Consider the following 137,220-nt stretch of genomic DNA (forward strand, 5'->3'; position numbering starts at 1 on the left):
CCCTTATTAAAAACAAATGTAGCCTGAATATGGCCTTATGGGAAAGAGGATGAACTTGTGCCAATCCCCCAGCAAAGCCTATTGTTGTTTCAGCACAGCTGTTATGGTCTGTAGACACATTGCATTATGTAACCACTTTCCAAACATAAGAGACAACTGATGTGTGTAAACAGCATAATTAGTTCCTTTTTGTTTTAGTTCAGTTAATTTGAGAAAAAAAACAAAAACAAAAAAAAAACCCTTTACATTTTTTGGAGGTGACAATCTCCAAATACACCTGCCGCACCAGTACTGTGGTTTAACACATTAAACACCGTCACCATGATTAAGGGTTCTTGAATATGGTTTCCAGCTAAATGTAGCATTTGTTAGATCCTAAAGCTTTCTTTTTCATGTGCACCTCAAGGCGCAGCAGCTTCATTTCAAACACCCATTTCGCACAGACCGGTATTAAACTTCTCTTGCAAGGTAGAGATTAGTAACTGGACCTACAAGTTTAGAGTTTTGCATCTGCAGGTGTAAATAACTGGACAGTTTCAATTGCATGTCACAAAATAGAGAGCCATGGCTCTTATTCCAAACTGGCATTTTAAAGGAACTAGTCCATCAGCTAGTGGCTTTGGATGCGTTATTGCATACTTTAACACAGGGGCCTAGTGCAGCTGCAAGGTAGAAAAACCAAAAAAGTGAACTATGTAGGACTAGTCTTGAGTACAATTGTGGCAGATAGGGCAGCAATGTTTTGCACAACACCTTTACAGACCACAAGGTTGAATAACTGGCTTTTTTGGATGTTGACGAAGGCTTCCGAAAAGTTCTGCATTGTAAAGTTGTGTTTTTGAAGCCCACTGGGATGACATACAATTTCTGCAGTGCTTAAGATGCACAATTAAATTTAAAAAAAATAAAAAAATAAATAAAAAAGAGACAGAGCCAATATATTACCAGCTTCTGTTGGACCGGTGCTCAAAAGGAACCGGCTGGTCAAGCTTTAGTTCCAACTGTTGGTACAGATTCAGTTTAGCTAGCAGACAAGCTGAAACGCCTATAGAGAGCCTCCATCCAGTCAAACCTGCTCAGGATAAAAGGGCATTCAATGTTAGCTCCCAAGGCTGAGCAAAAGTTACACCGCCACCCCCCCCAAAAAACCAAAACACCACATGCACGTGAAATTTACATTTTTTTTTTTATTGTGCATATTAAACAAATCTTGCGCATTTCAGGTTTTACAACAGCTTGCTTGTGAGCATTACAGGTGACCGGAGTAGGGCTACAAATTGCCAAGTGCAGATTTGTCAGTTGTTTCCCCCCTGCTCATTGATGCACACAGATGACCAGATCCTAAAGGTGATATAAAGCCACACTGCCATACTGTACAGAGGGTCATCAAGCCAAGTGAATAGTGTGAGTTGTACAGCCATTTCCCAAGTAGGTTATGAAACTTGAAATGCATTTTGATAGAGACGAAGCTTGTCAAATGTACAGCACGTAGGAGGCCTGGTCTTCATGATGACTCTGCCTTCTCCTGTTCGATGACTGCAACAGGAGGTAGAAGGTTAGGGTCTCAGAGTTCCAGCATAGCAGACATGCTCTGGATTAAAGTCAGACGGTGTAGTACCTACCTTCTTTGGTTGGCAGTGGGTTTTTCTCTTGAGTCTCGGTCTTCTTCAGCTTGGTCTTGTCAAAGGTTGTAACCTCAGTGACGTCAGGCTTGTCAGACATGTTTGCAGAAGGTTCTAAAACAAAGAGACCCTTCTTATTAGGCTAATCAGCACACCCGAGCATGTGTAGTCAGACAGTTAAATTTCAAGGCATTGAGAATTTGAATACCGCCCCCCCCCCCGGACTCATACAGTCGCTAGCGATCTCGATGCACACAACACTTTCAAGTACGGATGCTGCTACGCCGAATGCACTCCACAGTGAACTTTAATTTTAAACAGGCGTTCTACAAATTCGTGTTTAAAATAATAATAAAAAACCCCACAAAGCAGTATGCTCATAAATTCCGCAGCTTAGGTCATTTACACTTTTACTTTGTTAAACGTCATGATGTAGTCATTGAGCCAAGAAACTGAAACCAGAGGAAATAAGGGCACATAAAGCTAAATTTAAGCGCCGGTCAACTTTAACAAGAAACAAAAAAAAAAAAAAAAGGGAACTTACTTACAAGAGCACGACTCACAGAAATCACAGGCTGCGCGTCCGGTTGTTGCAGGAGCAGAGTGCTAGCGTCAGCCTCAATCACACAATAAATACAATACCGTATGCAAATGAGCCTCTGACGTCACGACAAGGCTGCTTCGATACAAACGATAAAAAAAGAAAAAGTGAACATTTTTTAATCTTATATATAGTCTTGAAAACAAACGCTGAAATCCCGAAACCATAGCGCAAGTAAAAAAAACAAAAAACAAACAAACACCTCAGAACATTCATTCAAATCGAGTGGCCATTAGCAACAGCTGTGTGCCATTAGCTTAATTAACGTCGTTTATTGATTTTCTCCGAACTCTACAAAAGGTGTCTGCATCACTACAGCGCCTTGTTTGCTCTTGTAAGGAAAAATAAATGTAGCCGACAGTTAGTGGAACAATGACTTGAGGGTTTATTTGCAAACGGCACTCCCATTAAAACTGAATCAGTGGTGACACCGTATGGACAAAGTAGGTACTAACCAAACGTGGTGTAGCAGATTCCCTGGCTTCAAGAATTTGTATTTTTGTTGTTGTTTTTTCCCCCTAAACAGTAATTACTAAGTCCTAAAATGTCAGTAAAAACCCAAATGAAAGAGTAGGCTGTGCATAAGTTCAACTTGTAACCCATAAAATATTTATTTTCTTATACAAAAACCAGATGGTAGTCTGCCAAAATTTACATCCACAAAATGGAACACATTTTGAAAAGGCTTTATTTGATAATATACAGCACATAACAGTTTCACATTTACAAATATTCGGTAGGCTGTGCTCTCTCAGCAATTATTAGCAAATAAGTTTTGCAGTTTCTTTGTTTATAAGTCGAGAGAAGTTTTAAAAGAACCAAGCAAGCAATGATGCATAAATCAATAGTTTTAAAACAAGACCTTCTTCACTTGGTGGTGAAGTATTTTGAATAGGTCTTGTTGTACATCACTTGATTATCTACTCTTATGACACTTTGCAGGTTTTGCCAAAACCAGGGCTCTGCGGCTGCTGTACGCGGCCACTCTACAACACTGCTCTCGCACAGTCGCTTCCTCAAGCGCAGAAAGTGAGAATGCTGCAGGACAGGCTCCAGCATTAGCAGTACTATCACATCCACATTTTCATCCAGCAGTCTTTGGTGGGCCAGATACATTGCTAGCTTGAAAGCACCGGTCTTAACGTAGCCCTTTGTTAAGACAAACAGAGTCTTGCGACTGTACTGGATGCTCTGGGTGAGGTTGTCCACCAGTGGGACTCCTGGGGGCCAGTCCCTCTCTTCCAGACACAGTGGATGTATCTTGTCTCCCTCTTCCTCCAGTTGCACCCGCAGATTGCTCATCACCCATTCAGAGACGTGTGGGTCTTTTGTATCATATGTCACAAAGACATCATAAATAGTATCTGGCGAGTTCAAGGATCTGTACCCTTTCAGCTTAGCTTTCATATAGTGTAGGACATAGGAAGCATCCCAGTAAAATAAGTGAGCAACTGTTGAAACAACCATGAAAAGAATAATGATAGAAGTTGTTAGAGTGTAGATCTGAAATGCCTGACTGGGATTTATACACTGATGAATGCTAAAATGTATCAATCCTTGTCCCTTTAAGTTCACTGGTGTGTTACATGTCACCTGAGTGGTCAGTCTTGGGATCTTTACATCATTCTGTTCAATCCATAAAATAAAGTCTATGGAATCACAAGTACACTCGAATGGATTTCCTTGTAGGAACAGAGTCAGGTTTGCAGGTCCTGATTTGAAGGTAGTTTCATTGACAATAGTCAATTTGTTGTTACTCAGGCTTAGAGTCGTGAGGCTTTTTAGACTCTTTAAAAAACAATTGTCTGCATGGAAAATGTGATTATGACTCAGGTCAAGGAAAGTCAAAGTTTGTGTGATGTTTGAGTTAATAGTTGTTAAAGTAGACAGAGAATTGTAACTTAGGTCCAAAATTTGAAGTTGATGGAAAGGCAGTTTGTCCCAATTAACATCACTGAGTGAGTTATGACTTATGCGCAGTGTGGTGAGGTTATGTGGCAAATATTCATAAACATCATCTGGAATCTTTGCAATGCCATTAAAGGATATATCTAAAATTGTCAAATTAGAGAGATTAGTGAAAAGTTTCTTGTATGTGCTATCCCTGTCTTTCCAAAGTTTCCCTAGATGATTTTGTGCAAATATAAGTTCTGCTAATGATTTGCTATACATCTCTTTTGTTGTCAGTGTGGAAATCTCATTATGACTCATATTAAGGACTCTTAGCACAGGTAGATTTTGTGTAAAATTTAAATTAAGCGTTACCCCAAATGCTTCAAAGTAGTGTGAATTGTAACTGAGGTCTAGTACTTGTAATTTCTTTAGTTCTTTGAAGGCGTTGTTATAGGCCAGATCAACCCTATTGAAGGATAAGTCCAGATATGTCAGATTAGGCAACATCTTGAACTCTGTGCCATTAAGTGCCTGTGAAAATCCATTTCCGGAGAGGTTGAGACATGAAATATTTCCATAGCCCACAAACTGCTTTGGAGAAATGAAGAACAGATTATTTGAGCTGAGGATGAGCACTCGTCCAGAATTGGCGCATTCTTGCTTTGTATTCCTGTGTAGTACTTCATAAATTGAGTCTTTTGGAGTGAGTTTTACGAATGGTGACATAGAAACTTCTGAATTCTCATTATTTCTGTCTCTTAGAGTTGGTAGACTTTCTACTGTAGTGGGATATAACCTGTTTTCTCCGAGATATATCATTCTTAAGTGGGAAAGCTTGCTGAACACGGTAGGGTCAGAGTGAATAATGAAGTTAGTGCTTAAGTACAAATGAGACAGATTTTTCAGATTGTACAGAGGTGTGAGTGTGTCTGGTCCAATACTTTGGAATACCAAAGCATTCAAATGCAAACTTTTCAGTGACCTGAGCTGTGAAAAGTCTTTTGAAAGTGTTAATTTTTCTAGGTACAATCCGATAGCATAATTGAAAGACAGGTCAAGTTTTTCTAGCCTGTGAAGATAACTGAAAGCTTTAACCGATGTGTCCTCACCAGTTACGGCTTTTTGTAAAAAGTTAAATTCCAGAAACAATTGTGTAAGATTCGTTAGCGTTTGAAACCAAGAGGGATCAAGGTAATTTAGTGAGTTTCCTCCCAGGTTCAGTGTCTCCAGCTGTGTCAGTCTTTGAAATGCATCAGGATGTATGTCAATAGAACCGTTAGGGCAAGGAACACAAGGGTACGGAGCATTGTGACATCTTGGACAGTTGCCTTGTATATCAAGGAATTTGACATTTTCTAACCCTTGAAAATCATCTTTATATATGTTCTCTATTTTGTTGGTATCCAGACGTAAGATTGTAATTGACTGGGGTAGTCCTTTAGGAACATGGGTTAAGTTGTTATAAGACAAGTCCAGGTATTTCAGTTTTTTCAGTAGTGCAAAAGTGTTTTCGCTGATAGCGACAGACTTCCCACAAGGGTTGCGGAAGTAGCAGTTTTTAGATAACAACAGCATTTTCATGTTTTGCAAGCCAATAAAGCTATTGTTCAGTTTATCCATATTAACTTTGTTAATGTTTAGCTCAAGTCTTTCCACACTGTGGGGGAGATTGCGTGGAATTTCAGTCAGACAGTTGCCGCTCAGTCGTAGTTGCTTCAGTTTTGTCAGATTTTTGAAAGCATTTTCAGCGATCTTCAGTGCTCGGCATCCATAATCAGTCTTGGTGTTGTTTGCCCAGTTGAGATTCAGATGTGCCAGATTCAGCAGATTAGAGAGTGAATCAGCTTTAATACTCCTAATGACATTTTCTGACAAGTCTAGATCAGTGGCATTAGTAGTTATACCTTTTGGTACTTCCTCTAGATGGCGGCTTTTACAGTCAAATTTGACCGTATTTGAAGCATTGTTGGATATGACATCACAAGGAAACTGCCGTGTCATCCAGAAGGGTTTATGTGCAGCCAGCTGGACCTCATCATGGCAACACAGACAGAACAACAGCATCCAGCATTTGGTAATCTGTGAAAAATGATGAAATCAGTTAACTGAAATAATTTAAAGCTTTTGTTTTTGGTCATATTATTTGGACTGACCCTGAATCAGTTAAGCTACTCCAGGACCCCTCGTGCCATACTAGCGCTTCTCCTTGATTACATTGTTTTCACTTCCCATTTATTTATTAGCCTTGCATTTCTGCATGCATAAAGTTTGTCTCTACTCTTTCTCAGTATTTTCTCTTGTCCTGTTTGTTGTTTTGTGGCCTCTCCATATTTCTCCCTTCCACTCAGCCCTCAAGCAGTACAGTAGCAGCAAATGGCTGCTGCTTCTTTAGCCTAGTTTACCCTCCCTCCTTTACCTAGTCCTTGGTCATAGAGTCTTGTCTGCTTGTTTGGGTTCTTGCTCTAATTTTGTTGAGTTTGTGCCTTTCTAAATTACTTCAAGGTTCAGACTAATATTTTGATCTGTGAGCCCCAGATTATACACTCACTGCAGCAAAAGATGTTCTTGGCCCAATTAGACTGTAAGTCATGACATCCAAGAACTACAGAGATGTTTTGAGAGAAAACATATTGATAAGATAAAATAAGATGCCTATTATATATTATAGTATTTGTTTGAAATAAAATATGAAGCCGACTCGCATTCCACATTCATTATATGCAGTTTATTTTTAATTGTTATTTATTTAACTGTGATAAAAGGCATTTCTTTTTTGGCTCATGATGATTTGGAGATCTGGATGGCCAAAAGAAAACAACAACTCATTTGTTTGAACGCTTGCTGTTGGGCAGTTTTAAAGCTGTTCAAGTGCAAACAGGTTTAATCACAAAAAATACAGTGGAATAAAAGATTTGTGGATATATAGTGTAAGTGAATGAGGCCCATTGATGTTACAAAGTAAGCTTGAAGAAAATTGTATGTAAGTATGGCATCACTTCTACCCAGCAGGTGCCAATAAATCGTAAATCAAATTGTAGCTGGAAAGACTGTTCCTGTTTTTTGTCACACTTGGGAAAAATTTTAAATATAAAATTACTGAACAGTTTGTGTAATTTTTGACTAATTTTTAATGTACATTTTAATGTAATTGGCCAACAAATACCAAATACCAAAAAAACCCAAATACCAAAGGCCATTTCCAAAGTAAATTAAGTCAACTGTACAGGTTTTTAGAATCAAATAAATCTATGAAACATTTTGTCACCAAAATCCTGAAACTAGAAAAATAATCAAAAATAATACAGATAAATGAAATTATAGCATATAAAGGTAATCAGAAATTTAATAAAATGTAAAAATGTAAGTAAATATAAAGAACAGAAACAAAATAAAACTCACCATTTTTTCTCCACTATATTGATCCCTGAATGACAATTTGGAAAATTATGCTAGTGTGCTTCAATTTTTTTTTCAATTGTAAGACTTGAAAGTTTCTTGTCTTTTATTAATGATTTCGTTACAGATGACCCTGTTTGTTCCCTTCAAGACAAATAAAAAAGAAACACCCTGTTAAAACTACATGATAAGCTGTGTGAGGGAAGTAGCCCGTTAATTGAAGAACTGCATCTTTTTCATTTCCCTCCTTCAAAAATGCCAGTTTATTTGTCAGCCAAGATGAACACTGGAATGCCAGTAAACACAGCAACAGTGCATAGTGCCAGTCAGTTCTTCAGATTATGTGAAGTAATATGGCGTTTAAAAATGACATATTTCTTAGACATTAATATGACATTAGTAATATATGGCCTCACACACTGATTTATTTTTGGTGGGACACTGAATTTAGGGCTAATTTGCAAAATGCACTGTATTAAAACTGTGTCACTTGCACCACCTTACGGACAATCTCAAAAATTTCCAAATGTGAAATAACAGATGAAAGCATGCAAGTTATATTACACATACTGTGTCGATATGGATTTTTAATAATGGACTGCAATTTAGGATCTGTCACTTTTGTACTAAATTTCTCTTTTGTTAACTGTTAAACCTGGTACTGGTGTCACTCAGCACAGATGTTTTCTAACATAGAAACCAGAGACTAGAGTATAAAATCTACATCTGCAAAATGCCACACATTTTATTTTATTTTATTTTTTTATTAATGCACTGCAGACAGATTACACAAGATTTATTATGCTTTCTCAGCAAATATAAGAAAATTAGTTTTTTATTGTTTTCTTATTAGATTCAGACAAAGAAGAAATCGTTTAAAATAACCAAATAAGCATTGCTCTAAAGAACAGTGATTTTAAAGCAGGACCATGTTATTGTCTGCAGACTAGAATTACAAATCAGTCCCAGGCAGATAAGTGATGATTATCCTTCTTCACTTAGTGGTGAAGCATTCTGAATAAGTCAATAACTCAACAACTATAAGAAAATTAGTTCTTAAAAACAGTTCAGTCAAAGAAGAAACACTTTAAAAAGACCAAACAAGAAATGATATATAAAAGCACTGGTTATTTAACAAGCTCATGTTATTATCCTTCTTCATTTGGTGGTGAAGTATTTTGAATAGGTCTTGTTGTACATCACTTGATTATCTACTCTTATGACAGTTCTCAGGTTTTGCCAAAACCAGGGCTCTGCGGCTGCTGTTCGCGGCCACTCTACAACACTGCTCTCGCACAGTCGCTTCCTCAAGCGCAGAAAGTGAGAATGCTGCAGGACAGGCTCCAGCATTAGCAGTACTATCACATCCACATTTTCATCCAGCAGTCTTTGGTGGGCCAGATACATTGCTAGCTTGAAAGCACCGGTCTTAACATAGCCCTTTGTTAAGACAAACAGAGTCTTGCGACTGTACTGGATGCTCTGGGTGAGGTTGTCCACCAGTGGGATTCCTGGGGGCCAGTCCCTCTCTTCCAGACACAGTGGATGTATCTTGTCTCCCTCTTCCTCCAGTTGCACCCGCAGATTGCTCATCACCCACTCAGAGACCTGTGGGTCTTTTGTATCATATGTCACAAAGACATCATAAATAGTATCTGGCGAGTTCAAGGATCTGTACCCTTTCAGCTTAGCTTTCATATAGTGTAGGACATAGGAAGCATCCCAGTAAAATAAGTGAGCAACTGTTGAAACAATCATGAAAAGAATAATGATAGAAGTTGTTAGAGCGTAGATCTGCTTTGCCTGTTCCGCATTTACACACTGACTAATGTTAAAACGTATCAGTATTTTGTTCCTCTGGTTCACTGGTGTGTTACATGTCACCTGAGTGGTGAGTCTTGGGATCTTTACATCACTCTGTTCAATCCATAAAATAAAGTCTATGGAATCACAAGTACACTCAAATGGATTTCCTTGTAGGAACAAAGTCTGAAATTCAGGTCCTGATTTGAAGGTAGTTCGATTGACAATAGTAAGTTTGTTGTTTCTAAGGCTGAGAGTCCTGAGGCTTTTCAAACTCTGTAAAAAACCATTGTGCACTTGGGAAATGTGATTATGACTCAGGTCAAGGAAAGTCAGAGTTTGTGTGATGTTTGAGTTAATAGTTGTTAAAGTAGACAGATGATTGTAGCTCAGGTCTAAACTCTGTAGTTGGTGGAAAGGCAGTTTGTCCCAGCTAAAATCGCTGAGGCAGTTATGACTTATGCGCAGTGTGGTGAGGTTACGTGGCAAATATTCATAAACATCATCTGGAATCTTTGCAATGCCATTAAAGGATATATCTAAAATTGTCAAATTAGAAAGATTAGTGAAAAGTTTCTTGTATGTGCTATCCCTGTCTTTCCAAAGTTTCCCTAAATTATTGTGTGTAAATATAAGTTCTGCTAATGATTTGCTATACATTTCTTTTGTTGTCAGTGTGGAAATCTCATTATGACTCATATTAAGGACTCTTAGCACAGGTAGATTTTGTGTAAAATTTAAATTAAGCGTTACCCCAAATGCTTTAAAGTAGTGTGGATTGTAACTGAGGTCTAGTACTTGTAATTTCTTTAGTTCTTTGAAGGCGTTGTTATAGGCCATATCGACCTTATTGAAAGATAAATCCAGATATGTCAGATTAGGCAACATCTTGAATTCTGTGCCATTAAGTGCCTGTGAAAATCCATTTCCTGAGAGGTTGAGACATGAAATATTTCCATATCCCTCAAATAGCTTTGGAGAAATGAAGAACAGATTATTTGAGCTGAGGATGAGCACTCGTCCAGAGTCAAAGCACTCTTGCTTTATTAGGCTGTGTGATATCTCGTAGCTAAAGTCTTTTGGAGTAGCTGTTATTGACGGTGAAATAGAAAGGTCTGAATTCTGGTTGTATCTGTCGGTTAGAGTTGGTGGACTTTCTATTGTTGTGGGATATAACCTGTTTTCGGCTAGATAAATCATTTTTAAGTGGGAGAAATTGGTGAATAAAGTAGAGTTGCTATAAATAATGAAGTTAGTACCTAAATTCAAAGCAGATAAATTTTTTAGATTGCGTAAAGGTGTGAGTGTGTCTGGTCCAATTCTCTGGAATACCAAAGCCTCCAAATGCAAAGTTTTCAGTGACCTGAGCTGTGAAAAGTCTTTTGAAAGTGTTAATTTTTCTGGGTACAATCCGAGAGCATAATTGAAAGACATGTCAAGTTTTTCTAGCCTGTGAAGATAACTGAAAGCTTTAACTGGTGTGTCCTTACCAGTTACAGCTTTTTGTAAAAAGTTAAATGCCACAAATAATTCTTTAAGATTCTTTAGACTTTGAAACCAAGAGGGATCAAGGTAATTTAGTGAGTTTCCTCCCAGGTTCAGTGTCTCAAGCTGTGTCAGTCTTTGAAATGCATCAGGATGTATGTCAATAGAACCGTTAGGGCAAGGAACACAAGGGTACGGAGCATTGTGACATCTTGGACAGTTGCCTTGTATATCAAGGACTTTTAAAATTAGCAACCCCTGGAAATCATCTTTAGATATGTTCTCTATTTTGTTGGAATCCAGACCTAAAATTGTAATTGACTGGGGTAGTCCTTTAGGAATGTGTGTTAAGTTGTTGTAAGACAAGTCAAGAACCTGCAGTTTGTCCAGTATTTGAAAGGGTTTTTCCATAATAGCAACAGACTTCCCACAGGGATTCCAGAAGTAGCAGTTTTTAGATAGTAACAGGTTTGTTATGTTTTTTAAGCCAATAAAACTGTTGTTCAATTTATCCAAACTAATCTTGTTAATGTTTAGGTCAAGTTTTTCCACACTGTGGGGGAGATTGCGTGGAATTTCAGTCAGACAGTTGCCGCTCAGTTCCAGTTGCTTGATTTTTGTGAGATTTTTGAAAGCATTTGCAGAAATGTTCAATTTTCTGCAGCCATAACCATTCTTGGGCTTGTTTGCAAAGTTGAGATTGAGCTGAGTCAATTTCAGCAGATTAGAAAGTGAATCAGCTTTAATACTCTTAATAAAATTTTCAGATAAGTCTAGATCCGTGGCATTACTGGTTATTCCTTCTGGTACTTTCTCTAGATGACGCCCTTTACAGTCAAATTTGACCTCAGAGGTATTGGTGGATATGACATCACAAGGAAACTGCCGTGTCATCCAGGTGGGTTTACATGCAGCCGGCAGGATCTCATGATGGCAACAGAGACAGAACAACAGCATCCAGCATTTGGTAATCTGTGGAGAATTGATGAAATCCCTTATATGAAATAACCTTATGCTTCTGTTTTTGGTAAAATTATTTGGACTGACCCTGAATCATCACTTAATTAAGCTACTATAGGCTCAGGCCGCTGCAGGACCTCCTGTGTTATTCTACCAACTCTCCAACACTCTGTTTTCATTAACATTACCTCCTCAGTCATTATAAGGTACTGCCCACACTAGAACAGCACATAGTCATGGAGCAAAACTGGGTGTCTGTTGCCAAGCAATAATTTTTTTTCTTCTGCTAAATTTAACTTTGAAAACCAAAGTGAAACTTCTTCATCAATAAAGTACTTATTTTTACAGTTGTATTCATTTTTCTTTAAGCAGTTTCAGTTTTTTTTTTGCTAAAAGTATTCATCAATTTGTCGCAGGTCTTCATTGCAGCTGAATTATCTTTAGCATTCCATATGGAATGCTAAATGCCATATGCTATATGCTTTCAATAGGGTCTTTACATCTTGCTAAAGATGTAAAGACCCTATTGAAAAGTTTGAGCTTACCTTTGAAAATTTACAATAAATATGTGACTTTGTTTTTAAAAATGAAGGAGGCTACTGATCGAGTAATCATGATGGAGTCAAAGGAGCTTGCAAAGAAAAGCGTCTGGACTTCTTTAAGTTACTTGAAGACGTTTCACCTCTCATCCGAGAAGCTTCTTCAGTTCTAAGGTCAAATGGTGGAGAGTCCCAGATATAAACCTAGTGGGAGTATCAGAGGGACAAAAGGACCCCCTGATGATCCTCTAATCGCCTGAGCCAAGGTGTGAAATTGGGTGTGGGTCCCAATCAGCCAGAGTTTCGGGTGAGCTCATTGTGAAACCTGGCACCACCTTATCATGCGAATTCCTGAGGTCAGATGGCCCAGGATGTGAGTGGGCGTTAAGGCGTCTGGGAAGGGATCTCAAAACTGGATTATAGATGGCAGAGAGTTGGTGTCGTAAACCACCGCCTCTGTTCAAAGATGGTCGCTCACAGTGGACATAGATGGCTTCTTTCACTCCTCTTTCAAACCATCTGTCCTCTCTGTCCAAAATGTGAACATTGGCACCCTCTAAAGAGTGTCCTTTATCCTTAAGATGCAGATGGACTGCTGAGTCTTGTCCTGTGGAGGTGGCTCTTCTGTGTTGTGCCATGCGCTTGTGAAGTGGCTGTTTGGTCTCTCCAATGTAGAGGTCTGGGCATTCCTCGCTGCACTGTACCACATACACCACATTGTTAAGTCTGTGTTGGATCCAGATGAAACCATGGTGTCCTTTGATGTAGCCTCTCTCTTCACTTGCATACCCAGGCAGTGGAGACTGTCAGAAAACGACTACAAGAAGACAGCTCCTTGGAGGACAGGACCAACTTCACACCCGATCAGATTTTCACACTGTTAGACCTCTGCCTCACCACTACATATTTCAAATACAACGAAGGCTTTTACAGACAAAAACATGGCTGTGCCATGGGCTCCCCCGTGTCACCTATTGTAGCCAACCTTTACATGGAGGAAGTGGAAAGGAAGGCTCTTGGCTCTTTCAAAGGAAGAGTACCCAGCCACTGGTACAGATATGTAGACGACACCTGGGTCAAAATCAAGACACAAGAAGTGGAATCCTTCACTGCGCACATTAACGCTGTGGATAAAAATATCAAGTTCACCAGGGAAAACACAAAGGACAACTGTTTGCCGTTCCTGGACTGCGCTGTGCACATTGAAGAGAACGGCAACCTCAACATCGAAGTTTACTGGAAGCCCACACACACGGACCAGTACCTCCTGTTTGACTCCCATCACCCTCTTGAACACAAACTTGGAGTAATTAGGACCCTACACCACCAGGCAGAACATGTTCCCTCTAAGCCTGAAGGAAAAAAGAAGGAACACACACATGTAAAGGAAGCACTCAAAACGTGCGGCTATCCTAAACGGGCGTTCTTAAAGTCAGCAAAGAGGCACAGAAAAGAAGACCAGACACCAGCGAGGGAAGATAAGAAGGACAGACGCAACAACATTGTCATCCCCTATGTAGCTGGTGTATCAGAAAAACTCAGGAGGGTTTTCTCCAAGCATGACATCCCGGTGCATTTCAGACCCAGCAACACGCTCAGACAGAAACTGGTTCACCCGAAAGACAAAACGCCAAAACACAGACTTAACAATGTGGTGTATGCTGTACAGTGCAGCGAGGAATGCCCAGACCTCTACATTGGAGAGACCAAACAGCCACTTCACAAGCGCATGGCACAACACAGAAGAGCCACCTCCACAGGACAAGACTCAGCAGTCCATCTGTATCTTAAGGATAAAGGACACTCTTTCGAGGATGCCAATGTTCACATTTTGGACAGAGAGGACAGATGGTTTGAAAGAGGAGTGAAAGAAGCCATCTATGTCCACTGTGAGCGACCATCTTTGAACAGAGGCGGGGGTTTACGACACCAACTCTCTGCCATCTATAATCCAGTTTTGAGATCCCTTCCCAGACGCCTTAACGCCCACTCACACGCTGGGCCATCTGATCTCAGGAATTCGCATGATAAGGTGGTGCCAGGTTTCACAATGAGCTCACCCGAAACTCTGGCTGATTGGGACCCACACCCAATTTCACACCTTGGCTCAGGTGATTAGAGGATCATCAGGGGGTCCTTTTGTCCCTCTGTGGGGGGTTACTCCCACTAGGTTTATATCTGGGACTCTCCACCATTTGACCTTAGAACTGAAGAAGCTTCTCGGATGAGAGGTGAAACGTCTTCAAGTAACTTAAAGAAGTCCAGACGCTTTTCTTTGCAAGCTCCTTTGACTACGATGACCTGGATGACTGAGAACCTTCACAGACATAATCATGATGGAGCATTTTTCTAAACAGTTCTGGGTCACTTTTAATGTGCAATTTAATGCAATGGTCTAACACATTTTCAAAAAAGCAAGGGCCACTTCCAAAATTGAATTAACCAAACTATCCAGGTTTTTGGAGTCAAGTAAATCTATGAAACACAACAACTAGAAAAGAATCAAAGATAAGACAGATCTCTTTACTTGTAGTAAAAATCTAAGTTACTAAACAGAGAAAATAAAAAGACTTACCATTGTGTTCCTATTGTATTGTTCCCTGAAAGACAATCTGGAAAACCTTTGTCATGCTCCAGTACTTCAAAATCTTTCAGTCATTCGTTGAAAAAAAAAAATTAGTTTATTTTCTTTAGATTTAGTAAAGTTAAATACTGCTTGTCTTTTAAAGCATGAATTTATAACAATTTAGTCTGTTTGAAGTTTTTGCTCTTTGTCTCTAGACAGTTAAAGAAAACTCTTTAACTAAAGTCAAATAAGGAAGTAACAAACTGTTAACAACATGATAGCGTTTGTGAAGGAAGTAGCATGTTGTTATGTCCCCAAGAAGGAAGCTGATGAATTGAAGAACTACATCTGTTTCATTTCTCTCTTTCAAAACATTGTCACAGTTTCATTGCCAACTGAGCTGTACGTTAAAATCTCCAGTGAGCATACCAATGAGTGCCAGTCAAATCTCTAAAACGGTGTGAATAAAAATGGAATTTAAAATTAACACTGTATTAGTCATTAATATTAAATTAATAATCCATCTGCTCACAAACTGATGTATTTTTCAGTCGGACAATGACTTTATGGCTAAAATTGCAAACTCCATGACTGCCAGTGTGATCCACACAGAAATGTGGTCACAATTGTGAGTTAAGTGTCGTGATATATGGAGATTATTTTGCATGTTTTATTTTGCTGGTTTATTGGTGTAATTTAAAGCCACAATGTCATGTAAATTCCCTGTTGCCAGGAGAGTGTATAACACTTTGGACAGTAGGGGGCAGCAGCGTGCTTTGGGAACTGAGTCGGGTGCATAGCTGCCGTAAGTTTTCCATTCTGGCAAGACTGACCAGGCGAACGGCAGCGTGTCTCCTGTGCTCACTTTCTCTCCTGTTTTACAGGTCAGTAACGTGGTCAAAAACATAAAGAAATACACAGCTGGACACTGTGATACTTAAACTTTCATGACATAAGACGGGTCTGTGATATGTGATGTATTATACTGTCGCTATGTGAGCTACTTTAGCTCTGTAAGATGTTATAGCTAGGCTATATGCCTGGGTAACGCTAGCAAGCTGTTGCAACTGCGTATAATACTCCATATAATAATAAGAAGCACCAACCCAGTTAGGTTTACAGTTCCTGATAAACTTGTAGCTTTGTGTTCATGACAAATGTTTTGTATAACGCGTGTGTAAAGTGTTCTGAGCTCGCCTGAAGTCATGTGTAAACTTGCTGTTTCAGTGTTAGAATCTAACTGGTCTGAAAAGGACATATGAAGCGAGAGCGCTAATAACAGTACGGCCAACAAAAATGCTGGCAGGGAAAGTAGTGCAGTAATGTTGAAAGTAGAGTTTCCTTTCTATGATGAGACACTACCATGATGATGTGAATTATTTTGTTTATCTCATTTATGGGAAAAGAGGTGTAGTTGTCATTTGTTTCATTCATTTAAACCCTTTGTTGTTTTATGCCAGTAGTGTGGACTAATATTGAAATGTACTGGTGGAAAACAAGCCATGTGAGGGAATGAGCAGTTATTGTGAAATTGAGTTAACGAAAGAGTGGAGCAGATATGCTTGTGTTGTATGAATAAATTCTGGCAAGACTGATCAGGCGAACGGCAGCGTGTCTCCTGTGCTCACTTTCTCTCCTGTTTTACAGGATCGTAATCTGGCTACGCGCCCATCATAGTGGGGCCTGTAACAGATTTCTGGGGGCTCGTCCAGGATCGGCGGCGTCTGAGGAGCACGTCCGGCTGATCCAGTGATCATTGGACCCAAAGTGACAGTGTTGCTAAAGAGGGTGGGACCGGTAACGCCACCAGGCTGCAACAAAAGTCATGTCAGGCGACGAGAGGAGAAGACTCAGCTGGTCCATCAAAAAGAAACTCTACCAGCTAACGGCTGATGAAGCATACAACATTGCAACTCACCTTGACCCGGTGGCTGAACTGGACTCAGAAAGGCTAAACAAGGACGATGAGGAAGGTTGTATTGAGTACATCACTGCTTATATGAACAGCTCCACACTCCTACAGCTAGAGGATGAGGGCTTGGTCATGTTGTTATGTTTACAAGACACTATTGACTTGGTTATTACTAACCGGGATAAGGGTAGACCACCCCCCAAAGATCTGGCTAGTGGTGAAGGGACGCCTGTGATGCCACCAGCCAGTGATAACATTAATGGCAAACATATATCTCCCATGGGTGGCTACGCTCCCGAAGTGGCAACCCCCAACTTTGACATACACCAACTGCTCACAGATTCAGGGGAGGGGCAGAACAAATCTCACAGACACAGCATCAACGCACCTGACCCAGAGGGACCACAGTGTAGGACGGGTAGCTGCGGTCACATCAGCGGGCCTCGTGCCACTAACTCACCACCAACTGACATCAGACATCCACTGATTCCCCAGCAACACCACATGGCTGCAGGAGCACTGCCTGCCCCAGCCCACGAGAGTGTGATTGCCCTTCGCGACCTGCCCCTGTTACAGAGGAAGGAATTCAAAATACATGGTGGGCAAATAACTGATACTGCATCGGACATTAGTTTTAACAGTATCTGCAAACAGATTGATGACGGTCGCAGGGAACAACACACAGATGACGACATAATTAGAGGAGTCCTACGCATAATCAAGGGTGGAAACTTTAAAGACATGCTTGTGAACAAGGAAGACCTGACAGTTACAGAACTGAAAAGTTTCCTACAGTCCCATTTGAGAGAGAAAACCAGCACCGAGCTCTTTCAGGAACTGATGTGTGCTAAACAACACGAGAACGAATCTCCACAGCAATTCCTGTATCGCATGATCGGACTGAAACAGAGAATAACGTTCACATCCAAGCAGGCAAGTTCAATCATAAAGTATGATGCCTCCACACTCCAGGGCGTGTTCCTGAACGCAGTTTATCAAGGCATGGGAGAAAGGCACGAGGACCTCAGGCGGGACCTGAAGCCGCTCCTGGCTAACCCCACTGTTTCTGATGAAGCTCTCTTAAGACAGGTTATCCAGACCACGATGGAGGACAACGAGAGAAAACGCCAACTGGGGCGTAGCGCCAGCCGGAAGTTCACACAAGCCCACAGCACAGTTGCAGAGCCAGAGGGAATGACCGGCGTTGTGGGCGAGACTAGAGTCAAAGGTAAAGACAATGTAATTCAGAGACTGAATGCTCAGGTCGAGGCTCTAACGGAGGCCATGGAGACACTGAGAAAGCTCACTGCTCCAGCCCTGGTGCCCGGGGCTGCCCATCAAATTGTCCAACAGAGTGCCTCTGACAAGACCAAATCGGACAGAAAGACACAAAGATCATATGGGTGTCCACAGTGTGTAGCCCAAGGCAGGCCAAGCTGTAACCACTGCTTTTCGTGTGGAGAAGTAGGCCATCGTGCTATTGGCTGCTTGAAAAGGAATATGCAGTCGGGAAACGAGTGCCGGTCAGGGCTGAGGGGCAACCCCTGACCAATCCAAGGGACAAATCCCAGCCCCATGATGCCACAGTACTAGAGTTAGGAAAGAGGGACCAGTCTATGAGCTTACAGATGGGTAACCACCTACCCCCACCTGAGAAAGTTGCCCCACTGATTGGCCGAAAATCCCTATTGAAATGCAGCATGAACGGCTATGCAGTGACTGCCATGTTAGACACAGGGGCAAATGTGAGCATCATAGACCACGCCTGGAAGAACAAGTACCTACCTGAAAAAGAGATCCGCCCACTGAGTGAACTAATGGATGAGGAACTCAGTGTAACTGCTGTCACGGGGGAGGCAGTGCCATATGATGGGTGGATGGAAGTGGTGGTAAACCTGCAAGGCAACAACGATCCAGATCTATCCATTAGAGTACCTTTTCTAGTTAGTCGACTAGATTTAGAAAGACCATTGGTTGGTTTTAATGTCATCCAAGAACTCATCAAGAGTAACGAGAGCAGACCCAAAATCATGTCCATCCTCGTCAACCTGCTGACTGGTGCCCTAGAGATCAACAGTGCAAAGGCAGAGGCTATTGTAAGCTTCATACAGACCAAACCAAAAGTAGAACAGAATGCGACTGTAAAGGTGGGCAGGAAAGGTGCCACTATTAATCCTGGTCAAGTAGCGTATATTAGGTGTGGAGTATCTTTAGACATTAGTGACTCTAGCCCACTCGTGCTGTTTGAACCTAACCTAGATGACACACCACTGTTGCCACTGAGTATAGGTGAAGGGCTATTGGCAATCCAGCAGGATGAGAGACCCTTCGTGAAGGTACCAGTTTCCAACCACTCTACCGAGACGGTGGTCCTGCCCAGCTCCACGGTCCTAGGCACCATTGAAGCTATTGATGGAGTAATAGGAACAGGCAGCCCAAGCGGCGAGCACAGTCAAGCCCGGGGCAACACTGACCCGCCACCAAGCTCCATGAGTGACCTGTCCCCTACTACACTGTGGCACCCGCCAGTGGATGTTAGTCACCTAAGTGATGAGCAACAGAGAAAGGTGAAACAAATGCTATACGAGGAGTCAGGAGCTTTTGCTTGTGATGACGAAGACATAGGGTGTATTCCAAGCCTGCAAATGTCCATAAATTTAAAGGACAACATCCCAGTACAGCGAACCTATGCTGCAGTGCCCAAACCCCTCTACAAAGAGGTTAAAGAATACATCCAAGATCTGCTTGCCAAAGGGTGGATAGTTAAGTCAAAGTCACCGTACGCAGCACCTGTCGTGTGTGTCAGAAAAAAAGATGGAACATTGAGATTATGTATTGATTACAGGCTTTTAAATCAAAAGACTGTACCAGACCGCCACCCACTGCCTCGCATCCAGGACCTCATAGACACACTAGGAGGCCACAGCTGGTTCACCATCCTGGATCAAGGCAAAGCCTATCACCAGGGCTACATGGCAGAGGGATCCAGACACATGACAGCATTCATCACTCCTTGGGGTCTCTATGAATGGGTGAGGATCCCATTTGGGCTCTCCAATGCCCCAGCCGCTTTTCAACGCAGCATGGAGGAGATGTTAGATTCCCTGCGTGATAGCTGCTGCATCCCTTATCTCGACGACATCCTCTGCTACGCAAAATCTTTTGACGAGCATGTCGAGGGAGTACGTCAGGTCCTGAGGTCTCTAAAAGCCCATGGTGTCAAGCTTCGGCCCACAAAATGTGAGCTGTTCCGGCAGGAGGTCAGGTATGTGGGGAGGCTGGTCTCAGCTTATGGTGTCAGGATTGACCCAAAAGACACTGATGCGATCAGGCTGCTGCAAGAGAAAACACCCAATACAGTGGGTGAGGTGAGGAAGCTGCTTGGGTTCCTGAGCTATTACAGAATGTACATCCAAAACTTCTCTAGCATCGCTAAGCCAATCTACGAGCTGCTGAATGTGAAAACCGCCCCAGCAGTAACAAGTGGAAAGCTCACGAAGGGAAAGGGGGCCCAGCTGCCATCAAAGACACCTATCGTGTGGACAGATGAGCACCAGAGGATATTAGAGCAGCTGATAGACACTCTGTCGCACCCACCCGTGTTGGCGTATCCAGACTTTGAACTCCCGTTTGTACTCCACACAGATGCCTCTAAGGAGGGACTAGGCGCTGTGTTGTATCAGCGCCAGGGTGGAAGAATGAGGGTCATCGCTTATGGCTCGAGAACTCTGTCCCCTGCTGAGAAAAATTATAACCTGCACTCAGGGAAACTGGAGTTCCTCGCCCTTAAGTGGGCGGTATGTGAGAAATTCAGGGATTACCTGTTTTATGCACCCCATTTCACAGTCTATACGGACAATAATCCCCTCACCTATGTGCTGAGCACTGCAAAGCTTAATGCGGTGGGCCACCGCTGGGTGGGTGAGCTGGCAGATTTCCGGTTCGATGTCAAGTACAGGCCGGGGAAGGTGAACATAGATGCGGACACATTCTCCCGGTTCCCACTTGACATCGACACCTATCTCACAAAGTGTACGGAAGAGCTCACGGGAGACACTGTCCATGCTGCCTGGGAGGGTTGTGAGTCAGCAAAGACAGAGGACGTTGCATATGTTGCTGCCCTGAGCTTAACATGCCCGGAGCCACCGGTGAACGGATCACCATTTACAGTCTGTCACAGTGATCTGGTGACATCACAAAGGGGGGATCCTGTTATCAGCGAACTGATCAAACTGAAAGAAACAAAAACAGTAATAACGAATGACGACAGAAGGAGAGCCAGTGGCCCTGTGAGGAAGTTGATGCACGAGTGGGGAAAGCTCAATATCGAAAACCAACTACTGTATCGCACGGCAGGACAGCGGAGACAGCTTGTGCTTCCAACACAATACCACCCCCTAGTGCTGAAACATCTTCATGATGACCTGGGTCATATTGGGGCAGAGAGGGTCATTCACTTGGCAAGGGACCGTTTTTACTGGCCTTTTATGAAGAGGGACATTGAAGCGTATGTGACCAGGAAATGCCCCTGCATTAAGAAAAAGAAGCCGGTCAAACAGATCAGAGCCCCGATGGGATCAATCTCCACTTCTGCGCCGCTTGAACTGGTGTCTGTGGACTATATGCACCTAGAAGCCAGTAGGGGGGGCTACGAGTACATCTTAGTAGTCATCGACCACTTCACCAGGTTTGCTCAGGCCTACCCCACGAAAAACAAGTCGGGAAGGATGGCGGCGGAGAAGATATTCAATGACTTCATCCCCAGGTTTGGATTTCCAAGGCGGCTACACCATGACCAGGGCAGAGAATTTGAAAATGACCTGTTCATGGCCCTACGACGCCTGGCTGGGGTTGCTCACTCGAGGACGACACCATATCATCCACAGGGCAACCCAGCCGAGCGATTTAACAGGACGTTGCTCCAAATGCTAAGGACGCTGGAGGAGAGGGCGAAGAGCAACTGGAAGGAGCACCTACCCCAGATAGTGCATGCCTACAACTGTACCAGGCATGAGGCCACAGGCTTTTCACCCCACTACCTCATGTTTGGTCGGCACCCCCACCTCCCAGTAGACCTAATTTTTGGCCTGTTAACCAGAGATCAATCTGAAACACCTCAGAGTTATGCCAAAAAGTGGGCATCACGGATGAAGGAGGCTTACCGTATTGCAGCTGAGAACAGCCAGCACTCCAGTGCAAAGGGTAAGAAGTATTATGATCGTCACATACAGAACACAGTCACTCTCCAGTCTGGTGACAGGGTCCTAGTCCGTAATATGAGTGAGAGGGGAGGACCTGGAAAATTGAGACCCTACTGGGAGCAAACTGTGTATGTCGTCAAGGAACAAGTGGGTGACAGTCCCATTTACAAAGTATGCTCTGAGGCAGGTGGTGCTAAAACCCGCATACTTCACAGAAACCTTCTACACCTTGTAAATAATCTACCTGTGGACTTACCTGACCTGCAGAGGGGGCCATTGCCATCCAGAGGGTCTCGAAGGAAAAGGAGTGACCCTGCTGTGGGACATGATGGGATGGAGACGCCCGAAAGCAGCAACTCTGAAAACTCAGACAGTGAAGCACCCAGAGTGCAGTACTGGCTCAGAGTATCACCACAGGCTCAACGCCAAACAAAGAATCTGAGACCAATGCATCAGTCCCAGAGAAATATTGAAGGAGCCCAGAATGTCCCTGGAAAACAAATATACATGCCACGGTCAGGAGGTCATATGGCAGAGCAACCCAGAGGCACTTCTCCTGAAAGAGAAGTTGAACAAGAACAAGGTGAAAACCAAATTGCAGACTGCTCTGTTGCTGATCCAGAACACCTTGATGCGGAGGAGTGTCCAGAGACAATGACTGAGGGTGATGAGGCTCGACCGCTGACTCCTCAGGAAGTCACAGTGAGGAGATCCGCCAGGGGCAGGAAACCCCCTCGGGTTCTCACATACGAGTCCCTGGGCCAGCCATCTTACCGAGCACACGGGTCACTTAACCCCGCTGGACTTTGTACAGTACAGGCCCTGCCAGTCTGGGGAATGCCACCCCTCACTGTGCCACACTACATCCCATACCAACCATTCCCCTGCACTGTTGTACCATACACAAACCCATATTGATACACACACTGACGAAATACCTTCGCTCTGAAATATGAAGATCAAGAACTGTTTCTAGGTGAGCGAGTTAAAGTGTTAAGAAGTGTGAACTTTTTGTGTATTTTCTTGAAATGTCTGGAGCCATCTTTTTTTTTGTTTGGGAGCATGTGATCCACACAGAAATGTGGTCACAATTGTGAGTTAAGTGTCGTGATATATGGAGATTATTTTGCATGTTTTATTTTGCTGGTTTATTGGTGTAATTTAAAGCCACAATGTCATGTAAGTTCCCTGTTGCCAGGAGAGTGTATAACACTTTGGACAGTAGGGGGCAGCAGCGTGCTTTGGGAACTGAGTCGGGTGCATAGCTGCCGTAAGTTTTCCATTCTGGCAAGACTGACCAGGCGAACGGCAGCGTGTCTCCTGTGCTCACTTTCTCTCCTGTTTTACAGGTCAGTAACGTGGTCAAAAACATAAAGAAATACACAGCTGGACACTGTGATACTTAAACTTTCATGACATAAGACGGGTCTGTGATATGTGATGTATTATACTGTCGCTATGTGAGCTACTTTAGCTCTGTAAGATGTTATAGCTAGGCTATATGCCTGGGTAACGCTAGCAAGCTGTTGCAACTGCGTATAATACTCCATATAATAATAAGAAGCACCAACCCAGTTAGGTTTACAGTTCCTGATAAACTTGTAGCTTTGTGTTCATGACAAATGTTTTGTATAACGCGTGTGTAAAGTGTTCTGAGCTCGCCTGAAGTCATGTGTAAACTTGCTGTTTCAGTGTTAGAATCTAACTGGTCTGAAAAGGACATATGAAGCGAGAGCGCTAATAAGAGTACGGCCAACAAAAATGCTGGCAAGGAAAGTAGTGCAGTAATGTTGAAAGTAGAGTTTCCTTTCTATGATGAGACATTACCATGATGATGTGAATTATTTTGTTTATCTCATTTATGGGAAAAGAGGCGTAGTTTTCATTTGTTTCATTCATTTAAACCCTTTGTTGTTTTATGCCAGTAGTGTGGACTAATATTGAAATGTACTGGTGGAAAACAAGCCATGTGAGGGAATGAGCAGTTATTGTGAAATTGAGTTAACGAAAGAGTGGAGCAGATATGCTTGTGTTGTATGAATAAATTCTGGCAAGACTGACCAGGCGAACGGCAGCGTGTCTCCTGTGCTCACTTTCTCTCCTGTTTTACAGGATCGTAATCTGGCTACGCGCCCATCATAGTGGGGCCTGTAACACCAGCACCATTCAGGCATCGTTACGATGGAGTAAATGTGACTAAAAGTCTCAGCTTGATAAATTACAATTTTTTAAATTTGCAATAAATATGCAACTTCATAACTCATTTTCATGTAATGGATTACGAGACTTCCAAAAAAACAAAGTGTATTAATATTGCATTGTTAATATATCTACTGACAAACTGATTTGTTTCTGTGTGGGATATTGACTTTAGGGTTAATTTGCAAGCTGCAACTGCATCACTGCTGCCACCACGTGGATAATTTAATAGCAGGCAAACACAGAACATGCTAGTTCTAACCAGTCATACTGTGTGGATTCTGGGAAACTCTGTGATGGAGTAAAGTTTAGGATGTGTCAATTTTGCTCGAAATTGATCTTTTGTGGAACTGTTGAAGCTGGTAATGGTGTCCCTCAGCACAGATCTTTTCTAAGGTTGAAACGAGAGTGTAGACTGTAACATTTACATTCAGAAATTGCCTCACATTTTTATATGGTTTCATTTATTAATGTACTTCACACACATTACAAAAATTCATTATGCTGTCTTGGCAACTATAAGGAAACCAGTTCTTAAAAACAGTTCAGTCAAAGAAGAAACACTTTAAAACCAAACTCGAAATTATATATAACACACGTGTTTTAAAACAAACACGTTATTATCCTTCTTCACTTGGTGGTGAAGTATTTTGAATAGGTCTTGTTGTACATCACTTGATTGTCGACTCTTATGACAGTTCTCAGGTTTTGCCAAAACCAGGGCTCTGCGGCTGCTGTACGCGGCCACTCTACAACACTGCTCTCGCACAGTCGCTTCCTCAAGCGCAGAAAGTGAGAATGCTGCAGGACAGGCTCCAGCATTAGCAGTACTATCACATCCACATTTTCATCCAGCAGTCTTTGGTGGGCCAGATACATTGCTAGCTTGAAAGCACCGGTCTTAACGTAGCCCTTTGTTAAGACAAACAGAGTCTTGCGACTGTACTGGATGCTCTGGGTGAGGTTGTCCACCAGTGGGACTCCTGGGGGCCAGTCCCTCTCTTCCAGACACAGTGGATGTATCTTGTCTCCCTCTTCCTCCAGTTGCACCCGCAGATTGCTCATCACCCACTCAGAGACCTGTGGGTCTTTTGTATCATATGTCACAAAGACATCATAAATAGTATCTGGCGAGTTCAAGGATCTGTACCCTTTCAGCTTAGCTTTCATATAGTGTAGAACATAGGAAGCATCCCAGTAAAATAAGTGAGCAACTGTTGAAACAACCATGAAAAGAATAATGATAGAAGTTGTTAGAGTGTAGATCTGCTTTGCCTGACTGGGATTTATACACTGATGAATGCTAAAATGTATCAATCCTTGTCCCTTTAAGTTCACTGGTGTGTTACATGTCACCTGAGTGGTCAGTCTTGGGATCTTTACATCACTCTGTTCAATCCACAAAACGAAGTCTAACAAATCACAAGTACACTCGAATGGATTTCCTTGTAGGAACAGAGTCAGGTTTGCAGGTCCTGATTTGAAGGTAGTTTCATTGACAATAGTCAATTTGTTGTTACTCAGGCTTAGAGTCGTGAGGCTTTTTAGACTCTTTAAAAAACAATTGTCTGCATGGAAAATGTGATTATGACTCAGGTCAAGGAAAGTCAAAGTTTGTGTGATGTTTGAGTTAATAGTTGTTAAAGTAGACAGAGAATTGTAACTTAGGTCCAAAATTTGAAGTTGATGGAAAGGCAGTTTGTCCCAATTAACATCACTGAGTGAGTTATGACTTATGCGCAGTGTGGTGAGGTTATGTGGCAAATATTCATAAACATCATCTGGAATCTTTGCAATGCCATTAAAGGATATATCTAAAATTGTCAAATTAGAGAGATTAGTGAAAAGTTTCTTGTATGTGCTATCCCTGTCTTTCCAAAGTTTCCCTAGATGATTTTGTGCAAATATAAGTTCTGCTAATGATTTGCTATACATCTCTTTTGTTGTCAGTGTGGAAATCTCGTTATGACTCATATTAAGGACTCTTAGCACAGGTAGATTTTGTGTAAAATTTAAATTAAGCGTTACCCCAAATGCTTCAAAGTAGTGTGAATTGTAACTGAGGTCTAGTACTTGTAATTTCTTTAGTTCTTTGAAGGCGTTGTTATAGGCCAGATCAACCCTATTGAAGGATAAGTCCAGATATGTCAGATTAGGCAACATCTTGAACTCTGTGCCATTAAGTGCCTGTGAAAATCCATTTCCTGAGAGGTTGAGACATGAAATATTTCCATAGCCCACAAACTGCTTTGGAGAAATGAAGAACAGATTATTTGAGCTGAGGATGAGCACTCGTCCAGAATTGGCGCATTCTTGCTTTGTATTCCTGTGTAGTACTTCATAAATTGAGTCTTTTGGAGTGAGTTTTACGAATGGTGACATAGAAACTTCTGAATTCTCATTAGATTTCAAGCTAGATTTCTGCATTCTGTCACACACACACACACAGCTACATTAATGGCTCTAAGTGCATTCATGTGTTGAATAAACAAAGATTACATGTTAATGTTTTGTTAGTACCCTTATTTCTTTGTGTTACATTTTACCCCAGGATATGTTACAACTAACCCAGACTATGGGGTTAATTGTAACATTTCACTCTTTGTGCTTGAGGCCATACCATGCAATGGGTAATTGTGCTGCAGAGAAAATAGCTGCACTATTTAATAGCAGAGACATGTAAATACTTTGCATTACATTTTGAATCCACTACCTTAAAAGAGCTCCAATTTACAGACAGAAATGTCAGAAATGTTACAACTATCCCCGGTCTCCCCTAGTTATACCTTTTGGTACTTCCTCTAGATGGCGGCCTTTACAGTCAAATTTGACCGTATTTGAAGCATTGTTGGATATGACATCACAAGGAAACTGCCGTGTCATCCAGAAGGGTTTATGTGCAGCCAGCTGGACCTCATCATGGCAACACAGACAGAACAACAGCATCCAGCATTTGGTAATCTGTGAAAAATTGATGAAATCAGTTAACTGAAATAATTTAAAGCTTTTGTTTTTGGTCATATTATTTGGACTGACCCTGAATCAGTTAAGCTACTCCAGGACCCCTCGTGCCATACTAGCGCTTCTCCTTGATTACATTGTTTTCACTTCCCATTTATTTATTAGCCTTGCATTTCTGCATGCATAAAGTTTGTCTCTACTCTTTCTCAGTATTTTCTCTTGTCCTGTTTGTTGTTTTGTGGCCTCTCCATATTTCTCCCTTCCACTCAGCCCTCAAGCAGTACAGTAGCAGCAAATGGCTGCTGCTTCTTTAGCCTAGTTTACCCTCCCTCCTTTACCTAGTCCTTGGTCATAGAGTCTTGTCTGCTTGTTTGGGTTCTTGCTCTAATTTTGTTGAGTTTGTGCCTTTCTAAATTACTTCAAGGTTCAGACTAATATTTTGATCTGTGAGCCCCAGATTATACACTCACTGCAGCAAAAGATGTTCTTGGCCCAATTAGACTGTAAGTCATGACATCCAAGAACTACAGAGATGTTTTGAGAGAAAACATATTGATAAGATAAAATAAGATGCCTATTATATATTATAGTATTTGTTTGAAATAAAATATGAAGCCGACTCGCATTCCACATTCATTATATGCAGTTTATTTTTAATTGTTATTTATTTAACTGTGATAAAAGGCATTTCTTTTTTGGCTCATGATGATTTGGAGATCTGGATGGCCAAAAGAAAACAACAACTCATTTGTTTGAACGCTTGCTGTTGGGCAGTTTTAAAGCTGTTCAAGTGCAAACAGGTTTAATCACAAAAAATACAGTGGAATAAAAGATTTGTGGATATATAGTGTAAGTGAATGAGGCCCATTGATGTTACAAAGTAAGCTTGAAGAAAATTGTATGTAAGTATGGCATCACTTCTACCCAGCAGGTGCCAATAAATCGTAAATCAAATTGTAGCTGGAAAGACTGTTCCTGTTTTTTGTCACACTTGGGAAAAATATTAAATATTAAAATTACTGAACAGTTTGTGTAATTTGTGAGTAATTTTTAATGTACATTTTAATGTAATTGTCCAACAAATACCAAATACCAAAAAAACCCAAATACCAAAGGCCATTTCCAAAGTAAATTAAGTCAACTGTACAGGTTTTTAGAATCAAATAAATCTATGAAACATTTTGTCACCAAAATCCTGAAACTAGAAAAATAATCAAAAATAATACAGATAAAAGAAATTATAGCATATAAAGGTAATCAGAAATTTAATAAAATGTAAAAATGTAAGTTAATATAAAGAACAGAAACAAAATAAAACTCACCATTTTTTCTCCACTATATTGATCCCTGAATGACAATTTGCAAAATTATGCTAGTGTGCTTCAATTTTTTTTCTCAATTGTAAGACTTGAAAGTTTCTTGTCTTTTATTAATGATTTCGTTACAGATGACCCTGTTTGTTCCCTTCAAGACAAATAAAAAAGAAACACCCTGTTAAAACTACATGATAAGCTGTGTGAGGGAAGTAGCCCGTTAATTGAAGAACTGCATCTTTTTCATTTCCCTCCTTCAAAAATGCCAGTTTATTTGTCAGCCAAGATGAACACTGGAATGCCAGTAAACACAGCAACAGTGGATAGTGCCAGTCAGTTCTTCAGATTATGTGAAGTAATATGGAGTTTAAAAATGACATATTTCTTAGACATTAATATGACATTAGTAATATATGGCCTCACACACTGATTTATTTTTGAGTGGGACACTGAATTTAGGGCTAATTTGCAAAATGCACTGTATTAAAACTGTGTCACTTGCACCACCTTACGGACAATCTCAAAAATTTCCAAATGTGAAATAACAGATGAAAGCATGCAAGTTATATTACACATACTGTGTCGATATGGATTTTTAATAATGGACTGCAATTTAGGATCTGTCACTTTTGTACTAAATTTCTCTTTTGTTAACTGTTAAACCTGGTACTGGTGTCACTCAGCACAGATGTTTTCTAACATAGAAACCAGAGACTAGAGTATAAAATCTACATCTGCAAAATGCCACACATTTTATTTTATTTTATTTTTTTATTAATGCACTGCAGACAGATTACACAAGATTTATTATGCTTTCTCAGCAAATATAAGAAAATTTGGTTTTTATTGTTTTCTTATTAGATTCGGACAAAGAAGAAATCGTTTAAAAGAACCAAATAAGCATTGCTCTAAAGAACAGTGATTTTAAAGCAGGACCATGTTATTGTCTGCAGACTAGAATTACAAATCAGTCCCAGGCAGATAAGTGATGATTATCCTTCTTCACTTGGTGGTGAAGCATTTTGAATAAGTCAATAACTCAACAACTATAAGAAAATTAGTTCTTAAAAACAGTTCAGTCAAAGAAGAAACACTTTAAAAAGACCAAACAAGAAATGATATATAAAAGCACTGGTTATATAACAAGCTCATGTTATTATCCTTCTTCATTTGGTGTTGAAGTATTTTGAATAGGTCTTGTTGTACATCACTTGATTATCTACTCTTATGACAGTTCTCAGGTTTTGCCAAAACCAGGGCTCTGCGGCTGCTGTACGCGGCCACTCTACAACACTGCTCTCGCACAGTCGCTTCCTCAAGCGCAGAAAGTGAGAATGCTGCAGGACAGGCTCCAGCATTAGCAGTACTATCACATCCACATTTTCATCCAGCAGTCTTTGGTGGGCCAGATACATTGCTAGCTTGAAAGCACCAGTCTTAACGTAGCCCTTTGTTAAGACAAACAGAGTCTTGCGACTGTACTGGATGCTCTGGGTGAGGTTGTCCACCAGTGGGACTCCTGGGGGCCAGTCCCTCTCTTCCAGACACAGTGGATGTATCTTGTCTCCCTCTTCCTCCAGTTGCACCCGCAGATTGCTCATCACCCACTCAGAGACGTGTGGGTCTTTTGTATCATATGTCACAAAGACATCATAAATAGTATCTGGCGAGTTCAAGGATCTGTACCCTTTCAGCTTAGCTTTCATATAGTGTAGGACATAGGAAGCATCCCAGTAAAATAAGTGAGCAACTGTTGAAACAATCATGAAAAGAATAATGATAGAAGTTAGAGCGTAGATCAGCTTTGCCTTTTTCGCATTTACACACTGACTAATGTTAAAACTTATCAGTATTTTGTTCCTCTGGTTCACTGGTGTGTTACATGTCACCTGAGTGGTCAGTCTTGGGATCTTTACATCATTCTGTTCAATCCATAAAATAAAGTCTATGGAATCACAAGTACACTCAAATGGATTTCCTTGTAGGAACAGAGTCAGGTTTGCAGGTCCTGATTTGAAGGTAGTTTCATTGACAATAGTCAATTTGTTGTTACTCAGGCTTAGAGTCGTGAGGCTTTTTAGACTCTTTAAAAAACAATTGTCTGCATGGAAAATGTGATTATGACTCAGGTCAAGGAAAGTCAAAGTTTGTGTGATGTTTGAGTTAATAGTTGTTAAAGTAGACAGAGAATTGTAACTTAGGTCCAAAATTTGAAGTTGATGGAAAGGCAGTTTGTCCCAATTAACATCACTGAGTGAGTTATGACTTATGCGCAGTGTGGTGAGGTTATGTGGCAAATATTCATAAACATCATCTGGAATCTTTGCAATGCCATTAAAGGATATATCTAAAATTGTCAAATTAGAGAGATTAGTGAAAAGTTTCTTGTATGAGCTATCCCTGTCTTTCCAAAGTTTCCCTAGATGATTTTGTGCAAATATAAGTTCTGCTAATGATTTGCTATACATCTCTTTTGTTGTCAGTGTGGAAATCTCATTATGACTCATATTAAGGACTCTTAGCACAGGTAGATTTTGTGTAAAATTTAAATTGAGCGTTACCCCAAATGCTTTAAAGTAGTGTGGATTGTAACTGAGGTCTAGTACTTGTAATTTCTTTAGTTCTTTGAAGGCGTTGTTATAGGCCATATCGACCTTATTGAAAGATAAGTCCAGATATGTCAGATTAGGCAACATCTTGAACTCTGTGCCATTAAGTGCCTGTGAAAATCCATTTCTGGAGAGGTTGAGACATGAAATATTTCCATATCCCTCAAATAGCTTTGGAGAAATGAAGAACAGATTATTTGAGCTGAGGATGAGCACTCGTCCAGAGTCAAAGCACTCTTGCTTTATTAGCCTGTCCGATATCTCGTAGCTAAAGTCTTTTGGAGTAGCTGTTATGGAAAATGAAATAGAAAGGTCTGAATTCTGGTTGTATCTGTCTGTTAGAGTTGGTGGACTTTCTATTGTTGTGGGATATAACCTGTTTTCTGAGAGATATATCATTTTTACGTGGGAGAAATGGCTGAATAAAGTAGAGTTGCTGTAAATAATGAAGTTAGTACCTAAATTCAAAGCAGATAGATTTTTTAGATTGTACAGAGGTGTGAGTGTGTCTGGTCCAATACTCTGGAATACCAAAGCCTCCAAATGCAAAGTTTTCAGTGACCTGAGCTGTGAAAAGTCTTTTGAAAGTGTTATTTTTTCTGGGTACAATCCGAGAGCATAATTGAACGACAGGTCAAGTTTTTCTAGCCTGTGAAGATAACTAAATGCCTCAAAAGATGGTTCCTCACCAGTTATAGATTTTAGTAAAAAATTAAATGCCAGATATAATACTTTAAGATTCTTTAGACTTTGAAACCAAGAGGGCTTAAGGTAATTTAGTGAGTTTCCTCCCAGGTCCAGTATCTCCAGCTGTGTCAGTCTTTGAAATGCATCAGGATGTATGTGAATAGAACCATTAGGGCAAGGAACACAAGGGTACCGAGCATTGTGACATCTTGGACAGTTGCCTTTTATATCAAGAACCTTTAAATTTAGCAACCCCTGGAAATCATCTTTAGATATGTTCTCTATTTTGTTGGAATCCAGACCTAAAATTGTAATTGACTGGGGTAGTCCTTTAGGAATGTGTGTTAAGTTGTTGTAAGACAAGTCAAGAACCTGCAGTTTGTCCAGTATTTGAAAGGGTTTTTCCATAATAGCAACAGACTTCCCACAGGGATTCCAGAAGTAGCAGTTTTTAGATAGTAACAGGTTTGTTATGTTTTTTAAGCCAATAAAACTGTTGTTCAATTTATCCAAACTAATCTTGTTAATGTTTAGGTCAAGTTTTTCCACACTGTGGGGGAGATTGCGTGGAATTTCAGTCAGACAGTTGCCGCTCAGTTCCAGTTGCTTGATTTTTGTGAGATTTTTGAAAGCATTTGCAGGAATGTTCAACAGTCTGCATCCATAACCGTCCTTGGATTTGTTTGCCCAGTTGAGATTGAGCTGAGTCAGATTTGTCAGTTTAGAAAATGATTCATCTTTAATACTCTTAATAAAATTTTCTGATAAGTCGAGATGTGTGGCATTACTGGTTATCCCTTCTGGTACTTCCTCTAGATGGCGGCCTTTACAGTCAAATTTGACTGTATTTGATGTTTTGTTGGATATAACATCACAAGGGAACTGCCGTGTCATCCAGGTAGGTGTAAATGCAGCCGGCAGGATCTCATGATGGTAACACAGATAGAACAACAGCATCCAGCATTTGGTAATCTGTGGAAAAATGATGGAATCAGTTGAATGAAATAACCTTAAGCTTATAAAAGGGCTTCTACAAAATTATAACACTTTTTCATGATTATTGTGGTAAAAAAAAATAGATAAAAGAACACTATTTGTACTATATATAATGTTATATATTATATTACTATAACACTTTTATCATGTCAATTAGGGGTTCACAAAATACAGTGATATTGGTCTGCAGATTAGGTTTGCTTTTAGAATCGGCTTAAAGCTTATATTTTAGATGTGACTAAAAGTCTCAGATTGATAAATTAAAATTTTTTAAATTTGCAATAAATATGCAACTTCATAACTCATTTTCATGTAATGGATTACGAGACTTCCCAAAAAGCAAAGTGTATTAATATTACATTGTTAATATATCTACTGACAGTTGTTAAAGGTTGACCCAAATTCATTCCCTCATCCCTACCAGGCTCGGACATCTGTGGGCCTTCCTGTGATGCAGTGAGCACTTCTCCTCGACTTCACTCTATTCACTCCTTATGTGACATATTAATGGATAAAAATCGATGTAATTTTTTCTGTGCATTACTGGTTTCCAAACTTTTTGTGAAACTTTTTTGTCTACTGACTTAAACTGTATATACCTAAACCGAATAGAGCCCTTATTAATGTTATCACAGTTATTTATTACACCACTGCTTTTCCTGTTTTGACATGTTAAAATATCAGCTAGGGAAAAGACAATGAGATTGTAAGGCAATCTTGAAAAAATTGTAAACCTGTCCTATTTGCAGCATGTGGCAGTAGGTTGGAAGTCTAGTGAGAAAAAAAAAATCTTGTTCTTTCTTTTACTTATCAAAACAGCAAGTAAGGGGTATGAAATGTAAAACGATACATGTAAAATGTACAATTACCAGCCTAGAAATAATTTTAAAAATAGGAGATATCAAAAATCTTTCAGGTTGTTGTTAAAGTACTTTTCATGGGAGCACGTCACATACTTAGTGATAAGTGACATACAATATCCCATAAATTTTCTAAATACATTTGTCCCATGTCTTCATTATACCTGTGCAATTTATTGAATTGAAATACCTAAAAAAAGGGGCATCACTTTAAAATAATGTAACATTATTAAGCATTATTAAGGTATTACTAAGGTTTTACCAAGTGGTTAATTCATCATTTATATAGCATCAGTTCTCCTGTTATGCCATTTATAAATACAGGTATATTATCACTACTTTGATTATGATTACTATTAGCAGCTATGTAGTAGCAATTATAGCTGTACATGATTTCACCATGTCCAGCAGTGATAGCTGTACATGGCGTAACAGTAACAGATGGATAAACATATCTGCATCGGCATACTAAGGAAGAGCAGTGATGTATAAATGATGAATTAAGCACTTGCTAATACTTTACTAACACCGTAATAATGCTTAATAGTGTGACATTATTATAAAGTGCTACCGAAAAGAAAGTCTTGACTGCTAAATGTATCTTTGACAGTTTAAGATAAAGTGTGGCTTCATAGCTTGTGTTCTCAAGATCGCCAAGTGCTGATTTCTAAAACAAGTTAAATAAAATGCCGATAATGATGCCATGATGTTTTTCTACACATTGGCTGGCAAGTTTTATTATACCTTTTAATTGAATATGTCAACACATTTCCAAACAAGCAAAACAGATTTAAAAGCAAAACACAATAAAATGATCAGTCTGGGTTTTTGGAGTCAGATATATCTATACAAAGTTTTGGCACAAAATCATAAAATGACAAAATCATCAAAGATAACATCAGAATGCAGAAAATCAGATTATTCTGATAAGTAAGTTAAAAGTAACTATACACACACTCAGTAACTTACCATTGCGCCTGTACTGTATTAATCCCTGAATGACAATCTTGAATTCAGATTTTCTCCTCTACCATTTAAAAATAAGTGGTAGTGGTTAAAAGACAAAAAACAAAAAAACAAAACCCAAAACCAAAAAAACCCCCCAACAAGTTGCTAAAAATCTATAAGGTGCATGTCTTGTATATCATCAAGTCGAATTAGCCGTTTAAACATCTCTGCACGCTCACATACACCCATCAAAATAAGGAAGGGGACTGTTGTACACAGCAGAATGAGCTGTGGGGGGGAGCAGCGTGTGAATTGAACAAATATGTCTGTTTCATTTCCTTCTTTCATGGTATGTTGCATTTCATTGCCAACTGAGTCTGAGAATCCCCCACTGGCATCGCAAAGAGTGGCAATGAATTTCCCAAATAATTTGAATACAGAGTTTAAAATTAGCACATCATTAATTATTAATATTTCATTAGTAATAAAACTGCTCCCATTACAACAGTTCAGTATTCACATATAATAATTCATATACAGGAGTACATTTAAAGCAATCTAGAGAGAAGAAACTGCATTTTCCAGCATATTGTTCTCTTTACAGTGTCTCTTTGAAGAGATTGTTGTATTGTTTGTGACCTTCGGTTGCTAATACACTCCTCAGGCTGAACCAAAAGTATGGCTGGGCTTGAGGATTTGTTGGCCACTCTAGCACAGACCTCTTATACAGCCTCTTTCGTAATCTCAAGTACTTTGAATTGCAGGGCACTTTCTCTAAGAATATAAGCACTATAACATCATTTTTTTCATCCATTAGCCTTTGGTGAGCCATGTAGAACGCCGTCTTGAAGTTTCCCCCTTTGATGTATTTTTTGGTGAGAATAAACACAGTCCTCTTGCTCCTGTGGATGCTTTGAGAGAGGTTGTCAATCAGGGGGCATCCGGGCATCCAATCCCGGTCCTCAAGACAAAGCGTCAGTCGGCGGTCTCCACACTCCTCAAGATGAGCGCACATTTCCTTCGTCACCCACTCTGATACTGCTGGATCCTCCTTATCATAGATCACAAAGGCATCGTAAACAGCGCTCTGGGAATACAGGCGGCGGTAGCCTTTGAGCTTGGCCCTGCAGAAATGGTAGATGTACCAGACATCCCACATGAAGAGATGGCTGGAGATGGACAGCGTGACCAAGATGAGGACGAGGGAAGTCATTAGGGTGGAGAGGATGATTGACAGGTAGTGGTGCTGGCAGGCCAAAAGGTCCACTGAGATGACTGGACGACCTCTTTGTGCCCCTGGGGCAACGCAGGTAACATCCGTGCCCAATCTAGGTATGGTTACTGTAGTCCTGTTGAGCCATGTGACAAACCAGGTGGCATTGCAAGTGCACAAGAATCTGTTTTGGTGCAGAAGTAACATGTCCATATGATTAAGAACATCATCTGGAAGGCTGGATTTTTCAATGTACTGGATGTGATTAGAACTCAGGTCTAGATATTTCAAGTGGTAGGCACCCTTGAGGAAATCTGGTGTAAGCTTTAGGATTTGGTTTTTGTGTAAAATTAGTTTCTCAAGAGATGTGGTGCAGTTTGATAACACATCTGGAACAGTAGTCAAGCTGTTTCCACTGAGATCCAAGACTCGCAATGAGTGTAGAAGTTGCAGTTTCTTCCAGTTAAAGGATTTTAGTTTGTTATTTTTGATATACAGCTCAGATAGCTTCTCTGGTAGACCACTGAATACGTCCGATGGGATAAAAGGGAGGTTGTTATGAGAGATGTCAAGGACAGTCAGATTAACTAAATTCTTAAAATAGTTGACATATCTGGTGTTCCCATCTCGCCACAGTACATCTAACCGGTTATCTCTGAACTCTAACCTTTCTAGGGATTGACTCTCCAGCTCTGTGTTAGTGGAAGTAGAGATCTTGTTGTGATTCATCAGGAGTACCTTGAGGTTTTTTAAATGCCTAGTGAAATTAAGCATGTGAGTCAGACCTTCTGATTCAAAATAGTGGTTGTTGTTACTTATATCCAAGATGACCAGATTTTTCAGCTCTTGGAACGCGGTAGAGTATAGCAGGTCCAAACGGTTCCATGAGAAGTCCAGATATTGTAAATTAGCCAGGTAAGTAAATTCAGAACCATTCAGACTTTGACTCATTGCATTTCCAGACAGATTGAGGCATCTTAGCTCTGTAAGGTTTAAAAATCGTGAATGCAGGAAGAATATATTGTTTCTGCTGACGTCCAGGGTTTTGCCAAACTGACTGCATTCTTTTTTGACGAAGGATGTAATAACTCCAAGTTCCTTGTCCTTGTATTTGCAGCTTCGTGCATACTCATCATATCTGAAATAATGAATCTCTCTCACGTCTTTGTTTTGGTACTCAGCAGCGGAAGACATCGGAGACCAGTCCGAGGTTTCTCCTCCGGACAAACCAAGTTCAATTTGGCCATCAGAGGGAGACGATATTTTGTTGTCAGACAGGCTGATTATTTTAAAGCTTTTCAATTCCATCAGAATACTAAGCTTTGTCATTTTAATGAAGTTTGTACCCAAATCTACAACCTCCAGGTTCGGTAGAGGTTTTAAATGAGCGATACTCTCTGTAGTTAACTGCTGAAACACATAACCTTTCATTCTGAAAATTTTGAGAGACTTCAGAGAGGAGAAACTGCAACTCAGTCTTAGCGTTTGAGGGTACTTCTGAAGCTCGTAGTTGAATGAAAGGTCAAGTTCTTCTAGTTTACCCAGGAATTTGGGGAAAGCAGTGATTTCTAGCTCCCTTGCTAAAAAGTTTGATGAGAGGTCCAGCACTCTGAGCTCAGTTGTGGTGTCAAACCATTCAGAAGGCACACTTGTAAGGGAGTTGCTATGCAGCCGTAATGTTTTTAGTTTGGTCAGCATTTTAAAAGCTGTCTTGCTGATTTTCAATGGTGCGTTATTTGGACATGGGCTACATGGAAAAGGAGCGTTGTAACACCGGGGGCAGTTTCCGCTAATGTCTAGAATCTCAAGATTAGTTAAATTTTTAAAGTCTTCATCAGTGACTTCTTGAATGTTATTGTTATAGAGATACAGCTCCTTCAGAGTAGTGGGTAGCTGATGTGGAATGAAAGACAAGTTATTTGATTTAAGAGATAGCAATTTTAAATTGTTAAACTGTAAAAATGCATCGTCTTCTATATCATAGGAATCATTGCAGGGGTTACGAAAATAGCAGTTTTGACCAAGGTAAAGCACCTCAACATATCTAAGCTCAGAGAGGTTTGCTTTAGAAAGATAATAAATATGATTCACTTCCAAGCTCAGAAGGATCAGATTTGAAGGCAGGCCTTTAGGTATACTGTAGAGCTGATTGCCATCTAGATACAGCGCTCGCAGATTGCTCAGTCTGCTGAAAGTATTTTCCTCAATTGTCACACTCTTCAGGCACATCTTGTCCTTGGGTCCGATTTTGATGGGCACACAGTTGCACCTCATGTCAATCTCAGTCAAGTTCTCCAAACCGTAAAAGGAGGTGGAGTTTAAACTCGGAATATGGTTGATGGTGAGCGTCAGGTTTGTTGTGTCTCTCGGGATTCCATGGGGGATTTTTTTGAGGCTTCTCTCAGTGCAGTCCACCTTCACTTCACTCCCATTGTTGATCTCGTTAACATCACATGGCAGAGTTTTCGGATAATAGATGCCAGTTGCCAAAATAGGGAGACAAGACCACAGGGTGAGCAGTGCCACACACATCTGCACGGAAACATGAGAAAGGTTTGCTAGTAGAAATCTAATAATACTGTAACAGCACATTATAAATGCAAATCATAACAAGGGACGCTAAAATCAGCAACTTTAGTAATCATGGCCAGCATATTATACTTTACTTTACTGTACAATTAGGAAATAGCATTCTCTCGCATTTGATTTTCTACTTCTCAACAGTTAACAGCACTTCTAAGCCAAACTACATTTGACAGCTTATGAATTCTGATACTATAGAGTATATAAAAATCATACTCACCAGGTGGAGAAACATTGTTTATGTGAGAAAACAAAAAAAAAGAGTCCAGCTCTGACTTGTCTTGTCTGGTTCGATGGAGTACTGAAAGAAGTATAACACTAACAAACATTCCTGAGGTGGTCGATGAAAGTAACAGGTGTCTGTGTTAGCCTAGTGTGTGTAGAATTAGCCGGCATCACTTCCTACTTTCTTACAAACCACAAACATCCAAATATTTCATCTTTTACTACATCGTGAAAAGGCTTATTGGTGCATTTATGCTATTGCTACTGTAAAGAGGTGCCTTTAATAAGATACAGCAAGTTTAATACTCTGACTCTTGTTGTATGGCAGATATTCCATGGTATTATAAAACACAGCTGGATGAGTTACAAGTTATTATTCAACTGAAACCAGTGAAAGGAAGAGTTTCATTTCTCATTAAATTTTAGGGGAAAATGAAACCTGTGGTGTGGTTTGGGTTTTACCACTGTACATGGTGGTGAAGTTATTTTAACATCAAGCAGAATATTTTTTTTTTGTTATCTGTGACTATATGACTAACATTCAGTCTCACCTACCCAAATTTAAGATAAATAAATATGTTCAGTGGTTTTAGGTACAGTTCCTACCGATTTACAGTAGCTAGACTGTTTAGCTGTCTGTCTTTACAGTGAAATGGTGTGATTTACTACACCTATTCTAGCAATACTAGGTATTCCTGTTGGTCAGCATACCTCTTGTTAAATTTGGGTTTATAGAAAAATGTCTTGAGAACTACCGATGAAGTGCTTTAAACATTTGAAGCAGAGATCAACTTCAATCATTATCTGTATTTTCCTTAAGCACAACTAACATTTTCAAATTTCCATGTATCCTGGGAAATATCCGTATATTTCAAATGGTTTGGCGTAAACACTCTGAGCTGGATAAGTGGTTTAGAACATGGTTTGAGCAATGGATGGACAGATGGATTGGTTTAATGTTTTTTCAATTCATTGCTCACTAGGTTGGCAATTTAAGTTTAGATGGTTGTTTGCCATAAAACAAGTATAAACATGCATGTCATCCTAAATCGAAGTGATCAGTGAGCATCATCAGGTCAATTTTGACCAGGAGTTCACTATGTTGGCATTTAAGCACCTTTATGCTTATAGCCTCACTGAGCTGCTGGCTGTTGTCTTTTTCGTTTTACTCAGATGCATACACATAATGCACAGTGACTCGTTCTCAAGCTGTGCAAAAACATTCTTTCCAGCCCTGTACTGTAAGTGAAATAGGCCATCATCATCTTTAATGCAAAAAGCACTTTCACAACTAAAGCTTGAGCGAAAAGTAGAAAAAATTAATTATTGAACACACTTGAAACTAAATAAAGACGCTTTATTGAATGAAACTTCAGTAACAAACTTTTGTAGCCGAGAGATTGGTAATGACCAAAACTGTGAGCGAGCAGAGTGAAACAGAAACAGACAACAAAACAGTTCATACTTTTTAAAAAGTTTTAATTTCTTTAATGACATTGACAAAAATAACAGGAAAGTTCTCAGTGTTTATGTGTAAAGTATTCATTAAATTAAGTGACTCAAGCAAATGAAAATATTGTACGCGTTACTTCAGCTTTATCATCTCTTGTCCTGTGCAGCGATTTGTTTAGAGCTTTATATAGTGTATGCATTTCTTCAGCTGTGTACTTTTTTTACAAGTTATAAACAAGATACTAATAAGTTTGTGTCAATCTACATGTTAAGCTGTCAATAAAACCAATAAATCCTGAAAATAATCCCTATGAAGTAATATTAGATAATATATTTGAGAAGAGAGTCATATGCTTTTTAATATAGGCCTTAATATAATCTATTTAAAACTTTAATTATTCGTATAATCATATATTTTCTTTACATAATAAAATACTGTATACACAAGGCAAGTTTTTTAAATTTTTTTCACAGCAGTTCACATTGGTTGTTAAACCCATGTCTCTTATGTATGGCTTTGAAATCAATAATCAAGACAAAATAACAGTTTTTTTGTTTAGCAGTGTGTTCAGTGAGTGAGTTAGTGTGTTTAGAATAGCAGACATGGTGGCAGAATAATGTGACAATGCATTCACACTTTGGTCACCGGGGGAGCCTCCTGAAGCTGCCTCAGCAGCTTTCAGAAGACACACGTAGTTCATGACGACCTCATCCACCTTGGCTACCACCTCGCGCCGTTCACTGTCGGTGCTCAGGCCTTCTACTAGTGACATGCAGGCTTGCGTTAGGCAGCACAGAGTGTGGAAGCTGTGCGTCAGCGTGAGCAGCAGCTCTTCTGGGCTACTGTACTCCACCGCCATCTGACTGCAGGCGCTGCTCAGCACTTTGGCCTGCATGAGAAGCAGCTGGGCGAATGTTTCCATGTCAGCCTCGCTGACCTCAGGCATGGCAATTCTGGAAGGCTGGCCTACACTTGAACGCAACACACCAATCATCTCTAAGGCATCCTTCCGTGCAAGTGCGAACCCCGTGTGAAGGCTGTAGGTTTTTCCTTTCATTGAGTTAATGTGAGCAAGCCGATCTTTGAGGCTCATGTTCTTCATATATGAGGCCATTTTGCTCCATTCAGCTTTGTAGTTTCTCAAGATAGTGTTTTCCTTGCCATAGAAAGAAACTGAGCTGTCAAAGTGCAGATCATGTGAGGTTATCTCTCCACCTTCATCACCGGCATGAGTATTCGACTTTCTCCTGAGGAAGCAGTGACTGAACGGCCCACGGCACTTCCATGCACCTGTATCCAGCCTCGGTGCTGTTTGCTCGGGCATCAACAGAGAGGCTCCTCTTAGCAGCTGTTCACCAGTTGAATTACAGGCAACTGAACCTTGGGACAAGCTCGTGGGTAAGGTTTTGGCAGAAAATGTCATCTGCTCTTTTGGGGGATCTTGAAACTGTAAATTCTGACTATCATTCTTCCCTGTAAGTATGGCTTTGGTCTTTTCAAACAGTACTTCTAAGCTCCTGGAACCTGGCATTAAGGTACTCCAGCTCCTCCTGAGCATCCGAACCCTTCGCAGCTTCCGGAGGCTGCCTGTTGTTGGGTCACATGAAGATCCGCTTGAGGGAAAAGCCAGGGTGTGTGGGTCAGGCTCAGGGCTGGCCTGTGTTAGCCGTTTGGGCTCTGTGCTACTTTGTAATGATGAAGGTGACATGATTGTGGTGGTGGTACTGGTCTCATTACAGAGAGCTAAAGATGACTCTTTCCCAGCCTTCTTCAGCTGTGTGCAAGCTACACTAGGGGTAGTAGGAAAACAAAGAGAACTGTTAAGCATCTACCTTAACATTAACACAATGTTCTTCAGTCTCACTGTATTATTGGTTCCAGTGATAGAAAAGACATATAGTGCACAATTAAGAAGGAATCTCTTAATCCTGGTGTAACTGATGGAAAATGTTATAGAGACATATTATCAATCTAGTCCATATGAGAATATCATAACAGCTAGTTAGCTTAGCATTGCAAAAGACTTTGGAGACAAGGAAATTGGCTCACCAAGCTCAGTCCAAAGGCAACAAAATGTACTTATGAGCAATCATGAAAAACTTAGCTTACATTAATACTTTGTTTCTTGTTTGATGAAGCTGTACAAAGTGCAGAAAGTCAAGAGGTAACATTTAGGACAATAACTTATAGATGTATTCATACTTTCTCCTTGTCTCCGATCTTTACGGTAAGCTAAGCCAACAAAGCGATGTGAAGCAACAGATATAAGAGTAGCATCAGTTGTAATATTACTGCAAGCGGAATGCGATTAAGATTAATACCCAATATGTCGAGTGGTTCGTTTAAGAAAAAAGTGCAATGTATATTGGCAAGTAATTTCAAACACATAAAAACAACAACATATTTATCCTCTGCTTGTATGTAGCTATGCTTATTGATCTGATTGTCAAATTTCCTAAATTTTGAAACATCTTTATATGTTGCAGTCCAAAGTACAGGCAAAATAGATTATGTGTGTTGTTCTCATAGCCATAATAAATGTCTAAAAGGAAAATTAAAATCAGCAAGTGCATATAACACCAAGCAGTTCACAGATATCAGTGTTTGTATTAAAAAATACTGTAAAATCTCATATGTATTTCCATGGAAAGCCTTTAAAGGCCTATGGACTATCCAGTTTAGTTTTTAATAGATCATCCTGACTGATATCTTGGGCTGTTATGGAATATCACAATTACATCAATGTCAGCATGTGTGTTGTCCAGTGGACTGACGTGAATACTGCCGAAAAGATGCCCACAGAAATTTGGTGTCAAGACACCCAAGTTTGTTCTGACTCCATAATTTCAGCAATGACTGCAGCACATGAAGCAGACTGTCATCACAGTTGAGCGGATATGCAGAGTCAAAGAGTGTCATCACAGTAAAAGGCGAACTATTTTGTCAAATATGTTAGGGGAAAGTTATTAAAAACCTGCAGTGACCCAGAAGTCCTGTATTGTCAGACACTGGTAAGACTGCTTCTTGTTACATTTATATATTGCAATCTCTTAGTGCTGTGTGTGTTATAAGCAAAATTTGATTCCCTTCTGGTTATACAGATGAGGGGTAGAAAAAGATATCATTGACACAAAAGCAAAATCTATCTATAGGCATCTGCCTTGAAAGTAAGTCAGGCAAAGTTTTGTTTGTTATTTTGGTAATTTGTGTAACCTGAGGATTTCAAACAAATTCTCAACCTTAGATTTGCCTGTTTTGATGAACTGTCTTAAATGTTGATCTTACCAGGTTACAGATTAGAGGTTCACCCTCCTGTTTAAGTTTACCTGTGGTTTCTTTTATCTTGGGCATTCTGTGACTGCTGTCCCGTGTAATTCCAAACCCAGGCTCAGCACTGGTAGCTGCATGGATCTTCCTCAGCAGGGTGGGGTCCATGGGGTGGCTGACCTTCCCTTGCCCGTGGGCCCCATAAGCCTTCTCCTCCGCAGTGACATAACTCAGCCCCTTGAGCGAAGATTCGGACAGTACATGCATATTGTCTGTGGCACAAAGGGGAGAGTCCATAGGGGTGACACAGCTGCTGCTCCCTGTGCTACAGCCTGCATCTATTGAGGAACACTGCGAGCTTTGGAGAGAATGAATGCCTTCGCTTTGAATTGATGACATGCGCTTGCTCACGTGGTATTCATATAACCGTGAGACATCTGGCTCCGACTGTGGAAGCTTCGTTTGCTGCCGCTCATTATCCTGTGAAGCAGCGTCGCCCTGTGCAGGGACGGGCCCTTTGGATGGGGAGATGAGATGGGCATTTAACTGTTGGCTTCTTTCATCTAAGTCCTGCTTCTCTCCCTTTGCTGTCAACCTGTCTGCGTGGGAAGCCTGTGAGTCACTCACACATTCTGGAGCGAGATTCTCAGCCATTTTGTTTCCAGGCACTCTCTGGTGCCATTTTTGATGCCTGTCTTTAAAATGAGTTCGCCCCAGATCAAGTTGGTTCATGTAATAGGAATCTCTCACAGTGAAAGCGTTATATTTCCCAACAAGATGAGGGAGCTCCTCCTTCGCTGAGTCTTGAGACGCTGTGTTTGATTTGTCAGAATCGCAGGACTCTCCCTGGATTCTGCTCTCAGTCTCTCTCTGTTTTCCTCTCTGCCTGCTCATTAGAGAGCCAATGTGCATCTTAGTGAAGTATTCACTCACGGATTTTATTTCCATTGTCTCTGGCTCCATCTCGCCGCCATTCGAGTGAAATATCTGTGAGGAGGTGACAGAGGAGGATTTGGCCTCCTCCTCCTGTTGCTCCTGGGGTTTGTACTGCATAGCTCCTGCTCCACCATCACTGGGCGCACTCACCTCTGTCTTTTCCTCACTCATGGCGTGGTATCCTTCTGCCATGGCTACATGCATTCTCAGGTGGTTCTCTGAGTGTCTCTGAGCAGTGGCCAGCTCAGAGCTCTCTGTCATCTCTGAGGAGTTGGTCTCATTGCCAGAATCAGAAGAATCCGGACTAAATGCTCTCGATATTTCTACACCTGTGTACAAAAGAAAGACAAAAACCTCATTAAGAAATTCATTTGAGGCAAATGGAATATATCACAAGCCTGCAAGAGAGTAACAAATAATTATACGGATGATAGTGTAAATTACCGTGTAAATGATAGCTAATGTTAACTCGGGAATAACACATTTAGTAATAAATATAAATCATTACACAACAACATTCCACATAAGAGTCTTTAAAATATTCAAGTGTTGATTATGCATCTAATTAAAAACTAAGTAAGAAAGTAAATTAAAAAATAAATAAATCAATTCAATCAATCACACATCAGTCAATCAATCAATCATTCAAACAATAAAGACATGAGTTAATCCCAAAACAGCACTGGAATTATAAAAATATACACATCTGCATGTATTTTTTTTGTCATGTGAAAAATGCTTTTTTACAATTCTAAAAATATTTTTTAAAAATGACAAAATTATTGATACCCCTTAAAAATTTAAATTGTTGGAATTCTGCAATATATTTATATTGTAAGCATATACGTGTTTTCAGAGTTTGATGCTTTATAGCACTTTTGAAAATGGTCAGATGAGACACGAATAACTGTGTCAGTATAGGCAATGACTACCAGACTGTTTCCAAGCAGGTTAATGTCATGCTGGAATTATTATTAATAACTTTAAGATCTATGGGACTGTAGCCAATCACCCTGAACCAGGCAGCAGGTGGAAAACCGACTCAACAGAAGGAGTAGTCTGTATGGTGGGTGAGAAACCACAGAAAACTTAACATACACACAAGCTGTCTTCCAGGTAAAATGGTATCTGGTCAAATGTAAATGATTTTCTAACTGAAAGTGGGGGATCACGGAAGAATACCCAGGAAAGCCCCATTTCTGAAAGAGAAACTTAAATACATGGAACTTGCTAAAACGCTTCTAAGTGATGCCGAGTCATACTGTTTCCGAGGGGATTTCCTTTAGACAAATGGAAGTAAATTACAGCTTTCACAAAAGAAAAGATGAGGCTTTAAAAGAAAAAAAAGCACCATCATCATTGTGAGGTATGGGAAAGGGTCCAGTGCAGACATTTGATATGAGGCTGCTTTGTTACATCTACCATGACAAGTTATGTTGACACTAATTTAAAAAAGCAGATTATTGAGGCTTTTAGGAGCAAAACATTAGCTGTAGCAGTATCAGAGAGCTCTGTCTCAGTCCCAGGTCATGGCTTTTCGAAGGCATAATGGCTCAAAAACATGCATCTAAAAGTAAAACATAAAAGAGAATGAAATATTAGGTTGTTCTAAAGCGGCCTGCTGAGAGTCCTGATGGTAAGCTGATTGAACATCCACAGATAAAATAAACAACTGAAGGAAAGCACCTGTGAAACCTAAGAGAACAGGAACAGAAATCGAAACTAACTGCTGAGAAGTGTTAAGGCTGCAAAAAGTTCCTGCCAAAAAAAGAAACTGCTGACTTAAATTGATATATTTGCCAATCTCGACTGATTAAAAAAAAATCGTCTTTACATTTGAGGGTACCAATAATTTTGGTGACGTCTATTTTCTGTTATTTCTAATAACCAACAAAGCTTTCACGCTGTGTACTGTGCAGTTGTGAAAACAAATGGGTCCACAAAACAGGAATGAATCTCAAACTGACACAATAATGAACACAAATGTCTTTTCTCTCTCTCAAATGAATGAAGAAATACTCACAAATGGAAACATAGAACAAAATGGGCTTTATTGAAAAAAAAAAAAAGACCAACAAATCAAAATGAATGGCTGGAACATGTGTAATGTTAATGGATGAATGTTACAATAGTATAAGGAGAACCTGTGCTACTCTCTGACTGTGCTGGACTCTGTTCCTCAGATGCAGCGAGGGCTTCGAGTGCCTGTAAGGTGGATACCACTGCATCATCCAGTGGCTTCCCGGGCCCCTCTGCTCCATGGGTGGGTACTGAATCTATGAGGGACACTGGGATATCATTGCAGGCCCCATGGGCCCTTATCCCAGCCCCCTGCTGCTCCTCCTCATCAGAGCTGTCCCTGAAACCAGGAGGAGGAGCAGCAATGGCCATGTTAAGAGAGTGCAGCAGTACGTCATTGTCCTCCTCGTCATTACCCTCCGGTGGGGGAGGGAGGGAGGTCAAGTCAATGATGTCATCGCTGGACCCTGAGAGCGAGAGCAACGTAGGCTTGTCAATGTCACTCATCACCATGTCTTCCTCACAGCTGATGTCATCCTCGTCCTCTGCGTCATCTGTTGTCTCAGCGTAGCAGATATCATGCAGCAGTGGCTCCTCGATGCACTCAGTAGGACCAAAGATTTTGGTAGAGTACTGATACCCATCCTCTATCATCCTATAGTCATCCTCGAGACGTCTGTACATGGGGCTGTGATTGTCTAAAATCTCTGGGCCTTCATCCATCAGTCTCTGGTAGCCCAGATTTTGGGGGTTTACGCTGTCCAAGGGTGGGTCTCCAAAAATGAAGGACACCTTTGCACTTCTGGAGGAGTCTTGGGGTTTGGGTCTCGGGACATTCATATATGTTTGGGAACATGAGACTCTGCAGCATTCCACTCTCTCTGCATGGTGAATTGAGTGCTGGGGTTGGTGGATCTCAGTTATGTAGACTGGCTGGCCTTCACATCTGCCACGATCGAGGTAATCGCACTCTTGGTCAGAATATTCTTGGCTGCATCTCTGGTTGTTTCTGTCCTCGCCTCCTTTGTGGGGTGTACTATATGTACACTCAATGGGTTGGTAGTTCTGCTTTGCTCTCGTGGCGTGACCTGCAAAGAGGAAGCAAGACTTGATACAAGTCTATATAAAAACACCCAATTCTGATGAGTCATCTTGCGATCAGTTTTAGGCATACTTGTTTCCATGCTGTCGGTGTTTTTGGCCACGTTGAAGATGGAGCGTCGAGAGTCCACCAGCAATCTGTAGTAGCCAGCAGTCAAACAGGCCAGATTCATTGCGTCAACAGACTCCATTAGGAGAGTGATGGGCTGTGAAAGATGCACACAATCAGACAAAGGGAACAAAATAAATGGCACTAGTTGGTGGTAAAATTAGATTATAATGACTGCAGAGCAGGCTTGCTGTTGTTAGGGTTAAAGCAGAAAGTATTTGTGAAACAACATATTGTTCTCCTTTTAAAGAGGCAGAAATTTTGTTAACCTTTACATCCAGAACATGTAGTTCCACTCGAACCCTGTTTTCATCTTCTGTGTACATCTCAATGCGGTTGACATGACTAAAGTCTGCCAGAAGAGCCACCAAGTTGGTTTTGGTGTTAATCACATGACTGATGCCATATTTCGGCCCCACCAGCAAAGTTACTTCTGTGTGCTTCTCGCCTTGCTGTAAAGAGGAAGAAGGAGGCACCGTAACTACCACTGCCGTTATGTAAATTAGCACAATGTGGAAAAGGGTGAAACCAGTGAGAGGTGACAAGAAAGTTTTACTCACGACTAGTGTTGATTTAAAGACGCGTCCTCCATAAAGCCTCAAATCACTGAGATACTTTAGATAGTGGACCTTTGCTTGCAAAGCAGTTAGCTGAATGGAGTAAAAAATAAATAGTATAAGGCACAAGCTGAAAATGCTTAAATTAGTTAGGTTAAAAAAAAGTGCAACACAGTCTGATCTACACAACAGCCCCGAATGATTTATTTCAAGTATTTAATACTCCACTAGGTGGAAGCCAAGAGTCAGATCTGGTGCAAGGAAAAGAGGAAGATGAATAGCCATACACTTGCAGAGAATAGACAAAAAGAGGAAAGCAGAAGCACAGTCTACCTTTTTACCAGGCGGCACCAGGTTTTGGTTGGTCTTGAGGATGTGAGTGAGAGCTTTTTTGATGTTTTTTTCTTTCATGCTAGACAGCACTGCGGGAGGCAGGAACAGCGCCAGACCCCACTCCTTCCTGCAGATGCGCAAAAACAAAAATGAAAAAAAAGGTCACTCATCCACTACGACAAACAGTCAATTAATCATTCTTTTCCTGTGATTGATTTACCCAGAGGCGGTGCGGGAGTTTATGGATAGGGTGCAGTCAAAATGATCATCTAACCAGAGATGTATCTTTTGATGTTGCAGCAGTGCTTGTGAGGTCATTATATCATTTTATTGTTTGAGTGGGCTTAAGTTTAAGTGTGATTTACAGCTGGTAGAAGCAAAATAGGCTTTCAATTAGATGACATGTAGTAAAACATATGTAAAACCCAATCTACTTACTCAATATACTTCAGGGAAACTTTCTGGGACTGTTTGGTATTGATGGTTAGTATATACATCTGCAGAGCAGCCAGACGGAGAGCCATGTCGTATTTCAGCTCTGACCCAAATCTCTCTAATACCACATCATTACAGCTCTGGAGAAGACACAGACAGGGAGAGGTTACACTTCAGTCACAATTGTCGTCATGCTTAAACAAGGCCCTAATATTGTCTAAAATAACATAAATAATGTTTAATTCAATCTAATTATTATGTATTATGTGTATCTCCTGATATTTACCTGAACATATAGGTACTCAAATGCTACTGCATCTCTTCTAAGCAGGTCTACGGGATCCTTTGGGACAAAAGTGATCCGAAAAAAGCACTTCATTTTGTGGGACCCTGGCCTCTGCGTCACCTAGAGGACAAGTCAAAGATAAGGAAGGTCCTATTAGTCATTAAGTGCTTATTTCCCCAAGTACATTGTTGTACTTTCAGATAAGTACATGTGAAAAAATCCATTACATGCAAAAAATAAAATACAATAGGGTACTATGTAACATTTACAGTCATTTAATTAATAGTTTAACATTTTTGAAAAAGTTAAATATGTCTTTGTCAAAGACTTTGGTCAAAAACATTCTGATAGCTATACGTAAAATATTTAAGTGGAGCCAGGAGATGTTTAGCTTAGTTTGGTGTAAAGACTATGAAGTTGACCAAATGAACACATTTTGTTAAATCAATACAAATATAAGTGTTGCAATTTCTTTTCTAGGATTGTTTTATCATCTTTATTTTTAACTTATAAAAGAGATACACTTTGGACTGTGTACTGACGCTCTGTTTAATGGCACCCGTCTCACCTGAGTTAGCATCTCCTGCTCATGCAGGAGCATGAGTTTGCTGGCAGATCCCTCAGCTCTCTGCTCGAGCATCAGAGAGAAGTGCTCGATGCTCTTAATAGATAGCTTTTCTTGCAGGGTCAAAATGACGTCCTGTCATATAAACAATGTCATGGTTAATACAACAAGCAAACTGTGCAGATGCAGCAGCTTTCTCATGCGCAGCTCAGTGTCATAGCTATAGATCATTTTCACAGCTTAGCTTATGCAAAAAACATGAGTGTTATTGAACAATCAGAATTTTTAACTGAAGTAGAAGAAAAGTAATTTGGGGAAAAAGGAAAAATAGCTAATTAAAATACATTTTCTGCTTGGAATCATATTTTCACTTGAAAGGTTTTGAAGGCTGTGCTGAAGAGAGGATTTTCCACTTTATAATGTACATTCAATATTTAAAATGAACATCACTTAAGGTTACGCAACAGCATTTCATAGTGAAGGGGCGCTCTTCCACCACCTACCTTAATGGATGTGGTGCTGTCAAATTTAAATGATTTAGTTTGCCCGTTTTCCAGGTACACCTTCAGAACATTTGGCATGAAAAGAAGGGAGTTGTCCTTCACAGTTTCCTGAGGATATAATATAACATACGTGATTAACAGATTTGACTTTTTCTAAGTGAAAGTTAGCTAATTTGATAATCCACTGTGGTGCATTAGCTGGGGTTGGGTGGGAAATTTTTAACTGGAAGACACACTCAAGGAAATCAAAGAAAAGATAAAACATTTTGAGAAACATACTTTTATGAGGTGATAAAAAGAGATTCACACCACTGTATAGAATGAATGTACTGCCAGGAGACAGTTGACTTAGCTTTATGTAAAGACTAAATGTGGTAAAAGTAAACCTGGCTCTGTGCAATGCTAACACAACTTCTTCCACCTACTTCTATAGCTCGCTGTTCATCTCGCAATAGTACAAAGACTTCAGGAGGTGAATATTTCCTAACAAAGAAATGAAGTGTAACATAACGCTCTTTAAAAAATGTATCAGTTTTACATTGTAGTTTTTGAATATTTAAAGCAAGAAGGAGGTAACTTGTAAGTTGGTGAGATTGTTTTTTAAGGTAGAGCTTCTTATTTACAGCTAAATGTCACTCACAAGCATATGCATGACAGTCACCCTAATACTTTTTTGTTTTTTTTATTTCAAAATGGTGTGCCAGCTGTTGTAACAAATATGTGACTAATGATGTTTGTTTACATTTAATTTTCTCTTCTATAACATTTTTAAGCCAACAGAGTTCTGGCATTTAGAGTCAGAATAATACTGACATTTTACTTTACCTAACCCTAACCCAACAGTGTTTCCCCTTTTTTGTCAATGTTCTGTCTTTCAGTCATAAAGAATTTCATTTTACGGTTTGGGATTTCTAATATCTCTAAAAAAAAAACCTTCCAGCCTTAAGAATTCAAGTCTGCTTCTGCCATCTTCTATTCAAAGCGCCAATGTGTAACATATGAATTAGTGTTCAATGTGACTTACTGGGACCTGTCCATTGATGATGACCTCTTCAGCGAATCGGACTTTAACAGGATTAGTCTTTAACTTGGCCTTTTTGGCTGCGCTGATGAATGCCGATTTGGGTGACTTTTAGAGGAAAAGAAGGTGGAAAAACAGGCATTAAAATGTGTGTGGTTTTTTTCACTTCACAAAATTCAAGGGCATGCTTCCTTCTTGAAACATGACACCCTCCTATTACTCTCTCTTTGATGATGCAATTAAGGTGGCACTGTGCAAAGGGATAAGAGAGAGGACACCCTCATGTCATTGAGCCTGCAAAGAAACCCCTGGTAAACAGAAGTAATTACAGACAGGATTATAAGAGCTCGGTCCTCAAAGTATTGTACACTGCTTTTCTGCAGCCGCAATCCTTGCTGTTCCTAAAGGCTTGTCGTGTTCAGGACTGAGCAAAGTGCATAAACAAAATGCATGATGACTGGATGAAATCTGAACTATAATAAACATTACGATTACTGTTTCATTGTATACAGTTTTCTACCACACAAGACATAGCACAGGTCTTGTGTCAAAATACAGTTTATATTTTGATTTTTCCTTTCCCTTGTTGTGAACATGCACTGACGGTTTGGTCTATTTTTGGAGGGAATCCAAGCATAAATCCATTCCCACTGAATTATTATGTGAACTGTAAACAAAGGCTGAATATATGCTCCTGGCACTGTGTGTTCACCGCCATCTGGTGCTCTGTAACTCTAGTAAATGCTGGAGTGGCAGGTTCACATGAGGTTCTGTGAGGATCTAACACTACAACACGAGAAAACTTGGAAAGATTGCAGCAATCAGACTCCCCGTGAGTTCACTGGGCTCTAACACTTAGCCCAGGCATTACCGATGCTGTGCCAGAACTAACATATGGCATGATTAATGGCTTGTTTGCACAGAGTCAACAAAATAATCACCTCCAAATGCACACATAGCCAAGTGGAATGTATCGGATTTCATTCATAAGGAGGACAGGGAAACTTACTGGGTACGGCTGAACAACAGTTAGCAATATGGACTCCTTGCAGCTCCTGCGGGATAAAAGCAACAAAAAAAATAATGAAAGGTTAAGTTTCAATAAATTTAGAAGTTTTTTATGAACAACACAATTAATACAGTCAGAAAAGAGCAGAACGAACACAGTTTCAAAGTGGTGCACCTGGCAGTCCTGTCTTGGCACCATTGTGCTGAGCTTTGCTGCAGAGAAGAAGCCTATTCAAGGCCACGGGAGCTGTAGAGGAGTGGCCACATGGGCACTTTTCCCTGTACTAATGTACTGTTTACAGACTGCAGCACAGGTCACGCAAGGACCAAAGGCTCAGTGCCAGCTTCTCAGCTGTGTGAATGAAATTAATCTAATGAGACGCTTGAAGAAACAACAACACCAGCATACAGCTAAATGAAGCAGGTGGCTAGAGTAATGTTATATTGCTTTATCTATCCAGCTATGATATTTGATTTTTGAGCATATCAGAATAAGATAAAGAAATACAGTGATGGTATGCTTAGAGTGCTTTATGTTTTTTGCAGTTATCAACAGTATCTCCATAGGCAGTAAACTGTTTTATATATTTTAGAGCAGAAATTTTAAGTAAAGACAGTGCAATGAACTACAATATGTCATTTTGTACAAAAAGTATTAAATCTTTGGATGTTTGGGTGTTTTTATTAAAGTTAATTAAGAGTGCTGTATTACCTGACAAGGTCGATAACCCTCTCTCTGGGTGCTGAACTGACTGCCTCATCATTAATCATGATGATCTCGTCCCCTGGGATCAGTTTGCCTTCTGATGGACCCCCTGCCAAAACACACCAAAAAAAGACTTAATGGTCCAAACTTTGCACGGTCCTACCTTTTTTTTTTTTTCCTGTCTTGGGCCTCAAAGCTCTAATGAATGCTTTCTCATTGAGGACTGTTCAAATCAATGAATCATCAACGTAAACTACAGTCTCACTGGGTTTTCCTCTTAGCCACATTTTAGGAGGCTTTCATCTCGTGTTGATATAGTAACAGTCATGGATTGAATGAGTCACTGTGTTGTGGTAGAGTCCACTGTGTAGCTGGATTGTGCTACCTGGCGTGACTGAGCGAACCACCACAGGTTTCTCACTGCCTGCTACGAATCCAAAGCCAAGCACTGGGTCTCGCCTCATCTCCACCTTCCGGGGCGCTGGCGGAACAAACTTGTCTCCGTCCAGACGAACTTCCTCCAGGGAGTTGCTCTGGGAGACGTGGCTGTGGGGATAAAAAGGATATTAACTGTTTTTGTCAGGGCAGGGTGGTTTTGATTGATCCTAAATAACCTTTGCTGGTTATTAGTAATCTTGACATTTTTATAAAAATAAATAAATGCAATTTACAGACCATAAAAATAAGCCAGTAGATTAATAGCAGCGTCTCTAATTGTTAAATGCTTAATATAACCACTAAAATGAATGTCCTCTGAGAAACAATGACAGCTCTTACAAGAGATAGCTATTGAAAAATTAAAATGGGAGGACAGACATCAACTGCACTGTATACAAAACTGTAATTTCTTCCAAATACCCACAATGTTTAAAAACAAAATGCCACATATTGTTTCAGAATAACGAACGTGTACAATGCTGCAGAAATAGAGCGTGTGGGCGATGCTAATCAGGCTCCAATGTTTGTATTCTCACATTGTAATGCCTCACAAAGAATCTGTACTTCTCACACCGTTGTGTTAAATGTGTTAAATAATAGGCATGTGTTTCCTTGCCAGACTAATAAAGATCCAGGACAGTTATAATATAGAGTGCCATGTCAGTGAATTTTCCTCCAGACATTGCATTTTTTTCTTACAGCAATGTTCCATCCTTTGTGATACAGTCGGACAATGTAAATATTGATGCATTCGAAGAACAAAATATTAGGTCTTACGTAGAGTCTCATTCTTTTGCATGAGTGGGGACTTACACGTCTGGCAGAATTATGTTGCATTACCTCTCTCGAGCATGAAATACTGTAGCAGCCAGTACGTTTATTACCTGCAAAGACTCATGCAAATTTAAAGGGTTTAGGCTTAAACATGAATTTATTCTTATGATGTCATGATGTTTAGATCTATACTGTTGTGGATGCACGTTGTGAACGCGGTTTCTATGGTCTGTGTGGCTGAGAACATTGTTAGGGTTTAGCTAATGGGCCACCATGATCGAGAGTGCTGAGGTGATTAATCTAGCCTGCTTTCATTATTCACAGGGGTTGTTACAGTAAAATATTATACGAAATAGTTTGCTGTAGCTCTGCAGTGCATCCAAAAAAGCTTAATTCAGAATACATGTAGGCTGTGAACCTGCTCAGCATGAGAAATGGTGTTTGATTAGCTACATAGATGCAGTACCTTACCATTTTAGAGCAATAAACTTTTGTTGTAGATGACAGGCGCACAGTAAAACAGTTTCATTTTTAAGATTTACTCATATTGCTACCATTGATAGCTGGCTGCGAATCAAGACTCTAACCTTATCAAACGTTTTGCTTCAGTTACCATGGTAAAATGAATTTTCTCAATCTTTGTAAGAGAATCATCGTTATATTAGCTTTTTGAACTCAAAAGATGTGAAAAGCCAGCATGTACGTTTCACATATTCTGTGATCAGATTTTTTTTAATTTTTTTTACAGTGTTTCTCTGCTCTCCCTGGCTGCAAAAGCAGCAGCGGCAGCAACTCCATATGGTGCCAACAATGTTGGTTAATTAAAGCTGTGGGCAGACAGTGTGTAATTCACAGTTATTCTTGACACATGTACTGTTCACCAGTAAATACTAACAATTAATCTTTCACGGCACAAAGACACAGTGAGATCTGTCAGTTGCATTCCCAATGCAATGAAAAGGCAGCAACAGCAAGTTGCTGACAAGTTCAAAGATGTTAAATGACTGTCAACTGATATTTTGGAAGTGGAGGATTCAGCCGCTTCTTCCCAGGCTAATTAACATGTGATGTTCCATTAGGGTGAAATTCAGCTGCTGAACGGATAACAAAAGAAAACCAAAATGGTTTTGTGTTTTTCTTTGTTTGTTTGTTTGTTTGTTAGTAGTAGCAGCCTAGTCCTAAACTAGAATTGAATTCTTTCGTGTACCTTTACACAACATTTCAGATAGAGGATATTTTTCTACATGAAGTTGTAATTCTAATATAAAAGTCTATAAACTGGTTCTATAAATCATTCTCAATGGCACACTGATTCACGGTTGGTCAAGATTTTTGTATGATTTGTGTATGTATGCACTGTATACTAATTAACATTGACTGTGCTATATTATGCTGTGGCCATTATACATGTATTTGCAATTAGGAGACTATCGTGTTTGTTTAAAAAAAAAGAAATTACAGCTTCAAGTCTTCCACTGGCAATTAAAAGTTGCAAAGCCAACCAACATACAGTTATCCCATATTACACGACAAAATCAACAGACTGAATACCATTTTGCATCTACATTTTAAAAATAATTGATTAAATGACCAAACAAACACAGGGACCTCTTGTCCTGGTGGTGTGATACAGTAGTATTGGCAGGCAGAACGACTGTGGGCAGAATGTGCAAAGTCTGATGTAACAAGACTGAAAACCGAAGCTTAGTTAAAAATAATGAGTCCCATTATGTCAACTACTTGTATCGTGGACCTGGCCATTTTTTTCTAAAATCTATTTGCTTCTGCACAATCATTCCACGTTTACTTAAAATCATTAAAAGGGCAAAATGTATTCGGTTATTTTATAGCTAATTAGGAAAATGTATCTGTCACATCTACTTCCCTAGATAGGTAGTCTTTTTAAACAGAGATATTACATTTCTTTGTACAGATTGTTTAATACATTTTATTTCAGTTTGCAAACATATAATCTTAAATTAATATACTACCTCCAGTGTACTCCCACGACTCAGGAGTATAGAATATTCCATAAATTATTAAGTGATGCATTTAAAAGAAATTCAAATAAGCTTTTTATAAACTGCAGCATTTACAAGACTTACGAATTAACCGTATGCTGGCCTCCTTAGCTTCTTAACCTCGAAATTTCCTCTTAAAGTCATGCATTTTGTCCCTGCCTTTAATACCCCAAAGCATTGACTGAAACATTTTGTCTGTCATCATATGACAACTACAGTTATTACATACTGTATCGCAAAAAGGAACATTTAGTTTGAATTTATGTGTCAGTTTTATCTCAGGAATGACAACCTCAGCAGATTGTGCACAAATCAAAACCATATGGACCTGTGCATTCAGGAAGAATGCTGCCGCCTCCTCTCCATGGCCACCTGCTAAACATGGCTAGAGTCCCATTGTGCGGACAGCCATGCATCCACTGGTCTGTAATCATACCCATTAGCTGCTAGTGTAGCTCTACCGCATAGTGCACAAGCTGCACTGTGAGCTAAACAAAAAGCGACAGGAAGAAATGCTGGGCCGATTCTCACTATTGCAGTCTAATTTTGGCCTAAAAGGTCATCAACAAAAATCCCAATAACACCCTCCCATCTCAGGTTCAGTTACATGAATGAGTTAATGTAACTCATTTAACTCTCCACTTGTGTCAAAACATATCTCTATATTGTTGTAGCTGCTTTAAATGACACGACATTAATAATTGTATGTCAATCTGTTCATATTGTCTGGTAAATGCTTTATTCATGTGCTCATCCCACACAGACTAGACATGTATTCCACTGAGAAATACAACAGTTTAGCATAGGCAGCTAAGAGGCTTGACAAACTAAGATAGCCACTTGATTATTTATGAATCTTCCTTAAATTTAGAAAGGAAAGGCTGGAGCCAAAACAGCCTCCACGATCTGCCTCTTGCAGACACACTCTGCATCCTGCACTTTCACTGCTCCTTACTTCTTATATAACTCCTCTGACATCACGCTTCTCATGCCATAACCCGTGTGTGACAAGCGCATACCTCCTATTCATATATTAAATAAACATTTGTTGTTGTTTTTTTACCACAACTGGAAGACGTATCTGTATTACAAAACCTGCTGTGCTAATAATGTACTCGTTACATCCCATAATATTCAATAAGAAGAATTAAAACTCCTATGAACAAATGAAAGCAGAGAATATTTTTCCAGAAACGGTTAGTATAGATTAGGTTGTTAAAAGCATGTCTAATTTGTGTTTTGACGAAATAGTAAAAATCCCGACCAAATCAACATAACAGCAACACTTGTTACACTACTGCACACGCAAACACACGAAGAGCCAGTGAAGAGTTTCTTTTTACCTGTCAGTACAGATTTCCACAAGTGCCAGTTAAGAAGGATCAATTACGCTGATAACACTATAACCCTGCATCCTCTGAGGAATGTGAAGACTCTCAGATCAAAACAAGCCCATGCACAGGTGAATTTCTTCATCGTCATCATCAACAACAACAGCAGCATGCACACACTTGCGCTCTCAAAAGCCCTCTTCTGCATTTGGGAGACTGCATGAGGAGTATTGTGGGTGTGTGTGAGAGCGTGAGAGAGAGTGAGAGTAGGCAGGGGCAGAGTGTGCGCAGCAGCGGAGGGAGCAGAAAATCAGTATTCTGAATGCACAGATGGAGACAGTGTGGAGGCAGTGACGTGGCTGGAATAATCACAGGTTGGCAAAGCGTCTGAAACATCTGGAACAGAGCGAGCTCCCCCTCACTTTCTTTAAACATAGGGCACTTACTTGATGTAGCAGTCACGCCCCTCTCTGTTGGTGCCCATGTCCCATCCATTTGGGGGTCCCTGTGAAGCACTCCAGGTCCCTGAAGGGGGCGGCCAGCCTGAGGATTTGGTCCTGTGGCTGCGGAGGCAGAAAGAGGAGTCAAATCAAGCTTAGCTCCACTTTTTGTAAACATTTGTGGTTTCATTAAAACCTGTGCAAAAATGGTCAGATCGGCTAGTCTAACGGCAGAGTAACTAAAAACAGAGATTTTTGAATCTTAATGGAATAAATAAATTGCACAGATAAAAAGCGATTCAGCCCAAGTGATAAGAGATTGTCCGATTCCTGCGCGATAAACAATGTTCCATAGTCACTGTTCACTGAGTGCATACAAATCAAATTAATTACGTAAGCTCGACACACAGGCGGAGTTGTCATGGCTCACTCTTGTGCTTTGAGAGGCATGAAATTGGTTTTATTTCTAGATGTCAGTACATTCTTTATAAAAGAAGCCCAGGGGAATTCTGTCATGAAGTACTTATTTGATTTGCTCAACGCCAAGACGATTTGATAAAGTTTATCGGAGAATATAACCAGCCACCGCCATCCTCAAAACAGTTCATTTTAGCCTATTATCTGGAAGACAGCAGCAGTCTAAATCTAGGTTTCAGCTGATTTTCTGATTCTTACCAGCAAAACAAAGTTCTGCACAGTTAGAAGTTGGCAGAGTGAAGGTGTTCACGAGAACCGTAATTGGTCAAAATGCTTCCATCTGTCTTTTCCTCTGCATCCCATTTCTTTTGTTCCCTCTATCTCTGTCTTTGTGTCTGCACACTGGTGATGGTATGAAAGCAGTGGCAGTAAGTTGTGTCACTTCAAAGGCTTGTCTGCCGTGTAACAGGGCTCTTCGCATTCATTATTCAAAGCCCCTCTTTCTTTCCCTCTAAATGTTTCCCCAGTTACTGTACCAATGATAATAAAATGCGTGCGAGGTGTGCTTGTGTCTGTATGAAAGAGTGCGTCCTAGTGGGCGTGTGTGTGTATGCACATGTCTATTTCATGAGATCTTGATAAAGTATTACCATTTCATCAACACGTGTAAGCTGAAAGAAAGGCCACAAAACACTGCAAAGCTAGTTGGTGCAAACAGGTAGTCCACGACAAAGTAATGCAATAAAAGCTGGAGCACAGTTCTCAAGTCAGCTACCCTAATAAAAACACATCTGAGTGCTGTTGGATGCATTAAGTCATATTTAATTCATTTCAAAAATTGAATTCTGCAGTGAAAATGGTGTTTTTCCTTTGGGTACCACATTTTACGTCTGCTTGTGAAGCAATGTGATTTACTTTAACAATGCAGTGGTGTGTTTTGGCGTTATTAGTGTTTCCACACAGATATGGATTTATTTGACCTACAGTACATTAGCTGGGAACAGGCCTCGATGGTGTATATTTAGAACATTTCCTGCAGCTCATATGATGTGTGTGGACACAACTAGATACTGTCTGACGCTGTTGGAGCCACCTCATTGACGAGTCCTCTTTGTACCCACCATTGTACTAGCAGCCATTTTAACACAGGCATTGTCTGATGTTGAAGATTTATACATTTTTCTCAGGAGATGTTCAAAAAATCCAACAAGTGCATAATATTGTAAAATTATGATATTTTTTCCCAACACTACATCGTCAGCAGTGATCTGCTTGACATTTTTTCCAAAGGTCTACACCACAATTAAGTGTATTACTTACAGTTCCAGATGCGGTGCCTTCAAAATATATGACTGAAGTAATGATTTGCTCCAAAAAATCCATTTCCTAACTCTATGCCACAATGTATCAGCAGCATAGTGATAGATACTGTGATCTTTGATTTCTTTTGTCTGCAGACAGGAGGACCATTATGCCACTACGTCGCAGCGCTCCAGCTTAACAAAGCGTCTGAAAAGGTTCACCCACTGGTGGACAGTGAAACCGATCTTCCTCAGTGAGCATCAATAAATAATGCCTCCACAGTCACATCGGACTAAGTAATCAAGCGCTAAGTAGGCAAGCCATGCTGCACAATTCATGAACAGGTTACCCAAGAGTCAGAGTGAGGACAATTAGAACAAGAATTTGGGAGGCAAAATGTAGGCTTTCTCAGAGCATAAATTACACTAAAACCACAAAATGCACAGAGGCCTTTTTTGTATTTTGTGCATGCTTTTGGATTGAGCTCATGTTATTAGATTGAGCTCATGTAGCAGCCAAAAACATTTTTTAAAAGAGCGCCAAAGGAACACTTAAAAGGAATAGGGAAATTAGGCTCTCCTCATGAAAAACTTTGCTAACACAGAAAATAACATCAGGGTTTTATAATCTAAACTAGATAAATGCAACAGAATGTTGCTCAATTGTGAATTTGCCTTGTTTTCAGAAATTAAAAGAGCAGATGTTCCAGTCAGCAGTTGGATTGTTCTGTCCTGGTGATGGCAAAAAGATCACTTTTCAGTGCCTCATAGGAAAAAAGCATGAACAGTGTGACCCTTGCTTAATCACAGGAGTTCACTTTCACTTCATAGAAGCAATCCAGTGTTATATGAATGCTGAAGTCCTATTTATGTAGGGAGTAACTATGCATTATAAACAAGCAACAACTAAGAAGAGCATTCCAACACAGGCATTCCAGTTAGTTTAAATAATTTACTTTGACAATCTTGATGAGGGTTGGCTATGTGAAACCACGTTCTGGTGCCACACGTGGGCCATTATGCATACAGAGAAAAAAAGAAAAGTAATTATTCATGAGGTATTTGTGGTATTCAAGATACACGCACGCACACACACACACACACACACACACACACACACACACACACACACACACACACACACACACACACACACACACACACACATATATAGATATAGATATACATATAGATGTGTTTTTGCTCTCACAAGTCTATTTTGCAACAAAGATTCCTGTTTGGAAGCAGCAGCCAAATTTTACTGATGTTTATGTGCCATTTCCCAGGGGGCCCAAACCTATTGCATTTCCTTTTTGTTTCCTACACATTTCCCAGCATGCACCAGGCAAGAGAAAGCGAATATCCCCAGGTTGAGAGAGCCATACTAATTTCCTTTGCATATGCCATCTTGAATAAATCATCACATTGTTCAGCAGCCAGATTAGTGTGATACAGGGATTCTGTCTTACAGCATTTACTGTATTAAAAAAGCATTTTTCTCTCAGCACACCGTTCAGCATTTTCTGCCAGACAAAGACTCTTAAAGACACAAGTTTCATATATTCCCACGATCAAAATGACCTTGCTAGCAGCATTAAAACAATTTTATAGCTATTAAAATTTGACATCACCTTATTCTAAGGTCAACAGTGGGGTCAATCTAACAATAAGTGGGTCTTTTTGTTCAACTCTACCTGCTTGACAAAAAGGGGAGTGTTACAAATATGATTCGAGGCACACTGTGAAGAGGCACTGATTCTGCTTTCTCAGTGCTCTTGATTTAAACAGACAGTTATGCATAGATAGACCACTAATGTGATTCTGTTTGGATATGAAATCAGTGGAGAGACAGCAGATGAGATGACCATCTCCTGGGAGAGAGCCCAGGGAGTAGAGCAGAGTGGCTCAGACAGAGTGGAACCACTCTGATTAAAGGCCCTATTCCTTTGCTCCTCTTTTAGAGACTGCCTCTTGTTTCAGTAAACATCTGCCCTCTGCTCGACTTGCCAAACCACCACCTTGGCTCTAATTCTTTGATCGATACGAAAGCACAAAAGAGCACGGTCCAGCCTGTGATTTATATTGTGTGCTGCTGTATACGCACCAAAATTAAAATGAAGGCTATTGCTACGGAACTACTAATCTTTGAACAAACTGCTCGCTTTTATGTACATAAATGCTTTCTTTGCTGCTCCACATTGCATCTATTTGACGTCACAGAAGAAATCACTGTTTTTCTACTCTGCAAGAAATGACTTTCCCATGACCACATCGCATTAACGCAGCCAAAAATCAAACTGCCTGGGTGATTAAAATTTCTTCTCTGTCCCATATAATGCCATTATACAATAATATTGAAATTGTCTGCACAATAACACTCACTCCAGAATAAGAGTGTCTGTTTTCCCCATTACTCTAAATGAATATTGTATTTCTGTGTTTGTCTTCGTAAGCACTGATATTGTTGCCATGGGCAACCGCACTATCCTGAGCAGCTCTCTGGTGCCTCTATATAGAAATGTTTTTTGGTTAGTTAATCTCCTCTGGGTGGGTATAAAAAAGCATCTGGGAAACAGCCCACCCACTGTGATCCCCCTGCTATGTTACAGTGAGTAAAGGAACCTCGATGTCCCACTGTTTACCTGTTAAATGACAAAACACCATTATCTTACAAAAGAGCTACTATTTGAAAGCTGGATATAGTCTGCAGTAGCACTTAAAATGTAGGAAACACAGAGCATATCACTAAATATCTAATCAGAATCTTAATGTGCATGATTGCATACACACAATGCGTTTCCCAGCCGAGTAGTAGACCTTACTACATTTGATTGAATTGGTTGAAATGATAAATCCAGCAGTAAAAGATATTCAAAGCTAAACAAAGAAATCTGTGTTTTTTGTTATTACACTGCATTTCCCCCAGCCATCCTTTGTGCTATAGCTCTCTATAGAAAGCATTAACCAAATATAGTGATGAACTTACCCTGTGGGTGCTGAACTAGACATGAATGCTCCTGCACCTCTTTGTGCTACTCACTGCTTTTACGCTAAAAGCTCTACAGCACGCAACATAATAAATAGTTGCCTAAGACCTCATCCACCAGCCAGCTGGCTACCATTTCTGACCCAGAGTCCTTTCTGCTCTACTCTTCCCTGAGAGCTTCTGATTTGAACGCTAAGTATGACAGATCTTTTGGTCTGTGTGTACTCTGATGAACATTTAGGCTAATCAATTTGTGTCCAGACCAGTGATTTCCTGTGAATAAAGTTTGCAGTCAAAACATGTTGAACAATGGCTCACATTATAGATTTTTTTTTGGGAAAACACAGCCAGAAATGATCCAAGTGAGCAGCACAAGCATGAAGTCACACAGTCCAAGTAAATTAGCTTTAGCTGTTGTTCTGCATTACTTGGTTGCGGGAAAACATGCACATTTAATGAACATAGCCATCATTTATATAAGAGTGACTAAATATAGCTCCAACAAGATGCAGTGAACAATATTCTAGCTGTTTTTTTCATATATGAGCATGCTCAGCAAACAGCTACAGATTGCTGTACACCTTTTAGCAACCCAGTTGATTCAGGAAAGCCCTGTCTGCCTATCGCTGCTGCTTATATTTAGAGAAAATCAAAAGTGTAACTGTAATTTCCAGGAAAATAAGTTCTTAAAAGCTAAAGAAAAGCAGCAACTTCAAAGAGGACATCATTGCTTTGTATCTTGTTACAAAACCTTAAACAAGTGGAAATGCTAGCTTGATTTTTAAAACAACAGAGAAAGAAGAAAATGAAAGCTATATCAACCCTTTGTTTCTGATAGCAGACACATCTGGGGGTGTTGCAAGGCAGGAAGAAGAGACAATGAGGGGAGCCTTTCTTGCCTTTCTTGTAGCTCTCTGAATAAATACAGTGGGTTTCGCTGTGAAATACAGACTCGTGCTGACTTAAATTCCTAATGGTAGATGAGAGGGAGACAAACATCAGCAACAACAAAGGGAGGGGAATGCTTCTGTAGAAGTGGTAACTCATAGTCAGGGTTAGCATTGTGTGGCATTATTATTAACAGTGACAGGATGCAGTGATGGTGGTGGTCCACTGGGAGCCGCATCATTGCTGCCATGGAGGGATACTAAATAGAAAGCAGTGTTTCTGTACGACGATGGAAAATCACTGCTACCTGTTTGATTTCCAGCTGAAATGTTATGAAAAAGGGCTTCGTAAATAAACCGAATACTGAGGTGCAACGCTAGTATTTTTGATGCATGTCTTTTTCCATAAACAAAGAACTAATGAAAAATTGCCAGTGCAGTTCAGTGATGACTCATAAGTGAAATGATACGCTCCTAATATACATTTCTGTGACACACAGTAGCTTGTTTAATGTATCTTGTTTGTGATCAGCTGTTCTTCTCATCAGTGGTCCGTGGTGCCTCTAATGGAGCCAAATCCCCTAGGAGGATTAATGTCCACTGGGGGAGATCAACTCAATCTAGCAGACCCATGTGCGCGCAAGGTGAGGTGTAAGCCCCGTCGACGAATGAATTCCTCAGGACTTATTTTAATCTATGCTTTGCATTATCATTGCTTCTAATGACTTCTTCTAAAACAAAACCAATATGAAACTATGAATCTGTCACAAATGAAAATGACCCACATGAAGGAAGTAAATGTGTAAACCGAAATGTGCTGTCTTTTAATTTTAATTGCAAAGTGTCATGATTTAAACGGCTCTTTAGCAACTGTAAATGTTCTTCCTGTTCAGGGCACAGGTATTTTGATTTTAAAGATAAAAAACCACTCATATGTCATAACTCTAGGCAGAATTAAAACATTTGAGAAAGCTATGATCAGTACCCTAAACTGACTCAAAATGAAAATGACTTAAAACTCTGCTGAGAACTAGCAATCACTGCTATGACTCAATTTCCTGGAATAATCTGAAATTTTGCAACATCCTCTGCTGCTTCTTCTCATGTTTCATAATATCTATGGTTACCTTATATTACATAATACTCGAGCAGTAACCGTGTCCACTGTCTGCAATATTTATGAACTTAGATACGTACAGTTTAGACACATGAATCGCATCACCAATTGCATCCACCCCCACTGCCATCTCTCTCACTTGCTCATTCATTTCACATCATACGTGACTGCACAACTTGCTCTCTTGAACAAATCAATAACTCAGCATTTTTAATAACACTTTCAACATGTGATCTGAATCATGCCTTTGAACATACAAAACGCCGGCTGCTACAGAACGAACAGGCAAATCCACAGACTGGCAAATTCATAGCAGCATTCGTTGGACTCACCCTGACAGCTTTGGCATCTTCACAAAGCTGAACACATCCATGTGTGCTGCAGACTGCAGTCAAGGCTACAGATTCACCATCTACTTCACTCCGGCCCCATTATCCCTCACACTCTTTGGCAATAGAGAATAAATAATTTAAGGGGGAAAAAGTGGAGCTTCCACAAGTCAGGAGGAGAGATTAGTCCTGTTGTCTGTGCTTCTGCATGGCTGAGTGATTCCCGTGTCCTCGCCTCAGCAACACAAATCCATAGCCCATGGAAAAGGATCTGGCAGTGCAGCTTCCCCTGGTTACATCCTTCAAAGCATGCCTCTGTTAGCTGCGTTAAGCCACCTTCGTTTAATTTCCATCGTGCTGGAATGATGTGCAGGAGCCGCACAGTAACAACAGCTTTGGAGAGAGGCAGAGAGAGCCAGAGCGAGGGGCAGAGGGAGGGAGGGACATGTATGGCGGTGGTTGTGGGTGATGAGAGTGGAAAGAGGAATGTGAGAGGATTTGTGATGTTTGTGTGTGTGCTTAGTAGCAAAGGCACAAGAATTTCTAGTTAAGGATGGATCTGGATTCTAAGAATTGCTCGAAAAACAGTCTGATCAAGCTACATGTGGGTCTTTCCATAAAGCGAGAAAAGGTTGAAAAGAGCAGGAAGGATTAAATAAAAGCTGGCAACGCATCATGTGCACATTATATGCAACAGAGGAGTAGCAAGAGCAGCTGAAGAGTTGTGAGGACCTTATGTGTCCCCTCCCCAGATGAGGTCTCTGCATCACAGCTGCACATTACAATTCCTATACTGTACAGTGCATTTGTTTTGACCTTTCAAACCAGTTCGGCAGCTAAATGCTCACTCTAATTGATGCAATTCATGTGAGGTCAAACATTTTAATAGTATCGTCCAATTCAAATAAATAAAGAGTTAATGCACTTATCTTAAAAGAAAAGCATGACTTTAACATGTCATGATAACAGGATCTGTCTTATGTTGTTAGTAATGCCCAGAGTGCCGAAGCAGGAGGCTGTTGGAATTTCAAATGGTTCAGATGTTTAAAAAATGCCTCAATGCCACATATCCATTGCATTCGCAGATCACCACAAGGTCTAGTAACCCAAGGAGGAAGAACTACTCTTCATAAATGAAATACCTCAGATCAAACACCTCTACTGAAAACCACCAAGAGCCAATTAGCTTTCTCTCTGATCCAGGGAGGCCTCACACTTATTCATGTGGATCTGAAAGTTTGGATAAAAGAAAATAGCACAATTTGCTGTTATCGAGATCAGTAAAACATGCATTTTTGATGTTAGACAAGACCAACATCAAATATATTATATAAACACCTGCTGGCATTAAAGAGAATAAAAGCTCGACAAAAGTAAATAAACTAAAAACTGCCCAATTCTCAGATTTTCCATTTTAATCACAGTATAGGCAAAATGATCCAAGAGTTAAAAGGAGAGTCTTTTATCTAGTTCACTGCTCGGAACATGAACAAGAGAATCGGAGAATAAAAAACAGGTAATAAGAATGGCAGGTAGCAAAGGATAAATAAATGCATACACAGAATACAAATAGTGTTTGATTCTAGTTGAAAAAATTCATTCAAGCTACAACTTGTGTTTCCACAATCAAGTACCAAGGATCCTATATTAAAATGCCACAACTTATAAGGCTCTTCAGAGTGAGTCAGTGTGCCTTTGCTGAGAGTGATACATAAAATAAAGTATGTTGTCACTTCCACTCAGGGTCAGGCTTAGGCATGTTTGCTGCCACAGAAAAGATACAACTTAATGGGTAAAAATGGGTGAGCCTCCCGGTGAGTGAGCGTGAGCCCAGGTGAACTGCTGTTGATCTGAATATCTACTTAAGAGTTTTAGATTTGAACATCCATATAGCTGTTTTTTTTCCTTTGGCATTTTTGTGCTACTTTGTCATAAACCATCCAACTAAAAGAAAACAAAGAAAAGAAGAATGAAAACCCCAAAAAAGTGCTTTGCCTATGATTTTTTGATCTATCTAGCTATCATTTCGAAAATGTTACTGTTACAATCTGATTCTAAATTGTTGGACTGAAGCATCTTGAGCAATCCGAACAACATTTGGCTGATGATACATGTCTGAAAAAATACAGCCAGTCCTTTTTTTTTTGGATGAGATGGTAAAGATGCACTGAAGAGCAGAACAGAGAGCGTGTCTGACAATTTGCTTCAAATTCAACTGCAGTGTCCTGTGGCACAAAGATTGAGAGACTCAGCATATTTTAGACAGTTATGTTTGTCCATTTGGGTTTGTCGCCCAGAGGCCAACACGAGTGGCAGAGAATATTAGGGTCAGACAGAAGCGTGATATAAGGCGACTATGGCTGAAGCTTTGACCGATAAAGCCCCGCTGCCCTACTGATCCCTTGCTCTCCCCCTCGCTGAGTCCCTTTTAAAACAGCTGATTTCAGCCTTTCTGGCACACTTGGCCATTTAAAACCTTCACTTCTTTAATTTTGTAAGTACTGCCTGTGGACGACTGCCTTAAAAAATAATAAAAGTAAAACCACTAAATGTTGCAAATGATTCTAGATAACACAGGATTTCTTTAAAAAAAACCCATTCAGAATACATTTTTTTCTGGATACAAGGTAACGCCTGCTGTGACATCATGTTTTCATGTTTTCTCATTTTGTACAGTGCAGTGATGTGACTGTGTAGCCTCCGCTACCCTCTGAACTTCGCATTAGTGCCCTCTGGATCACAACATGTGTTTGAGGAGCCACTACAGCAAACTGCCCTTAGACAACGCCCTCATCTGCAGAGTTTGGTTTGTTTGTGAGTGTTTGCCTGTGAGCCACCTCAGAACCTCAACTTTCGCAGTCTCTTAGTGCGACACTAATTACGCCTTGGCTGCGGATGATTTATTCAGTGAATTAAACAGCTTTTAGGGGAGAGTTTAAAGATCTGAACGCCGTTTTGCTATGAATATTCAGTGGTGTGACTAATTGGGCTAAGAAGTGAAGTGTTACCTGGCTGAGTTGTGCTACGCTTTAAAAAGATTACGGATTTGGTTTGCCAGTTTCACTACACCTGCTGATAAAGTTCAAAGTAATACTTGGAGGCTGTCGCCTATTTTGTGTGGAGTGAATAAAGCTGCATAATGGGGATACTGCCAGTAAGCTCATCACCATAGTTATCTGTGTGAGTGGTTAACCTGCAGGTTATTAAAACATGTTTTTGTGGGTCAAGGGTAGGTCATGTTTTGGTGCATCCATTTATTAAGAACCAGGTTAGAAATGTTCAGGGACTAGATAGCCACCTCCAGGCCTGCTATCACTAACACGAGAAGTGATATGTTATATTAGCCTAAAAACAACTGCATATGAGGCCACTATGGTAACACAGCTAAAGAAAAACAAGCTTAATTCAACGGTCCCCTTAAACGTTTAGGCTCAGAGGTTTTTGAGCAACTAAATTATTTTCTTTACTCATACTATATTTTGGAAAACTTCCAATCAGGCCTTTGGGCCCATCAGAGCACAGAAATGGCTTTAGTAGGGATAGAGATTGTAAATGGTGTTGGTATCGACTTGAATAGACCAATAAATAAATAAATAAATAAAAATCCCTGTCCTTGTTCTACCTGACCCCAGTGCAGGTCACAGTTGACTGTATTGTCATAGACGGCCCACAGACAACAGGTCCTAATTCACAGCTAGATAGCATTTTCATTGTGCCCCAAAAATACATATGCCTCAAAAAAATAAACCCATCAACTGACATATAGAAGATTGTTCCACCACTGTTGTTTTTTCTTTCGTTTTTTTGTCTGTCAGAGTTCTACAAAAGTAAGTCTACATTTCGAGACACTTTTTTGATATACCATACCATACCACCTTTATTTAGATGACTTAGCCTGCAATTTCTTTCTTTTTTTCAGTGTTCGAAACAAACTTCCATAGTGACACGAGGCTCGATCCTGGGACATTTTATTTTCACTGTTTTTCATGCTTGTTTTCTGGTGTTGTCATCAAAAGACATGCCAATAGTTTTAGATTTATGACGATGATTCCCAACTCTACATTGCTGTTTCTCATGACACTATACGGATTCCATTCAGATGGGGGGTTTTTTCAGCAATAATCAGAGCTTACTTCAGCTCAATGAGGATAATACAGCAAGATATAGTGGGGCAAAAAAGTATTTAGTCAGCCACCGATTGTGCAAGTTCCCCCACTTAAAATGATGACAGGGGTCAGTAATTTGCACCAGAGGTACACTTCAACTGTGAGAGACAGAATGTGAAAAAAAAATCCATGAATCCACATGGTAGGATTTGTAAAGAATTTATTCGTAAATCAGGGTGGAAAATAAGTATTTGGTCACCTCAAACAAGGAAAATCTCTGGCTCTCACAGACCTGTAACATCTTCTGTAAGAAGCTTTTCTGTCCCCCACTCGTTACCTGTATGAATGGCACCTGTTTGAACTCATCATCTGTATAAAAGACACCTGTCCACAGCCTCAAACAGTCAGACTCCAAACTCCGCCATGGCCAAGACCAAAGAGCTTTCGAAGGACACCAGGAAAAGTATTGTAGACCTGCACCAGACTGGGAAGAGTGAATCTACAATAGGCAAGCAGCTTGGTGTGAAAAAATCAACTGTGGGAGCAATCATCAGAAAATGGAAGACATACAAGACCACTGATAATCTCCCTTGATCTGGGGCTCCACGCAAGATCTCATCCCGTGGGGTCAAAATGATCATGAGAACGGTGAGCAAAGATCCCAGAACCACACGGGGGGACCTGGTGAATGACCTGCAGAGAGCTGGGACCAAAGTAACAAAGGTCACCATCAGTAACACACTACAACGGCAGGGAATCAAATCCCGCAGTGCCAGACGTGTCCCGCTGCTGAAGCCAGTGCATGTCCAGGCCCGTCTGAAGTTTGCCAGAGAGCACATGGATGATACAGCAGAGGATTGGGAGAATGTCATGTGGTCAGATGAAACCAAAGTAGAACTTTTTGGTATAAACTCAACTCGTCGTGTTTGGAGGAAGAAGAATACTGAGTTGCATCCCAAGAACACCATACCTACTGTGACGCATGGGGGTGGAAACATCATGCTATGGGGCTGTTTTTCTGCCAAGGGGACAGGACGACTGATCCGTGTTAAGGACAGAATGAATGGGGCCATGTATCGTGAGATTTTGAGCCAAAACCTCCTTCCATCAGTGAGAACTTTGAAGATGAAAGTTGGGTCTTCCAACATGACAATGATCCAAAACACACCGCCCGGGCAACAAAGGAGTGGCTCCGTAAGAAGCATTTGAAAGTCCTGGAGTGGCCTAGCCAGTCTCCAGACCTCAACCCCATAGAAAATCTGTGGCGGGAGTTGAAAGTCCGTGTTGCTCGGCGACAGCCCCAAAACATCACTGCTCTCGAGAAGATCTGCATGGAGGAATGGGCCAAAATACCAGCTACTGTGTGTGCAAACCTGGTAAAGACCTATAGTAAACGTTTGACCTCTGTTATTGCCAACAAAGGTTATGTTACAAAGTATTGAGTTGTATTTTTGTTATTGACCAAATACTTATTTTCCACCCTGATTTACGAATAAATTCTTTACAAATCCTACCATGTGGATTCATGGATTTTTTTTTTTTTTTCACATTCTGTCTCTCACAGTCGAAGTGTACCTCTGGTGCAAATTACTGACCTCTGTCATCATTTTAGGTGGAGGAACTTGCACAATCGGTGGCTGACTAAATACTTTTTTGCCCCACTGTATTTATCACTGGAGCACTTTCAGAAACAACTGAAGTCCCAGGCAATAATTCACAGGCACAAGGTTCTGTCATAGGATAAGAAGTGTGACTAAATACCAAAAAAACAAAAACAAAAAAACAGCAGGAGAAAAGCACGCATCACACCTTATTGAAAATTCTTACACTGAACACTTGTCTGTAGACTCATTATGTCTAAATATCTCTTATTTGCAGTATCACTTAGTAGTTCATAGGGTCCGGATACCAATGACAAGGCTGCTTTCAGCCACTATGGCTCTAATATCATCATTTTTACTTTTACTAGAATAATGTGAACGTGTCTGGAATTCATGACACTGAACTTACAGAACATCCTCACCTAAACCTTCTGCAACTTCATGGAGCTTTGCAGTAAGTTTAAGCTCATTATTTGGACTTTTAGGCTTCAAATTTATCTTTAAAAAATGGTAATGTTGCTCTGTAAGTGCTGGATGATGTTAGTTATTAATTGCTATTTTAGCCAAAGTCACGATATTCCGATACTGCGTTCATGGCTTGCTTTCAATGACTACCCTCAAGTAACCAAAAAATGTCTAATTGCAGGTTTAAATTTTTCAGTAAACAAAGCCAGTGAGTAAGCTTCCATAATAACATGACCTCTCAGCTGTGTGGACTGAATTCATCAAACATACTAAAGTTTGGCTGTAAAGAAGCCCTATTAAGGCAGCGGGTCCAGATGGCATCAGCTCGAGGGTCGTCAGGTCCTGCACGGACCAACTGTGTGGGGTGATGGAGCACCTCTTCAACCTGAGCCTGAGGTTGGGAAGAGTCCCACAGCTCTGGAAAACCTCCTGTGTTGTACCAGTGCCAAAGACTTCATGCCCCAAGGACCTCAACAGCTACAGGCCGGTGGCTCTGACATCCCACCTGATGAAGACCCTGGAGCGGTTGGTCCTGGCTCAGCTTCGGCGCCTAATAAGCTCATCACTGGACCCACTTCAGTTTGCCTACCAGCCTGGCATTGGAGCGGATGATGCCGTCATTCACCTCCTACATCGTTCCCTCGCTCACCTGGAGACCGCTGGAAGCACTGTGAGAATCATGTTCTTTGATTTCTCCAGTGCCTTCAACACCATTCTTCCCTCGGTTCTAAAGGACAAGCTGGTGAACTCTGGAGTGGACCATCACCTCACTACCTGGATCCTGGACTACCTCACCGACCGACCACAGTATGTGAGGACTCAGGGCTGTGTGTCGGACAGGGTCGTCTGCAGTACGGGGGCCCCACAGGGAACGGTTCTGGCTCCGTTCCTCTTCACCATCTACACTGCAGACTTCTCCCACAATTCCACCCAGTGCTTCCTGCAGAAGTTCTCTGATGACTCTGCAATAGTCGGCCTCATCACTGATGGGGACGACAAGGAGTACAGAGGACTGACTCAAGACTTTGTGGACTGGTGCCAGCTGAACTACCTCCAGATCAACGCCAGTAAAACCAAGGAACTGGTGGTAGACTTCCGCAGGCACAAGCATTCTCCACTGCAACCACTGAACATCCAAGGTATGGATATTGAGGCTGTGGACAGCTACAGGTACCTTGGTGTTCATCTGAACAATAGACTGGACTGGACTCATAACTCAGACGCCCTCTACAGGAAAGGGCAGAGCAGGCTGTACCTGCTGCGGAGACTCAGGTCGTTTGGAGTGGAGGGCCCACTCCTGAAGACCTTCTATGACTCTGTTGTGGCTTCTGCTATCTTTTATGGCGTGGTCTGCTGGGGCGGCAGCATCTCTGCTGGGGACAGGAAGAGACTGAACAGGGTGATCCGAAGGGCCAGCTCTGTTCTAGGATGCCCTCTGGACCCAGTGGAGGTGGTGAGTGACAGGAGAACGGCGGCTAAGCTGTCATCCCTGTTGGACAACATCTCCCACCCCATGCAGCAGACTGTGACAGCACTGAGCAGCTCCTTCAGTGGGAGACTGCGGCACCCACGGTGTGGGACGGAGAGATTTCGCAGGTCTTTCCTCCCCACTGCTGTCAGACTCCATACATACATCCATACATATGCAATAATCCTTTCTGTCATCGTTGTATTTTTACTCAGTTGTATATAGTATTTGTATTTGTATTCTATTTTTTATCTTATTGTATATTTATTTTATTTTATTCTACTGTATATAGTATTTTATTCTATTCTGTACAGTTGTTTACTGTATTTATTCTTATTGTATTCTAATTTTTGCCTCATAACTTTTGCACTGTCCACTTCCTGCTGTGACAAAACAAATTTCCCACGTGTGGGACTAATAAAGGTTATCTTATCTTATCTTATCTTAATCTATGAGGAAACTGCAGTTACATAACTTTGTGTAGCACCTGTTATACACTGGCATTTGAGTGGATAACCTCAACCACCTACTGTCACCATTCTACTACAAAATGCAAAGATGTAAAATAAAACGTTTTTATATAAGTTGTAAACACTATTTGTCTTTCACACCCACAGAAATATGATTGCAATGTATTGGTAAAAAGTAAGTTGGCCAACCCATGACCTTAAATCAATACACAGCAACAACCACAATCAATTCTTAAGTCAAGGAAAAAGCTAAAAGGTAATGAAATGCCCTCTAGAACATACAAATATGTTTATCTTTATGATTACACCAACTAGTTCTCACTGACATATGAAATACTAAAAAAAACACACCAATCCACAGCACTGTACTCACTGAATAACAGTGAAGATGCCGAGTTCATTGTCATCTGGGTCCATTGCTGGTGACAAGTCTAATCAAATTTAAAGCAGTGCTTGTTTCTGTTTTTCCTGTCCAGGCCTTTTAAGCCTTCTTCACTGATGCGTGCTCCCGTCCTTCCTCCTGACTCCAGAGTTTCTCGCTGCTTGATTTGGATTTTTAATAGTCAACTGCACTCCGCCTGACTAAGCCATTCAGTTATTATTACATACAGTGCCCCTGTCCAAGTGAGTGGCCAGTGCCCTGGAGGCGGAGACCGAGCTTGTCGCTTCTGCCTCAGTAATGAAATAACATCACATTCCGGCCCGGTGCACCAGAAAACACAGAGAGATCAATGCTGAACAGCTGGGCTCCAATGGGGTGCTGTGCTGGTTAAAGCTGCATCGATGAGCAAGGCTCTCATGAAAAACATATTTCGTTTGGGTGATCACACCTGTGGTGTTTTCATATTTCATCCTTACTTGACTCGTCATGCCAAGTTAAGATTTTCCAGTTTTTCCCGTTCAGACTGCTATAAACATCACTGCTTGCACTATAGTCTCAGCTTACTACGAAATTACATTATCTGAAATATTTATCTTATCCCTGTTTGAGGCATTTGGAAATGGCATGTGTTTTATCATCCATGAGAGCTTAAAAATTAAGCTTCAAGCATAATCCAAACTCTATCACTAGCTGCCTGCCAACTGTCACCCCTAACAGAGCCTAACCTAAATCCTATATAAACCAATGAATTAGATCTTAACCTCAATATTATACAGTAGCACAATACAGTATTATTTTTATCTAATATATCCATTATTTCATTATTCATACTAGTCTTTCCTTAAAAAAGTACAATAATGTAGCCTGTTAAACTGTGTATGCGTGGTGTTTTTAAGATAAGATAAGATAAGATAGAACTTTATTAATCCCTCGGGTGGGTTCCTCTGGGAAATTCGACTTCCAAAAAAAGCACAGCAACGACCAAAGTTACAGTTACAGAACTGTTATATATATATACACACACACACACACACACACACATATATATAAATACAGAGACAAATATAAATAAAATATACAAAGGGGATAAATAGAATAAATAGGAATAAAAAATAAAAATACAAGTGAATTGCACATTTCAAGTATTGAGTCTATTGCACTGTTGACTATTTACAAAAAGTATTGCACAAGGTATTGTACAGTGAGGTGCAGAGGCACTACAGCTTAGTTGTTCCCCCCTCCTTTGTCCTCCTGTTTCCCCTCCCTCTCCCCTCCAGAGAGGAGTTAAACAGTTTGATGGCATGTGGGACAAAGGAGTTTTTAAGTCTGTTAGTTCTTGTCTTGGGGAGAAGCAACCTGTCACTGAACAGACTCTTCTGGTTGTTTATGGCCGTGTGCAGAGGATGCCCAGCATTGTCCATAATGTCCATCAGTTTCTTTAATGTCCTTTTCTCTGCCACTGTCACCAGAGTGTCCAGCTTCATGCCGACCACAGAGCTAGCCCTCCTGATCAGTTTCTCCAGCCTGGATGAGTCCCTCTTTGTTAACATTTTAGGCTTTTATGGCATTTTCTCACAAAACCGCTGCATTGTGCTGTCATGATAGTTCACGCGGGATTATACCATGTTGATTCTCTCATGCATGAATGGCATACACAGTCTTCCATTAGTTATGAACCGAGGCACGTGTCTTTGCCTCTGCAAGCAAATGGAGCTGCTTGCATAACACATCCCATGGCAAGTACACACAGTGGTCTACTACAAGTGAAAGTTCAGCTTCCTAAATAACAACAAGAAAGTGCAACAGAAAGTCTGGGCCTGTTTTTCATAAAAAATATTTCTTTATACACACATATATATATATATATATATATATATTGCACCAGATTATTGCTGTAGTTATGTGTGCACATTGCCAACTGAGGACAGTTTTTGTTTATGTATATCAAGGATCTAGGCACGGCCATATGGCCAGGAAGGAGTGCTGTGTCTAGTTAAAGCAGACAAAAGCAGACCTTTCTGTGAGATAAATACCACACATGAATCCATCCAATCATGTGGCCGACTGCTCGCCCTTGGGCCACAGCGCCATGCATCAGTGGCCTGTTTTTCCATGACAAACAGGCCGCAGCACTTAGAGTGGGGACAGGGGATGTGCAAAGTGCAATGACCCTGCACAGTGTACATGACTAAGAATCACATTTAGCATGTTGTCTTGGGGTTATAACAGGGATGATTTAAGATGTTGATGATAGGCAGTGTGCTTTCTGTACTCATTTGATTTATTGTGCTGTTCACTGAGTGTGGGTGGCTAGCCAATCTGATTTCTTAGAACAATGTAAAATGCCATGCTCCTTTGCAAATTGCACTGGCATCTTATATGACTGCAACATTTAGTTTTTAACGGGCAAAAAAAAAGCCTAATGCATCTTTGCATTGACATTGGCCTTGGCAGGAGATTTGCTCTGCTAGTGTCCTTCTAGTTATTTAGTCCAACAGACTTAAGTGCAATGCTCTAAAATAGGTAAGAAACAAAAAGTCAAATAATAAAATTCAAACTAAGCAAAAGGTGCCGTTACATCTACAAGCAAAAGACCCGAAAGTGGCACAAGTTGGTTTCCAGTCCATCAAAGCAGATTTTGCCTCACATAATAACAATAAAAGTGACTTTTTCATTACTTTGTGGAGCAGAACAAACAGTAGATGCATTCATTTGCATAAAATGATGAGAGTGGTTCCATGCAGAACAAAAATCATATTGATATAATAAAAGCAACTGCTTGGCTCAACCTTTATGTTGCAAATCTATTTGAAAAAGCTGTCAAGCTCATTTTTTCGCGATAATGTGATTTACACTATTTGCCTGCAAATCTTATTCGTTATAATTATCTACATTGCCATATTGCCTTGCCACAGGTAATTCATCATAATTAATTAAACAAATTGAAATGGTATTAAAGGCAGTTGGACAGAGCCCTTGTTCTCATTAAGTCTAAAAGACAGTCTTGTATTTATTTATTTATTTTAATTACACAATTTAACCAATGTGCCTTGTCAGTAATACAGAGCATTTACAACACCAGCAGCTAAAAACAAGTTGTTAAATATACTCATGCCATAGACAGGAAGTACACAGAAGTCAATCGCACTCAATAAGATCCCAGGATATCACGTTCCTCAAATCAGATAGCCACTCTTGTGTCAACACACTACAGAAGCTCCTCCCTGCTGCCCGGGGAGGATAGGATTCACAGCATCCAGCAATTATCTGTAATGTGGGAGAAAAATCAATGTGCCCATGGAAAGCTGCTAAGGTCACCAAGCCGACGCTGTCACTTGAATCAGGAGCTCAGTGTTGCTGCAGGCTGGGCTCCAAGCCTCTTGGCCAGAATTTGTGAGCGCACGCATCATTTCTAATGCCATGGATTAGGGTATTATTAGCCCGACAATATGCAGCATAATTGGTTTTTGCATGTGATCATGGCTGAATAGAAATTTATCAAAAAAAATAAAAAGAAATTCAGCCATTAGTTACTAGTTTGAAATATAACTCCCTACGCAACTTTTTCAATTTTGTCACCACTGTTCCAAATAAACAATATGCATTGTACTTTGAATGCTATGCATATTAGGGAATTATTAGTTTAGTTTTCATGCCTCAGTCCAAAAGAAGTTACACATTACTGCAGGCAAAGTTACACCTGACAAGATTTACTGTCTATAGCAGAGTGGTTTGATTTGATTTGACACACAATTTTCTGTAAGAAACGTATACCACAGTCAAGTAGGTGACATATTTCAACCCCAAATAATTTGCACATAAACTCATGTATCTTTTGTTAATCACAAAAAAAGTGCAACAGCTTTTGACTCACCTCTTCTGCTGCCGGTATCTATCCAAACTGCCACCAAAACAAATTTCATGTCTGCCTGTTTTGCCAATTTCCATGTTTTCTCTCTCAGGTATGAACTCCCAACTGGAACAGTGTGAGTGTGCCCTGTCTGTGGGTGACAAGATCCTGACTGTACGCTAAGAGGAGGGAGGGGCAGGCCTCCTTGAAACATTGATAGTCTGGCGTAAATTCTATTAACAGCAACACGATATTGAGAAGAATGGAAAATCAATACCTTGTGGCCAGTAATGTTTGAAGGATCAGGCCGAGTGGAAAAGTGAGATGGCATGGTGTAGCTGTAATGCAGAGATTGCTTCTGTAAGTGGTTAATCGGGTGCTTGTCTGACATCTCGATTGCATTTTCCTCTCACCATTACGCCCATTTTCTCCCTTCGCTGTAGAGAAGATGCGCTATTAAATGTAAGAGATGGTAATCTGAGAAATAATAAAAGCCTCCAATCTGATATAGATGCACTATTCTAAAGAGATTAAAAACAGGGTTTTGTCTTCCCTTCTCGCGTTTCAGAAGACAAACGAATTTTGCTTCACTTCTGTGCCAAAGGCGTCAACACTGGGGCTGCCTACCCATGTGCCATGTACACGTTTGAATCTTGAAGAGCACAGCTCAAAAATGTTGGGGCGTCCACGATGACTGGATGAAACTCTTGCATGCTGCAGCTTTAAAGTGAAACCTCCATTTTTGTGTTTTAACCTTAAACAAAGGAAACTGGATCTGCACAACTGTAACATAATCACATAGTTTCTCCCCTCTGCATCACAGGCTTAAAAAAAAAGAAAAATCCTCGACACTATTAGAAAGCTGTCTCCCCGTTTATGCTCACTGACAGCTAAACAATAGTTACCATAAACAGAAAGAGCAAACGCACCATTTCAAAAGGTGTCACTCTATTTTTGGTTTGTCCCTTTTGGACAGGCTGTCACTTTAATGTGGATTAATAAAGGTTCATAACACAGTGATGCCATTGGGTGCTTGAATTAAACATGTGCTTCACAGTCCACCAGCACAGACAAGTGACAGAAAGGAGTTACTGCAGTAAGCTGAATTAGACTTATTATGCAATGTTTATGTTTTTGTATGGTTCTTAGATACAAATGTGCAGAGTTTATCATGCAGGAATTTGCAGCAATGCCATATTCTGCAGTGCATTTGATTCCATAATGGTTATATCATAAAGTAATTGCAGACAAAAAAAGAGACACATTTGCCTTTTTTCTAACAAAATGCAAAACTGTGCAAAATATAAATGCCAAAAATGCGCTGAACCCCTGCTTCTCAAGAATTAGATTGAACAGAATCTATTAGCCCTCTAAATGCATATTCATTTGCTATTGTGATGTATTGTGTTTTATAGCATCTGAATACCGCCACTAAGTCAGAATACACTCTTGCATATTTAGGACCCTAAGGAGCGGCTATATTGATAAATTTCTGTCTTGAAAAGAGAACAGATTTCATTTAACTGCATATTAATATTTTCAGTTGTGTTTAATCAAATTGCCCTCAGCTAACCTGAGGCTATGTGACATCTCAGCATAAATATTCTATACAATGCGCACATGTGGCTAAAAGGTTGCTAATAAGTTGCAGATACTAAATGCAAAGATGGCTAGTCTGTCCAAAAACAGTAAAATCTCCATAGAGCTGCATACCATGCCTTTACTCATTTGACAAAGTGAGTAATTTAATGCCATCTAGTGGTCTGCTGTAAAGTTCTTGTTTGTTCAAACCAAATAAAGCATATAATCTCTCAGCTCTTGCCATGCTGACTCATACAATGTGGCACATTCTTGTACACATAATTCAAATGCTTCCCATTGAAAGTCTTTCTTAAACAACCAGTAAGCCTCAAAATACAACACATATGTTTCTAGAGTTTAAAAAAATCTGCACTGTGCTCTTCATATTTTCATCACAAATCGGAGAAGTCAGTACTACAGAATCTCAGTGACCCACGTGACTTAAGTAAAGAAGTGATATAACTTGCTCTTCTGTGCATGGATGTAAAAAAAAAACCTAAACCAAACTGTATTTTGCCAGGTATTCCAAAAGTCCACACAGCGTGTGTGACCTAAACACTTATACTTTACAAGGCTAGGTCAGTGTAAGCTGCATCTATCCCTCTGAGAAATGACAGAACGGGAAGTCTGATGAGAATCTGCAGGGAGTCTTACGCCAAACCACGCCACCACCAAATAAGTGGATCAAACGCGGGGCCGCTCTCTTATCACCACTTCCCCTGTCTGTTTGGTGGGCTCTGGTATCTGATCAGTCCTTATCGTGCCCATACAGTGCTGGTTCACATGTCATGTTATCACACAGGTCCCTTCCCCGGGGCTCCCACAGGAAGAGCCTGTTCCGAGGGCACTGCATGCCATGTATCTCAGCTGCTCTATGTTGAGCTCAGGGTGATGGAAGAGAGGATCATGAGGTGGGAAAAGATCCGTGTAATATTTCTGTCTTTATTGTTGCTAAGATGTAAGGTTTAACACAAGAGAGAGCCAAAAGCATACTTTGGTCTTTGTATTCATGGTGTGAATGTGTCCCACAGAAAATTCATCTACTGGCAGTTTCACTTTACATCAGTGTAATCAACACAGGCCCAGTTAGTGTAAAATGGACTTCACCATATTACCAGATCACAGAAAGACATATACTGTACATTTGGAGTCTTACAAAGAAGATAAATTAAGCTTCTTTCTAACAACTCTTTCAATTAAGTTAATGAGTTTATACTATATGTAATAAATATGCAAGCAATATTTGGATAAGGTGTAAAATAGTCCAACAGTCTCATTTTTATTCTACAATAATGATTGTTCCAGCTTTCTAGGAGTCTCTTTAGTGATTTATTATTTTTGCATTGTGTTTTACGCTTGTGTACGCGATAAAAAATAAATAAATAAATAAAAATAAAAATTCAGCTGAGCCGCAGGAGGAACTTAAATGCACGCTTTCTGAGTCACAGCCTACTCTAACTCCTGAGTGTATTGGCTGTTTTGGTGTTCGGGGGGGAATTAACATAACTTCTTTAAATGGATGTTAAATGATGAAAGCAGGAAGCAGTGAGTCAGTGTTGGGAGGTGGAGGAGGCGACCTGGGACTCCAGGCGCGTATTTCATAATTCATAATACGGAACATGGTGACGCATTGGGGGACCTGCTGCTGCTGTGAAAAAGTCCTTCTTTCGCTCGTTTAGTTTGGACCTGATTATGAATCAGTTTTTCCACTTTTTTCTCCACAACCTGACAAAGTGAAGAAGATATGTCCGCTCAAGGACTGTTAAGCACTGTTTTCTCATGCTCGCTAAGCCCCAAAAGTATTGCCAAGCGGAGACTGAGGCAGACCAGGAGCTTGGACTCGGCGTTGATGCGACATTGCGGTACCGAAGCGGAGGAGACGTCGACTAAGGTCAGTTGACTCGCCAGGTTTGATTGACTGACACCACAAATATAGGCTAACCGGATTTTCGGCGTACTTCCTCTGGTGTTAAATGTATTAGAAGAGGTCGCAGACAGTGATGATGTTTGTAGGCGATTTTTGTGTGAAATGTTTTTGATGCTGACATGTTTTACTAAACTGTGGAGATGCACGTGTCCTAAAATTTAGGTTAGAATACAGAGAAATATTAAAAATGTTTTTTGTACCTAAGCGTGCAAGAGCGAAGCACAAGAGAGAACTTGTTTATACTGTTGCAAAATTCAGGAAGTAGTTGAAATTCCCATATGGATGATATATAGCCATTTATTATTTTATCTCAATTTTGCCTTTAAGGAAAACACTGGGAATTCGCTTTCAACAAATTTATCATCATCATTATCATTTATATTATTTGATTTATTTTTGATTTTCAGGTGGGCTAAATATCATAGGAAAATCCTCAGTATTGCAACATCACCAAGTCCATGACTAACAGAGCTCTTAGTTTCATGATGAGATGTGTAGACTTTTGATGCAGTCTGTGTGTCTCGGGACAGTAAAAGTGATTCAGCTGGTTGCTTTTGTCAAAGTGATGTCAGCACAAGTCTTTGTCTTAACCAGCTCGTTGAACTTTGACACATTTGGCGAATCTGACACAGTGAGGGAAATCGGGTCGAAGCACATAAAAGGACAGACGTTTCTTTAGTATTAGTATTTTGCTATTATATTTTATTTAGCATCCTATATAAAAAAAACACCCCTGTTCTTACTTAAGAACTCATGGTAACTGTTTGTATTGTATAATGGAAATGCATTACAGATGTGACATTCTAATAGGCTTCCAATAAATGCCAGATCTGGTCTCTCTTGCAAATCAGAGCCTCAGAGCCTTCAGAAATTCAGTTTTCAGGGAATCTGAATGAAGCTGATCTAAGCTGGAGACACACCCTTTGTCAGCGAAGACTTTAATGTGATTTATGACTTTTTGGAGTGTGTGCATGAGTTAGCATGCACTTTTTCTCTTTTTTCTACTGAGCATTGTTGAATGTTCCTTGTGTTGCAATAACAAGCTTAGACGTGCAGGCAAATAACAGAGTTACTTTTAGTAATATTAATTTAACTGAGAATGTAAGGAAGTATTTACACATTTATAGAAAGTGCAGCTGTGCAATTCCAGCGCAAAACTAGGAAGAACTTCAGTCCCTTGAGCTGAAATCTGAAGTCTGAGATCATTTCTAGAGACCCACGTGACTGGTGTTAGCTTGCAGCGACAAGTGCCTTACTGTATGCAAACTTTATTCAAGGTCACAAATCAAAGTCACATTTTCTGAGTTTGTCCGACAAGTGGTTCATTCGGAAAGAGTCGAAGTCTTCTGCAGAAATATTAGTAAAAGCAGGCTGACAGTGTTTTCGCCTTTCCACAAAATACTGCTGTATCTCCACCCACTAAATTCCCCAACTTTGCTTTTACTAGTGTTTTTAATTACTTAAATGCCAACCGCTATTGATTTTGGATAAGAGAAGATCACACAGGCAAACAGAGGGCTTATAAAAAATATAACACTGGTTGACACTGCTTTCTAATGATGACATGATTCAAATGATCAGGATGACTGGGAACTCATTGGTCCGTCAGTGTGATCCTGACATTAAAAAACACAATCTTTTCTTGTTTAAAGGGATGTGTCAGAACGGTATTTTTGATCTATGTTATTAAGTGGTTTGCTAGCTCCATAGGTTGAATATCATTGTGTTTTATTAGTGGTGTACTCACTCAGAATCTCAACAATCTGAGTGGAGATGGAAAGCAGAGACATCTGGTTTACATGAAGAAAGCCTCTCTTTCTCACAGTACAGCAGCATGACCTGATCCTTGGCTACAGTCCCTCAGGCACATATTTCTTCCCACTAGAGACTGTCCGACAAGAGACTGCATGGCATGGGGCTAAATCTGCTGGCTTACAACTGCAGCACTATAGTGTCAAGTTTAGTGTCTGATAAATGGAAACCAATGTAAACATATGTGCAAAATCATTGTTTTATATCATTTTGTCTCACATTCATCTTTCCACTGGTTACATAATAGAAAAGTTACGATCTGCTTAGTGTAAGTTAAACTGTATTCTCAGCCAAAATTCCTGGATACTTACACTGAATAACTAAAACCCATTCATAATCTTGGCTTCCATGAGCTGTTAAAAGCTTATGGATCACTTCTTTGTTTGTTTGTTTTTTTGTTTATATTATAGTTTCAGGGATTCCCCCCCCCTCCCCAGTTCTGATCTGTGTATGGTGCTCAAGAGTGCCAATGAGAACAGCATGGTCCAACACATTCTCAGAAGACAGGACACTGAGCACTGAAAGATTTATTAAATTAAATAATTTAATAATTTACTAAAAATCTAAAGTGTGCTCAGCGCTTCAATATCATGACAGTTGGTATGACTGCCCAACGCTAAGTCTGTAACTTTTTAATATGAGTGTGTTGGTTCTTTCTCATGTCCTTATAAGTACGTAGACTCAGTTGCAGTCATGGTAAGCATCCATTTGAGCTGTTTTTGATTTTGCCTTTTACTGGCTGCAATTGGACTGGAGATATCTGAAAAATGTTTCCTGACTTTTAAATCGGTGATGTGAAAAACTGCATATTTGAAATCATTAAGTATCTTTTTTGGCACTCAGTTTTAATATCGTTCACATGGAAAGTCACAGAGCTTTTGAAAACTTGAATGACTCAATAGAGCCAGATTAGATATCCAGCTATAAATTAGATCTAACATGGTAAATGGCAGGGTTATAACTGGGTTATTGCTTATCAAGCCTTTAGAGGGAGCCATGCATCATTTTGCAGGAGTAATGTAGCGAAGAAATGAGGATATTCATCACTGGAACAATGATTAGGGCTTGTTAGGAGATAATCTCCAAATGATATCCACACTCATCTTGAATTAATTAGTTACTTATTAGTATATATTTTACAAAATGTCTGCAATTATACTGTTATCAACTTTCATACTTGCACTGTTCATACACAAGATCATTAGTCCGTCATTTGCTTAAGCAGCATGGCTATTGGGTCACATTATTTATTAACTTCATGCCAAGTAGGAGGAGGCTGAATATATAGGTTGATAGATTTTGTCAACAACATTAAAGCAAATTTGTTTCTGATGACTAGAGAGCTTCTTAATCTATTCAGGCCTTTTGCATCATTATTTATGTATAGATACTGACATAGAGCCTCAATTCACAAGCCACCAAGCATGCAAGCAATTTTCAAGCTTTCTAAAACTGCAGTGTTTGCGGCAGTTGAAAATGAGAAATCACAATGAGCCTCAAAACACATCAGAATGGAGCCCTGCGCGCTGGGTATATTGTTTCATGTAGAAAAAGAAACAGTGCAGCTTTGGCGTCATCTGCATTCCTCTAAGCATCACAGCACAGAGATGGCCTGAAGGGGGAAAAAAAGAAAAGAAAAAGAGCTTGCAGGAAACTCAAAACTGCACTCTCGAATCTCACTAAAAGGAATTAACTTTATTAAACGCTGGAGGAGGCATATTTAAAGTGAAATCGAGCTTGTTTTCAGAACACTGAAGTTAGAAAATATAGAACTAACAATAGCGCTGAAAGCATGACTGCAGTTAGAGCGCATAAAGTGCCCTTTTGAGTCACGTTTGTGACTCACAACTGAGTACGAGGTGTCTCACCAAATTGTCGTAATCTTTCAGTGTGCACGTAAGCGTTGCGCTTTCAACAGGAACATGTGGTTTCTGAAAATTAGCTCTTAAACTTTGACTGTTGTTGCATTAACTTAATAGGAACCGTATTGTAGCGGGGTAAAAATTCCAGCTGTTCCAGCTGTTGTGTTCCCAATGATATGACAGTATGATTATCAGTCAAAGGAGCTTGGAAAGAAAAGCGTCTGGACTTCTTTAAGTTGCTTGAAGACGTTTCACCTCTCATCCGAGAAGAGGTGAAACGTCTTCAAGCAACTTAAAGAAGTCCAGACGCTTTTCTTTCCAAGCTCCTTTGACTACGATGACCTGGATGACTGAGAACCTTCACAGACATATGATTATCAGTCAAAATATGTTCCAGTGGATATGAAAAAAGCCTTTAAATGTATTATTATTGGTTATATCTGTTAAAAACAGTGTAACAAAATGTCATAAACCACCCTTTTTAATTGTGAATCCCTGTATTCACGTCTTTTTCCGAAACTACCTAATGTGGCGTGTACAATAAACAGTTGCTTAACTAACACATGAGCGCACACACAGCGTTCGTCTATCTGTTTATTTTTTAGCACTTTAATGATTAACCTGCTACTATGATATTCGTTTTAGAGTAAATTCGATTGATCTCAGCTGTTTCTCAAGTTTTGTGGAAGAGCTTGCCGGTGATTCAGTTATTACTGCTAAGCTGTCCGAAGAGCTCTCAAAGTGATGGAGGATTTCTCCACCCAACATTGCTATCAAAATGTTTTGTGTCTGTCTGGCGTGCTGCTTCCTGTTTATCATCCCAAAGCATTAAGAAAACTCATTTCCAGAGAATAAGTCTCAGCGCACTTTACAAGAAGATGTGGAAGAAAAATAAACAAGAAAAAGAAATTTGAGGCATGACTCTAGTACAAAGAGATCTACAGGTTTTAAGCCTTGCTTTATTGTTCCTGTGGAAGAAGTAATTGAACTAAGCAAACCTGTAGATTGGAAAAAGTTTGGAATTGCAGATGAGAATGAAACTTTGTCTAAAACACTCAAATATTTTGAGTTTGCTTCTCGCAAGAAGCCTCTGCTTTCCAGAAAGGAGAGCTTAGATTTGTTGACTTTGGTAAAGCTGGGATTATAAAGTAATTTCAAAGTTAAATATTCATTAACTCACAATTGTCTGTAAATAGAGAAAATTAAGTACTGTGGCTATTCTTGGTAGAAGTGAGCATTTATGTAAGATTACTCCAAAGACGCAAAGCAGAATGCTCATTTAAGTAGATGTTGTTAACATCTCTTTTCATCACTCTCCGCTGCGAACAAATCAGTGAACAGACATGTTGACGTTGAAGTGTATGGGTACTACAAAGGTGTGGTACATTGGAGGACTGCTTTGTTGCCTGTGGGCCATAACAGCTTGGCATCACCCACATGGAAATTACATTAATTTTACAGGATAAAATCACAGTGGCTGTTTATGAGTTGAAGCTCAGCATGTTAATTCTTTAAGTGTATTAACATCAGAACATTACTGTGTTAATAGTAATAAATACTTGAGTTTTCGGGAGATCATATCACACCTAATAACCGAAAACGGTTCACATGCTTTTCATCTCTGTAGCTGCTGGCCCTTTATTCTGACTACCAAGTTCTGCAGACACAATTCAGAAGCTTTAATTTCAGCACTATGTCAACGGTAGACTGCGCCAGCTGCTGTCATGTTATGTCAGTGTGGACGGGTTTCACCTAAGGAGCTGCTACAGTTTTGACTTATCATACAGTAGCAGGTAAAAGTGGAGACGTCCGAAGCAACACTAATGATGACCCAGTTCTAGTGAAGTGAGTACCTCAACCCAGCTCCTGAGGACATGAGTCAAGGGACTGTAGGGTTCATTTTCTCAACTACTTGTGCAATTCAGGATTGTGGGTGGGGTTGATGCCTTTATAAAAGACTCATATTGAGTGCAGATACAGATGAAGCCTATCTGCAGCGAGCACAGCTGTCTGCTGGATTTAACAGTCTAGCCCTTAATTTCAAGCTATTTAACTCTAGCGTTAATGTTCTCTGGCAAACGGCTAGTGTAAAAGCTTACATGATATAGGAAACGTGAACTCATCAAGCCAAAGGTTGCAGCACTGTGCACCAAGCAAAATGGCATATTATTAATATACCAATAGGTCTAGAGCATATCCCAGCTAGCAAAATGCCCAGTAAAGTAAAAGAACGAAGTATTAAAGTATTATTATACTTTAATATACTCTTTACTTGCTTTTTTAAATTCATTTACTTATTTATTTTATTAGAATTGGGTTCCCAAACTTCTCAGTAGCAACAGTGCCTGGCACGGCCTTTTGGGTAATGTAGTTCTAAGAATGATTGACACTTCTGAAGTATCGCGCAAAGCGACAAACTGGCTAACCGTGCGTGCTTCTGATGTACCTGCAGGTATGCACTTCTGTGCTTTGGGATTCGTTTGTTTACTTGACACAAAGAGAGCTGACTCTTCCTGTCGCCCCCTCCCTGCCAGGCCTAACTTTATTTATGAGGCTTGTAGCAATGTAAATCGTACCCAGAACTTGTGTCACTTGCCAGTAGACGTGAGGCCGGGCAGTGCTGGCTGTAAACATGTGGGTTGCTTATATCAGGGACGATGGTGTGAAATCGGTTAATTTGGCACTAATGGGCTCTGAGCGCAGTTGAAGGGTCACTTCTCGTCCGCGGAGACTTTGTGATGGGGGATCTGGAGCGAAGCATCACTTACGCTGTGAGTAATGTTTCAGAAAGTTAGCGATCTGAGCTGTTGACGCTCTGAATGTTTCCTAAACAGTTTGCAGAGTACATTTGCAGGCATTAGTGTAATGACATAAACTCAGGACGTGCGCTTATGCCCGACAGACTTTAACGCTTTTGATCCGTACGATTTTAATAGAGGTAGCATCACAATATTTCCACTCATGCGCCTGCACTTTTACTCAGCATACATTATGCGTCAATATTATTAGCCTTATCTTATGATGGCTCAGTCCTCTAAATAAATGTATTTTTTTGTTTGGTTGTTTCGTTTTTCAATAATGGAGGTTTAATAATGGTTGCAAAAAACTACAAACACAAAGGGAAATAACAGCTGACATCCACCCTTGCGTGCAAAAATCTGTATACCAGTGTTGAATGTAGTTGTTTCATTGCTTATTCAAATCTAATGCAGAATTCACTGTACAACTCTCCAGCAAATAATGTTGACACAGTGTAAGGGCTCCATAGAAAGCTCTTCCTGTAATGCCCCATTCAATGGCTTCCTGAGCACTAAAGAATATTCATCACCCCTCTGGATTTTGTTTAAGGGTGGTTGATTGGTGTAATCTGAGCTTTCAATCTAGCCATATTGTATGAACTACCTTGCACATTTCCTCTCATTGTATTCGAGGAAGCGCTATTGTGTTTCAGCAAGGCTTTGACTTAAATTTAGGTCCTGCACAACCGGGTGCACCTGTATTTGAGAGCTGTGTATCAGTGAAGCTGGAGTGTTTCAAATTTAAATAGATATTCAGATCAGTTGCTATAAGAGCATATAAATGGATTAAGTTAATCACTTGATATTAACGTACCAGTAAATTGAGGATAATGCCCCATCAGGGACAAACATGAGCAAACGGTAATTCCACCTTTATGATGACAGCTTCTGTAGCATCTTAAAACAGCTTTTTAGCTCTGAGGTCACTGTAATCTGACTAATTTGAAAAATTACAAAAGGCTACTACAAAAGGCAGTAATTGTCACAACCTGTTAATGATATGAAAAAGCACTGAATGAAATCTGTTCATGTTTGGACATGACAGAATTGAACCTATTGGCTAAGAGATATTGCATAAAAGAGGACGGTGCTTGGAACTGCACAAAGCAAATAAGTGGCTCTTTGTTTCTGAGTACTGTAACAACTGGGAGAGACTGTGGGAACCCAGCTCACCATCACATCAGATACATGGAGTGCGTTTCCACTCCCATACAGTCACAAAAGAGGAATGTGTGAACAAAGTGACATAACTGCAAATGTGACTTACTCATGGCATTTATGCAACTGCAGTGTTAATGATTTAAGGTTTTAAGTGTGTAGTTTCTGTCCAATGGTCAAAAAGGTAATGCCAAAAAGCTTTGTAAAATGCTGACAGCTAAGATAATATTTATCTACCACTCATCCATCTCAGGGTTGTGAGTGATCTGGAGTCTATCCCGGCTGCCACAGGGCAAAAGTATCTCCTGCTCATTGCCACTTTGAAAGAAAAGCCCTTTATTTTCATGTATATATTATATACAATTGATCAGAACTGTTGTAAATGGCAAGTAATGATTATAGGAATCACTAATCATACATTTTTTAATGGAATATAGTTGTACACAAAAAAAAGAAAAAAAAATCCAAGCTTATCACATTAAAAGCGAGACTGAACGTGCATCTAACATTTAAAGCTGGCAGCAGAAAAGAGTCACAAATCTATTGTGATACATGCCAAATACAGGTTATTGACTACTTTTCTTTGCACAGTAAAGAAAATATGTTTGTCATAGAATATTATTTGCCCGTGCATTACAAAATGATTAGATGCTAAAGAGCAGCTTCTTTCTATAGTAGTTCCATAAATTAATATTTTTTATCAGTTAGAATTATGCAAGATTATGTGCTGTAAAGAGGAGGATATCTAAAACTGTTCCAATTCTAGTTGGTACACTTAAGCACTGTTTTTTTTTAAGTACTTGGCAAGTAGGTTGTTCCAGCATGTTGGGGAACTTCCCACACTTCTCCTGCGGTTTTAGGCTGTCTGCATTGCTTCTGTCTCTTGATATAATCCTAGACTGACTCGATGATGTTGGGATCAAGAGAATCTGTGTGGCCCAGGCGATCTGTTGCAGGACTCGTTGTTCTTCTTGTCACTGAGGATAGCTTGTGACTGTGGCTAAAGGTTTGGGCTCGGTGTCATGCTGGTGAATGAATTAAGACTTAGTCAGATGCCTCTCTGAAAAAATGCCTGCGTCTTAAACTTTTTCACTGCTTTTATACTGCACATTGTCATACTGTATGTGTGCTAGATAATGGTATGCTACTGTTACACAGCCCTAATTCTCATTTAATGGGAGTGAGCCACTTTAGTGTAAGCCTTATCCCGATAATGAGTTACTAAGCTTCTTTGGAAAATGGCTCATATGACTGGCTTGACTGTACTGGATCAAAGCAGGGTAATCTCTGGGATGGAGATGCTCAGAGGTTGAGTATTTCAGATCAGATTATTTTCCTTGTCACTACTCCAGTATAAGACCTTTAGAATATCTGTAACAGTGTTTACTAATGAAGCATTTTTTGTGAAATGGCTTTTTAGACGATAGACAAGCACCTGCTAAAACTGTACACACTATACTAAATTGAGCTAAAAAGAAATTAAGATGATGCATTTCACATTTAAGGGGAGCTATTATTGCACAGTCAGTATTGGTGTTCAGCTGATCTAGTTAAGCTTTTGCTTTTTGTTTGGTTTCCAGCAGCTGTGCCCTATGGCAGCGTGTTTTTAGGTGTTGCACAAATCCATATGTCAGTTTGTTTCATTCAGATAAAAACAGTTATGCCATGAGGCTTTTATTGTGAAAAAGAAAGGACTCTGTAGTTCTGTGAAAAACTGAGTACTTAGTACTCAGTATGAGTAAGTATATGATGATAATCACATGCACTTGATTAATTTGTCATCAGCAAGTGTGACCACCCCTATTAAAGCCTAAGTTTTTAAGGTTTTTGTTGATCTGGTGTAATCGGCGCAATGCCGCAATCTTCACAGAAGTGGAAGTCCCAGCAAATTCATCCAAAGGTCAGACTCAGAGAGTCAAAGAAATTGGAGAAAAAAAAACTAAGAGCTACATGTCAGTCTTTACAGGCCTCAATTAGCATGCTAAATGTTATAGTTCATGACAGTGCATTTAGGAAAAGACTGAACAAACACGGCTTGTTTGGAAGGTGTTGCCAGGAGAAACCCTCTTCTCCCTAAAAAAAAACTTGGCAGCACGGCTTATCTTTGCAAAGTTGCATCTGAACAGACCGCAGGAGCTCTGTAACAATCTCCTTTTGTCAGGCAAGACCTAAGTGAAGATGTTTGACGAAAACCAAACACAGCATATCAGAACAAACACCTCATACCAGCTGTTAAGCACAGTGATGGAGGGGTGCTCTGTCCTCAGTCTGTCCGACAGCTACAGCTAGGCCAAAATTGAGTCATACAACAGGACAACGATCCAAAATCACAGCAGCAATTTGCAACAGAAAGATTGAAAAAGAAAAGTTGGGCCAGGTGTTGCATTGGCCAGTCAAAGTTCAGACTTTGGAACAATGTCTGCAAACCTCAATGAACTGCACCGTTGTACAGGATAGTGGGCCAGAATTCCTCCAAAGTGATGTAAAAGACTATAAAGTCATATAGAAAATGAATAATTCAAGTTATTGCTGCTAACGGTGCATGCTATTGAAAGATGGAGTGTAGTGGTTTTTTTCTTTCACAGGAATGCATAGAGTCTTGTGAACACTTTCTTTTTCACATGACTGCATGTGTGTGTGGACAGATATGGATGCAATCTGTAACTACACTGTATGGTGGAGGCATACGGTCAAAAGGCCTCACATTACTGGGGCACAAGTTCAGTCAGGCAGCATCACTAATGTCAACACCTCATAATTCTTGTTTCGACATGCAGAAAAAACATTTGCGATGGATTACATAAAGTGTTTAATACAATCGCAACAAGAAATGAATAACATTTGCACATTGCAACCTGTTTCTCCCGTGCAGTCTGTCAGTTTCCCTCGTGGGAAACAGTTTTGATGATTTTCAGCTGCCAAGTGAAGCAGAACTGCAAGTGTTTGCCAGTTGATGCACACTGCCATCTGCAGAGAGTGTGACAGGTCATGAACGTATGACACAAATTATGGATGTAATTGTCTGATGTGCTTTAAAACCTGCATGTTTGTGTTTGCCCTCAGGGTGACTTCACTTGGAACAGCTTGTCAGGAGGCACTGTTGGCCTCAAGCCCGTCCCCCTGCAAAGCCTCTCAGAATTGGAGAGGGTTCGTCTCCAGGATGTGGCCTTCAAGCGATTGCTTCGGTGTCATGACCTGGGCTGCCACATCACCATCCCTAAATGTATTACCACACACAGACACACACACAATTACAGGCCTCTTCTTGTCTCCCAAGTTGTTATTCTGTCTCAGGCAAGAAACGTTCTGAAAAAACACATGCTGAGCAACAGATGGGAAATGTTCCTCTCTCCCTTTTCTCCTTTTTGTTGTGTAAGGGCATCATACTCATAAACTCATTGGTTTAATGACGTGAGCTCATCTACGTTCTCCAGTAATAGGCTGAATCATTTCTGGATTCCACTACTGCTGCCCTCTATAAAGAAAGCTTTTAAAAACTGTTTATTTTCTGGTGAGCTGTCTTGGTTTTTCTTGTTTCAAAATTGTCCCTGGAGTCTGTAGTGCTTTGAAAACGCCATAAATAGAGTACATGTGAAAAATGTGCTGTTTTCTGAAACGGAACAGTCCTGTAAATTCACGGTGAATTAAGATTTGCTTTGCATGTCATTATCTTGACATTTTTTATATAGTTTGTTTCTTAGCTCTTTTGTGTAGTGATCCTGAGAATATCAAGTGGAGCAGACATAAACAGAAACATATTATCTAGACCTCTGTTTTTTTTTTTTTACCTGTGACTCTTTTTTTAGATGGCCACAAGCACAAGAAGACACTCAGGAGGAAGTTGGATTCATTATCTAAAGAGAAGAGTAAAGACAAAGGTAACATGATCAGGATATAGTCTTAATTCTGGTGCTTTAAAGGGTAGTTTTCTCCCAATTTTCTATTTACAACATGAAGTAATGGCAGCATAGCAGGAACTTTGGTGCTTTCAAGCACTTCTTAAAGATAAACACAGCTATCTTTTAGGTCTGTAGGAGAACCACTGAGTCTTGTAAGACTTTCATTCCCTTCCAGTTTCTAGTCTAGTCAGCCTGTGACATTTTAAAAAATACTCTTTTATCCCTTTTGGCTGAAGCTGTATCGACTCACTGAAGCCGACAATCTCAGCTTTTTATACCCACGGAGCACTGAGCGATCAAAATCAGTACAGAGAGGGCTGTGATCTCCAACCACCACGCTGCCCCGCCCGCTGCAACAATCCAACAGGAAAGTGATGTTCTCTGTCAGACAGGCAGTCGAGGGAAATAACTAAAACAATCTTAAGTGGTGGCTTGTTCGTTACAGCCTATCCTCAGGCATGCCCAGCCCCCTCTTTCCTCTTTTCCCTTTTTGTTTACAAAAGCACTTGGGAAAGTATGTGCTCCCTCACTCTGAATATTAAGTGTGGCTGTAGAACAGTGTTCTTGGCATTTATCTTGAGCAGGATTTATTTAAAAATATATATTAAATGCTTTCTACGGAAACTAATCCAGAGAGTAAAATGGATAATACGCTGCCGTGATTGACACATCTAAAGAGAAGCTTTCTGTTGACTTATATGTGAACTTTAAGTCTCGCTGTCTTGCTCTTCCCCCCTCACATAGACACCACGCCACAGGCGTTTGGCATACCACTGTCGCATGTCATATCCAACGACCGCATGCACAAGCTGCGGCACGATCACCCACGGGAAGAGCACAGTGACCCCACTGAATTGATGCTATCCTTCCTTCATCTTACATCTAGCTACAAAAGGGCTAACAAAGAGCTCTCCAGCAGCAACTCGTCACTGAGCTCCACTTCTGAGACCCTTAATGAATCACCACTGCCCAGCACACCAGACATAGCCCCACGGACACGCAGACGGGTAGGCTTCCCTGTCAACAAACCTTACATACACTGATGTAGAATAACAAGTTATTTGTCTGATTATGCTTGCACTCGAGATTTCTTTGAGAATTTGTGACCTTTTTAGATGTTCCCCCGGAGGCTGATGATGTGGCCATTCACAGCATATGATCAATTGCTTTTCCAGTCATTATACTGTCACCCATCTGCTTAACAGGGCGGAGTGTCTGTGGATTGCATCACTGACCTTGATGACAACCAGTCTCGGCTCTTGGAGGCACTCCAGCTGTCTCTGCCAGAAGAGGCAGCTGGCAACACGAAGAAGCACCATGACGAAAAGCTCAGCCTTAACCCTATTTACAGACAGGTGCCCAAGATAGTGGACCAGTGCTGCCAGCACCTGGAAAAATACGGTACGTAGTGCACAAGTAAAGGTACATAAACACAGTGCAGAATACCAAATTAAATTCTATAAAATGTACAGTAATGCACCTCACAGAAGAAGGTCCTGGGTTCTAATCCACCATCTGGCTGGGGTCTGTGTGGAATTTGTGTTCCCCTCAATGTCTGTGTGCGTTCTCTCTGGACACTCTGGCTTCCTCCCACACTTCAGAAACATGTAGTTAGTGGGGCTAGGCTAATTGGTCATTGGAAATTGGCCTTAGGTGTGAATGGTTGTCTGTCTCTTTGTGTTGGACCTGCGAAAGATTGGGGGCCTGTCCAGGATGTACCCTAGCTCTCACCCTATGGCAGCTGGGATAGGCTCCAGCCCCAGCAGAAGAAAATGGATGGATGCAAAATGTACAGAATATCCCCTTAAACACTTGGTTAAATGTTCATTGTCTTGCGATGCAAATGCCTTGGAAGTAAAGGAGCATCTTTGTCTTTGTTTAGCCCTACAGACAATTGGAATTTTTCGTGTTGGGAGTTCCAAGAAGCGAGTACGACAAGTAAGACGTCAGCTTAGCTTTTTAACACCTCTGCACTTTATCCACGGGTAACCTTTTAACCATATCAGTTGTCACAATATTTTACCCAGCTTCGTGAGGAATTCGACCAGGGATGGGAGGTTTACATGGATGAAGAGCACAGCGTCCATGATGTAGCTGCATTGTTTAAAGAATTCTTAAGAGACATGCCTGAGTCACTGCTGACAAAAGAACTTTATACAGCCTTCATCAATACAATGTGTAAGAAAAAGACACACACAATAAACAATCCACTATCTTCTGATTACTTTGAAATTAATGTTAACTGTGTGTTTTTTGTTGTTGTTGTTGTTATTGTTCTTTTCTTCTACAGTGCTGAATTTTTTAGAGCAAGACAGTGCCATCCAGCTCCTGGTGTTTATGCTTCCTCCCTGTAACAGCGACACGCTACAGCGCCTCCTCAGCTTGTTGTCCACTGTGTCTGCACATGCTGAAGACAGCCTGGACAGTGAGGGACATAAGGTAGAGGCCGGTTTTTACAGCAGTCTAAAATGCTTCCAAGAAGCACAAGCTTTTGTGTGATGAATTTTATATAAGTGTGAGGTAGCACACAATGAGGTGATGATAATTTAGTTAATAATTTTGTCTTCTTTGCTCCCAGAAGACACCCAGAGTTTAACCCTTAGGAACTGCCTCTTTTGGCAAGAACTCACATTTTATAGCTTGTTGATTCTATCGCTGAATAGGAAAAAATATGTTAAATCACAAAACAATCTCATTGACAAACTGCTGATACATTGTATCCCAACTGCCATCGGAGGGAAGTCAAAAAGATATGCAGTACATCTGAGGCCTCTTATTTTTAATTTGAAGGAAGGGACATACCAAAACGCAACACCTTTATGGACAATATGGTTTCTTTAATAACCATTGAGTGAGGACATAAACACTGCACGTTGGTATCATTCTCTTCTGTCTTAGGGCCAGATTTACTGTTGTTCTGTGCAAAACCCTCAATTGGCTTTTTAAAAGCTACTCTTGGGATTTACTTAATACGCACAGTGTCAATTTTGTGGCTATAAAACATGGACACATTTTGTGGATTAAATTTCCCTCTCATGGTTCAGAATTTAGAAGATGAACAAAACATAAGCATTAACTTCATAGGTTTTGAGGTGGAATAAGTATCATTCAATTAAGTTTATTTCACAACAGTCAACAACAACGGTCGCCTCGAGGCAAGCATCATTTAATGAAATTTGGTAAATGCTCTTTTCACTGCGTGGCAAATAATAAACCTAACTGGAAGGGCCAATAAGTGTAAAAAATTAAGGAGGAGATTATTTAAATGAATCATACAAATGTGATTTACTAAGGACTGTTGCAGGCAAATTAGTGCAAATTACACCATTATTTAACTCGGGAAAAAGCATGTCTTATTTTGCGCCTGATGTGGCTGTGATAGTTGCCGCTAGGAACGTTAATTTATTTGAAATGCCAACAGGAGATGTTATCAGAATGAGTGCGTAATTGCTGTGGGTGGATTAGTCAAAGTTGTAAGTGCGGTGGCAGAACTTTGGCTCTGTCCTTTGGCTCTTCGCTGTTTCCTCCCACTGAATGTTTAGAAAAGCACTTCACATATTTCTTGTCCTCAATCACACTGGTATTTCAGTGTAACAGGGCACAACTTAACATGGACACGCAGTGGAAGGGGACAATAGTTTCCTAAAAGAAGATGGATACAAACCGTGATGTATGAGAGGCAGCAAACGTACTTTTTACAGTGAACAAGGTAGTTTCCAGTATTTTGTCCTTCAAGTCACATTTCTACACAGAGATCAGCCCATACAGTGATAACTGCAGAGAGTACAAAAGCCTGTACATGTCTTTACTCAGCAGTGCATACACACAGTAGGGGTAACTCCATTAATATTCAGACAGGATCTGATGGCAAACAGTGTTTTGTGTTGTTATTCTGCACATCTCACAGGACAGCTGTTACAGATTCCAGGCGTATAGGTTTGGTTGTATTAAAGCAGTTTTTCTCCACACCTGAGCTGTCAAAGCTAGCCAAAGAGCAGATGGCCCAGCATCCAAATTCCCACAAAGTTCTTACCAGTTTCTTACAAATATATAAAACGTTCTCCTTAAGCTGTCTTCAGTAATTTGCTCTGCTCTTGGCAGCTTGTGTTGGTCATTACTGCGATGAGCCGGCTATGTTTGCATGAATAACTTAGTGCCTTATTAGTAGATCACTTGCAAAAGCTTTCATGCCCACAGGTGTTTTCTTTTTCCATCTTTTTTTCAATTGCAGCTAATTTTCCCTGCAATAAACCTGATATAGATGGATCTGCATATTTGATTTGACAGATTTTTCACAGTAGATCTCATCCTGACATAATCCTAATGGGAATTTGTGACTCCTCCTGGACTCGAACCAGCGATTGTTCATGTTTTTGCACTGTTATGTCATGTTATGCAGCACTTTGTTTGAGAATTACGAGACAGTTAAAGTGATCAGCTTATCCCAATATGATTATTAATCATCAACTCAAAAGCAAAATATGTGCAAATACATTGATATAATGAAAGTTTAGTTGGAGGATGTGTTTGTTCAGTAGTTTAAACATGTTATGAGAACTCTGTGTTCTGTTTTGTTTAGGTTACAGGCAACAAGATGACATCGCTTAATTTAGCTACCGTCTTTGGACCCAACCTCTTACACAAGCAAAAAAACTCAGACAAAGAATTTGCAGTAGAGAGTTTTGCCCGTGCAGAGGAGAGTGCAGCCATCATCGGCGTTGTCCAAAAGATGATCGATACGTATGATACGCTGTTTATGGTAAGGGCTCTAACTGCAAACTAAGATGTTAAACATTCTTAAGGTTTTCTTTGGTCAGTCAGTGTTTGCTGTTGTGTCTTGTGCAAGTTCACCCAACTAGATATAAAAATCGACTTCAAATAAAATATGATTCCAGCCTCTGTTTTGTTGGTGTGATGATGCCAGGATCCTCATCTTCATTATCTACATTCTCTGTTTTTCAACTGAAACCTCAGCCGAGTCACACTTTAGTTAAACTATCTGAAAATTATCTGTCAAGAAAATCAGCAGGGTAGAAGTCAATCAAACATGTATTTACATTAATTATTTTCTCAGTGCACCTTGCAAACATCTGGTAAATGACTCACTATAAACGAGCAGTGTAGGCTTTTTTTAAACCCTTCTGGGGGGCATCATCTAATTAATATGGAGAAGAGTTTCGTTCTGATGCGATTAATCACCAAATCAATGAGTGATGATGAAGGAGAAACCAAATTTATGTCTTTTTTTCTAGGTGCCCCCTGACCTGCAGAATGAGTTGTTGATGAGTTTGCAGGAAACAGATCCTGATGTGGTGGATTATTTACTGCGGAGAAAGGCCTCACAATGCTCGTGAGTTTCTGCCTTTTGTCTCATTGTGCATTTATGCGCATGCATGACTACTTAAATGATCAGAATCAAGCACACATTATAGCTCGTGGTCACAGGTTTTTCTAGAATTGAGTGTTTTTGTCCAAACATACCCATCCATTAATATATTGCGTCTGCTTTGTCTTCACAGAGAGCCCAGCCTTAGGTCAGAAGAGTCGTTCTCTCTGACTGACAGACGCTTGTCCAGTGACTCACACAAGCCATCTAGTGGAGAGGTTTCCCCCTATGACAATAACTCCCCCGTCCTGTCCGATCGACCGCGGTTTAAATACACAGAGGACGGCAGTCTGCTCTCAGACAGAGTTCCCAGACAGGACAAACTCAGAGACCAATCAAAAGACAACTCTGGCAGTACCTCCCCTACACTTTCTACTGACAAAGGTGAACAAAATTCATTTCAACCATAGTTTTAATGTATAAAGTGTAACTTGAAAGATCTGTGGAATTTTCTTCCTGAGAGTTCACTCCCACATCTATGTTAGCCAACAGTGCCTTAAAGTCACATTAAAGTCACATTAAAGTTCAGATATAATGAATACATTTGTAATATGAACATAAAACAGTAAACATGACAGTATATTTCCAAATAATAAAACATGATAACTTCTATTTTTTATGGTATCATTTTGATGCTTGAAATACTCCCAAGGAGGCGTTTATTTCTCTCTTTAAAAGACAAGATGGTCACATGTCATTAAACATTTCCATAACTTCCAGTATCTAATATATCTAAGATAATTTCTTTGTAAACGTCACATTGCCAAGGCCAAAAGGAAACAGAAAGAGGCTTAAAAAAGGTGAAATAGCTTTAACCTTCTCATATTTTGCATTGAGATAATATGCATTAAAGCAAAGAAAGTAATCCTCTTAGTTCTTTTGTTTCTGTTAGAGACCTCAGCTGACAGTTTCTGGGACACCTGGCATGAGCTGTTCGGAAAGGATTTCACTGGCATCGCCGGTAACTGAATCCATTTTACATGTTGCTCCAGATGGTCTTTGGATATGGAATAAATGCTGGATGCTAATGAATGTTTTCTCCCAGGATACCTTGGAGACGTGTCGGAATGTGACTCATACGGCTCATCCGAGGGGCTGAGCAGTCACCAAGGTAACAACAAGCTGCCTGTCAGTGCAACACAAATGTCATTGGGCGTTTCGGAATGCAGGCCACACCCTCCGGTGACTCGCTGCAGCAGTGGTCCTGATGACCAAAGAGAGCAGAGACATCCAGAATCGTTATTATTACATCAGGCAATGAGCAGCCAATCGGGAGCTGTTAGCTCAGACAACTTAGCACAAAGGACAGGATGCACTGAATGTCCATTACTCCAGGTCAGGACTGACAGTTTATCTTCCCTTAACTGCTCTCGACCTCTAAGAGAGACTCTTATTTCTCACTCCACACCCTCCCTCTTAAAATCTCAGCATGACCCCCAAATCCCACAACAGTCCCAGCAGAGCGCTGACTTCAAGATTGTAGATACAGCAGATGCCACTGGGCCTGGAGAGGAAAAAGGCCCTGATTCTTCAAACTGGCAGAAAGAGAGGTGGCATATATGGAAGATGATGTCAAAAGAAAATCCAGAAGCTCTACCAGAAACGTTGGTGTGACCCACTCTTAACTGATAAGCAGACTGTGGATCAATGTTTTATAAAAACATGTGCACGTCTCCTGTCACATCATCAGGTTATCATTGTGTGCAGTTAACATTATCAGTTGATTTTAGTGTTTTATACTGAATATAAAATGCTAAATGATATATACTTGTTATTGTTATTTTGCACTAACTATATAGTTTAAGCATGATTGTGTATGTTTTTGTATTTTTTTTTAAAAAGAACCATGAAAAACTTGTATGTAGACTTGAATGTAATAATTGGACTTGAATATTGTTTTATATTAATGCTGAATGTAAATATAAAAAAATGTTTTTTAATATTTCTTTAAATTTATAGCAACCTAATCTTGACACATCTGTAAATGCTGCAATAATATGTGTGTCTTGAGTTCATGGCTCATTGTTTTTTTGTATTTTTTCTTTCAAGAAAATGCTTACATTTTAACAGAAGTTCGTCAGCTTACCAACACTCCTAATTTTGTGTTTGCTACAAAAGAAATTATTGTTAAGCAGCATTATTTGCAGATATGAATATATTTAATATAAGTTTACAGTCATTTGTAATTTAATGAAAAACAACTTTCTCCAGGTGTCTCCTAATAAACAGACTAAGAGTTGTCTCTTTGTGGTCACATTTCCTGCCTCACACATTTGGCTTCACTCAGATTCCAGAGTCCTATCTATCTAGCAAAGGTTGTGGGCTGTACCAGGAAGTGGCACGTATCAGCACCGAACATTGAGATATAGTATTAAATTACATTATATGATATGAATATATGTATATATTCATTTATTCATTTATTTTAGGTTCAGGTTTACTAAAATGGCTACTGGTAGGCAGCAGGAGTTCAGAGCACAGTGAAACAATTTCCTAATCTGGCCACAAGAGGGAAGCATAAGACCAGGAAACTTTTGTATAGTTGGTTTCCTTGCTGTTTCGAAACCTTGAACATCAATATGGATCTGTCAGTGGCTATAACAATTCATTACATATTAAATAGAGTTTTATTAACTTTCATTCCTATTGCTTTTCTTCCACCACTATGATTGGTGGTGGGGATTTCATGTGTTGGAGTAGAGCTATGTTCATGTTGGAAAAGATGAGTGATCTTCTTGGGCCACGGATTTTGCATTAATCTTACTCTGTGCTAATGGACATAAGATCTGAGACGAGCTCATATTTAACATTAAATGGATGTTTTGTTGGACACAAAAAAATCATCTGTCTATGAAATTTGGCACAGATTCCAGACAGCTGTGCTTCATTATGATTAGTCAATGTAACATGATGGAATGATTGTGATTGCTTGAACTGCCTATTTTAGTTTTCACGTATCAAGTTTAGTGGTAGGTAATTTCTCACCTACATAGCACGCTCTTCTTTTATTCATCAAAGACAGCAGATTTCCTCAATACAAAGATTTGTGGTTAAACTTTGAAGGCTCCACAGCTGTCGGACTCAAGCTGTATTGGCTGCCATGCAGTCCAATTCTGATGAGACCAAGAAAACAGAACAGGATGTCTGGATGTGTTTCACAGAGAATCCACTCTCACTGCCATTTGTCTTCATGACTTAAAAATAAAAAAATCTGTGCTGCAAATGGAACCATTCATTGTTCTAAACACTACCAGGCCAAACACTGAAGGGCAAAAACAAACAGACCGCAGCTACCTCCTGAAGCAAACGACTGAGATCAAATATTTAATTCCACGTCTTATCTTTGCAGTACTGGATGTAAATTGATCCACTGCTTCTGTTCCCAACAGGAGGCCCATCCTCTCTGAGTCCGCTCCTTAGCATCAGGAGCAGCTGCAGGGAGGACAGAAGAAGGTCACAACCAAAATGAGACTCAACAGTCAGAAACAAGAGAGCCCTGGCCCTGCAGTTTCAAGGTCGAGATTGATACACAGCTCTCTGCAGAGGAAAAATAGAGCTCAGTGGAGCTCATTAAAGTGTTAGTCATGCACAATCACTCAGTCCTCAGTCCTTTTTCTGTCATTTTAGGCACCAATTCTGGACCACTTAATATGCAGCTGCACTAACTGCTTTTCAGCTATTCGCCATATATCTGAAGCCATCTAAAGGAGATATTCCCTGGCTTGTTAAAGCAGTCGTGAGCACACGTAAATGTAAATGCTTCCTCTCTCCTTGTGAAATTTAACTTAAAATTAGAGGGTGTGCCTTGAAGTCAAATCTTGTGCTCAGTCACTTGTCAGTGCCAAGGTAATGTGCTGCATTTGCATTCCCAGGAAGGTGAGGCAAGAAGCTGTTTTGCGCTGACTTATGATTCGACTTCTTTGGATTTCGGTAACTTTAGCAGAACTGTAAATAACTGATGATGCCCAGCATTTCAGCTAATGGAAAAATGGATAATACACTGGTAAGTAAATGCAAGAGTTACACACGGCCCTAATGTCAATAAAAAAGAGGCTTATGGGAGTCATAGTCCTGACTGGGTAATGAAGTTTATTTCAAAAGAAAAAGAAAAAGTTCCAGATTAAAGGGATTAGCAGTGATTGCATTAAGCCTCTCATCTTAGTCCACCTCCACACTTGATGACCAAAATGTGATGGTTTAGATACCAACTGAGTCACTGATAAAACAAGCTTAAGCAGTTTTGTGCAGTTCTTGACTTGCTTTGCATTCTGAGCAACTATCTTCTGTGGAGGGGTTGTTTGAAGTAATGCTTAAAAGTTACTTTTCTAAAATTTTAATTTAACATCAATGCTTTCCAACTCAATTAATCTATGTCTGATTGCTATGATCGGGCCAGTATACTGAGAAAAAGTCTTCCCCTCTCCAGTTTGCCACAATCTCCGTGAAGCAATGCAAGAGCAGCCTGCAAAATCTCATTTCATTCTTGCCATCTGTTCTGCCTCATGCTCCAATTGGAAATAAATGTGATTAATATTTCCCCTTTTGAAACAGAGACCACACTGCACCTAGAGTAATGGATGAAATTTGTGTTTTTCTTTTTTTTCTCATTCTGATGTTTGTATTCAAGTCCTATATACATGTTTGTCCCGAACAAATAAGTGCATGGACCTGAATTTGTTTGTGATGTCCGAAAAAGACTTAGATTTTGGTTTGCATATTACCAGCGATTCCTCTTCACTCCCTGGGTCTACAGGACACAGCAGAGGGATGCAAGCTGTATATAGGGTGGGACAAGGGCTCGGGTTCAAGTCAGGTCTTTGGCTGTGTTAGACTGTGAATGATTCATTGTTGAAGCTGCGGTTACAATACCTTTTGGGAAACAAAATCCAGTTTTCACAGGCAGTTTTGTTCAGTCTTCAAAATTGCGCAACAAACAGAAAACTGCGTGGCTGGAAAAAAAAACCCACTTCCATGCAACACCAGGCATCAGAGCAACCAGATGTTTTCCTCCATAGCTCATTGTTATCAAGCTTGTTTTATGGGACAACTACACACATACTGAATCTGTCTGCTTATTAGTATTACTGCCATCTCTGTCTCTCTTTTTTTTTGTCTGACAGTCTACTTGAGACTGTCAGAATGCCATTTAGCGGTTAGCATATGCGCAGAGATATTTCACAACATATGTTCGGTGAAAATATGTGTGTGTGAGAGTGTGTGTGAAAGACATGTGACTGTTAAATTTAGACGGGGAACTATTTTAATAATTTCCAACTCCTTTCACCTCTGTTTATGCCCTCTTACTTCTGACTAGCTGCAGTTTGCAAACACAATATTTGCTTTAAGTCTGAGCTGTGTGTCTGAGATGACCATATTAAATATATTGTCTGTCTGTTATTTGAGCCAAGAGAAGAAAAAGCTGAACTGGAGAGTTTAGAGCACTTTGAAGCTAGAGCTTTGGGCTCATAGGGATTACTTGAAAATGTGACTCATGTTTAATATGAGCATTCACCACTGCAATGTAAAAAAAAAAAAATATATATATATATATAGATAGATAGATAGATAGATAGATAGATAGATAGATAGATAGATAGATAGATAGATAGATAGATAGATAGATAGATAGATAGATAGATTCCATTTAATATGTTTATTTTTAATCATAGTCTTATATGTAATCCTTATTTAGGTGGCAAAAATGGGGGGTGGGGGGTGGGGTGGGGGGGAATCTAATTATTTTCTGGTAAAAGTGATCTGTACCAGAAAATGTCTTGAAGAGAAAGTGGTCATTATCAATACTCTGCAGGGCAATTTAAAGCTCTGTTTAATTCCCCTATGTACACAGGCTGCACGCAGGCAAAGCTAGTACACACAGAGTGTAGAAAACATGTTAAAACAAGCTTCAATTATATATAACCTTTCTTTGTTATGAATGAAAGAGGCTGCCAGCAGTTAATGATTAGGCAGAGAATGGACCGTGATAATTACTTCAAAAATGTCAGTGTTAAAGTGCAAACATCCAAACACCTGGTAATATGACTGTGTGCCAATAAAGAAGCCGAGCTTTTAATCAGCACCCTTTAAGGTTTCGCACTCTTGTCTCAAAGATGACAGGGAGCAGCAGCTCCGAGGCGAGTTTTCTCTGCAGCTTTTTTTTTTATCGCCGTGTCCTCCTATTTCCTTCTAGACGATTTTTTTTCTTTCTTGTCGTCTTGGTTGCATCCTTATTCCCTCGGGTTTTCATTTTCAGATATAGCAGATTCTAGTAATGTGCTATCTCATATGTTATTCAGTTTGGCAGTCATTTGATGTATAGGATTTGTGGAAATACTGTAGTAATCATCATGGGGAACTTAGCAGCCAGCTAATAACAACCAATACCGCCAGATACACTGAGCCAAAGCTACCAGACACTTACAAACACAGCAACAAATAACAAACGCCAACACTGTCAGGCTGTAAAATTGATTTTTAAGCTCTTCCAGGTTTGATTGAGGTGCTCGGTTTGTAAACAGTCTCTATTCTGCTCTCTTCCTTAAACATAGTGGAAAATACAAACCAAACGAGTTTGAATGGGAAAACAAAGACAGCCAACGTGTTTAACAAATTCTATGTTAATACTTATTTTATTCCTAGACTACAGGATAAAAGCCATGTTCCCTCGCTCCTAAGCCTAGCTTTTATCAACTGTAAGCTGCTAACAAGTACCCATTGATGATAGTTTTCTTATAAAACATGAAAACAAACATCCATTTATTTTCTTAACCGCTTATCCAATTCAGGGTGGCAGGGGCACTGGAGCCTATCCCAGATGTCAAAGCACACAGGGCAAGATTATTCATCTAAAGCCAGTCTAAGTATAAAGCCAATTACCAATTATAGGAATTACCAATTAACCTAACAGGCATGTCTTTGGACTGTAGGAGGAACCCAGATTATCTGGACAGAGCCCATGTGGACACCAGGAGTACACATTAACTGCACATAGAAAGGCCCCAGCCACTGAGAGGATTTAAACCAAGGATCTTCTTACTGTAAGACATCAGTGCCAACCACTGAGTCACTGTACTGTTAGTTAGTTGTACAGTACTGTACTGTAAAATGTCTTGAACCACCCCTCAATGGGAAATAGATCCAGGAGTGCAGTATGTGCAGTATGACCTCATTCATGTAAACTGTTTGAGTAGTCTTCAGTCTTTTGTTCCAGTGATCCCACACTGCTTCAGTAACATTGCTTGGATTCCAGAGAGCTCAATCCATGACCTTATTGGCATTGTGTCTGAGGTCATTGCTTAAGATGGTATTGCATGGTGAATGAAAATCTGATGGTATTTTACTGTGTTCCCCAGTGGTGCACGCCAATGGCTGAAATGCACCCCGAATGATGTCAGAGCCTGCACCGTGGTTTACAGATGGCTGTATACACTCACTGTTTTACATCTCGATTGACCTCCAAACATATATATCAGTTGATTTGAACAAAATAATTCAAATTTGGGTTCATGGTGCCATCAGATGTGCTCCCACTGTCTTTCAGTTTAGCTCTTTTATAAATTAGCATAGATTCAGTCTTTGCCACCCTTCCACTGAGATCATTTCTGATGAAGCTTCAGAGAATAGTAGATGGATCGACTGCAGTTGTTGGTGACAAATGCAATTTTATGCCTCTCAAAATGTGTTATTTTGGTCATTTTATTCATGGATTCAACTAAAGAAACAGGATACAACTATTACTAACAATTACTAACAAAGTACATAAAGATGCAATTAAAAATTGTCTCTTTGCTAACTTGCCTGTTATGTGCAAAACTGGTTCATTCATTCATTGGGTGCCCTTTTTTATGCTTGACTGAGATATAGGTCAGTGTTCAGTGGATTAACAAACAAACAAAAAATACTCTTCTTCTGAAAATGGTCAGGTACAAAGACTGGACTGAAAATGAGTGGAAAAGCAACCAATGTCTAAAGAAAAGATTTGAAATACCTTTAAAAAGCCTTTAAAAGCTGTTGCTTAAGACCACTCTAAAAATGACCAGAAATCCTGGGTCCTTCGATGCAAAAAGCTCAATACTAAAATGTAAATGTTTTTATTTAAATTATTTATTTATTTCACTAAAAATATGATTGTGGCATCTTTTATCTTGATCCGAAACATTCTGGCATTTTATTCTCAAAAGGCAAGCACATTAGCTCCTCTTTAATCCTATACTGCTGGTAACCTTAAAACCAAATTTTCAGCAGTATGAAACACCATCTCACACTTCAGGTGTCTCATACTATGTCTGATGCTCCACAGTAAATGTTCTGCATCCCTGCCCACTCACTGCTATATTCTGGAAATTTGGTGAAGTCATCAAACTGTATTCTGCTCAAAGAAATCATAAAGGTGTAATCATCCCACCTCAACAGGTGTGTGAAAAGTCCCTTGTAATTCCTATAACTTTTTCCTGGTTTCATCATATGTAGGCAGATCTAGGGAGTCAGCTGGCCTGTGGAAAATGCTCTCTTATCATAAAAGCACACAAATAGTAGATGTTTTCAAAGTAGATTGAACCTTTCCCCCTTTACCAGCTTTATGATGATTCTAACTATTCAAATATTCCATCAGTCCACCAGGCACAGTTAGATCAATTCACTACAGAGAGCCTAAACTTAGTTTTAAATATTTAGTTACGAAACTCCAGTTCAAAATTCCTGAACATCAACACAGGTTGGAACAAGAATCCGTCCCAGCAAAATTTTCCACCTCTAATAAGTGCCACTTTCGTACAGGAAGGGTAATTATAAGAGAATGAGGTGCTAATCAGAAGATGGAAGCAATGACAGATGGAAAGAGTGAGATTTAAATGGTGTGCCGGTTCGGGGAGCAACTCATTCATCAACTCTGTTAGATGCTGAGTTAGCTGATGAGCTGTCAGCTTGATCATTCTGTGTTCTCCATCGTGATCATGGCAGAGTTAACAAACTCTGATCATGTTCATCTCATCCTCGACCGAGCATCAACCTTTGCCTTGTAATCCAGCGCTTACAAAAGCTTCCTCTTGAAAGCACAAAGTCACAGTGCATGTTACACAGACAATGAAATCAGTCTGATGTGCCACAGTCGTCACTGAAAACCTCATCAGAGGCGTCTCGATCAGATCCAAGATTTTCAAAAAAGGATCATTGCTGTTAAAATCACCAACAGGCAGATGCATCATAAGATTGAAAACTCAGATGACTTAGTAAACATATTCAGAGCAAGAATTCAGTCTATGTTCTGCACAGCAGAATATATTACATTATTATACTATATAGTAGTAGCAGTAGGTAACAAGAGAGGGCATAGAGGGCTATCCTAAAATGTTCATGCTTTATGAAGTTTTTATCACAACATGCTGATGTCCGCCTGCTTTTATAACAACACGGTGATGTCTGACCTTTAACCTAAGACCTTGAAGCATTACTAAAATTATGTATTTTTATTATCTTTCATATTATTATATGATTGGAGCAGAATTGCCTGAAATCTTTGGCTTCTATAAGCTGTAAAAACTTTAGCTTTTAGGACATAGTCATGCAGTGTGTGATTATTTCAAGAACTTTGGCATGTTTGTGATGTCGTAGCGCGTCAAACTGAAAAAAGAAAACGTGTGTTCTCTCCTTGCCCTTATATATCATATATTACACTCGATATGGATTCTTGAAATTTGTTTTCAAGAACAACTTTGACCTTGGGCACTAACAATGAAGGTCATGGTTAAATTCTTTTAATTGACCTAGCATGTCCCCTAGGCCTAGTATATTGTTCGAAGGCGATTGATAAAAAGTTGTTTTTACTGATTTTCACATATGGTGTGAACCTGACTTTGACCCATTTTACCAAAATTGAATCAGCTCGCACTGTTATTGGTATCTACCATAACACAACATTTTTAAAATGACATCTTAAAACCGTGGATGTTAGCCTCACCTTCACACCATCAACAGGTCAAAGTATAGGAGATGTGGTTGCATTGACAGATATCAGTCCTTTGTCCCTGCCTTATTTTTTAGGTTTTCCCAAATCCTTTTCTATATGATACACAACCTAACCGAACACTTCCCCCAAAAACTAAAGCGACTCTGACTTTATTTGAACTCCTACATGATTTGTAACTTTCCTTTCTCTGATCCAAAATAACCTGCGTAGGCTTGCAGTCTTAGGTTTCTAAGTTTCCTCTAAGTGGCAGCTTCCAGAACTTTCCAGTCCATTTTTCAGTTTTGTTTTGTGTGGCCTTTTTTTTATTACTTGACCAGATCCTAGCCACACACGCTTTAAAATCTCTACCTCAGTAGAACTGGGTGAAGAAAAGCAAGGTTCTCTCTCTGTTTTTTCTTCCTTCCTGTTATTCCTTTTCCTTACAGCACCTTGTTTGACATGTGCGTACTGTGAATGTTAATACTCAGTGATTTTATTATGAGTTGAAAAGTGAAAATTTCATAAGATAAGGTGAGGTCTAGCTCAAACCCTTGACTTTTTCTTCCTGCTTGAAAGCCGTACACCCAATTCCTCAAATATGATCTCATTATTGCAAGTATGGAATTGTGTTTTGAGACTGACTCATCTATCTCAAAGGATGAATTCTCATTATGGAGGAAACCAATTCTCTCTTGCTTAATAGCGAGAAAGATTTTTTTTTTTTTTTTGCCTTTGCTGCTGGCTGCTGCAAATCCTTAAGCTTAAAACTTATTTTCTCTTCTTGCCAACACAAGCCACCCATGGTGAAGAAGTAGATCTCTTTATCAGCATTGTTATGATGCTGATTTACACTATATCTGGTCACCCTTTACACTCTGTTTTTGAAAGCTGGAATGCTACTCATTAACGGCCATTAATATCATTGCCACTATCTTAATGGACCAAGAATAGAGTCCACAAGCTTTTGGGTTAGGTTGGATTTTCAAGATAATCAGTGTCTTTAATGCCAACTCATCAAAGGGTTAAGTTTCTTCTCAGGAGCTTTCCGTGCTCCTGTGCAAACCTGTACAGCAGATGAGAAGCAGAGTGAGTGTCAGTGAGGTATGTGTAGGTACACACCCCAAATGAAGGGGAGTATACATGCAGACAGAACACCTTCAGCCTTCTGTCTCCTGTTTTACCTCAGGGGAAGTACCAGCTGCCTGACAGTAACACTCAGTTTTAGCCTAATATTTATTCACCAGACAGAGACACATACCACTGCAGCCATGGGGAAGCAGGTAAGATCTGTTAAAGAAACACTTAGTGGGACTGGATCAAGCGACTTTAATTAGTGCTGAGTCTTGACTTTAGATTTTGTTTTTTTTTAATTGCATGACCAGTGCTGATCACCTCAAACTGAACAGCAGGGAAATTGACTAGCACTGTGCTAAGTCACAAAGGGTGATAGTTGGGGCCTTTATCCTTTCGTAAAAGGTTTCTGGCAATTTTTTCAGCTGTTCCTTGGAATCTGCTATAGTCTACATAAGAAACTTACACACTGCAGTCTGCACAGTGAAGGAGAATACACGCATGGATGCACAGGATTGCACAAACAGGTTTGCATAAGAAGAAGACGTAAGACACTAAAAGTGTGGGTTGTTTGTGCTTCTCAACATAAAAGTTAATTTAAAAGGGAGGGAGGCCAGATATGTTGTCTTAATATGAAGTTCACTCATGCGTGCACATGCATCAAATCTGCTGACAACTGAACAAAACAACTGTTGGTAAATTATTCAGCTGGCAAAAATAAATAAATAAATCTTTTGCTATTCACAGGAAGAAATGTGGTGCTAAGGTTTTGTGCAGTTTTGTGTATTTTTCCTGGATCGCTCATAAGTTTCGACGAGAGGCATTTCCCTCCCTCAAACTTTTATTTTGGTGGGAAGTGAAGCAATGCCATGTTGTTTCAGACAGACCAGAATGTGCAATTGTGCCAAATAACTGCGGATAGGGAACTCTGGTGAATTCATTTAGGATTTTAGTACTTTCCTACATGCAAGCATCTGGATCTGTTTTTTCTCTGAAACACCCTGCTTGCTACAGTTTTAAGCGACCGAACTATTTCTTAACATCAATCTTTTGTGCCTGAGGTATTGAATAATAATCATATTATAAAGACACAGAAGAAGATAGCTTGAATGTATTATTATTCCCCTGAGTGCTTTGGATGTCTGCTGATTTTAATATATGTTTTAAAACTCCCTCTCGCCTTCATTATATAGCTCTATTTCGTCAGTCCTCACTCCAAATGATAAACAAAACAGTCTCCATCGGCTCAGCAGTGCCAACTCCATCAGCTGTGAATTCTCTGCGCCTCGTTGTTGTGACAGAGCGAGAGCTGATGCTAGGTCACTCTCATTGTCAGAGCCAATAACTGTAAATGGGAATGGGGTCTTGTGGGGAAATGGGGCCCGTGTGATTGTAATGTGTGCGCATGCATGTGTTTGGACTCGCTGCACAGTGCAGCTGAAGCATATCCCTCTATCAGTGATACCTCTGCAAATGTTCATCCAGTTTAAAACCTTGAAGAATGTGCTTCACAGGCCAGGGTTGAGTAATGTGCCCTAAACTGTCTCGAAGGAATGTTTTGTTGACATGTAGATGGAGTGTAAGTGAAGGTTTTTTGTAGGGCCGCACCAAGCCAACATATACAGCGGAGCAGTAACACCTCAGTGACAGACTGTTATGTGTACGTTCTCTACACGACGGCGGTTATCATGGTCAGTGCTAAATGAAACGGCGACGGTAGTGTCAAAATTTAATTTAACCCGCAAAGATAGTGTGTTGAAAACATCGCTCAGCTCAGACGCAGCTGACCCAGATCACAACAGCTGCACTTCTGCTTTTGGCTCCAACAGTCTCTATGAACGCATGAACACAGTGCACCAAAACAGATGTTCAGAGCTCCTCAAGCATATCCTGGCGTAGGATGTTTGAGCACAGTGGCACTGTGTCTTTGTTTCTCTAACGGAGAACTGGAGAACAGATAAGTGTTAAACCTCTTCACTGGAGAGTAGACGGTACACTTTTATTCCTTCCTGTGTTGGATAAGTACTGTCTTTAATTGCTGCCTCTTGTGTTTGTGGGGGTATTTAGCTCAATGCTTCACTATCTTTGATAAGATAACTCCAGTGTTGTCAGTGAGAGTATAATGATAAAGACGTGACACTAGTTTTAGTGGGTCCCTCAGAAGCTGGAAGCAATTACAGATTCCTCCAAGCAGCAAGAATGTAGCAGGCGTTCACCATGCACTCTTTCAGAAAGATACATTTTTGTCAGGAAAAATAAAAAATAAAATAAAATACAAGCCACGACTTTCAGGCCTTGGGGCTGTGGTGTGGACTAAACATAAAACATGACCTTACTTTTCCAAAAAAAAGGGGGGAAAAAAATCCTCAGTGTTTCAATTCAATGAGAAAGCACCAGACACAGTAGGCTTTGAACAACGCAGTATAAGTAGTTTCCTCTGTAAATGATATATGAACGTTTCCTTTGTTCTTCCACTTTTTTCTTTTGATCCCTTGTCATAATTTTCAAAACTTCATGCTCATCATTTCAGGGTGGAGTGTAGTAAATATACGCTTTATACGTGCCGAATAAGGTTATTACTATTCAAACATTAACAGAGTCTCTTAAAAGCGTTGCTTTAAAAGCACTAAACAGACATGCTCTGTAGGGAATCCCTTAAAATATGCCTGTTTATGTCAATATTTTATAATAAATTCAGTCCCACCACTTAGGATCACAGCATGTATTCGTTTGATACACTATAGTAGAGAGCAGAACAGGGCTGATAATTGATTCTGTTGCTGGCATAACTGAACGTAGCATCAGCGAAGCCGCAGAAAACTAAGAGGACAAGAATCATTTCTAGGTCACTGCCCACAGCGGCTCTATACGTTCTGCCAGTCTATCATAAAGCACAGTGAATGTGCGTATGTAGATGCTGGATCTTCTACAGTTTATATCCTTAAACCTCCTACACTCTAAAAATGAAGACGTGCAGATTTTCTTTGAGATACCAGCTTAAATTGCACAAAATAACACCTCCGTTGAAAGCTGAAGATAAACTGCAGTGAGTGTTAATTGGCCTGGTACTAACGGGCTCGTTCATTTGGTTGATGTTTGGATTGATTGTGTGTTGCTTTGTTGTGGGCATCATGCCTTGGGGATGAAAGCAATTAAAGTGTTGAACCTTTGCCATGGCGGGGGCAGTCTACGCTTTCATCTTATTGTTTATTGGCAAAATGAGAAGTGTTTTGGACTGTCCTAGTTAGGAAAATAATTATTGCTGCTTAGATCACTGTTTGCACTCAAAAGGACAATCTGGATGCCAAAGCATGCGCTAACTCAATTGGGCATGTACATTCAGACTTTAATTACCGTCATTTCTGAAGGCTTAATGGCAAACATAACATTGTAAAGATATTCTCCTTTGTGTTGCCTTTCACTTGCATGTGCTCTATGAGGTGATGCGTGCCATTTAGTGAGCAGACCTTAACAATTGTGAGGATGTATATAGCTGTGTATTAAAGCCAGCCATGCAGGATAGCCCTGGAGACTGATCCCATCTGTTCACGGCCTGGCTGCTTAGTTAGAAACTCATCAAAATGTGGTCCCCCTAGGTTTGTGGACCCCCCTTTGTCTCTCCATTTGTTACCTCTTTGTCTCATTGCTGAGAGGGTGGGGTGCCAGGGGCAAGAGCTCAACCCCGGAATAGGGGAGGGGTTGGTGGGCCCAGGCATTAATGGAGACAGTATCCATGAAATAGCCCAGTGGAAGTGACGCTTCCTGGACATGTTTTACGCTTGCATGAGCATACGGCTGGGGTTGGGGTAGGGTAGAGAGCTTTACCAATGAGGGAGGGAGTGTGGAAAGAGACTAGCCAGGATGCTACTGTATGTTTTGTTTAATTTCCCATGTGCTGCTGAAAAACAGAGCTGAGCTGTCAGTGGGAGTTGCATCTTACTTCTGCGTTTTTGAAGATTATTCTGCTATACCATGTAAGTCAGATTTACTTGTTACTGTTTGGCTGCTAATGAAATACCCTGACTCTTTAATTAGTCCTGATGCTTTAGTGAGCATTTCTCATCATTGTCAGAGCATTGTTTGGAGCATATGGTGTCTGTCCTCTAGTTCCAAAATGTCACCTTAAATTTTATTCTCTGTTTAATGTATATTTAAGAATTTCTTTGTTAGGTATGAAAGAGGTTTGAACTTGGGAAAGAATAAACACCAAGATGAAACATATGATGATGATGATGATGATGATGCAGTTTAAAAATGTCTGCTCATTTGTTCACTTGGATAGATCCTGTTTTTTCCCTCATCAAAGTTTATGTAACATTCAATTTCACAGCCTATTTTTTTCTAACTTCTTATCTGCTTTTTCAGGAGGGTATTTCTAGCCCTTTTCAGGGCTTTCCCCCCCCAATTTATAGAGCTTGATGTGCCAGCCATCATCAAGAGAACTGCCTCAGGCTGTAAATGGCCTTATTTAGTGAGGATGAATATTCATTTGTTTAAATAATTATTCCAGCCATGCTGTTATTTATTGATAAGGAAATATATGGGCGCTATAATATGACCTTTTTTTTTAATTCTAGTAAGATTACACTAAGAAAACAGTTCACAAAAGGTCACATATACAAATGCATTAACAAAGCATAAACAAAATTGCTTCTGTTACTCCTCAAACATCTGGAGTCCAATTTGATATCAGCTTGATAGAATGAAACTGCCAGTTTATATTTCAGTCATGTTGATGCATTATGACATAATCCGTGGTAAATATTTGGATTTATACAGTTTATTATATCTGCTTTTAGTGGAAAGCAGAGCTACTAAGTAACAAGAAGATACCAAAATAAATATGGATCAATTTGCTGGACTTGAAAGCCCCTGAGAATTTGTGTGTTAACAAGGATCAGATTGGGTTTCCAGTGGGTGAGGTGGGGACAGTTGTTAAAACCACAGCCCAGACAAGTTTTATATTTATGGGATGAGTAAAACAGAAACAGACATTTTTCCACTTCGCGTTTATTACAGTTCAGAATAGGGCGTGACTTTAGACTGACCCTGAAGTAGCAAGTCATTTTCATCTTTAAAAAGCACTGGCCGCAAATGTCAGGATGACTCTAATGTCCTGAGTTTTATTGCCTTTTACTGCCCTAATATGATTCTCAATATGAGAGCAAGCAGTGAACTAATTATTCTGCAGACAATTTGTGGATATATATATAGTACTCAGAGCAATAGCACTTTCCTGCTGATTTTCTTGCTGTTGGAAATTATTGAAAAGGTCGTGTGCATCTAAGGACTGATATGAGGAATACCTTTGCTGTGTTTTGCACCCAGACTTAACTTTAGCATTATTATTGTTTTCTGCTCCCAGAAAGAAGAGAATGTAAGGAAGGAGTGTTAAAAGAGTGCTAAATTCTCAGGAAATAATAGCTAGCTTGTTTAGCAAGGTCCTTTTACAGACTTTCTGGTCGCACAGTCACATACAAATAAAATATTTTAATTGTAATCACCAACTGGACAAATTATTTGTCCAACTGCAACAAGAAGTCAAGAAGAAGTTCAGTGACTCACATTAGCGCAGGTAAAGCTTAACAGCAAGCTAGCAGCCTTATTGGTACTAGCTCGCTGTACCACCCAGAACAGCCCTGCCATTAATTTTAAGCCATAAAGTGAATTATTTAAAAATGATGCCATAAATGTGTTTATTTCTGCTCTTTGGTTTGGGAGCCGGCCTTAAAATGCCACTAGGTTTTTGTGACAGTCATATTAGCTTCATCTTTATATGCCGCTTGGTAGTTTTTTATGTATTAAATTGATTTGTCCTGTGAAGTTTCACATCCATTAGTATGTTAGTTACATGGCCATAGGAGTCACCCGCTTAATTTGCCTTTTGTTTCTCAATTTAGTCATGGTCACCGGGAGGAGAGCGACCTCTCTCAGGTATTGTTGTCTCGCTAACAGCGTCTTTACACATTTTTGCTCCTTACAAAACGTTGCAGACTTTAGATTGGCATGGGTTGCTGGAAGGAACTGGACAGTGACAGACAGCAGTAGGCTTGACTGAGAAACAAACAAGCTGTGAAGAGAGAGCTGAAGGTTTGCCAGTGAAAAGATTAGAGTGGCATTTGGCTGGAGCGCCAAGATGCACCGTTGCTCTTGCCACACTGTCATGGCAACGGAAGCTTTATACTTGCCTCGCAGTCCCCCCGCTGAGTGTCCAGACTGTACCAAAGAGTCATTTAAAGATCCTGGGATTATTTGTGTTGACAGTAGTTAGCCGTTTACAACATAAATTACATTTTCCTGAATTCAGCTGCATTAAATAGACATTTGCTGCCCTCTTTGATTATTCATTACCATGGCTTTACATTCTTTTGACAGGTGAATGAATAAGACGCAAAAGGTCTATTATAAAAGAGCATGTAAACTTCGCTGAGCATCTTCACAATTCAGTCTATCCCAGAGCTCTCATTTGTCATGCAGAGCACCTCTGTTCCCTGGTGACCAATCAGGAGTTCTTCCCTGTTGGCTAAAAGCACCCCCTTCACTGCCTCATCATCATTTGTGATTGACAGCCTCCCACAGGAAGGAGGGGGCTTATTTACCTCCTTGTGTTCTCATGGGACTAAGTTAATGATCCCAGCCAACAAAATAATACAAAGAGGGAAAAGCCTGAGAAGTCGGCGCCTGGTTGAACCATTTGGAGCAGTTTCGGCTTCTTTTATAGAGGATTAGAGAAAAAGAGGCTGTGTGAAGAGAATTTCAGAGATAGCAGTGAGACAGATGAAGCAGCAGAACCCAGACAGAAAGTGGGAGCTGAAGGGAGGCTTCTGAGGAAAGCCGGTGTTTTGAGAAAAATCCCTTCCTGGGCTTTATTTCTGTATTCATCTGTCACCCTGGCTGTGAACTGTGTGCTTGACTGAGTAACAGACAGCGAGGTAAGGCGTGATCTGTATTTCCAGTGGATGACACTTTAAAAGCTGTTTAGGTTTCTTTTAGACTTTGGAGTTTGGCTTTGAGGGAGTTTTAGTGTGCTAAATTAAATACGGTATTCTGCATATTTTTTTTTGTCTGCATGTTTGAAATGTAGATATAAAAATGTAAACAAACATCAATGGTGATTTTATGGCCCAGTGAATTTTTCTGTGGTGCTCAGTTAAATATTTTTGCACTTTATTGCATGCTTCCACACTGCACATGGTGCTGACCTAACTGCAGCTGCAGTTATGATGCATTTCAACTCATTATTTGAGTTAACATATATAAGAATCTAAGTGTTTTTGTCATTCCCCTACATTTCTTTTGATCCTTTTTTATACTGAAAAATAAGATCTCACTGCTCCTCCTCCGGGGTTTTGGCTTAGAGTTAATCCAAACCAAGCCATGCCTTATATATTGTGGTTTAACCCCACAACATAAACGTCTGCTTTATATGGATGCCATTTAAAAAAAGAAGAACAAAAACCACTCTGACCTTATGTTGTTGACAAGGTTGTTGCAGGTAATGCCCTGCCTCAAAAGTAAGCGCGAATTCAGTGCTAATAAACGGATCAAACTTGATGTTATCAGTCTCACTATTTGGATGCCAATCCTGTCAGCCAGCACATGTTTGCGTTGGAAGCGTTTCTGTGAGACTGGTGAACAGATGCCAACAATCTGAGAAAACTTTCAACAATATCTAAGTCAGCTGTCGCAGCCACATTACATTCCTGTGTGTTTCCATTTCAGTGAATGTGTTCACAAGAAAAAAAAGGAAGAAAAAAAAAAAGGTGTTATTGCTTTAAGAAATAAGCTTTCTTCTGAGCGTTTTCCAAGCTAACATAAAGTAACCTTCCTACCTTGAGCAATGTTATTCATCAGCATTGAGATAATGAAGATAGCAATTCTTAATAGTTATATGGCATAAATGACTGACAGTCTATTAATATACCTCTGCTTAGCCATGATAGCATTTGCAAAGTGTCGCTCTTGTACTATCTGAACAGTTGATTAATAATTGATTACTGTGTTTCATGAGGCACTATTCCATTTGGCTCCATTGAACCGTGACTTAGGCGTGAAGCTGCATTATTCTAGACTAATTTTAGCAGGGTTAACTATAAAGCATTGCAAATTTTGGTTTATATTATATGCAAATCTCATCGTACGAAACATGCAATGAATCTGAAATGAATCTGTTTATTAATGCAGTGCATGTTGTTTTTGTGGCATGCAGCTCAGCTATTTGGGGGGAAAAATCCATTGGAGGATGACAGCAAACCTCTTTCCGGAGTTATGGTAACACCCTATGCTCTAACAGTTCCGAGAGACAGACCAAACCAGTGAAAGGCCTGCCCCTTTCTTATGATTGGCTATCTCAACAATTTGCAGCCCACTACTTGTAGATGGGATAGGTGCAGTTCTCAGTGAGGGAAGAGAAAAGGGTGGTAAGTTTTGATCTTCCTGCTGTTTTTTCAGTAGGCTAGAAGGAAAGAGTTAGTGTCAGAAACTCACAGAGATTCAGGGGGCGAGTGACTTTGCTTAAAGTTCAGACCGCTGCAGTGGATCAGCTTGGTAGAGCCTAACTATCTGCTTGTTTATTGCTGTAATCATGTGGCAGGTAAGTCAGAGGGTCATTCTTAGCTCTGTTCACTGTGTTTCTGTGCCTCTGTATTTTTCTACCAAAACAATGAGTCATATGTTTCTAAGCCTGTAGGCAAGGATCTGTGCAAGAGCTGAGGTGGTTTGGCCTTGTGGTGCTCACAGATTCCTTCATGTTATGAAGTGTGGGTAGAACTTGTGGAATAAGATGACTAACTTGGAGGGCCAACAGGGATTTTGTAATTAAAAAGCGTCAAAGAGAGTGGGAGCAGACAAAGTCGATTTCCAGTGTTAAAGCAGCAATTCAGTGTAGCATTTCCTAAAACACACACTTTTACATGGCCTCTGCCTGAAAGAATATATCTTTTAGCCTTATTTTCTTTTCTCCCTCCCTCTCTCTCTCTCTCTCCTCCCACTTCCCTTTTTTTTCCCAACCCTTGCTCAGACTTAGAGATCCACTGCAGCACTGAGGAAGATAAAGCCACTCTTCCAACCACAATCTTGTGGCCTCGCGACCTACAAAATACCATTTACGGAGCTGATAAGATAAAGGATACAGACATTTTCCCTCTGCAAAATCTATCTCTATATATATTTATATAGTGTGTGTGCGTGTTTGTGCGTGCATGCGTGAGCCCATTTGCATCAGCCCTGCATACATAAAAACAGAGCAGAGCTAATGAAGAGTGAAGCTGAGTTATCGCATTTGAGTCTGTGGTTGCCCCTGTTAATAAGTAACTTATCTCATTCACTTGAGGAGGAATGTTAGACATCTTCCCACCAGAGCACTGCTTCTGATCACTAGTGTGACAAATAGATATCAAGCTGTTACCATGGTAACTCACGAGGTCTTTTTATAATGTATAATAATTAGAGTTTAGGAGAAGGAGCTGCAAGTGGTGGACGCTTTGGGAACAGAAGTATTAACTGACTATTAAATTTTTACACGTTTCTTAAGATTGCAGTTATTTTTTATTTTGGTGGGAATTTATAGGTCACCATTTAATTTCAACGTCAGACCGGACACTGTGCTTGCTGTAGTTCACAAATCAGCCACACGATGTCGCTCTTTGAATGTTTTCCACAACAGTTAGACTCATTCTTGTTGAGTGACGTCTGCAAACTGGTTGTCCTTGCACAGGGGACAGACGGTAAACAAGAGCAGGTCTAAACATTATTTATGATTTCAGCAAAAACGTGCAGATTGAGATAGATCCGAAGTGAATGAGACATTTCTTCTGTGTGGACGTTTGAGTCACAAAACCACAGCTGCATACTTGGAAAGTCACATTTTCTAAAGTTCCTGTGGTGGTGGAAAGGATACAGTGTTTCCCCGCTGATGCCACCTGCCAAGCCGCCGAGAGGAAATGAGAGTTTGGTGCAACTTCTGATGTTGACCGGGATGACCTGTGTCAGTAAACATGCAGAGAAGTGACAGGCAGGAAGAATGAACATATTTCAGCTGACCTCTACACCTCCGTTTCCATTTCTTACGCTGTGAGAATGACATTGCTAACATTAATTGGACCTGGTTTCCAGCTAAAGCTTTGTTTGCACAGCCACAACACCAAAACTTATAACGCTGTTATTCTTCTCCGTGCAGTTGTGCTTGACAGATGCGTTTTGAATTCAGTTGCCGAAATATTTAGATTTGTAATTAACTTGTCCTCCGTAATCATTTAAATAACAGCATTTGTAGCCCTTGGTCAGGGCCAGTTCCCATTAAGCTAATCTCAGTAATGTGTGCAGCTGCACATCAGGTAGATTTGTCAGTCTAATCAGCTGATTTGTGCTGCTGCAGCTGTAAATCATATTAGGCCAGAGTGGGCCGCTGCTGAGCTGGCTGCTTCAGGGAGCAGCAACAGGCCACACATTGGTCACAGCTACGCTGTGAAGACAGGATTATAGATAAATATGTTAGGTGTGTGCCCCAGGAAGGAAGACAAAGAGCAATCACACTCTTTCAGACTCCGAATACAGGGTTCAGAGCTATCATTAAGGGCGATAAAAGACCATAACCAAAGGGATTAGGCAGTACTTGAACAGGAAATTGTCTTCATATCTGAGACTTTGTAATTGTTTCATCTCTTAGTGACCCATTAGGCGACTTCCTAATCAAATAAAATTACACATGTTCAGTTAATACTTCAGTTTAAAGACAATCACACATTTAATTTCTTATTTCCCATACCTGTGATTCTTTGGATACCATACCCTAAGCATCTTCCTCAGTATAGAGTATGAAGAGAAACTGTCAGCTGAAAATGCTGCACTTATCCAAAAGCAATCAGTTTGCCAAACGTAGCTGTTAAAGTGATGTATAGAGTCAGATGTTTTTGTACAAGGTTTTATGTAGTATTCTGGTTGTATGGTCGTATTACTCTCCAAATTTAAGGTCTCATCTTATTTAACCATTATTGTTGAGAGAACTGAACTTTGGATCTCATTTGTTTTCATATTTAATGCTTTATGGTCTCAAAGTATGTAACTTCATAACACCAGAATACTCCCATAGCAATATTATATCAATACAATGTCTGTCATTATTAATGCATGTTCCAATTGGTGTGGATATGTGATATAACCTAATACAAAAATCCCAAAAGGTAATGAAATTTTATGTAGGCAATGTTACAATGCCCCATAGACAGACAGTAAGTACCAGAATTTGACTGTTCCCCTTTTTCTCATTAAATGGGAACAGAAGTCAGAATTTTGCCTTACACTTGTGAATACTTTGGTAAAGAGCAAAAAAAAAAAAGAGGTTATTTTTAAACTTAACTTTGAATCTTTTCAGTCATCAATGTGCATTTTTCTCCTGGTTTCCCTAAGCGCTGTTTATTCAAACTGATCAATTCTCTGTGCGATCTTATGATAGACACCAAATTCCATGGCAATACCAGTGACATTCCAATATGTATCTCGCAAGCAATGTACCTTCTACCCAGTCCTTTGTACGAACTGTAGCATGCCTTTAATAGTTATAGTGTACCTGTCTCTCAGAGAGAAAAGTCACCCTGGGGACTCTTTTGATTGACAGAAGAATTCAAATGGAGCGCAGCAGGGGTGTGTCTGGAAATAGAGGCACATGGTAAGCAGATGGTACCTCAGTGATTCCCACATGAGGGCCAGCTGGTACAGACTGGAATGTAGCACATAATGTTAGAAAGTGCCAGTCTTTATTTGTAATTGTATGGCAGATTCTTCGTGCCTCAGCATTTTTTTTGCTGAGCAACTTTACAGTTATTTTGCAGCCTGTAAAAATCCATTGCATCAGATTTGTTGCATATTAAATAACAATGGCCTCAGAGAGGAGGGATAACAGACTCCGATAGATGGTGAACCAGCGATTCCACATAATTTTCTTGACTGGATGCTGCGGGAATCCCAAACCTCTGTCCCACATCACAGATGAGTCCCGCTGCCTCCCGGGCTCCTTCTCATCTGTGTTTGTGTCTTCAGCCTTTCTTTTTGAGTCTCCGGTGGAATTGCCAAGTACCTCAGCATTGTGCTGCTTGAAGCAGAGGTACAGTCACACAAGGGAACCTGAAACTGATCCGAACGCTTTGAATTTCTGAATGGGCAGGGCTGAGGGGACACTGACCTGCCTGTGAGGATGTGAGCTAGGGCTCTACATGATACTGTGCCTCTGCTTATTTGCTGATTTTGACTCTCGCTCTCTTACACGCGCACTCTCTCTTTCTCCCTCTCTCTCTCTCGCTGTTGCCTGCTCTCTCTCTCTCTCTCTCTCTCTTCTTCCAGTACTGGCCTGAGCTCCAGCTGTAGGTGGAGCTGGCTTTCCTGGAATTGTCGGGCAACTTTTCCTGTTGTGCTTGCTACCTCTTGCTCAATCACTTGCTTAATGACAGCTCTGCTGCAGGACTTATGGGGCTCTGAAAACTTGTGCCATCTGGATGCATATCTCTACAAGCATGCTGGAGTTAATGACTGGTGCATTTTGTGGTATAAAGATATTTTCATGATTCGAGTCAGAAGTTCTCCTTCAGCAAAAATGTCTCGGCAGTACAAAGTGGGGCGAAATCCATCGGTGGGTAAAGTAAACTGTGTATGAATGGGAGCACTTTCAGGAGTGCGTAATGTACTTGGGGCTGTAACGCACTTTGCAAGGGCTCTTTGCCACAGTGTTGTTTTACAAGCTTTTTATAATGTGTGGATATTTTATACCATAAGCGATGACATCAGAGGATAAGTGTCTTTTTGCTTTGTGTTTGTCACACAAAGCCCTTTATTTAGTTTGTATTTAGGGCATCCTATTGAAAATAACAACTCGCAAAAGCATTATGTTTATCCAGTTGCTTTGCTAAAAAAAATATAATGTGTGATTTTGTCTTTTCTCTTGCTGCGGAAAATCTAACAAGTGGATGAAATTTTGAACAAGAAGTTGTTGTTTTTTTACCATGTTTTACTATCATGTTGTTACCCTGTAGAGGTTTATTTGCTTTAGTACAATGCAAAAATGACTTCATATCATCTGTAAAGTTAACATAATATAGTATTGTTATTAAATAACATTTGTTCCTGAAAGCATATTTTGTTCACACCAGAGGGGTTTGGACAATGGAGCGGTATCCCTTGATTCTCAATTTCTAGGCACCTACATTTGCTGCTTTGCCTTTAAAGAACAAAATAGCACTGAAACAAAGGCCCGCAGATGCATCAGAGTCACAAGAGACACGTGCAACAATTGCTTCTTTTCTTGTGCAGTACAGTGGGATCGCTGAATGTCTGCGAGGATTTGAATAGAATAGAAAGAACAAACCCAGGTTTGTAGCTCATAGGTAATTGCTGTATCCTCATAACTTCAAAAGGCTACTTGTGCCCGACTGTCCTGATAATGAGCTTTTGCCTTCTTCACACATAATGAGTGGAGGTAGAGAGTTCACATAGAAAGACGCTGTGAGCACAGTGTGTCCACTCGCAGCTGGGGTGTCTGACTGGCCGGGAACAAAGGCTTAGTGTCTGTGATGGTGTGTAGCCCCAGCCATCAGCAAGCAGGCCAATACACTTCTGCTTGGCTGAGTTGTCAGTCCTCACTGGCCTGCTGGCCTACGGGCTACAGTATAGACAGGCTAGACTATTCCTGTGCCAAATTAAAAGGAGCTGCTGCTGCATTCTTTAAGTTCTCAGTTGAGCCACACAGACCAAACTGAAAGCTGATACATGTTTATGTATTATGTGCAAACACGTGTTTTTGCCCGAGAATTCTCCTGCTTGCTTGTTTTATTTTTCCAGTATTCTTCATTTCCATAATCAGATATCTCTTACAAATATTTATGTAATAAAATATTAATGTTTTTTACGTTCAGTCGATTTCTGGTGCATGCTGAAACTCAAGTAGAGATGAATAACTTTGTTTTTATTATCATAAATACTGGTAATTAGATTGGGTATGCGTAATGTGTTTTTTATTGTTCCTTCCAAAGAATATGTTGGATTTGATTGTGGACATTAGGACTCCAGCTAACTATTGTTTCTCCATCAGTTAATCTCAGAAAAATAACTTGATAGAAACTAATAAGCAACAGTCTATCATTTTTTTAACCTTTGTCGCTGCTGCTAGCATTTCCTGATTTATTTTTGTGTCATCTTTACAGATAGCTGATCAGCTTCCCTGGATCTCGCTGAACATCCCGCTTTGTTTTGCTTGAAAATGGAAACGCTGGAGTCTGAGTTGACCTGCCCAATCTGCCTGGAGCTTTTCGAGGACCCACTGCTGTTACCCTGCGCTCACAGTCTTTGTTTCAATTGCGCCCACCGAATCCTGGTCTCCCACTGCACCCCCAGCGAGCCAATTCAGTCCATCAGCGCCTTTCAGTGCCCCACCTGTCGCTATGTCATCACCCTCAATCAGAGGGGCTTAGAGGGACTCAAACGCAACGTCACTCTGCAGAATATCATCGACCGCTACCAGAAAGCTTCTTTAAGTGGACCCAACTCTCCTAACGAGACTCGGCGTGAGCGAGCCGTCCCTGACAGCACAGCCATGACGTCCCCCTGCAACCGGGTCCAGTGTCAGTTCTGCGAACAGGACCCTCCACAGGATGCCGTGAAGACTTGCGTCACCTGCGAGGTGTCATACTGCGAGGAGTGTCTCAAGGCCACCCATCCAAATAAAAAGCCTTTCACGGGACACCGTCTAATCGAGCCCTTGCTTGACTCACATCTACGAGGGCTTATGTGTCTGGAGCACGAGGACGAGAAGGTCAACATGTACTGTGTGACGGACGAGCAGCTGATCTGCGCATTGTGTAAGCTAGTTGGCCGACACCGAGACCACCAAGTCGCAGCCCTCAGTGACCGATATGACAAACTCAAGGTAAGAAATAATTTTAGAGAAGCTCAGGGATTTAGGACACAGTGAGAACAGATTTTTCACTAATGTTACCAGCACATAATTGAGAGACGGTTTCTGAATTTTTCAAAAACCTCTTTCAGCTTCTCAGCATGACAGGTTGGCAAGCTGATAATGAAAATATTGAATTTCCACATTATGATAAACTTAAGTGGGCTTTTTGCACAGCTCGATTTTGGCAACGCACAAACACACAGAGATAAATTAAGAGTATTGATTACAGGAATGTGAAACTAAATCTCATCGATTTATTTTTTAAGTCGTTTATCTGAAACAGACAGTCAACAAGAAAGTACTCCATGACGGATTTGCTACTCGAAAAATACAGATGATTTACAAGAATAAGTGCAATAATACTTCGCAGTTCTAGTAAGAGAGATAGAAGGGTGTTTTTGTGAAGCAAGTTTAGAGTTGAGTTTTTCTGTAGCGAATTAGCAAACACTACAAAAGTTCCTTTATTCGGCATTGTGAAATAAATAATTGTACGAAATGACTTCCTCTCTAAATTACGCTTAGCGATAATGTGTTTACTTTGAAGCTGTTTCCCACTTGGCCAGTCAGAGACTGCTTTCACACTTTTAGGTAGTACTGCTCATTGTCAGTAGATGGGCCGACATGAATAAGACATAAGAAGATGCTGTTTGCTGGAGTATAAAAGGGCGGTTTGGCTTTTCTTCACAAATAAGCTTCTATCATAAAAAAACTAGCTTAGGTAGGTGTATAAAGTAACTCGCAAACTCAACAGGATGATTTTATCGTCCACTATAAGCCAGTTGTTCCATGGAACTTTAACACAAAAAAGAAAGTTACCATACACAAGGGAACATCAAACATTTACTGTTTTAATTTGGGAAAGTCTTAAACTCGGCTGCAAAAAGCTTTTCAGTTCAGTTAAAGTTCACCTTAAAGTTTGTCTGCATGGCATAGGCTGCATAACAAAAAAAGAGCACCCTTATTCTTTTCACAAAACACTCCCTTAATGCATGACTCACAAAAGGATAGTTTTATGTATCACACGCAGCACTGAAAGCCTTTTTTGTCCCCATTCCTTTCTTTCACAATGCTTGGTCACAGTGGAAGTGGGATATAAACAATCTTTTTGCAACATATTGGGAAGATAGGACCAGCCTTAACCTCTCTCCTTTGTTTGATCGTGCTGTCATTGTGCAGAAATCTCCCGGCCGCTTTCTCTGTGTGGGGCGTGATCATTCGTTCCAGGAGGCAGAGCAGGTGATCAGCATCATTTCTTTAATTACACATTCGGGGCAGATTTACTGCGTAGATCTGCCTGGACCTGAATGTAACTTTTGAAGGGATCGATTACCAAATCAAGACCAGTGAAATGAAAGTGAAACGCTAGTTGCAGCTGGTCTGCATAACATGAAGTAATGAGGCATGGCAATATGGCCTGGATGGTTATTAATGCTAGAGTTAAAGCACTCAGCATTGTGAGCCTGGTGTGTTTTAATTATTTCACGAAGTAGTTAATGTGTGCTGTGACATTGTTACTTCCCTTTTAATGAGAATAAAATCCTGCAGATGTTTGCAGACATTAGGATTGTGGGTGAATTAAGGCGAACCGAATCATTTTCATCCTCTTGCAGACTGTTATAAGCAAAGGTCTATTTTCTCTCTTGAAAAACATTAACCAATTACCTTTTTCGGTATCCTATCGCCGTATCTCATATTTTACTATTTCATGTGTTTACTCTTTTTTTTTCCCCTTGATGCACATGCACTGTTAGTTGCATTGTTAGCCCAAGTGAAAGAGGAAATGACAATTTTCAACAAAGAGAGAAATAGTTTTTTTCTCATGGCATAGGACAGGACCCAGGTGGCATGCAGCTGAGCTTGTTGATAGTTGTTGGCTTTTTTCAAGCACATGTTTATAGACACAGTGCCTCACATTTCTCGCAAATTCCCAGACAAAGGGATACTGTGACTTGTAAAGGCACACATGTGCGTCTTTGTGTGCGTGTCTGTGTTTCAGCCTTAATTATGTGACATGATCCCAGTTAAATAATTATAAATCTTTTATAATTTCTTATATCGCTGCATTCCTATTAAAGTCATAGGAAAGGCAGAAGCATTAAGGAAAACCCCCTTTTTTGCCAGATAATCACAGAGCTTATATGTAAACATACGAAACAGTCATGCAGACGTTGTAAAGCTTGAGCTGATCAAACCAGCTAGATTAAAACCGTGGGAAGAAACCCATGTAAACACGTGGAAAACAAGAGGAGGAAATGAAATTAAGACCCAGGACTACTCTATAACGAGGTGACGGTGGGATACTCAACCACAGCGCTGAAATATTTATTTTCAGTGATAGTAGGAAATGGATAAGTTACATTTTCTTCATTTCACTGTTATGACCTTGTGCGCGCCTAATTAAAAAGAGATTGCACTCATGTATTCCGCAGGTATTAGTTTCACCTCTTGACTTTGACGTACGCCTCGCATGTTCTCGTGATATAAATTTCCAAACATTGTCATCAGAGAACTTATACTAGAACAGCTCGGTCGCACACAGTATGTGGGTACTTTTAAAGTTCTATAAAAATCAAACCAACTGATATTTAATGTGGTATTTTTTGTGAGGAAAAAAAATCTGCATCATTACAATCAGTGTTGGAAAAGTTCTTTTTGAAAGGTTATAGAATAAAGACTACTAGTTAACCTGTTCAAACATAAATATGATTGTATTAATTACTAACTTACTACATTTGATGTCTTCAGTAAAACTAGTTCAAGTCCATTGCATTTTGATTTAGAAAGCACTTTCACAGCTGGTGAAGAAGCTTTATTCTGTTTAGTGTCAAAGCCTGTTTCTCATTTTAGAAGGAAACCATTGTTGAATTTTTAGCAATATCCAGCCCTGAGAGGCATTCTTGTTCGCCAGCGTGGTCACTCACTTTGGTGTGGTTGGCTGGTCGCAGGCATAGCAGGCTCGGTTGCTTGGAGCAGTACGCATTGATTTGACATTTGGCAGAGAAGAGATGGTTTAAAACTAAAACAAGAACAATCAAAAACAGCATTCAAGATTTCATATTGCCACATGAATGGAGCCTGTTAAGATGTAGAGGCAGCTGACCTGCTTTTTCTGGAAATCTTCCAAGGCAGGACTAAAGTGAACAATGAAAAGCAAAAAATGGATTCTACTTACAAGCTCATCAAAAAGTAATTAATAAATGTATAAGTTGATAACTTATTACAATTGCATCTATTTTTGATTCATTTACTTAAATACAGCACAGATTATACACATGTATGTATACACCAGAGTTACCACACACACTATGGTACAAATACAGTTACGGTGTTCTCCAGCAAAGTAATGCAAAACACGGCCTGTGTTGCTCACAGGATGAGGAGTCGCACAGTGAATAAAATTTCTAATGTTGACACAGGATAAAAGTCTGAGTCCTGACGTTGACCTTTCAGGACTCTAAGAGGAAGGAAGAGAGGCCAGCCAATGAAAAGGTGTGGAACCAGAAGCTTTCCCATACAAAAGGAAGCCACTATTCTTTCCTCTCATCAGATTTAAATGATTTTAGGAAAGAGACCTCCATTAGACAGAGCTGTCTAAACATGTGAAGAATATTCACGCTGCAAGAGAAGTTATTTTAGCTTAATTGAAAATGCCTGTACAGCAAAAATTTTCGCTGAGGTGATTTTACTTTGTTGTTTTTAATGGTCATACTGTATTTTGCTGTATTCACCATCAGCTGAATATCTTATGTTTCGTACACCACTTAGGAGGTTTCAAAGCCGCCATAACCTGGACCTGCAACGGATCATCTGAAATGGCTTTCATCACATTTTCTTTTCCATATAAATAAATTATCTTTGTAAGAGCAGTAAAACAGAGGCTCTGCTATTTTAGTACAGTGACTCACACACCTTATGAAATCACAATGTGAGACTGAACTAACATGACAGAGCCTCTCCCACCATCTATTTGCTTTAAATCTTTGCAGGCTTCTTGTGCTTGTTTGGTTTCATCTCAAAGTATTTGTGGGTTCTTTTTTTTCCTTTTGAATAAAGGGATGTTAGTCAGAGTTATATTTTTGTGATTAGTGTTTATGGTTCTCTACAATAATTTCTTTTAAATCAATGTTTTAGGAACCAGGTGCTATAGTTACAAACAGTGAAATTCAAAGGCAGTTTGTAACTGTTTGACTGTAAAATTTCAGATCCATTCACATGTATTGCTGAAGACTTAATAATAGATTGAAATACGTTGTTCTGCTTGTATTTGATTTAGCTGGAAATGCAGGTTTATTTTATTTTAATGTCTGGTGTCAGTTTTTTAAATGATGCTAGTATAGAAGTACTTTTAACTGCTTTTTTTCCCTAATGGGAAATTTGTAAATCATGGTCCAATTTGGAATAAAATAGAGATCATGAACACACTATAATTGACAAGTGGCTACAGCATGGGTGTGCAGTATCCTTAGTTTGCAGTCTAAATCTGTCATCCATATTTGAAGTTACAACCTTCTCCACCCATCTGCTTTTGGTTTTGCAAGACCACAGTTTTGTTTGAATTGAAATCATTTTAATATAATCATGCATTAATCTTTTACTTCCTCTGAATAATGCTTATAATATTAGACATTCTGTAATGTCACAGGACACCATCATCATGCTGCCCGATTATAGTAAGAGCTTAAGTTCGAAACATCACCCTTTGATCTGACTCGGTGATTAGCACACCCTGGGTTCAGTTGTCCAAATTACTGGCAGATGCTCTGCTTAGCTTCATGGCCTCAGTGGGCAGTATGATGGGATCTTTGGCACAAAGCTAGGACTTGGGGGGGGGGGGGGGGGGGGGGGGGGGGGCTCACACTGATCAGAGCCCAAATCTGGCCACTCATATCCAGGGGCAACCTTGTGTGTCCTCTCACGTGCTCATTACACTTGATATGGTCCTTATGTTCCTATTCACCTAACTCTCTTCCAGGATTTATTCAGCTGTTTACAGTTTGATTGGGGAGGCAGTGTATAATGAAATGTTCCCTTTCAATTTTGTTTTGCAGCAAGCCTTGGATTCCAACCTCAGCAATCTAATAAAGAGGACCAGTGAGTTGGAAAGTCTGATGGGCAAACTTATCCAAACCTGCCAACATGTGGAGGTGAGGTTATTTGTCTGTTCCTTTCAGGTTGGGGGTTTTAGCTTTCCCGGCAATCCGTGGGCAACAACTCATTAAATTATTAACACCGTGATGAATTACTGTATCCGAATGTGGAATTGTATCATGTCAACAAGACTGAGTGCTCATTACTCACAAGCTCAACAATTATTGTTAAATGACTGTAAATTTGGTATTTTAACAGCATGTGTAAGCTAAATATGAATTTATTTATGTCTAGATATAAATAAATAAATATGTATAAAGTAAATAGCATGTGATTCATTGAAAAGCCTTTCAAATAAAGGATTAAGATACTGCATTATGTCAGTTATCTAAAAATGACTGTGCTTTAAATGAATATATGTGTATGTGTGTGTGTGTAAACAAGGACAGCTGATTGCAACTCTGCTCTAATGTATGTTACCTGTACCCCTGTTTTGTCTAGGTAAATGCATCGCGACAAGAAAACAAGCTGCAGGAAGAGTGTGACCTGCTGATTAATATCATACAGCAGCGAAGACAAATCATAGCTACCAAGATAAAGGAGGGCAAGGTACCGTTTATCACACTTTGTATCTCGATAGCTTTTGTTTGTTTGTTTATCACCTCGTCCATGTTGATAACCTTGCTTCTTCACCCTAGGCTGCTGTTCTTATTAGAATACAGCAATAACAAATCACAGATGATGGGTAAAAAAAAGACTCTTCACACGTCTACTGCTCAAAGGGAGAGTATGTAACGCACGAAGGACGCATAAGTGATGTAATGCAACGTCTACAAAGGAAGATAAAAAAAATATGAAGAGTTAAACATATATGTATTGTCTAATACAAATCAGCAGTAGGAAAAGCATTGTAATTGAAAAAGCACTGTACAGTAGTTTAGTATTAAAAACACTATGATTTACTGTATTAATGATGTCCCAGGGATCTTCCAGGAATGGTGATACTATCTTCCAGAGAACTGATTGGTCAGTGGAACTGATTGGTCAGTAGGCAATGATTTCATGCCTGCTGATCTCTAATCTTTAATATAACCTGCTCTAGAGGCAAAAAGTGAACTGCCTTTATCATAAAGCAAACCCATGGTAACCCTGAAGTTACCTGGATAAGCCAAAATCAGGCTTTCACAGTGTAGGCCTCTGATTTGACTGGTGGCCAGTGTTAGCTAATGTGGGCAGACACATACTGCTTTGTAATCTGTACTGATGTTAGTTCTCTAAATGTGACATTTGGCTCCATCTGGACACATGTTACACTACATAAAAGCAGGTCTTGATACATAGTTTGATTTCCAGGCAGCATAAACTTTTGTATAGTTCTAATAATTCATGGAGGAAGGATGACATTTTTTCCGGTTTCTGGTGACCATAATGGTTCTCAGAAGTGTTTTCTTTGTTAGTAGCAGGGACTTTTCCTGCCAAGAGGAACCGTGGACATCAATAAAACAAAACAAACAAAAAAAAGTGAACATTAGCTAAACATCAGCTATGCAAGCAACAATTTTTTACAGTCTAACAAATTTGCAATGCATGGAGAAATGAGCAGTCTGTGAAGTGTTTGGCTTATTGAAACTCACACTGTGTTGCAAAGTAGAGAAAAAATAAAGAAAACTGAAACAGGATTATGGGAAAGTGAAAGTAAAGGAACACAGAAAGCGTGGATGGTGCTGTAGCCACCACTGGTCAGCTATTAAGTCCCTTCAGAGTTCCTATTAGCCATGTAAATGCAAACAGAAGGCAGGCCCTGAAAATGTGTTGTTCTCAGCGGGTAGCTTCTCTCCCCTGCCCCCCAGCAATCACCACTAGCTTTTCAAAAGCAGCTTTTATCAAAAATATACAAATAGTAAAACGTAGCACACATTACCGTGATGTTTACTGTTTCCTGCTTCACATCTTATTGAGTATTCAGTCAAGCTGCCTAACAGTGGGGCTGTTTTAGCAACTGACTGAGAAGAATCTTCAGGGAAAGAACAAAAAACATATGTGGCAAAGAGACATGCTTCAAGAACTAAAATGTAATTGCTTGCTATCCTGTTAATGTGAACAATTATAGGGCAACAAGCAAATATATTTTTGCCACTGTTTAGGAAGATTTAGGCACAAAAACAATTTACTTGGCTATGTTAAGGTTAAAGAATACAATATAGAATAGTTAAAAGAAAAGCTGACTTTGGATTCTAAAGAGAAAACAAATTGCAGTTCTCTTCTGCAGTGTGGACCTGTGTTTCAACATATTGATGGCCACTTATACTGACGAGAGTTTATTGCTTTGTTTTGTCCTCAGTATCAGGAGCGGGTGTCCATAATTTTAATATGGAGGTGTTATGCCTATTGAATGGTTTCCCTTCCTTTTCCCCTGTCCGCCTTAGAGAAGCGGGAGCATGCTGTGCCATGTTCAGTGTCAGACTAAGATCAGTCTTGCTTCCTGTGATGGTCCACTCTGGAGGGGGCCTCTTTCCTTCCACACCTCATGGCTCATGACACAGGTTGTGAGGTTGCTTTCAGCCACTAAGCCATTGAGCCACAGAGGGGGGTTAGAAGGGTCTGGTTTCTATGACAATACTGTGTAGGATGTCTCATGAATACCCCTCTTATGCAAGTATTGCTTATAAAACAGGTTGTAGGACAGACTCTTGTGACTATGACACTACTGAAAAATCAGAGTTTTTTTCTCCCCAGCAGGATTTCCTTATTGGCAAAGTGAAACCCAATTTTACATTGGATAAGTTGCCGTCTCATAGGTCATGCATCGGTTGGTAGTTTACTAAGCTATTCATCTGTCTGCATATCCTATTTTCTGCCCAGTCTGTGAGGCTGAGGAAGCTAGCCCAGCAGATAGCCGGCTGCAAGCAGTGCATTGAGAGGTCCTCCTCGCTCATCACCCAGGCTGACCAAACCCTCAAGGAGACAGACCACGCTCGCTTTCTTCAGACAGCTAAAAGTATCTGCGAGAGGTGAGACACCAGCGAAAGGCAGACACGGGAACAAACAATAGAAACTGTGTGTAAAACTGTCGCCACATATTAATGTTAATATTTTCTTTGTACCAGAGTGTCTATGGCAACAGCATCCTCCCAAATCCTGTTACCAGAAATTAACCTGAATGACACATTTGATACTTTTGCTTTGGACTTCACAAGGGAGAAGAAAATGCTAGAAAGCTTAGATTACCTCACAGGTGAGTCGGGCCACGCATGTTAAGCACAGAGCATTTAATTGTTTGAAATGAATCCTCCATGTAAATTACTATAATCTGTTTGCTTGTTTAGTACCGCCTGATCAGTTTCCCCAAAACTTTCTTTTTCATACGATTTGCCGGCTTCCTTTATTGAAAGATGCACTTAAAATGAACCACAGCTTATCCGTGAATTATGGATTTATAAAATTACAGGCTTCGGCAAGCATAACAGCGGTGAGTTCATATTTAAACTATGTGATTGTGAAGGAGTGGCAGAAAACTAAAAAGCTCATATAATTTACAGCAATAGTTTTTTTGCTGCTGAATGAAACAGGTTTGATTGTTTATGCACGGCTCCTGTTGTGCACTGTGAATTTAACTCAGCGTGGGGGATGTAGCTGTAATAGCTGGAGGAACTCCAATATAGATTAATTACACTTGTCAGAATAAAGGACACATGCAGACACTCACACAAACACACACGTGCATACACACAAAGGGCTGGTGCTGTTTATCCATCACTGGTCTCTGTTTGTTATTTTGATGTTGTGTGCAGAATGAAATCAACACTGCTTTCATTATTTTCTCTGGGCAACATTTACCTTTTGTTTTGTGTTTGAAGCGCCAAATCCACCAGTAATCCGCGAGGAACTCTGTACAGCTTCATATGACACGATCACGGTTCACTGGACATCAGATGATGAATTCTCTGTTGTATCATACGAGCTACAGTATGCCATCTTCACCAGCCAATCTAATGTTGTCAGTAAGTCCATATGTTGTTTTTTAAAGGAACCACAGTCAAATGTTTGGGGTGGAAAACACGATAGTGGTGGGATTTGAAAAGGATTTCTGAGAAAGATTTTCAAATAGTTCGAGGGGGTATGCTACAATATCCAAACATAATATTGTGTTTTAGCTGCTGGAGTGGAGAGCATTGTCCTGGCTCTCGTGGGTAATGAGATGTTTCCAAAATGCACTGTAATTTTTGCTGCATCTCAGAAGGGAAAGGAAAATAACAGTCAGACTGGATTTACATCCAGATGCACATCGTAAGCTGGATATTATCTCGAGGTTGAAATAAAGAGCAGACTGCTCGAATTGATCGCCCTAATTAGCCACAACATGCTCGATCAAGCATTTATTCTTATCTGCCTCAGCGCTCGAGCACACTTGAGTAGCAGTGCAACTATACTTGATGAATTAAAAATAGCAGCCTTAGATTGAAAGAGTTCATGTTGTTATACTGTGTTGTCTCACTCCTTAGTTTAAACTTAGTAATAATTCTCATGGTGAATTTGTGCTTTGTCTATAGGTTTGTGTAAATCTGCTGATAGCTGGATGATAGTACCAAACATCAAGCAAAATCACTACACGGTGCACGGACTCCAGTGTGGCACCAAGTACATTTTCATAGTGAAAGCAATAAACCAGGCTGGAACCCGCAGCAGTGAACCAGGGAAACTCAAGACAAACAGTACGTCAGCAGCTGTTCAGAAATGCTTGTGTTACTAAATAATTATTAATACTTGACAATTGTAATTAATACTTTTTTTAAAATTGTAAGGTCAGCCATTCAAACTGGAACCAAAGTCTGCTCACCGGAAGCTGAGGGTGTCCCATGACAACCTGACAGTAGAGAGGGATGAGACATCGTCCAAGAAGAGCCATAGTCAGGACCGCTTCTCCAGCCACAGCAGCTACGGTGTCACGGGAAATGTCTACATCGACAGTGGGCGCCATTACTGGGAGGCTCTGATTGGGGGAAGCACATGGTAAAACATTTAAGTTCGTAGCATGGCTCACAGGTAGTTCAGTGTCAGACTCCTGGTTGGCTGGACTCAAGACTAAACAAAGATAGGCTCGCTAGTCATTGGATAGATTTCCATGAAATTTGCTACATTGCTACAGTTAGAATGTCTGCTCTTATTTCTGCTTAAGTCTGTAGATGTATTGTTTTTATGTAAGCGTGAATGATGTTTCAGATTTAGAATGTTACTACTAAACCTGTATTTATGAAATGTAATTATTTCCTCTCATTGGTTACGCAGGTTTGCAGTAGGAATTGCGTACAAGTCAGCGCCGAAACACGAGTGGGTCGGCAAAAACTCAGCCTCCTGGGTAATGTCTCGCTGCAACAACTCATGGGTGGTGCGTCACAACAGTAAAGAGATTCCCATCGAGCCCTCTCCCCACTTGCGGCGTCTCGGGGTGTTGTTGGACTATGATTCTGGATCTCTGTCTTTTTATGACGCTGTTGGTTCTCAGCACTTGTATACGTTTGACATTGACTTTGCTCAGCCAGTCTGCCCTGTGTTCAATGTTTGGAACAGATGCCTAACAATCCTGAGTGGACTGCCTATCCCCGATCACTTAGAGGGAACAGACTACAATAACTGATAAACCTGCCCCGTCTTTCCTGGATTTTCTTTTTTGTATCCAGAAAGGGACTTGATAGTGTGCACCTTTGAAAAAAAGAAAAAAGGATACAGTGACATTGGTGTAGATTTCCAAAACTAATCTGAGCTATTTAATAAATGTTTTCTTTGCTTTGCACATTTATGTACATTACTCTTTTGGTTGGTGACAATTCCAAATTCACTAGCTGGCTCCACATTTTTTTACATTCATATTGCACACTTTTTTATTAATATACTTTTAAGGAAAATGGCGAATTTTTAATGACATCTATTAAGGGGGCTCATATGTTTGTGGAAGGTTGATTTAGAGGCCATTGGAAATTTTGTGTTTTTGAACTTTTTTAAGTCGTAGCACTTTGATAAAGTTGTCATTATAATATAAATGATTACTTGTCAATGTTTCTAAGAAAAAAAAAACATGTAAATGCAGGATCTAAGAATAATAGTTAAGAACGGTTTCACTTTTTTTTTAATTCTAATAAGAAATCAGTCAATTCAGGGGTTTTTATGTATTTATTTCTGAAAATGTTCTAGTAAAGTTTAGCATCTCGGGAATATTCATCTCCTCATTATAGCCGTTTTAAAATGGATCTTCATCATAATTATGCCATTTTAAGTTTCTCTGACAAGATCTAATAAAAGTGACTTCGCATGATTATTTGCGTGACTATCCTCCTTGTGTCATGAATAATGCAATCCACAAATGTGTTTCAGTAGGGCTGTCACCAAAGCAGATTTGGACAGGATAATAGCATACTGAAAAACAACTGACAATAAAGGATTCACTGCAAGTTCTATAGAAATTTTGAAGAAAAGAACAATTAATTTTTTAAAAATCTGTGCATTGACTTTTCTCTCTCTTTCTGACTGACTGATAACCCCCCCCCCCCCACACACACACACACACACACATATATGTATATATGTATATAAACGCACCATTCTTTACAATTTTGTAAAATGTGTGCCTCCTATAATATATCTGCTTTTCTACCTCATTTAAACATCAGTAATTGTAACTTAACACAATGCACCATCATTTATTTTTGAGTTTTATTTTAACATTGGAATGCTTTTTTTTATGAAAAGATAACACAGCCATCATAAAGAAAAGTGTCAACGTTGCTTTGCAGGACTGACTTTAACCTGCATTGAGCCACAACACAATTTTTGACAAGATTTGCTCTGACATTTCGTTTTGTATTGGAGTAGCGTGGCTTGAATTCTGCAGCGTTTCCTTTCAACAAAGTACAAGAGCAAAAAAAAAAAAAAAAAAAAAAAGAAGATCTGAACTCTCTGTGACCTCCCCATGAGACACCCTGCAGACAAAGCCATAATAAGTGAGCACTACCTCCTCCATGTAATGTCACCAGAGCTTGATTTTGTGATGTGTTCATTTTTTGCGTGGGAAGAAATACTTGAAGCTATTTGTGAAGAGGATCTAGTCAACCAGAAGTATACTAAATGCTACACATTGCCAGTTGTCACTTCACCTCCTCAATTAAAAAATAAATCGTTAAATTAAAATTAATTATTGAAATTTGTCAGTAGATTTGTTAGCTGTCAAATAAACAGTGGTATTAAAGTTCCTTCCTGTTAAATAGTAACATTTAACTTAAGGACAGTTTTTTTCTACTGATTAAAAAAAAATAGTAAAACCTGCTAAGCTTATATACATCAACTTTAGTAAAGAAACGCTGTAGCATGAAAAACACAAGTAGACACATTATTGTTTTTACTTTTACTTCTGCATGAATAAATGGACGCAGACATAGAAGAGTTAACGGAGTGAAAATATCCCGGAGCCTGAATTTTTGTCTATTAAAAATGTTTCCCAGGGCTCCACCTGCTGGATTTATTTATTTTTTTCTGTGATAGATTAACGTGTTGCTGGGTGCCATTTTTTGTCCCGCCCACAAATTCCATCTGCCACGTTGATCTGTTTGTTTTGTGGTGTTTGTTTAGTAAAACCTACAATGGGCCTTCACCATAACCTGGATGATAGCTGAAATTTCTGGTTAGGCATCTAACATTTATTTATTTATTTATTTAACGATCAAAACCAGCTATGCACGAACAGTTACTTTCAAGTGGTTCTGTTATGACCAGTACATGCACACACACACTTTTCCCAGAGAAACAAAATGCAATAAAACACACAAACAGGAGTGTTCCCAAGATTTTTTGAAATGAGGTGGCACTGGGGGACCAACAATCAGCTGGCAGGGGGCATGAGAAAACAGAAAATTCTATGAGAAATAAATATCAAACCACATCACTAAAAGACAAACTGAAAATTCAGCACATTAGAAAAACTTTAGTTGTTGCCTTAATAAATGTGCATTGGATGTGGGTGACCCTTGACCATGGAACTGAAACAAAACATTAAACACTGAGTCCCAAGGTAATGGAGCTCACAAATTGCAGTCTGGTTGCAACCATTAATGTCTATTGTTCTGCTGAGTGGTAGAATTAAAGACAGATCTCCCATTATTCCTTTGTTTTATGTTAACCTGTGCAAGGTAAAAAAGTAATGTTAGGCAGTGGACCAAGTCACTGTGAAGTACATATATGAGTCAGTTTTTTATTAGCACACCCTTATTATTCAGTTGCATATCGTTATATAGCTGTATTACGATAACTCACTGAGGAGCACAATACTGTTTTTCCTCAAAAACAGATGATGGTGTTGCAATGTTATGACAACACAGCTTTGGAGAGGTGACACAGGAGGCCCAAAACTGTAGCCACGTCCTTGAACATGAGTAGTTATAACTTCTATCCCTCCCTCCATCCATCCCTCCATCCATCCATCCATTTACTTTCCCTTATACAATTCAAGGAT

General features: G+C 40.0%; 8 protein-coding genes across 22 annotated transcripts; 2 read left to right on the forward strand and 6 right to left on the reverse strand.

The window, feature by feature from the left end:
• Positions 1-1,448: 1,448 nt before the first annotated feature.
• LOC143412901 (toll-like receptor 8) lies at positions 1,449-14,892 on the reverse strand. Its single transcript, XM_076874695.1, has 5 exons — positions 14,875-14,892; positions 3,095-6,195; positions 2,167-2,279; positions 1,623-1,736; positions 1,449-1,536 (listed from the first exon to the last, which is right to left on the reverse strand). Exons 1-5 carry the CDS (start codon positions 14,875-14,877, stop codon positions 1,505-1,507), a joined length of 3,363 nt encoding a protein of 1,120 aa, XP_076730810.1. The 5' UTR covers positions 14,878-14,892; the 3' UTR covers positions 1,449-1,504.
• LOC106675113 (toll-like receptor 8) lies at positions 8,304-11,845 on the reverse strand. The gene has a single exon (XM_076874937.1). The coding sequence runs from the start codon at positions 11,755-11,757 to the stop codon at positions 8,671-8,673; it is 3,087 nt and encodes a 1,028-aa protein (XP_076731052.1). The 5' UTR covers positions 11,758-11,845; the 3' UTR covers positions 8,304-8,670.
• A 9,811-nt stretch (positions 14,893-24,703) lies between the features above and the next one.
• On the reverse strand, positions 24,704-26,649 carry LOC101478789 (toll-like receptor 8). The gene has a single exon (XM_076874945.1). The coding sequence runs from the start codon at positions 26,602-26,604 to the stop codon at positions 24,808-24,810; it is 1,797 nt and encodes a 598-aa protein (XP_076731060.1). The 5' UTR covers positions 26,605-26,649; the 3' UTR covers positions 24,704-24,807.
• On the reverse strand, positions 26,644-34,659 carry LOC143412344 (toll-like receptor 8). 2 transcript variants are annotated; one of them, XR_013093499.1, is made up of 3 exons: positions 34,573-34,659; positions 28,461-32,719; positions 26,644-27,138 (listed from the first exon to the last, which is right to left on the reverse strand). XR_013093499.1 is itself a non-coding variant. In XM_076874944.1 (2 exons), the coding sequence occupies exons 1-2, from the start codon at positions 34,573-34,575 to the stop codon at positions 29,618-29,620; spliced, it is 3,105 nt and encodes a 1,034-aa protein (XP_076731059.1). In that variant the 5' UTR covers positions 34,576-34,659; the 3' UTR covers positions 27,717-29,617. The 2 variants fall into 2 exon arrangements, 1 of the variants encoding a protein (XP_076731059.1); XM_076874944.1 differs by lacking the exon at positions 26,644-27,138 and having other exon boundaries at positions 27,717-32,719.
• A 489-nt stretch (positions 34,660-35,148) lies between these two features.
• LOC143412965 (toll-like receptor 7) lies at positions 35,149-39,926 on the reverse strand. The gene is made up of 2 exons (XM_076874943.1): positions 38,568-39,926; positions 35,149-38,296 (listed from the first exon to the last, which is right to left on the reverse strand). Exons 1-2 carry the CDS (start codon positions 38,580-38,582, stop codon positions 35,150-35,152), a joined length of 3,162 nt encoding a protein of 1,053 aa, XP_076731058.1. The 5' UTR covers positions 38,583-39,926; the 3' UTR covers position 35,149.
• A 147-nt stretch (positions 39,927-40,073) lies between these two features.
• On the reverse strand, positions 40,074-77,375 carry LOC101484711 (FERM and PDZ domain-containing protein 4). Of its 5 annotated transcripts, none has more exons than XM_076874941.1 (17): positions 77,279-77,375; positions 57,882-57,998; positions 53,257-53,417; positions 52,878-52,980; positions 52,167-52,212; positions 51,161-51,265; positions 50,137-50,244; positions 49,637-49,768; positions 49,069-49,188; positions 48,786-48,922; positions 48,348-48,474; positions 48,018-48,107; positions 47,727-47,909; positions 47,422-47,554; positions 46,373-47,335; positions 43,352-44,557; positions 40,074-41,810 (listed from the first exon to the last, which is right to left on the reverse strand). In XM_076874941.1, the coding sequence occupies exons 1-17, from the start codon at positions 77,350-77,352 to the stop codon at positions 40,555-40,557; spliced, it is 5,061 nt and encodes a 1,686-aa protein (XP_076731056.1). In that variant the 5' UTR covers positions 77,353-77,375; the 3' UTR covers positions 40,074-40,554. The 5 variants fall into 5 exon arrangements, with proteins under 5 accessions (XP_076731056.1, XP_004557898.2, XP_004557899.2 ...); XM_004557841.5 differs by lacking the exon at positions 77,279-77,375 and adding an exon at positions 73,396-73,668; XM_004557842.5 differs by lacking the exon at positions 77,279-77,375 and adding an exon at positions 64,916-65,342.
• Positions 77,376-80,388: 3,013 nt separating this feature from the next.
• Positions 80,389-99,917, forward strand: LOC101483583 (rho GTPase-activating protein 6). 3 transcript variants are annotated; one of them, XM_004557836.5, is made up of 13 exons: positions 80,389-80,726; positions 91,456-91,615; positions 92,199-92,270; positions 93,036-93,298; positions 93,497-93,692; positions 94,174-94,229; positions 94,319-94,469; positions 94,582-94,730; positions 96,871-97,050; positions 97,544-97,641; positions 97,811-98,061; positions 98,570-98,638; positions 98,723-99,917. In XM_004557836.5, the coding sequence occupies exons 1-13, from the start codon at positions 80,580-80,582 to the stop codon at positions 99,289-99,291; spliced, it is 2,361 nt and encodes a 786-aa protein (XP_004557893.3). In that variant the 5' UTR covers positions 80,389-80,579; the 3' UTR covers positions 99,292-99,917. The 3 variants fall into 3 exon arrangements, with proteins under 3 accessions (XP_004557893.3, XP_004557895.3, XP_004557896.3); XM_004557838.5 differs by lacking the exon at positions 80,389-80,726 and adding an exon at positions 86,902-87,207; XM_004557839.6 differs by lacking the exon at positions 80,389-80,726 and adding an exon at positions 89,327-89,420.
• A 1,743-nt stretch (positions 99,918-101,660) lies between these two features.
• Positions 101,661-135,030, forward strand: mid1 (midline 1). Of its 8 annotated transcripts, none has more exons than XM_076874949.1 (11): positions 101,661-101,680; positions 122,881-123,602; positions 124,809-124,868; positions 128,681-128,776; positions 129,222-129,329; positions 131,583-131,731; positions 131,828-131,955; positions 132,578-132,721; positions 133,271-133,432; positions 133,523-133,730; positions 134,007-135,030. In XM_076874949.1, the coding sequence occupies exons 2-11, from the start codon at positions 122,937-122,939 to the stop codon at positions 134,353-134,355; spliced, it is 2,070 nt and encodes a 689-aa protein (XP_076731064.1). In that variant the 5' UTR covers positions 101,661-101,680; positions 122,881-122,936; the 3' UTR covers positions 134,356-135,030. The 8 variants fall into 8 exon arrangements, with proteins under 8 accessions (XP_076731064.1, XP_012776362.1, XP_076731062.1 ...); XM_012920908.5 differs by lacking the exon at positions 101,661-101,680 and adding an exon at positions 108,762-108,900; XM_076874947.1 differs by lacking the exon at positions 101,661-101,680 and adding an exon at positions 112,507-112,665.
• Positions 135,031-137,220: the final 2,190 nt, after the last annotated feature.

The sequence above is a fragment of the Maylandia zebra genome, linkage group LG16 (assembly GCF_041146795.1).
Source record: "Maylandia zebra isolate NMK-2024a linkage group LG16, Mzebra_GT3a, whole genome shotgun sequence".
NCBI classification, from domain to species: domain Eukaryota; kingdom Metazoa; phylum Chordata; class Actinopteri; order Cichliformes; family Cichlidae; genus Maylandia; species Maylandia zebra.

Bases quoted from the DNA above. Each gene is read 5' to 3' on its own strand.
- LOC106675113 (XM_076874937.1), bottom strand. From the start codon at position 11,757: ATGCTGTTGTTCTGTCTCTGTTGCCATCATGAGATCCTGCCGGCTGCA.
- LOC143412901 (XM_076874695.1), bottom strand. The intron at 1,737-2,166 runs GTAAGTTCCCTT...TCTTTGTTTTAG, and splicing joins TGTGAGTCGTGCTCTTGTAA to AACCTTCTGCAAACATGTCT. The intron at 1,537-1,622 runs GTAGGTACTACA...CTCCTGTTGCAG, and splicing joins CCCACTGCCAACCAAAGAAG to TCATCGAACAGGAGAAGGCA.
- LOC101478789 (XM_076874945.1), bottom strand. From the start codon at position 26,604: ATGCAGAAATCTAGCTTGAAATCTAATGAGAATTCAGAAGTTTCTATG.
- LOC101484711 (XM_076874941.1), bottom strand. From the start codon at position 77,352: ATGGAAATTGGCAAAACAGGCAGACATGAAATTTGTTTTGGTGGCAGT. The intron at 51,266-52,166 runs GTAAGTTTCCCT...TTCCTCTAAAAG, and splicing joins CTGTTGTTCAGCCGTACCCA to TCACCCAAATCGGCATTCAT. The intron at 41,811-43,351 runs GTAAACTTAAAC...CCCCTAGTGTAG, and splicing joins CAAGATAAAAGAAACCACAG to CTTGCACACAGCTGAAGAAG.
- LOC101483583 (XM_004557836.5), top strand. From the start codon at position 80,580: ATGTCCGCTCAAGGACTGTTAAGCACTGTTTTCTCATGCTCGCTAAGC. The intron at 94,230-94,318 runs GTAAGACGTCAG...TATTTTACCCAG, and splicing joins CCAAGAAGCGAGTACGACAA to CTTCGTGAGGAATTCGACCA. The intron at 94,470-94,581 runs GTAAGAAAAAGA...TTTCTTCTACAG, and splicing joins AGCCTTCATCAATACAATGT to TGCTGAATTTTTTAGAGCAA.
- mid1 (XM_076874949.1), top strand. From the start codon at position 122,937: ATGGAAACGCTGGAGTCTGAGTTGACCTGCCCAATCTGCCTGGAGCTT. The intron at 128,777-129,221 runs GTGAGGTTATTT...TGTTTTGTCTAG, and splicing joins AAACCTGCCAACATGTGGAG to GTAAATGCATCGCGACAAGA. The intron at 132,722-133,270 runs GTAAGTCCATAT...CTTTGTCTATAG, and splicing joins CAGCCAATCTAATGTTGTCA to GTTTGTGTAAATCTGCTGAT.